The 123,434-nt window shown below is 42.5% G+C and overlaps 2 protein-coding genes across 5 annotated transcripts; one reads left to right on the top strand and one right to left on the bottom strand.

Moving 5' to 3' along the window:
- The first annotated feature begins 30,326 nt into the window (after positions 1–30,326).
- Positions 30,327–62,094, top strand: SDCBP (syndecan binding protein). 2 transcript variants are annotated; one of them, XM_082674632.1, is made up of 9 exons: positions 30,327–30,444; positions 46,711–46,776; positions 51,233–51,311; positions 52,419–52,528; positions 55,442–55,600; positions 57,345–57,520; positions 58,791–58,962; positions 59,712–59,803; positions 61,013–62,094. In XM_082674632.1, exons 2-9 carry the CDS (start codon positions 46,726–46,728, stop codon positions 61,065–61,067), a joined length of 894 nt encoding a protein of 297 aa, XP_082530758.1. In that variant the 5' UTR covers positions 30,327–30,444; positions 46,711–46,725; the 3' UTR covers positions 61,068–62,094. The 2 variants fall into 2 exon arrangements, with proteins under 2 accessions (XP_082530758.1, XP_082530757.1); XM_082674631.1 differs by having other exon boundaries at positions 55,439–55,600.
- A 504-nt stretch (positions 62,095–62,598) lies between these two features.
- On the bottom strand, positions 62,599–123,139 carry NSMAF (neutral sphingomyelinase activation associated factor). 3 transcript variants are annotated; one of them, XM_082674628.1, is made up of 31 exons: positions 123,016–123,139; positions 108,769–108,858; positions 105,617–105,695; positions 105,452–105,519; positions 105,336–105,372; positions 99,226–99,276; positions 96,610–96,681; positions 96,262–96,309; positions 96,105–96,157; positions 86,667–86,796; positions 84,954–85,025; positions 83,140–83,248; positions 80,965–81,141; positions 79,850–79,929; positions 78,871–78,961; positions 78,709–78,772; positions 76,471–76,522; positions 76,252–76,372; positions 75,750–75,881; positions 74,974–75,016; positions 74,500–74,663; positions 72,962–73,070; positions 70,598–70,656; positions 68,388–68,455; positions 67,564–67,631; positions 67,033–67,156; positions 66,019–66,102; positions 64,994–65,144; positions 64,451–64,553; positions 64,206–64,315; positions 62,599–63,277 (listed from the first exon to the last, which is right to left on the bottom strand). In XM_082674628.1, exons 1-31 carry the CDS (start codon positions 123,072–123,074, stop codon positions 63,183–63,185), a joined length of 2,763 nt encoding a protein of 920 aa, XP_082530754.1. In that variant the 5' UTR covers positions 123,075–123,139; the 3' UTR covers positions 62,599–63,182. The 3 variants fall into 3 exon arrangements, with proteins under 3 accessions (XP_082530754.1, XP_082530755.1, XP_082530756.1); XM_082674629.1 differs by having other exon boundaries at positions 72,962–73,061; XM_082674630.1 differs by lacking the exons at positions 80,965–81,141; positions 83,140–83,248; positions 84,954–85,025; ... (8 more) ...; positions 108,769–108,858; positions 123,016–123,139 and having other exon boundaries at positions 79,800–79,926.
- Positions 123,140–123,434: the final 295 nt, after the last annotated feature.

Below are 123,434 nucleotides of genomic sequence, written 5' to 3'. Positions count from 1 at the left end.
TTGATCTTGTTACATTTAAGAAGAAATCAATTTAAATGATTCATGAGAAATACGGCAGTCAAGTTCAAAGGAAAGAGAACTGGGTGAAATGTTTCTGCTGCTTCATGTTTCAGCGCGTTTACAAAATCATAGGTATTTTACTATATATAGTAACATGTTACTTACCTAACATCCTCAAGAAAGTATCCCACGTAAATGCATCTTCCAATTAAACATAGTTTATTTTAAAACATCAAAATTTTATTAACCATTTTATTCTAATTGAAAATATGTTTACTAATTTTTCTAATTGTTAAAGGAATACTACTTCATTTCAAATAATTTAAGACTAACTGAAACCTATCTTGATAGAAAGTCAATTCGTAATTTACCTCCTCAACGACTGCCCACCCAGAGGTAACAACTGTTAACTTTTTGGTATATATCCTTCCAAACTTTATTTCTATACACACTTATATAGTAATTGAGCACCTATTCTGTGCCAAGGACTCTTCAAAGGTATTCTGGCTACAGGTTTTAATGAGATGGACTTATTCCCTGCTCTAATGAAGACACTATTTCAGTAGGTAGACAGATAATAAAATTTAAGACTTATGAATAAAATAAAACAAGGTGTAGAGAGTTACCAGGGAATAAGAGCAACTGCAGGTATGCTGATGTGCTCCTCTGAGATCTGAATGACAAGAGGGGATTGGCCAACTCAAAACCAGAAGGAAGAGAGATTACCAAATGCAAAAGTCCTGAGTTAAGGATGAACTTGTTCTATCTAAGAACCAGAAGGGAGGTAGGATTGGTCAGAGCAGAGTAAATGAGGGGAAACTTGGTTAAGATATAAGACCAGAAGACAGGCAAGAGCTAGGTCATATATAGGGACACCTGACAGTAGGGAGAGAGATTTTGGAGGGCAGCAGGTCAAAACACTATCTTCAGCTGCACAGATTGCTGTGTTGTCAGGTTAACAATTGAACTTGAGCCAGAAGATGGGGAGAAAAGTCAGGGGTGGAAATAGGTGTCCCAAGTCATCAGCATTTGGATTGCATTTAGAGCCCAAAGACCTTATTAGATCACCTAGGGAGAAAATAAAGCCCAAGAAAAGAATAGAATTTAACACCAGACCCCAGAGCAGCCCATTTCTCGAGGTTAGTCAGAGAGCGGCTGAAGAGGAGATGGGTAAGGAAGGATCTGGAAGAAAACCGAGAGAATACAGTGTCGCAGGAAGCAAGAGGAGGAGGTACTTGAAGGAAGATGAGACATTTTCTGCATCACATGCTACTTTGAGGTCAAGGAAGATGGCAAAGAAATGACCTCTGGATTTGACAACATGGAGTTAGTTGGTGAGTCACACATAAACACGTGCAAAGATGGGGTTCTATTAAAGACTTTTTTTATAGCACGAAAAAAATGACTATCATATTGTGGATGTTTCCCATGACAATACATATATATGTATTATATATGTATCTGTATAGATCTCTTCATTTTTTTCTGTGTGTATAATCTTCCATTGACTAAATGTACTATAATTTAGTTAACCGATTCCCTACTGGTGAGCTTTTGGTTTGTTTCTGGTTTTTGGCTACAGAATCCATAGGTTCATTTCATCCTTTTTTGTCTCCTTAAACAGAGACCACAAATATTTTTTCATGGGTGATTTGTAATCATAATTATGAATATCAGTCATTGTGTGTCAGTAGGTAGACTTCTCAATCCATTTAGATTTTTTTAGGGCATTGTATCCACTAAATATACTTAGGCTGATGTGCTGTTTTGAATTACTATGTCTGAGTTCTATATGACTCATTAAAAGCAGAACCTTTAGGTGGCCTGTCACAGCAGGATACCACAGTCAGAGAAAACACCAATCTAAGAGCCAGACAGTTTAACCCTTTGGAGTCATCTCTCAAGCAAACAAATGGAAACAAACAAACAAGTGAAAAAAGGGTACATGGGACCTCTAGGAATTACCTGCAACTTCCCGTGCATCTATAATTTTGTCAAAATTAAAAGATTTTCAAAATGGTAAAGGAGAAGTACATTCACGACTCCAAGAAAATGTCCTTAAGCCTTGTCTTCCCCACCCCCTCTCAGAACACCACAAACACCTTTCGAATATAGCCTGGAATCCCCTTACCCTCATGTATTCTTTCTACTCCTTCCCTCACTATCCCTCTTCCAGACAACAGAAGCCCAGGATGCACACACACCCAGTTTTCTTTAGTTGGATGAGGACAAGCAGAGGCATGAATATTCATATTTTTCTTGTTTACATACGGTTTATGCCTTCCTTCTAGGGATGTCACTTCTCGTTACTGTCCCACGTCCACACATGGCTTCTAGCACACCCCTGACATGCAGCCTCTCATCTGATGAGTGGGGATTCGGATGCTGGTTACAGTTGTCACAACTATTAAAAGCCTGCAAGGAAGTACCTGCAGGGTTTCCTGATGAGTCAAGTGCATCGAGTTTCTCGGTTGGATTCTATGGCATCTCAATGTGTTTAGCACAGTGATTGGTGAAATGTCAGGAAATAAACATGCCAACTGAGTTAGAAAGTCATTTGCTTTTTTATTCTCTGCTATGTTTCAAACTGTGACGTTTTATTACACACACACACGCTGAGCACCTACTACGCGTATCGAGCACTGCGTCAACACTGGGAACACAGTAGGAAACAAGAAAGCTGTGAGCTCTGACCTGTGGGGTTTCTACAGCAGCAGGGGAAAAAGTATGTGCCCTGATACAGAAGGAATATGTTTTAGTTGCCAGAAGGCCTGGCGTGAACCGAGTTTATTTAAACACTCTAATCCCTCCGGAGTCTGTCAATTTCCTCCGTATTTGTAGAGTAGTAAGGGTCCACACCGATGTGCCGAGGAAGAAGTTCTGGGCCTCAGAGAATATAGGGCCCGAGTCCCACTCACCATCCCCATGAACAGATACATACAAAACATGGGAACTCAAACCAGAGGGACAGAAAGTAGAAAGAACTGCTCAAGCTATCTGCTTACGATGGTACACAGGTGGTTTCTATTCAGAAATGCAGTAAACATAGTTTACACATGTGTGATTGCTCTAAACAAAATGAGCTGTGAATATGGTCAAACAATTGAGTCAACCAGTTGTTTTCCTGAATTCACAAGTGAAACCAACTTAACAGTGGAACGTAGATCACCTCAATTAACGCAAAGCTTTGTGCTTTCCAGGAGCATCACGGGGCTCCCGTGGACCAAGGCTCCTCCCATGGACCCCGTGGATCAGGGCAGGTCAGTGGGAGAACAAAGTGGAAAGGGCTGGGGGGGAGGCCTTGTTATGATTAATTTGAAGCTTTAGGAACTGCTGTGTCTATTCACATGTCTTCAACTATTTTTTATGAAAAAACCAGTTTTTTTATGGCATATATAGAATATCTTATTCTCAAATATTGTTTTGAACCTTAAACACATGGTGTCAAGGTTGTAAATGCCTAGTGTATCTACATGTGTCCATTGAACACAGTCTCACGGGGCTAGAGAATAAGAAGGTGTTGATAAGTTGTTTCAGAGAATCATAATTTTTACATTAGTTTTGAGGTTTTCACTTTTTAAAGCTTCTGACGTATTTCCTACTTGGTTAAAATAACCAACTCAGGCAGGGAAGGTATTTTAGCTATTGTAGAGATGAGGAAATAGAGGCATGAAGGTTTAGTGGCTAATGTCACACAGCTTGACATGGTTCAGATGATCAAGGGAGTGGAAGCTGGGATTAAACCGGGTTTGCATCTTGGCCCTGCCACTAAGTATACACCTTAGCACAAGAGGCTGTCCTCCCCAAGTCTTTGCTTTGTTACCTGTAAAATGGGGATGATCACAGTGCCTGACTCATAATGTAGATGTTGAGATGCAATCAGGCCGTGGTGTAAAATGTTTCCCCGAGGGCTGGGCACAATCTACGGTCAAACATGTTCTTTGTCATTCGTAAGTGGCAAATCCAGGACACAACCCCATATCTGAAGCTCAGGGTCCCTCCGTTACAGCTCAGAACCCCACAAGAATTTCGGTGGCGCCAACAGGCACCTGACCACAGATTTAGGAAAGAGTAAGCACACCATCTGTACGTTCAGATATAAAGTTCATCTGTCAAACATGTTCTGAACACCAAGCATGTGAAAGGCGCTGTTGGGGGAGATGGATGGATTATCCAGCAAATATTTCATTCCTTTATTCATTCATTCATTCATGTTAACTTAGCACCCACTTGATGTAAAGCACTTTTTAGGTGCTGGAGATACAGAGGTAGATAAGACAGGCAGACTCAAGGGGACACAGCCAATCAATAGGAGAACAAATCCACTATTTAATTTCTGATAAAGCATCATTTATATTATCAGAAAAGGTCAGGCAATGCATCAGTGTTTGTGCCAAGATCTTCACATGCTTGCTCGTGTAACCCGCATGGTGGTACTAGGAGATGCACACACAGTTGTCTCCACTCACGTGTGGCTTCCTGCTGTGAAGTTCGGGCTCCAAGCCCCTGCCACGCCATACCACAGGGGACTGCCTGTCCCCAAGTTAAAGCAGGCCTGGGGGCTACATTCAAAGGCTAATGGTGGCTTTGCTGTTAAGGCTCACCTTAACCTGAGCCTTCCGGAGCTTATCCAGGAAGCTCAACTGGACAGAGAAAAGATGTGAGGACAGTGGTCCTTGGACCCACTGGGCCCAGCCCAGCTCCCCGGGAGGGTGAGAGACCTCAGGGAGAGAGAGAAAGAATGAAGCAGCCAGTCGGGGGGTTGCTGAGGCTTTTTCCACTTTTTACTGGTTGTAAATAGTGCTGCTACCAACACTCACGCTCGAGTTTTCATGGGCACATACGTTTCACATGTCCTGAGTGTAGAGCTAAGAGTGGGTTTGCTGGGTCATATGGTGACTCTAATGAAAGCAAGGGTAGTCATCAGTGGATCCACTGAACGGTAACTTGCTTAAGAAATAATGAACTGTAACGTGCCTTCCCTGATCAAGCTTGATTTAATTGTCTTCCAAGGGTCACGTAGCCTGAACAAGTTGCTTGCCGGAGTTGTTTTTCAGGAACTTGGACTCAGCTGTGTCCAGTCTGAGCTTGAGCCGGCTAAGACTGGTCAAGACCCCCCGACCCTCCAGCTGCGCGCACTCAAATATCTGATCGGTGCCCTTTTGACCTCAGAGAGCCCAATACTCCACTCCCAGAAGAGGCATCCCATGGAGAAGCACGTAGCTTAGTTGCACCTGCTCAGAACGAGGATTAACGCCCCCTTCCCTTATACCCAATCACGTTGCCCCACGTCTCCACGCTCACGCCCCACGCCTCAGCTCATTCCATAAATAGCCCAAGCGTTGGCGTCTTTGGGGCTGGTGGGGTTGAGGTTTGTCTGCGTGGCTGTCTGGTGAAGAAGCCCTTTCTCTGCGGCAAGCCTCAGCGTCTGGGCGTTTGGCTTGCTGTGCTGTGGGCGAGTGAGCCTGGTTCCGTAACGCTATGTTTTAATTTTTTCGGACAGACTGTTTCCCGAAGTGGCTGCATTGTTTTACGTTCTCACCAGCAAGGTAAGAGGGTTCCAGTTTTTCCATGTCCTTGTCAACAGTTACTTTTGTCTTTGTTTTTAATGACGGCCATCCTATTTGGTGTGAAATAATAACTCATTGTGGGTTTGATTTGCATTTCCCTAATGACCAAAAATGTTACGCATCTTTTTATGGGGTTGTTGGCCCCTTGTAAATCTTTGGAGGATGTGTATCAGATATGATTTTCAAATATTTCCTCCTGTTCTGCGGGTTGTCTTTTTCACTTTCTTGTTCATATCTTTGGACGCACAAAGGTTTTCAATTTTGTTGAAGTCCAATTTACCTGGGTTTTTTTTTTTTTTTTTTTTTTTTTTCGGTACGTGGGCCTCTCACTGTTGTAGCCTCTCCCGTTGCGGAGCACAGGCTCCGGACGCGCAGGCTCAGCGGCCATGGCTCCCGGGCCCAGCCGCTCCGCGGCATGTGGGATCCTGCCGGACTGGGGCACGAACCTACGTCCCCTGCATCGGCAAGCGGACTCTCAACCACTGCGCCACCAAGGAAGCCCCTGTCTTTTTATTGTTTGAGTGTCTAAGGACTACTGCCAAATCCAAGGTCATGAACACATAACATTTATGTTTCCTCCTAAAGAGTTTTATATTTTTAGCGCTTATATTTAGGTAATTTGATCCATTTTGTGTTTAACTTCTGTATATGGTATGAGGTTGGGGGTCCAACTTCACTGTTCTGTACGTGGGTATTCAGTTGTCCAGCACTGTTTGTGGAAATGAATGTTCTGCTGAAATCTCTCGGCACCCTTTTTGAAAAACCAATTGACCATACAGGTAAGGGTTTATTTCTGGCGTCTTTTCTTCCCTTTGATCTTTAGGTCTATCTCTATACCAGCACCCAAGTCTTTTACTGTAGGCTCGTAGTCAGTTTGGAAATCAGGAAATGTGTGTCCTCCCGCTTTCTTTTTTTTTTGCGGTACGTGGGCCTCTCACTATCGCGGCCTCTCTCGTTGCGGAGCACAGGCTCCGGACGCGCAGGCTCAGCGGCCGTGGCTCACGGGCCCAGCCGCTCTACGGCATGTGGGATCCTCCCGGACCGGGGCACAAACCCGCGTCGCCTGCATCAGTAGGCAGACTCTCAACCATTGCGCCACCAGGGAAGCCCCCGCTTTGTTCTTTTTGAAGATTTGGATATTCTGTATCTCTTACATTTGCATATGAATTTTAGAACTAAGTTGTAAATTTCCGCAAAAAAAAAAAAACTGATTTTTTTTTTTTTTTTTTTTTTTTTTTGCGGTACGCGGGCCTCTCACTGTTGTGGCCTCTCCCGTTGTGGAGCACAGGTTCCGGACGCGCAGGCTCAGCGGCCGCGGCTCACGGGCCCAGCCGCTCCGCGGCACGTGGGATCTTCCCAGACCAGGGCACGAACGCGTGTCCCCTGCATCGGCAGGCGGACTCTCAACCACTGCGCCACCAGGAAAGCCCCAAACTGGAATTTTGATAGGGATTGCATTCACTCTGATCAATTTGGAGAGTATTATCATCTTACCAATATTAAGTCTTCTGATCCATTAAAATGGGATGTCTTTCCATTTATTTCGGTCTTCTTTAAATTTCTTTCAGTGATGTTTTGTAGTTTTCAGTTTACAAATCTTCTACTCTTTTTGTTTAATTTATTCCTAAGTTATTTTATTCTTATGCTATTGACAAGGAATTTTTTCTGTTTCATGTACAAATTGTTCATTGTTAGTATATAGAAATAAGCTGATTTGGGGGTGGTTTTTTTGCATTTTCTGAACTGGTTTATTAGCTCTAAGGTTTTTTTGGTGGGTTCTTTAGGCTTTTCTTTTTTTTTTTTTTTGCGGTACGCCGGCCTCTCACTGCTATGGCCTCCCCCGCCGCGGGGCACAGCCTCCGGACGCGCAGGCCCAGCGGCCACGGCTCAGGGCCCAGCCGCTCCGCGGCACGCGGGATCCTCCCAGACCGGGGCACGAACCCGCGTCCCCTGCACCGGCAGGCGGACTCCCAACCACCGCGCCACCAGGGAAGCCCTAGGCTTTTCAATGTACAAGATAATGTTTTCTGAAAATAGTTTTCTTTTCAAATATGTATGTCATTTCTTGCCCTGATGCCCTGGATATAATTTACAGTACAGTGTTGAGTAGAAATGGTAAGAGCGGATGCACTTGTTCTGTTCCTGATCTAAGGGGAGAAACTTTTATTCTTCCACCATTAAGTATGATGTTGGCTGTGGATTTTTCTTAGATACCCTTTATTGTGTTAAGGAAGTGCCCTTCTATTTCTAGCTTTTTTTAGTGTGTTTTTTATCATGAAAGGGTGTTGGTCTTGGGACTCATCCTCTTTTATATGCATACTTTTTCTGCATCTATTGAGATAATCATGGTTTCTGTCCTTATTGTATTAATGTGATGTATGTCATTAATTGATTTTTTGTACGTTGGACCACCTGTGCATTCTAGGGATAAATCCCACTTAGTAATGGTGTATAATGCTTTTCATATGTTGCTATATGCAGTTTGCTAGTAGTTGTTTTGTTTTGTTTTTGCGGTACGCGGGCCTCTCACTGTTGTGGCCTCTCCTGCTGCGGAGCACAGGCTCCGGATGCGCAGGTTCAGCGGCCACGGCTCACGGGCCCAGCCGCTCCGCGGCATGTGGGATCTTCCCGGACCGGGGCACGAACCCGTGTCTCCTGCATCGGCAGGCGGACTCTCAACCACTGTGCCACCAGGGAAGCCCAGTTTGCTAGTATTTTGTTGAGAGTTTTTACATCTCTCTTCATAAGGAATATTGGTCTGTAGTTAATTTTACTTGTAATAACTTTATCTGATTTTGGTATCGGAATGAGAAAGTGATCTCTCCTAATTTGTGAAGAATTGGTGTTATTTCTTATTTAAATGTTTGGTAGAACTCAGCAACGAAGCTGTCTGGTTCTGGGCTTTTCACGAATTTTTTTTAATTTCAACTTCAATATTTTTCTTGTTAAAGTTCTATTCAAATTTGTATTTCTTCCTGCGTCAATTTAGATAGTTCGTGTCTTTCTGCAATGTGTCTGCTTCATTTAGGTTATCTAATTTTCTTGCATACAATTGCTCTTACCATTCCATTTTTTTAAAAATTTCTGTAATGTTGGTAGTAATGTCTCCTATTCTTCACTTTAGTAAATTGAGTCTCCTTTCTCTCTGTCAGTCTAGCTAAAGATTTTTCAGTTTTTTCCTTTTCAAAAGAACCAACTTTTGGTTTTGTTGACTGTCTGTTTTCTATTCTCAATTTCATTTATTTCTGCTCTGATACTTATTTCCTCCTTGCTGCTTGACTTGGGTTTATCTTGCTCTTATTTTTCTAGGTTCTTAAGATGAAAGGTTATTAGTTTGAAATCTTTTTAATATATGCAATTGTAAGTTTCTCTGTAAGCACTGCTTTTGCCAAATTAATTTTGGTATTTTTTATTCATCTCAAAGTACCAATATTTTCTACTTTGTTTTCTTCTTGATCCATTAGTTAAGAGTGTGTTGTTTAACTTGCACATATTTGTGAATTTCCCAAATCTCTTTGTTACTGAATTCTAATTTCATCCCATCATGATTAGAGAACATACTTTGTAGGATTTCAAATCTTTAAATTTATTGAGACTTGTTTTCTCACCTAACATATATCTGTCCCAGAGAATGTTCCACATAGACTTGAGAGGATGTTGTACTCGGCTGTTGTTGTGTGACATGTCCTATATGTTAGACACGTCAAGTCTAGTTCGCTTATACTGTTGTTCAAGTATTCTATCCCTGTTGGCCTCCTATCTAGTTCTGTTATTGAAAGTTAGGCAATTCTACAAAAATAGAGGCTTTAATACCTATTTCTCTCTCCAGTTCCGTCAGTTTTGCTTCATGTATTTTGGGGCTCTGTTGTTAAGTGAATATTAAGTGAATATATACCTATAATTATTTCTTGATTAACCCTTTTATCATCCTAAAATGTCTCTAGCAATAATGTTTATCTTACATGTGCTTGATTTTTCTCCTATTAATGTGTATTTTAGGAAATATTAAACATGTTACAACCATAGCACAAACCAGAAGGTAATATGAAATTAAATTTTTGTTGTATTAGAGTTCATTTATTACTTTTTTTGCTAATGTATATTTGTGCTAGAAATCTGATTCTGCGTCATGTTTTAAAAACTTAATGCTTATATCTCCCTCTAGTGGACAGCCATATACACTGACACTTCCTCTAGTTACAGAAACTAGAAGCAACCCACCCTAACACTTACTGATGGAACCATGAACTAGAATCCTAGAAAGCACTGTATAAACCCAACTCATAGAAACAGAGCCCAGTCTTGCACCCCACACTTTGGAGCCACCAGAACCTAGGCTTGTGGAACCTCCATTCTGTTGTTATAAGCCACGGCACTGGTGTTCTCAAAACAAGGTGGCAAGCCCAGGAAGGTGCAGGACCCTGGAGAAGCTCTGAACCCAGAGACACCAGGACGAGTCCACGTGAGCTTTTCTTTTTTTGTAGCATGCGGACAGAGATGAGAAACCCAGCAGTGGGTCAGGTTGCCAGTCACAGCTGCTGGTTGACTCACGCTGACCACACGGTTGTTTTGCCAGGCGGTGGTGCTGGATCTCTACGTAATGTGCTTCCCCTGTGACTGTCTTCAAGATTTTTCCCTTAACTTTGGTTCTCAGCAGTTTGGCAGTGATGTTTTTAGGGGTTTTTGTCTTTCTTGAATTTGGCTTGTGTTTTCATTGATTTTGGAAAATTCTTGCCTGTTAGATCTTCAAGGATTCTTCTGCCCCTTTCTCTTTTTCTGGGACTCCAATTACATGTATGTTAGTTTGTTATCCCACAGTTACTCCTTACTGTTTTTCTCTTCGTGTTTGTGTGATTCCTACTGACTTATTTTCAAGTTTATTGATTCTTCTGTAGTTTCCAGGCTGCTAGTAAGCTTACTTAAATTCATCTCTGATCCCATGTTTGTTTCTAGCATTTCCACTTGACTGTTTTATGGTTTCCATCTTTCTAATGAAATTCCCCATCTGTTAATGCCTGCTGTCCATTTATTCCACTAGATCTTTTAACATTTTAATCATCGTTATTTTAAATTCCCTGTCAGTTCTAACATCATGGTCATCTCTGAGTCTGGATCTGTTGAATGCTTTATTGCTTGAAGATGGTTTGATTTTTCTTACTTTTTGGAGAATCCATCTATGATGAGATTTAAGTTCATCAATGTTAGGTAGCAGGAAATAAAAACTCACCGTGAGAATCTATACTGGGGACTGTGGTTCAATAGGAAGGCTTGAATGTTTCTGGTCAAGAGCTGACTCTGGTTGAATATATGACTGAGGCAGAAAATGGAAAATCAGAATCGAGAGGGAGAACTGGAATTTCTGATTTGTGCAAGCTAGAGCACGCAACCAAGGCACAGATAGCCAGGAGCCCCGGAAGGCTGCATCCTAAGACAAAGAGTTAACAAGAAAAATATCGCTTAGACACTTAAACAGAAGATTTTTTTTTTGTCTAGTATTTTAGGGGTTTTAGTGGAAAGGAGGAATTCTTCAAGAGGTTAGCAGTGAAGTTGCTCTGATAATTGTTGATGTGCTGTGTGCTCCCCAGATGACGGAAGGATGAGGGGTTTTCTTCCCTCACCTGAAACCAAATCGGGGTTTCAAAGAACTACTCCGGGAGCTTGTCATGTGCCCCTGGCATTTGGACGACACAGCTAATAGACTTGCTGGAGCCACGAGAGTGAGAGGAGAGACACCTTCATAGGAAGTAGCCTCTATGGCCAGAATTGGGCAGAGGGAGTCTCTGGTTTAGTCATCTTGAAAAGGACACACCCAAAAGGATGGTCCGAGGGAGACGGCTCCAGAAGGAAGGGTGTACGTGGGATGAAACTTCAAAAAGCAGGAGCTGAGGGCGGGTTACAAAAAAAGGGCTTGCTGGTAGGAGGTCCCCCAAGGACAGGGGCGCTAAGACTATACCGAGCGGACCATCGGAGAAAGCACCGAAATAGACGTTGGAGACCAGATGACAACCGCTCCAGCTTCTAAGCTCCACCCACAACTCTCCTTTCCTGGAGGGAGGGCGGGGCCAGAGGCTGTACTAAACCTCAGGCCTCCAGTGCAGGGGCTGGTCAGGGAGGAGGCAGAAGACGGTCGAAGCCCCTCCCTTTCTCACTGCAGGTTTCCAAGCTCGAGGCAGACATTACCAGCTGGAGGGGAGAGGCTTAAACTGCACCTAAAGAAATCAAACTTTGAAAATAATCTGCGCGTAAGACGAACTGTGGGATCTGCCCGCAACCCTCGGCTGTTCAGGGGAAAAATGAGCTACTTTAAACTATCATCCCTAATAAACAGCTGCTTCAGTAAGCCAGTTCAGTACATTCTCTGGGTAATCATTTAATCTAAATTTCCAAGTGTGTTAATAGAGATGTACCTAGTGGGCTTTTTAAATACATATAACATTAAAAATCTCGGGCTTCCCTGGTGGCGCAGTGGTTGAGAGTCCGCCTGCCGATGCAGGGGACACGGGTTTGTGCCCCGGTCCGGGAGGATCCCACGTGCCGCGGAGTGGCTGGGCCCGTGAGCCGTGGCCGCTGAGCCTGCGCGTCCGGAGCCTGTGCTCCGCAATGGGAGAGGCCACAACAGTGAGAGGCCCGCGTACTGAAGGAGGAAAGAAAAAAAAAATCTCTATACCTGTACTTAAATCTTTCTTGTTTCTACTGTTGTTTACATGTATCTTTCTTCTTCATCAGATTTATCTATTTTAGTGAGTTTTTCAAATAACAAACTTCTGATATTGGTCAAATCTAGGTTTTTGTTTTCTGTTTCATTTCTGCTTTTATATTGATTCCTTCTGTTTTTTGGGGGGTTATTTGAAATACTTTGCCTGTCTTCCTGAATTATATGCCTAGTTCGTTTTCAATCTTTCTAGTTTTTTAATGTCTGTTTTTAAGGCTATATTTTCATTGAATGCTATTTTAACACTTTTTAAGTTCTTAACCAAAGCTTGCAGAAACACCCTTTTCCTTTTACAGTATTCAAGTAAATTTTTTTTCATAAGGCAGTGAGATTCAGAATGCCAAGAGACAGGCTTCAGATGAAATAGTTTTTCAAGACAGTCCCATTTATTTTTCACTTAAGATCATTAAGAAATTGAATATTCTTTGCTGTGATTTCCCAACCATCTTATTTAGACTTCTCCAACATCGTTTCAGAGTTGTGTACAGTGAAGAAACTCCCCTTTTTATTTCTTATGTCTTGGGAGAGACACAAACAGGAGAGACCTTCACAGACCAACTCTGTGAAAGAGCCTGGTCATTGAATCCAGAAATAATTGGCGGTGATAATGTTTAACTTCATAACTTTTCAGTTTTTCTCGGAGTACCGAAAGACAGATTACTTCAGTTTTCTAAAAGATGTGGGTCCAAATCAGTAAGCAAGGGTGAATTTCCCTGACTTAGAGCAAGCTATAAGGATTCAGCAACACATCTTTTTTTCCTCCTTTTGCTATAATTTATTTAAACTTCCTCTTGAGGGCGTGGCCTCAAATTGTGTGGAACTCTGCTCTCCTAAGTGACAATTTATTTGGTCTACCTTTTTTTCCAAATGAAGGAAGTATTGTGACATGGCAAATTGCCAAGAAACCTTAGCTGGTGAGAGATGATTTCTAAAGATTCCTTAGCCTAGTCTACTTTTCAGCGTTTACTGATTGGAAATTGATGGATGTCTTTAGGGCATAATGAATCCTTGCATTTGGCCATTAGCCAAGACGAAGTGCAAGAAAATAGCTGTTATCTGGTTCAGCTGCAACAGTGAAATAATGACATGCAAAGGCAGGGCTGTCCTGCATGGGTGGCTTCACCCCGCTGCTTAGGGATCACCATCTGTGAGTTCTAAACTGGTTACTAATTAGGCAATGTGTCCACCCTGGTTTTAGGTTTGTTTAGTGAATAACTTTATGGCCTCTCTGTATCGTATTGAGTTTTTATACAGCAGTAGATAACGTTATTTTATTGTGGTTTAAAGTGATAAAGATGATCTAAATTTTAAGCGGGTGAGCCCAGTGATGTTATTTCTGGCTCTAATAGTTTTGATCCAAACATCAAGTTCTCCTTCTGAGGTGTTTGATTTTCCTTCAGCCGATGAGGAGATATTTCCCATAGCCTCTCAGGCTGTGGCCTCAAAGCAATATTGATAATTGATAACGACATTGCTTTCATGAAATCATCGTTCATCATTCTTTGGATCAATGTAAGAACTGCCCGGCATTTTCCCCAGCAGTAGTGGTACCACATGGCCCCCACTGTCCCTGAAGCTTAGAGCAAGGCAGATATTTTTCAGAAGATGTGGTGACAGAAATGCCAGGTTCCCAAACCGAGCCAGGAAAATCTCCTGTAGGATTAGCCATGTAGAAAGGGAAGCCATCAGTCACCAGCATAAGTTAAAAATCGAAGACCTCTGGTTAGAAGAATAGAGAACTGATACTTCTGAGGATGTGGCAACTTCCTGGGCAGGTTTCAGATCTTCACATACCATGGGATTCTGACGTCATACCCTAGAACTGAGTTCATCTCTTATTAACTGTCTGGCTGTTATCAGTTCTGCTTCCTGTGTGACATGTATTTAACATACCGTGACTCATTATGAAACACTACTTTCCAGTTCATCTGAACACGTTTCATCATTCCACAGGTTGTACCTGGTCCACTACAGGTATTGATTGGGCACAGGTGTTACGCTGGAAAACTTAACCCACAAGGATAACTAAATACTGGAAACTCGGACACATCGCACCGTGAGCTGTGCACAGCTGCACCCCTGCCCAGAGATGCCCGCAGTCCCTACCCACCACACCTTTCCTCACCCATACCCCACCCTCCATCCGACCTCAGTCCCAGCCCATCCGTTCCTACAGCCATGTCAGTGTTTATTCCTTTCTATGTATTCTTATTCCGGGTTTGCATCTTTCTCTAGTCCACAGAATTTTTAAGGATTGGCTGCAATGAAACATTTCCACACGGCATCCCTGTTATATACCACAAATACAAAGTTGAAAAAGAATTTCTTTACTTAGCGAATAGTTTGCCTTGCTGGTAGAAATTTATTTATACTCGTTAACGCATATATGTGGAATCTAGAAAAATGGTATAACTGAACTTGTTTGCAGAGCAGAAATGGAGACACAGATGTAGAGAACAAACGTACGGATGCCGAGGGGGAAGAGGGGGTGGGATGGAGTGGGAGATTGGGATTGACATATACACTACTATGTATGAAATGGATGACCGGTGAGAACCTACTGTGTGGCACAGGGAACTCTACTCAGTGCCCTGTGGTGACCTGGATGGGAAGGAGATCCAAGGAAGAGGGGATATATTGTGTACATGTGGCCGATTCACTTTGCTGTACAGCAGAAACTAACCCGACATTGTAAAGGAACTATACTCCAATTTAAAAAAAAGTTCATGCTCAAATATTGTTGGCTATATTGCCACTCGTCCTAGACGTTGCTTTAAAGTTGAATGTGTAGACGTCAATTACCAACATTATTCGTTTCAGCGCATTGATTCCTCTTATCAGTTACTTCAAAGAAAAGTTTGATCACTTCTTTGGAGGTGGGTTTGCTCCCATACAGCTCAGCCTCTTCCCACAGGTACCTCCTAAACATATTACTGGGCATTTTTAATACATAGAGTCCCTGACTGCTTCTGCACATAGAGGCCGCCGAGTAAGGGGAGGCTGGTACACACTCAGTCTTCCCTAAGTATAAGGGTATATCAGATAGTTAAAAGTCATGCCACCTCTCGGAGAGGGAAGAGTCTCTTCTAGATATGATACACGGAAGTCCAGCCTTGAAGAGTAGTTGCTGTTATCAAGAGCAAGAGGATCAGGAAAACATACTGGAAAAGGAAAATAAAGGAGCAACTTAAAAGATTGCCAGAGGGCTTCCCTGGTGGCGCAGTGGTTGGGGGTCCGCCTGCCGATGCAGGGGACACGGGTTCGTGCCCCGGTCCGGGAAGATCCCATATGCCGCGGAGCGGCTGGGGCCGTGAGCCATGGCCGCTGAGCCTGCGCGTCCGGAGCCTGTGCTCCGCAACGGGAGAGGCCACAGCAGTGAGAGGCCCGCGTACCGCAAAAAAAAAAAAAAAAAAGAAAAAAAATGATTGCCAGATCTTAAGTTATATTTACTATATATTCTTTCATCTTGCATGTTTGGTATTACTTGACCATTAATTTTGCACTTTGTGGCTTAGTTCCTAGGTAGTTCATTTGGACAAAGCGAAGTTTCCCTTTTTACCTAAATCTTTTTGGCACATAATAAGTTGTGAATTCTTATTCTGGTTTATTCGGCAGATTCTATCAAATTGTTTCCCTGGTTTATGTAAACAAAAATGTGTAAGACTAAGCAAGTAAAGTTTGATTCTAATCTGAATAATGAATGATAAAAATCAAGTCCATCAACTTTGTTAAAAATGGTTAGTAACTATCAATATTTAGTATGGGTTTTGTTTTTATGTTTAATTGATATAGAAAAATAATACACTAAATTTAAAACCCTTGTTTCTATTTTTCTTTACCCAAGAGTTGAACAACAAGGGTTTGAACCGTGTGGGTTCACCTATACACAGATTCTTTTCAATAAATATACAAAAATATACATGGAAAACAAAGTGTGCAAGACTTGTATTGAAGTGGTTGGCCTGTCCTTACATAGGCATATGGTAAGTGATATTTAATATTTTCTTATTGTTTTATAACTTTGCTTTCAAAGAATTACAGTACAGTATGCCTCTCTGTCATAATTGGAAGAACTGCATGTCAGCCTACCATCACGAGTAAGTGTTCTTTTTTAAAGTGTAACAGTATTTCCAATACTGTATTATGACTATGACTAATTCTGTGTGCCATGAAATTTTTATAAAGATTCATTAGTGTACAGGCTGAGCTACTGTGAAGCAATCGTACTGATTACATGAGGCTACAATAGAGCAGTCATATTGCTGCTGCTTCATTATCAGTGCATGAATCGTTACACTTGTAAATATGAGTATTTTTGTTATAATACAAAACACTGCATGTTATGTATCATCCAAGACTATTAATAGAGGTACTGACAGATGATTCATTTTGTAAACAGTGGACGTAAACTTCATCCATAAATACAGTACAGCACTGTAACTGTGTTTTCTCTTAATGATTTTCTTAACACTTTGTCTCTAGCTTTATTGCAAGAATATATAATACATATAACACACAACATAAGTATTAATCTACTGTTTGTTATCGGTGAGGCTCCTGGTCAATAGGAGGCTATTAGTAGTTAAGTTTTGGGGGTGTCAAAAGTTACACGTAGATTTTTGACTGAGTTGGGGGTCAGCACCACATTGTTCAAGGGTTAACTGTTTAAAAGGATGATTGTAAGTCTTCGAAAGGAAGAGGTGTGTTTTGTTTTGATTTATTATTATTTTGTTGTGAATTTCCACATTTTCTGCATTGTGGTCAGAAAATGTGATCTTTTATGAATTCTGCTTTTAGGGCTCTGTTTAAAATTTTTCAGTGTGGCCTAACATATCATCAGTTTGGTGAGTACTCCATGTGGATTTCACAATAAAGTACTGTATGTTTTTACATGTTAAGAGTAGGTTCTATATCTTTTAATAAGAATTATTAATTATATTAAATTTTTTTATATCCTTTGATATTTTGATTTCTGAGTTATAAACTTTCCTGCTGTGGTTGAGGATTTGTCAATTTCTCCTCATCATTCCGTCGATTTTTGGTCGCTGTATATTTGAAGCTGTATTGATAGGTATATACAACTAGCCCTCAGTATCCATAGGTTTTCCAACTGTGGAATCAACTAGCCTGGATCGAAAATATTTGAAATAAAAATTCCAGAAAGTTCCAAAAGCAAAATTTGAATTTGCACACTGCCGTAGCATTTACATTGTATTTATAACTATTTACATAGCATTTATATTGTATCAGGTATTACAAGTAATCTAGAGATGATTTAAAGTATATGGGAGAATGTATGTAGATTATATGCAAATACTATGCCATTTTATATGAGATTTGAGCATCTGGATTTTGGTACCCATGAGGGGTCCTGGAACCTGTCCCCAGTGGATACCCAGGGACAAATGAATAGGTTCATGATTAAGGAATGACTATTTCATTAATAAAAGCTGTATGCCATATAGTCAAATTAGTTTTATATTTATGTTGTTAGCCTATCTTCTTTATATCAGTATTTGCCTTGAATATCTTTTCCATATTTACAATTAAAAAATTTTTAATGTGTGGTTTTTAAAGACCAAAGAGCTGAAATTTGTTTATCACAGTATGAATGAGAGCTTCTGTCTTTTAACGGAATGAAACTATCCTTTTCATGTTTATTTTAGTTTCTCATATCTGTCCGTTCTACTTTTTATTTGTCCATCCTACTTTTTATTTTCCAGTTATCACTTTCTTATTTCTTATCCCCTTCCTACTTTTATTGGCTTGAGGGTTTTTCCCCTCTATATTTTTCATTCTCTTGTGGTATAGAAGATATGTAGGTATATATGCACATATATGTATTTGAAATTATGTATATTTGAAATAATGTATATATTATTGAAATTATATATAAGGAGAATATATACATAGAAGCAAACCTCCAGGATTATGTTCTAATAGTTCTGTACTCCAATTCTTACACCTAGAAGCAACCTGCTCTTTCAGATGTTCACTTACTTTTAACAGCTAAAATATATATCTGTATATTTATGTATTAGCTATTGGAAATTAATGTTTCAATGTCAGTGGCGCTCTTGCTTCTTGTATTATTTGCGCTTGGAGTTGCTGTGAAATGTGCTTGCCTTCAAATCAGCTGTTCTGCCTATGTTTTGGGCTAACATTTCCTTCAGGCCTTTTTTCTGGTGGGGCAAAAAGCAGCTCGGCACCTGTACAGGTTGCCTAGGTGCTTCTGAGTGTCTCAGAGGGGAGGGGTCTGTTCCACTAGGACCTGCCTCAGTGAATTCCCAGCAGCAGACGGCCTGCCGGTTGAGTCACAGGTGGCCATGGGGAGTGGTGTCCAAGGCAGGAAGCTAAACAATCTCTTTTCACAGAGGCCACATGTGCTAGGGTGGTGTAGTAGCCAGAGCAACGACCTCCCCAAGATGTCCATGTTCCAATGCCCAGAACTTGAGAATGTGCACAGGTGCTGAGCTGCTTTTTGCCCCACCAGAAAAAAGGCCTGAAGGAAGTGTTAGCCCAAAGCATAGGCAGAGCAGCTGATTTGAAGGCAAAGCACGTTTCACAGCAGCTCCAGCCCAAATAAGTAAATACAAGAAGCAAGAGAGCACCACTGACATTGGAAAGGGATTTTGCAGGTGCTGTTAAGTTAATGATCATGAGATGGAGAGACTATTGCATCATCCCTGGGTCCTTATAAGAGGGAGGGGAAAGGTAGGTGTGGTGGCAGAAGCAGAGTTTGGAGGGATGCACTGGAGATGGAGGAAGGACCCCTGAGTCAAGGAATACTGGCATCCTCCCGAAGGGGAAGGAAATGACTTCTCCCCCGGAGCCTCCACAAGGGATACAACTCTGCCAACACCCTGAGTTCAGCCCATAAAACCCATTTCTGACTTCTGACCTCCAGAACAGCAAGATGATAAATCTGTGCTGTTCTAAGTCACTAAGTTTGTCATACGTTGCTACAGCAGCAACAGGAAGCTAAGGCAGGTGGCATCTTTCTCCAGCAGTGTAGTGATCTTTGGGTGCGGGTTACCTATTCTCCATGCCATCTTCAGTGAAAGGTCGTCCCAGCCAAACCGGCCAAAGCTGTTCAGGTAAACCTGCTTTGTCCTTCCCTGCCCCAGACTCAAGAGAACGGACAGGTGCCTGTCACTGCACAGATGGGGCAGCGTGGAGGTTTGCGTGCGCTTCCGTGGAACAGCGCTGTTGCGTCTTACTGGCTGCTGGAAATGCAGAACGGCCCAGGCATGGAACTGGGGCTGGTGAGAGATGAAATATTGTTCAGAAAGGTGGGGGAAATGAAGCAAGCAAAGAAGGGCCCCGTGCCCTGAGGGAACCATGCCTGCAAGCTGGGAGGAAGGCCTGGTCCTCCGGGCTCATTCCTCTGCTCTGGCTGCTCCCCCAGGGACTCTTGGCCGTGGGTCTACAGGGGAAGGAAATTTCCAGGATTATGTCCTTATAGTTCTGCACCCCAGCTCCGCACCCCAGCTCCTACATCTAGAAACAACAGGCTCTTTCAGGTGGGTGGGTGCTTCCCAAGCACAAGGTGCGTTCTGGAGACTGGGCCCATCCCAGGACCCGACCTCACGGGGCCCAGATGCACTATCCGTTCACCACTTCTCTGACTCAGTATCAGAGCTGGTCCCCCATCTAACTTTACAGTAACTCTGTTTGGGGGGCCCTATTTTCTATACCTAGTCCTGAAATTTTATCTAAGTCATCATTTTGATTCTAGAAGACTCCATAACTTCAAATCTTAGAGGATTAGAGTATAGCTTCCTTTCCTCCAAGAAGTCTCTGACTTCTCGAACTGAACTGGAACTGGTTCTTCCTCCTCCTGTGTAAGAAAAATCTGCTTCAAGATGATTTTTCTGCCCCTGGCTGTGACTGGAAATCAAGTGGCAATTTCTCTATATAAAGAGAAAAGTTAAACTACTGCGGTTTTTGGCGGTACACCCATGACTGGGCTTAAATCCTCGTTGTGTGACTTACCGTGAATTTTTATGACTAACTTTGCACATGTTCATTATCTCTACTGACAGAAATCAAGTTTTACTGACCTTTGACAGTTTCTGGCGTATAAAAAATGCTCAATACGCATTAAATATTTTGAAATAATACTGTGACAAAGAATGCCAATTGCCTGTCAAGGTCCATTCTCCCTTCTCCTTTAATGGCAAAACCCCAGGAAATGTGCTTGGCTACGAGACGCTGTTTCTTAGACCCTTCTGCAACTAGATGTGGCCAGTGGGATATAATTTAAGTGGTCTCTGAAGCTTCTCAGAAGGCTTCTGTTGGGTAAGTGTGCCTCACGTGGCATATTGATTAATTTGAATTCAAGTTACTTAGGAAATGGCCAACACGGGAGGAATACTCTGACCCGCCCTTCTGTCTACCCAAAAGCAGGAAATACAGTCTCATGTGAAAGGTGCTCTCCCTGCATATGGAGGTGGAAAGACACCCTTGCCACCAAAGATCTGGATCTCAGGGCCAAGAAGCCTCTGTAAATAAACCTAGTTACTTCTGTAATTGACGACCGCAAAGCCCAAACTGAGTTTACATTCTTCACTAATTGGGCACCCGAATCTAAGCTTATTTGTCCTGTCAATTCCTCACAAATGTATTGTTTATTTGTCTAAAAAGTATAAAAGCTGCCTGCTTTGGCCACTTCTTAGGCCCCATTTCTATGAGGCCTCTGTGTGCAAGATGAAAATTCTTCTTTTTCTCCTGTTAATCTGTCTTGTGCTAGTTTTATTGGGTCCAGCCACAAGAACTTGAGAGGGGCAGAGGGGGAAATTTCCCATTCCCCAACACTTCATAAAAAGGGGGGCTTTTAGGCCCATCTGCTCTTTCTCTTCTTTTTGTCTGGGATGTGGATGTGATGGCTGGAGCACAGCAGGAATTTTGTATTATGAGATGATCTTAGTTCTGAATTTCTTTTATGTGAGGAAAAAGTTAACGTCTGTCTTATTTAAGATTCTTTATTTTAGGTTTCTGTTTACAGCTGAACACAATACTACTAAATCAAGCCTTTTTTCTTTTTTTTTTTTTGGCTTGCAGAGCAAAAAAGAAAAATATGGAGAGAGGATTGAGGAAACAGGATGCAAAAAACAAACCAAAACAGTGTTAAGATTCTAGGGGTGGTGTTTGCCCTGACGTCTTTCAAAGGACAAAACGTATGGTTTGTTCTACTATCACATGTGTTTTGGGAATGGGCATTAGCTCATACACAATTGATAAATGCGGGGTGATATCAGTGTAATGATGCTGATATGGGATTTCTAAGAGGCTGGGAGCAAACTTTCTTCACAATTAAAAAGCAAGCCATAGCAATATGCAAACACCTTAAGAAAGAAATCCTACAGAGGTACCTTCCTTCAGTGAAAGCAAGGGCTGGGTTAGTGGTTTCAGGAACTACTATGCATTTCCCAACGTTAAGCTGTCTGGTAAAGCCATGAAGACAAGGAAGTTGCAAAAGTATTTTCCTTTGTGTTTAAGGAAAAAAAAAGATGAAGGCTCCTAAATCAGATTTCTAATTTTGAGAAATCTGGTCACTTAGAAACAAATGCCCTTATATCTCAAAGAGGAAAATGCAAGCTCCCAAGTTCAAAGGCGGCATAGGGCAGGCTCTAGTGGAGATTGACTGAGCTTTTTTTTTTTTAATAGTTGTTTGTTGTTTTTGTTGGTGCTCCTGTTATAAAGTTGGGTGGTGTGGTCTGCCCCAACCCTGTTTATCCCATATGCCCTGTTACTTTTAGTGTATGCTTTTGGAGAATGCAAAGCTTTAAATGATGCGCGTATGACTTTATGAAGAACTGGCTGTTCAAAGGAAACAGTAAGAATAGCATCGAAGTATAACTAAAAGAAGACTCCTCTTTCACATCTCAACACTAATCCTTCAGTCAAGGTTGGCTTTCCAAACTGCCACTTTCCATGATTTTATTTTCTTTAGTCATCGAGAATAAAATCTTGAAAAATGCAAAGCCTTAAACACTTCACCTTTCACATTCCTTTTCTCAGGAAGCTACTAGAGGATGTAGCTCTTCCAAAGCCAGGAGGGTGTGTGAAGGAAGCGGTGCAGGAGACCCAGGGGTGTAAGGACCAGGGTGACGGTGATGGAGAGTCCTCAGAAAACAGCTCTGAGGCTGACAGAGGAGTAAATTACTCAGATGGGGCTTGGGAAGGGAGGTCCCAGGGGAAATGGACAGGAGGTGCAGATGGAAAAGTAATGCCGTAAGGTCTGTTGCAGCTCGATTGGGGAAACCAGGAAGAGTTACCTGGAAGACCGCTCGGAACCAGGTCTAACTTGATTTAGAAACGAGATAAGACGGTATTTGCGCCTCCCACTGTGTAGAGCAGGTCACACATCCTGCATCGGCTCTTAAGAATGAAAAAAGCCATGTCATCTTGTCACTTTTCAAGAGTTCCAGTAACAACCCTGTTTTTCAAATAGATTTACCTGTACTAGGCATGTGGAATACTTCCTGCTGTTGTGCTGGTGGCCAAGCACAGAGTGCGGCTCCATCTCCCAGTATCCTGGTTGGAGAGCCCCATCTCTGCACCTTCCCATGGGCATAAAATTCTGATCGTTCCTGTTGCTCTTCCTGAGTATCCTTATCCAGACCTTTGGCTTCAGGTAACAACGGTGCACCTCCTTCGCCCAGTTTCCCAAGTCCAGCCTAGATCTGACACCTCAAAGTGTCCCCTGCTCATTTGATCCGCTTCTTTTATAGATGTTAGGTTTACGGTCATATATGCCCCCCTTGCAGAGGGTGGGCCTTCTTAGGGTCAATCTCTGGAGCAGACGCTAATTGGAGGAAACGAGACCCCCTAAAAACTGCCCAGGGTGACGGAAAGGAATTCTGGCCTTTACATTCTTTCTGGCCTTGTTGCCTTTAATTGCACAAGCCATCTGTTTCTTCCCTAGGGGTTTTGCGTTACTTCACTGAGCAATCTTTTTGAAGGCATTTTCAGTGACAAGAATCCAAATTTAAGTTAAAAATGTAACAGTTGGAGTGCTAATAATGTAACTAGGTGACTGTTCACAGGGTTGCCCGTGGAGCTGAAGGGGAACACTGAGCTGGCAAAGAAAACTGTCTCAACTTCTCCCGGCAGCTGAAATATTCCACTGACACCATTACAGAAATCTCAAGTTCTGAGTTGTTCAAAATGTGGAAAACAATGTGGCTCATAGAACCAGGAAAATACGGTGATTCCAGAACTCTAGAAAACTGTTTCTTGGAAATTGTGCCGGGCATCAAAGACCTTTTAAAGCATAGCCCCAGCCCTCAGGAAGTTTCTATAAGATGAAGTAATGATTAATACAGAAGAAACCACAGGGGAGAGAAGCAAAGACCACTGCTGATCACATGTAAAATACGGTAAGGACTATAATAAGAGCTGAAGGACAAGGGTGAGGTCCAAAGGTCAAATTAATACAATTGCCCTATTATCCACACACACGGAACTAAATTAATGAAAGAAACTACTGTAATTTTCCACACGAATAGGGTTCCGAAGTTATGCATTTTCCTGGCTGTGTAAACACAGCTAATATGGTTGATTCTGAACATCTGGAACACTTTTGGCCACGTGTAACTTGGAACAGAACATTTGGCATCCTTTCTAAGGGTGTGTGTATTCACAACTTGGGAAGGAATCTTCAACTAGAATTCCACAGTTAAAAGCAAATAGTTTTTAACATACTGAAAGAGTACTACTATCCTGTGTGGTAGAGAGACACCAGCCAATAAAAGATGGAACCCAGGGCAACACAAATGTCCACGTGGCACATGTCCTGTGGAATGTGGATGTATTCAGAGACTTCAGTGATTTTAAATTCTTAATGGAACCCAGATGCTCTTAAGTATTCCAGATATTATTAAAAATTAAACGGAATAGGAAGTGGCCACAAAATACTGTAGTGTTCCTATAATAATTGTTTTGAACACTGATGTACAAAGAGCTGCCTCCTTTTACCAACATGGCTGTTTCAAACCTACACTAGTAAAATTTTATGTAGTATTGATTACTTTTTTATATTTCCTGTTATAGAAATCCTGTACCAAGGGGGATAAGATATATTTAAATTTCTTTCCTTCTAATTATTATCCATCATGGCCAATGCAAGAAGGTAGAAAATAGAACCTTGAAAATGACCCAAATGACAGTTGAAGCTCCTTGTTTTTAAAGTCACATGTTATTTTACCTTTGCTCTAAAGTTTTTCAGCAGCCCCACAAAATATTTTGTGGTGGAAAGAAATTTCTAAATATCATAAAATTTGTTTTAATTTTTTAAGAAAGCAGAATTCAACATACACCTTTGAAAGGGGAGACAAATGCCGTACGGTAAGTTAATTTAACTTATATTTGCAAGTTACGTTTGAACTTAATGGGATGTCAACCAACCATATTTGTATCAAATGTCAGAGACATGGCTCATGACTGTGATGGAATCTTTAGTACACATGATCACTAGGGGCAAAATAATCTCTGATGAAAGAACTTTACAAATAGCTTTGTAAAAATGGTAAATACATGGGGAAATGGTAATTTAGGATGAGACTATTATCGTTTACAGAGGAATGTTTCTATTATCAAATAACCAGCTACACTCTATCCAAACTTAAAAAGTAGTATTTACTAAGGAATAGTTACTCGCCTTTCACAAATGTCTAGGCTGTACAAAATGATTTGCTTCAATGTTCTTTTTAGACAGTGAGCAGCCCTTGTGCATTTAAAAAGTGATCGAGTTGACAAAGTATCATTTACATTTTTTTTTCAGGAACATATTCCCTCTTAAGTGAGATTCTCTAGAAGGTACATAAACAAATTTGTTCCAGGAAAGTCAGCTGAGGAGTGTTTTGAGTGGCAGTTTCACTTCTGAACAAAGCGTTGTTTATAACCTTGTTGATATAAAACCCTGAGGAGGAAAATGTATTTTGGAACAAAGGCTAACGTCATAAGGAGTTTAGGGCAGTCTGGTTTGTCATGTGGCTGAGATTTTTAAAAGGAAGCGGAAGTTACATAATTCAGTAGATCAAGTGGTCTGCAAGGGTTTGACTATTTTTGGTTCTGATGGTGAAGTTAAATCTTCAGAAATAACACTGCTAATTAAGATAGTGTTCATATTTCAGGAACCTTAAAAAGACAAAATTCTCAGTTCTGAAAATTGAATACAAATGCATGCGCCTCTTTACTCCTTCCCATATGCAACATTATCAACCAGAAAGATATCTAAGAGGCATCCTTTTAAGTAAGAGCGCTGTACTTTAGGTTTCCACTGTACATGGAATATTAAAGAGATTTTAATGTGCAGTAATATCCTTGGGTAGTCATGCCCTACCATGGTAATTGTTAGCGTATATTCATATTTGTGGTCTATTTTTGTATCAGACCACTGAAAGTTCTAAAGAAAGTAACATGTTCTGGAAAATAACTGCATTTCAGCTGTAGCTAATATATTTATGATCACCGTTTGACTCTAAACCGATAATATTTTGATCTTACTATGTCTACATAAATATTCAAAGATGAGTCATGTAGAGTGATTACATTTCTTGGTCAATTTTCCTCACTTTTTTTCACTGCTTTGTACTCTAATTTCTTATCATTAATTCACCTCCCCACTCCCAGAAGCAAGAATCCCTCCCAATGTTCAAATTATTATTCTTTGGGGAATTCAGTGGTTAAGACTCTGCGCTTTCACTGCTGAGGGCCTGGGTTCCACCCCTGGTCAGGGAACTAAAATCCTGCAAGCTGTGTGGCATGGCCCAAAAAAACAAAAACAAGTTATTACTTTTTCTGGAGACATTTCTCCTAGAGCCTTCTATCACCCAGTTTCATGTGGGACTGCATAGCCATCATCCTAGAATCTCCCTTCAACATTGTCCTTTGACTCTCTGGGCCTCTCTCCAGTGCTCTGGGGAACCTTCTCATCCCAGTTTTCCTTTCTTGTAGTGTTCTTACTAAGTGCAGCAAAGTGTACATTTCCTTTGTCGTTTACTTCCTGACAGAGGGAACATGAGAGAGGAGCTTGTCGATTCCTTGGTTGATATCAAAGTGTCTTCATTCCATCAAACTGGAATGACATAGTTTAGCCCAGGATAGACTTCCAGGTTAGACATCACTTTCCCTCATAATTTTGAAGGCATTGCTCCATTGTTTTCTAGCTTCAGGCATTTCTGTTGAGACGTCCAATCTATTCTGATTCTCAGTCATGGGTATATGGCCTGTTTCTTCTACCTGGGAACTTTTAGGATCTTCTCTTTAATGTTTAAAATTTCACATCTTCCAATTTGCCTTCCTTGAACTCTTAGACTAATTTTTGTTCCCTTGTATATTTCCACAGTCCCCTGACCTTTTTTGTTTTTTAATTTACTGAAGTACAGTTGATTTATAATGTTCATTTCTACTGTACAGCAAAGTGATTCAGTTATACATATATCTATTTTTCATATTCATTTCCTTTATCACAGGATATTGAATATAGTTCCCTGTGCTATACAGTAGGACATTGTTTATCCATTCTCTATATGCCCTTGAGCTTTTTCTTAAACACCCATCACAATTCTATTTGTGTAATTATTATATTTTAAATTAATAGACTTTATTTCTTAGAACAGTTTTAGGTTCACAGAAAAATTGAGCAAATAGTACAGAGTTCTCAAGTACTCCCATCTCCCCACAGTTCACCCTTAATCTCTGGTATTAGTGTTGTACATCTGTTACAAATGATGAACCCATATTGATACATTGTTGCACATCAGGGTTCACCCTTGGCATTGTACAGTGTGTTCCATTCCATCAACAATTCTTTGACACCACCTGGGTGTCCTACAATTTCATTCAATCTGGCCCTAGCTACCCAGAGTTATAGTGTCAGATCCTACAGGTTAAGGACAAGGTCTCTAACAAGACTGCACCCATATCACACAGGAGCCACAGATGGCATCCTCATGATGTCAGCACTTCTGTCCAACTTGGTTATAAATCTGGTGATTCCCACAATGCACCTTCAAATTTGGTGCTAAGAGTGACTCACTGGAAGCACTAGACTTTGGATTACGGTTTTATTATAAAGTACACAAATAGCCAGATGAAGAGATACACAGGGCAAGGTCTGGAAGAGTCCCAAGCGCAGAAGCCTCAGTCTCCTGAGTTGGAGGTGCGTCACTCTCCCGGTACCTTGATATGTTCACTATGATCAGGAAGCTCCACCATGCACTGGTGTTCAGACTTTTTATCTGGGGTTTCATGACGTAGGCGTGATTGAGTAAATTACTGGCCCATAGAGGAACGAACTCTTCGGCACCCTCCCCTTCCTGAAGGTTGGGGAGTGGGCCTGAAAGTACCAACCTTGTCATCTTGTGCTTGGTCTTTCTGGTGACCAGCCTCCATCCTGAAGCTTTCTAGGGCCCCTATTCCCCCACCCACATTTCAGCCATGAGCTACCTCCTTAGCATAACAAGGACACGCTGGCACTCATGAAACTCCAAGGGTTTTGGAAAGACTAAGTATATATATATACATATATAATTATACCACGTATTTCCGTAATGTCATGTATCTACCATTCTAGTATCCTACAGAATAGCTTCACCATCCTAAAAAAAAAATCCCGTGCTTCACCTACCTTATCCTTCCCCGTATTTTCCAAACCCCTGGCAACCACTGATCTTTTTTTTACTGCTGCTATCGTTTTGCCTTTTTCCAGAATGTCACATGATTGGAATCATATAAGAGGTAGCCTTTTCAACTGGTTTCTTTCACACACAGTATGCATTTAAGGTTTCTTCATGTCCTCCACGGCTGCAAGTCTTTGAGCAGATATGTATTTTGCGAATATTTTCTCCCAGTTTGTGGCTTGTCTTTTCGTTCTCTAAACAGTGTCTTTCATAAAGAAGAATTTTTAAATTTTAATGAAGTCTAACTTGTCAATTTTTTCTGTCATGGATTGTGCTTTTGATGTTGTATCTAAAAAGTTATCATCAAACCAGAGGTCACCTAGATTTCCTTCTGTGTTACCTTCCAGAAACTTTATTGTTTTGAGTTATAAATTTAGGCCTATGATCTATTTCAAGTTAATTTTTGTGAAAGTGATAAGTTCTGTGTCTAGATTCTTTAAAAAAAATTTTTTTTCTTTTGCATAAGGAGGTCCAGTTGTCCCAGTACCATTTGTTGAAAAGATTACCCTTTGTCTATTGAATAGTTTGCTCCTCTGTCAAAGATCCATTGAATGTATTTGTGAGAGTCTGTTTCTGGGCTCTGTATTCTGTTCCATTGATCGATTTTTCTATTGCTGATACCCCACAGTCTTGATTACTGCAGTCTTTTTTTTTTTTTTTTTTTTTGGCAGGCGGATTCTCATCCACTACGCCTCCAGGGAAGCCCTGCGTTGGGTCTTTGTTACTGTGCGCGGGCTTTCTCTAGTTGTGGTGAGCGAGGGCTACTCTTCGTTGCGGTGCACGGGCTTCTCGTTGCGGTGGCTTCCCTTGTTGCGGGGCACGGGCTTCAGTAGTTGTGGCTTGCAGGCTCTAGAGCTCAGGCTCAGTAGTTGTGGCGCGTGGGCTTAGTTGCTCCGCGGCATGTGGGATCTTCCCGGGCCAGGGCTCGAACCTGTGTCCCCTGCATTGGCAGGTGGATTCTTAACTACTGCCCCGCCAGGGAAGTCCCTACTGCAGCCTTACAGTAAGTTTGGACGTTGGGCACACACAGGCCCGTGACTGTTGTTCTTCTTCCAGTTTGGGTTGGCTCTTCTGGGACTTTTGTCTTTCCATACAAACTTTCGAATCAGTTTGTTCATATCCAAAATATAACTCGCCGGGATTTTGACTGAGATTGTGTCAAATCAGGTTGGGAAAAACTGACATCTTGACAATAACAAGTCTTCCTATTCATGAACGTGGACTGTCCTTGCATTTATTTGTATCTTCTTTGGTTTCTTTCATCAGAATCTTAGTTTTTCTCATATAAATTTTGTACATATTTTGTTAGAGTTTTACCTAAGTATTGTTTCATTGTTTTTGTGCTAATATCAGTGATATTGTGTCCTTAATCTCGAATTCCAGTTGTTTATTGCTGTTATATAGGAAAGTGGTTGGCTTTTATATGTTAACCTTGAATCCTGCAACCTTGCTATAACTGCTTAGTTTTAGGGTTGTTTTTTTTGGGGTCAATTCTTTGGGACTTTCTACATAACCATGTCACCTGTGAACAAAACCAGTTTTGTTCCTTCCCATTGCAATTTTTTTTCCATTGCAATTATTTTAAAATGTCTATCAGACCACAAACTCTCTGAGGGCAAAGTTTTCATCTTATTGTCACTTTTTATGCTCAGGTTTTTATTTTACCATAGATTAAATTATTATGGCACTAAATAATTTAGCTAGAAATAAAATGCTTCTAAGTTAATGCTATTTTGTCAAGTACTCTGTTACTCCATGGTAAGTACAGAAAACTTAGGCAAACTGTGCCTCAGTGTCTTTGCATGTTAAAGAAGATGCTGTATCTGTCTTTGATGTAAGGACCAAATAAGACTGCTATACATCAAGTTCTTCGGACAGTGCTTGGAACGTAGCCCTTAAGAAATAGTTTTTCAGTTTTTGTATTAGGAAAAAGCTATTACTTTTGTGCACTACCACACATAACCTTCAACAACCAGCAAACTTCAGCTCAGACGGACAAAGTAATAAATGCCAAAGAAAAAAGTTGTAACGCAAAGAAGGCAGGAGTCGAGAAGGGTTAGTGGGAGGAACGTTGAGGAGCCCGTGGGTGTGGTGGAAGTTTAGGGCTGGCTGGGAAATGGGCGAACGGTAGGTTCTCGGGCCTCTCGATGTGTCGGAGGTGATGGGGAACTAAGTGACCGTGAGGGCGGATGATCAGCAGTGAGCTGGGGGCCCCCGGCCGTTACGCAGGGAACTGTCTGGAGAGCGGAGCAAGTGGGCGGGAGCGGCGGAGCAGGCGCACGCCTCGCCCCCGCCCCGTTACCATGGGGAGCGGGTCACCTGACTGAGCGCGCGGAGACGGAAGGCGCGGGCGGAAGGCGGGGACGCGCGGCGCGGGCGGTCCTCGGGCGCGCACCGTTCTCCGCTCTCTGGGTCTCGGAAGTCTGAGCCAGTGACCGGCGGCGGCTGCAGTGTGTGCGTCCCTGCGGCCTCGGTGAGCAGCCTTTGGGGGAACGGGGAAGCTCATGGCATCTCGGGCGCGGGGCCCAGGACCGCTGGGCGGAGGGCGTCTCGGCGCCGTCTTCCCCTCTGTGGGCTCCGCTCCGCGCTCTTCCCGGCGCCCGGCCGGGCCCGGGGCGAAAGTTTGCGCGAGCGGCGCTCTCCGAGCGCCCACCACCCTGTGGGTTTCGGGGTTCCGTCTGGGGGTGGAGGGCGAGCCTGGGGCCCGGCCGGGGGCGACGCCCGCCGCCCCCAGTCCCCGTCCGCCTCGACCCTTTTTGTTCGTGTCGGGTGAGCTACCCGGGTCTGGTGAGGGGAGAGTCGCCGGCTGCGGGCTGTCCCGGTGCCGCGTCCCCAGGCTGGGCTGCGTCGCCTTCCTCGGTGGCCGCTTCGGAACGTCGGGACGTGGACGGAGGAAGGAGGTGTCCGTTGCGCGGGCGAAGCCTTGCCTTTCGGGAGGGGGAGGGGGAGAGGTGTTCGCGGGGCGCTGGCTTCTGGAGAAGTTGGAGGAAAGGGAGAAACGCCCCCAGCAGGGTGCGCTCAGCAGGAATCCTCCCTCGAGGGTCGCGATTCTCAGCTTTCGTTTCAGGATTCGCTTGTAATATGGGGCAGGCGGAGGCATGTAGGTGTGGGTAAAGTTTTCCCTTTTTACCAAAAACGGATTCATTTAAGCTGGGAGTCTGTTAAGGTGCTAGTTTTTAACGGGAGATTTCTAGGTTTATCTGGTCTGTGTATATCATCTGTACAGCCGTTCCCGGTTATTTTTAATATTATGTACCTCTCTTAGGAAGTACGTTTGGTTTACGAATCTCACAACATCCGGTTGTTTCAAAGAAGAAACAGTTGATTAAAAAGGAAAGTTACAGGGGAACCCAGCCGCAGCCTGGTTAGCTTTATCGCCAGTATATACAAATGGTGAAATAAAATGTGTCCATTCTTTTAAGTTTTTCTTTTTGAGGTTGAGGGTAAACGGTAAAAATGTGTGCGTTTGTTTTTTGATTTGCTCTGTTACCAACTTCGTTCTACGAACTTCTGTTCTTTGAACGGTGTGTAAACATTATAGATCAGATAGTTTGTGCTGCAGAATAAAAATAAGGATATGGAATGTCTTTTTTTTCTTTTACATCTTTATTGGAGTATAATTGCTTTACAGTGGTGTTGGAATGTCTTTTAATAGGTTCAGGAAAGAGTCATTCTATTATAATTCACATTTAACTTTGGCACCATTAGTTTTTAGTTACGTTTGGGTGTTATAAGAAAGGATATGAAAATCGTGACTAAAAGAGGAAGCGTTTACTAATAGTTGGCGGTTGAGTGTACTATTCAGTAAACAGTTCCTTTAATTGAGCATGACTCAACTCTTTTTTCTTTCCTGTTTTTTTTTTTGTCGGATTTAGGTACTTCTTTAGGTAGTAAATGCCATAAGTTTCTAAAAAGAAAGATTCCCCCCCCCAAAAAAAAACCAACCGTTACATCTAGTCATAGTTATATTCACATTTATTCATTTCTTTCCAAGTGCTGCCAAGATTTTTTGCACGTTTATTTAGTTTTTGAGGAGGTAAGCAGTTACAGGGCTCAGCATTTAAGCAAAAAAGGGTATACAGTGTAAAATTTCCTTCCTTCAAGGTCCTCTAGCCAACCGTATTCTCTTCCTGTGGGAGCCAACTGTTCGGCATTTTTTTAGGTATCGTTCCAGGGATATTTTATACCTGTACAAACCTATAAATATATTTTTCCCCCTTCTGTTGTTTTTCTTTTTTTTTTTATTGTGGTAAAGTACGCGTAAATTTTTACCATCTTAACCATTGTTAAGTGTACAGTTCAGAGATATTAAATACACTGACATTGGTGTGCAGCCATCGTCCATCCCCTTGAGTCTTTTCATCTTAACACTGGAAGTCTCTGCGCATTAAACAGTAACGCCCCATTCTGTCCTCCCCCCAGCCCCTGGCAACCATCGCTGTACTTTGTGTCTTTATGATTTTGATACTGCAAGTACCTCATGTAAGTGGGATCACATATTTGTCTTGCTTGTGTTTGGCTTATTTCGCTTCGCACGATGTCCTCAAGGTTTCATCCATGTTGTATCAATAGTACGTTGCAGAGTTTCCTTCCATTTTTAAGGTAGGATAAAGTTCCGGTGTGTGTGTGTGTGTGTGTGTGTGTGTGCGCGTTTGTGCGTGCATATATATGTGTTGACATTTTGTTCATCCGTTCATCTGTCGATAGACACTTGGGTTGCTTCCACGTTTGAGCTGTTGCGAATAATGCTGCTGTGAATGTAGGTATACAAATACCTCTTCAGATCCAGATTTCGATTCTTTTGGGTGTATACTCAGAAATGGAATTGCTGGATCATACAGCGTTCTATTTTTAATTATGGGGGGAACTGCCATACTGTGTTTTATAGCACCTGTACCATTTTCCATTCCCGCCAACAGTGAATAAGAGTTCTAATTTCTCCACGTCCTCGCCAACACTTGTTTTCTTTTTTTGATAGTTGTTACTCTGGTGGCTGTGAGGTGGTATCTCATAGTTTTGATTTTGTTGTTGTTTTAGGAGTTCTCTAAATATTCTGGATATTAATCCCTTATCAGTTACGATTTGCAAATATTTTCTTGCATTCAGTGGGTTGCCTGTTTACGCTCTTGATAGTGTCCTTTGATGCACAAATTTTTTAAAATTTTCATTAAGTCCAATATGTATTTTTCTTTTGTGACCTGTGCCTTTGGTGTCATATCGAAGAAACCATTGCTAAATCCAATGTCAGGAATGTTTTGTCCTGTGTTTTCTTCTAAGAGTTTTATTGTTTTAGGTCTTACCTTTAGATCCTGGATCCATTTTGAGTTAAGTTTTGTATATATTGTGTTAGGTAAGGGTCCACCTTCATTCTTTTGCATGTGGATATCCAGTTTTCCCAGCGCCATTTGTTGAAAAGACTGTCTTTTCCATTGAATGGTCTTGGCACCCTTGTCAAAAATCATTTGATCATGTATACGAGGGTTTATTTTAGGCTGTCTGTTCTATTCCATTGGTCTATGTTTGTCTTTATGCTAATACTATACCATTTTGATTGGTTTTTTAAAAAATTTTTCAAATTTTTGGCTGTGTTGGGTCTTTGTTGCTGCACGTGGGCTTTCTCTAGCTGCAGCGAGCCGGGGCTACTCTTCATTGCGGTGCGCAGGCTTCTCAGTGCGGTGGCTTCTCGTTGCAGAGCATGGGCTCTAGGCTTGTGGGCTTCAGTAGTTACCATTTTGAATACTCTAGCTTTATAGTAAATTTTGAAATCAGGAAGTGTGAGTTCTCCAGTTTTGTTTCTAAGATTGTTTTCAATTTCTTTCAGCAGTGTTTTGTGGTTTTCATTGTACAAGTTTTTTACCTTCTTGATTAGATTCGTTAAGTAGTTTATTTTTTTTGATGCTATTGTAAATGGATTTGGTTTTGTTTTCCTTTTCAGATTGCTTGTTATTTACGTATAAAAATGCAGCTGATTTTTGTGCATTGACTGTATCCTGTTACATTGCTGAATTTGTTTTTTAGTTTTAATGCTTTTTTGTGGAGTCTTTAAGGTTTTTTAAACCCTAAACATATAAGGTCGTATCTGAAAACAGAGATAATTTTACTTCTTTTCCCGTTTGGATGCCTTTTATTTCTTTTTCTTGCTCTGGCTAGAACTTGCAGCACTGTGTTGAAGAGTAGTGTTGAAAGTGGGCATGCTTGCCTTGTTCCTGACCTTAGTGGAAAAATATTCAGTCTTTCACCATTGAGTATGATGTTTGCTGTGGGTTTTGCATATATGGCTTTTATCATGTGGAAGTTGTTTTCTTCTACTCCTATTCTCTTGTGTGTGTTTATCATAAAGCGGTGTTGAATTTTGTCAAATGCTTTTCCTACATCAATTCAGATGATCTTGTGTTTTTTGCACTTCATTTTGTTGATATGTATTACTTTGAACAATTTTCATATGTTGAACTATCTTCGTATTCCAGAAATAAATCCCATTTGTTAAGAGATGTCTAATCCTTTTAACATGCTGTTGAATTCTGTTTGCTAGTATTTTGTTGAGGATTGCATCAGTGTTCATAAGGGGTGTTGGTCTATAGTTTGCTTTCTTGTGTCTTTATCTGGCTTTGGTATCAGGGTAATGCTGTCCTCATAGAATGAAAGTGTCCCCTTTTCAATTTTTTTGCAAAATTTTGAGAAAGATTGGTATTCTTCAAGTGTTTAGTAGAGTTCACCAATGAAGCTATCAGGTTTAGGGCTTTTCCTTGTTGAGACATTTTTGATTACTGATTCAGTCTCTTTATTAGTTTTGGGTCTATTTAGATTTTCTCTTTCTTTCTGAGTTAGTCTTGATAGGTTTTGTGTTTCTAGGAATGTGTGCATTTCATCTAGTTTATCCAATTTTTTAGTGTACAGTTGTTTATAGTGCTCTCTTGTAGAGAGACTTAATGTTTTATTTCTGTAGAAACTCTGCTAGTATTTCCACTTTCATTTTAACATGTTGAGTTTTCTTTTTATTTCCTAGTCCATTTAGCTAAAGGTTTGTCGATTTTGTTGATCTTTTTAAAGAACTAAATTTAGTTTTCATTGATTTTTTTCTTAATTTTTTTCTTCTCTTTTTTATTTATGTCTGTTACTTCCTTACTTCTGCTAGCTTTGGGTTTAGTTTGTGTTTCCTCTTCTGGTTCCTTAAGTTCCCCCTTCCTTTGAACACAAATTTGAGCATACTTTATATACTGCACTAAATAATGCTTTGTTTTTTCCAGTTAATGTGATAATATTTTCGACCTCGTTTACTATTTTGTGTATCTAGTACTTCCTCCTTTGTTTAAAGAATTTTGCTATTACAGTTGGTGTTTCAGTGAATAAAATGTTACATTTGTTGCTTTTTGTGTGTAGGTATATTTACAGACTAAAACCTGAAGTGGTATTGCTGGGTTGGAGGGTATCTGCATGTACAATTTTCGTAGATGTTGCAAACTTACTCTTTGTGGAAATTATACTACTTTACACTTTTACCAGTAATGTATGAGTGTTTCTCGGAGCCTCATTATCAGAGTGTTGTTCAGCTTTGGATTTTTGCCAGTTCAATAGGTGGGAAATGGAATCTGATGGGTAAAAAGAAGTTGTACTTAGAGTAGACTTCATATGACCATAATTCTCGATTGCTTATCATCATAGTCTCCTGGGATATTTATTAAAAGAATAATTCCTACGTCCTTCCATGAAATCTGTGTCAGCTTGGTAAAGTATTATTAACTAGTGCCCTAATAATTCTGATCTGGTGGTGAGCCAAGTTTGAGAAACACTGCCATGAAGACTGTTTAGGACTTTATCACAGTGTGTTGCTTGACACCATATGTGAATCGTCTGGAATGCTTATGAATCCACAGTGTGCTAGAAAACATGATCATTACTATTTATCATCTGGGTCCAGTGAATATTTTGTATAATTTAGGTCATTTTATGAATAACTTGCAGAAATGAAAATAAAGGCATAGGGAAACACGGTTTTACTAGAAACAGAATTTTAATAACAACTTGAACATAAGAAACCAAAAATTTTGTTCTAAGTTTTCCTGGTTTTGAAGGTATATATAGCTGAAACGGGCAACATCTTTGAGTGCAACTAATTGCTCATCTGCCCAACTGTCCTCCATACAGTTGGGAGATATCCTTTTTATAAATATTGTTCCAGATTTCAGTTACATCTCTAATATATCTTAGCTTATCATTACTTTTAGGTTTTTTTCATGCACTTGGTTGTCAAAACACAATACTGGATTTTAGATTTCATACCCATCTCTCATAGGTTCTAACGTTACTGTTCAGTAATTTTTGTACTTGCGTTGTCAAAATGCAGTATTTTTGCAAACTTTCATGGTTCATGATTTTGCAGGGATGACCATCTAACTTACATTTGCAAAGAATTTTCATTTATACTTTTATAAATACCAATTAGAATAGTCAGTGCAACAGATTTTTTAAAATTTCTCTACATTGCTATTTTCATCTGGTCACCTTTGTTTAACTACCTGCCTTCATTTGGCTACTTACAAACCAAATCCAGTAAGTTTTGCTGTATAGATGTAAAAGAGGAAAGAAGATGGTAAATATCCTTTTAAACAGGATCTAGGGACTTGTTTCAAAATATTGTACGATAAAGTGCTTTCTTCAGAATGACTAACTGAAAAATTGTATTTTTTTAATTAAGTATAGGCATATTGTTTACTCATTGATCTTTAAGTTTGAGGAATTTCAATTAAGATATCTTCATCTGAAAACTCATAGTCTGAGGTTTGCTTTTGATCAATTCCCTCATTATCATAAAAGTCTAGAGTACAGCTATTTGTTTCTTTGTATTCATTTCTGATTTGTCTAATGTCTTCCTCCAGTTTATTCCCTGTGCCATCATGGGTGAAAAATGAAAAATCCCATATTTTCTACTGTGTTCAAAGAATACAGTTTAAAAACAAGGCTACAAAGATGGTGTCTCCAGACTTCATACATTTTTGGAAGAGGATGCAGTACTTTGGGCAACACACACTGAAGGATGACATAATGTATTCCTAGAATGAATAAGAATGATTCTACTTTTTGTTCCTATTGTCATTTTAGTTTTTTCTTTAGCATACTTGGGAATAACGGATGAATAATGATTAAGTAATTCCTAGATACAGTAGCAAAACTGTTTCAAGATATGGGAAAAATAAGTTCACTAAGATTCCATAACGCATCTTAGATTTATAAAGGAGTCCAGTTGAACCCTTGTGATATTTGTAAGGTAGGGTGATTTTACTCTATTTAAAGATTTTTTTTTCCAGTTCATCCCTCCCTCTCTTTCTTTTGTCTAAGAAAGAATAAAAGTCGTGAAATAGAACTTCTGAAAAAAACTCAGAATTTAAAATTGTGTCCATTGGACGCTGATGGTATACAAAGGGTTAAAGGGCAGATTTCTGGACTCTACTCCAGACTTACTCTTTTAGTTTCTGGGGCCAGGACTCAAGAATCTGTGTTATTAACAAGATTTCCAGGTTATCCTTATGGACTTGAAGACACGACGTTTTAGGACCTTAAGAAGGTTTTTACTTTACTACCATATGCAAGTACTTTAGATTACTTCTCTGATAGAGCATTTCAATTGTTTCCTGTGCTGTGAGGTGATAATCTCACTGTGGTTTTGATTTGCATTTCCCTGATGATGTTGCACACCATTGCATGTATCTGTTGACCATCTGTATGTCTTCTTTGGGAAAATGTCTGTTCAGATCCTCTGCCCTTTTTTTAATTGTATTTTTTATTTTATTTTTTTCGTTGTGGAGTTATATGAGTTCCTTTTTTAGCTTGGCTGTTAATCCTAATCAGATGCATGATTTGCAAATATTTTCTACCATTTGGTAGGTTGCCTTTTCAATTTATTGTTTCCTTTGCTGTACAGAACCTTTTTAGTTTGATGTAGTACCACTTGTTTATTTTTCTTCTGTTGCCTTTACTTTTGGTGTTAAATCCAAATAGTCATCACCAAGACTAATGTCAAGTGGCTCATTGCCAATGTTTCCTTCTAGAAATTTTATGGTTTCAGGTCTTATGTTCAAGTTTTAATATATTTGTGTATGGTGTAAGATAGGGGTCAGATTTCATTCTTTTCCATGTGGTTGTCCAGTTTTCCCATTTACTGAAGAGAATGTACTTTTCCCATTGTATATTTTTGACACCTTTCTCACAAATTAATTGACCATACATGGCGTGGGTTTGTTTTGGGGCTCTTTATTCTCTTCTGTTGGTCTATGTGTGTGTTTTTATGCAGTATCATACTGTTTCAGTTACTATAGCTCTGTAATACAGTTCGAAGTGAAAGTGTCATGCTTCTAGCTTTGTTTTTTCCCTCAAGTTTGCTTTGACTATTGGGGTTTTCTATGATTGCATACAAATTTTAGGGTCGTTTATTTTCTTTCTTTTAAAAATGCCATTGGAACTTTGACAGAGATTGCATTAAATCTTTAGATTACTTTGGATAGTATGGACATTTTAACAATATTAATTCCTCCAGCCCAGGAGCATGGAATATCTTTCCATTTATTTGTGTTGTCTTTCATTTCTTTATCAGTGTGCTGTAGTTTCACTGTACAGGTCTTTCACCTCCTTATTTAAATTTATTTCTCTGATGCAGTTGTAAATGCGATTGTTTTCTTAATTTCTGTTTCTGGTAGTTAATTGCTAGTGTATAGAAAGGCAACAGATTTTTGTGTATTGGTTTTGTATCTTCCAGCTTTACTGAATTTATTAGGTCTAACAGTTTTTTGGTGATTCTTTCAGCTTTTCTACGTATTAGTAACATTTCACCTGCAAATACTGACAGTTTTACTTATTCCTTTCCAATTTGGGTGCCTTTTCTTTCTTTCTCTTGCCTAGTTGCTCTGGCTGGGACTTCCAAGAGTATGTTGAATAAAAGTGGCAAGGTGGGCATCCTTGTGACTACATTTTTACATCCCCCACCCCCGTTTATACTTTTGATGTCACAGTTTACATCCGTTTATCTGTGTTTCCCTTAACAAATGGTTGTAGTTAGTTGTGTTTTGTTTTGTCTTTTAACCTTTATTCCAGCTTTGTGATTAATCCACCATGTTTACAGCTTTAGGTTACTCTGAATTTTTTTATATATTTACTTTTACCATTGGGATTGATACTTTGTTTTCCTGTTACTAATTAGCACCTTTTTGTTTCAACTAAAATCCCTATAAAATTTCTTATAAGGCTGGTCTAGCGGTGATGAACTCTGTTAGCTTTTGCTTGTCTGAGAAACTCTTTACCTTGCCTTCAAATCTGAAGGACAACTTTTCTGAGTGGAGTATTTTTTTTTAAAGATTTAATTTATGTTTGGCTGTGTTGGGTCTTCGTTGCGGTGCGTGGGCTTCTCCTTGCGGTGGCTTCTCTTGTTGCGGAGCATGGGCTCTAGGCGCATGGGCTTCAGTAGTTGTGGCACGTGGGCTCAGTGGTTGTGGCTCGCGAGCTCTAGTGCGCAGGCTCGCTAGTTGCGGTGCGTGGGCTTAGTTCCTCCGCGGGATGTGGGACCTTGCCGGACCGGGGCTCGAACCCATGTTCCCTGCATTGGCAGGTGGATTCTTAACCACTGCGCCACCTGAGAAAGCCCCCTGAGTGGAGTGTTCTTGGCGGCAGTTCTTTCTTTCAGCGCTTTGAGTTATATCCTGCCACTTCCTTCTGGCCTGCGGTGTCTGCTGAAAAGTCTGCTCAGAGTCTCTTGGGAGTTCTCTTGTACGTAACAGGTTGTTCTTCTCCTGTCACTTTTTAAGATTCTCTCCTCGTTTTGATATTTTAATTATAATATGTATTGGTGTGGGTATCTTCATCTCTTTTTTGGAACTCCCTGAACTTCCTGGATCTAGATGTCTGTTTCCTTCCCAAAATTAGGGAAATCTTCAGCCATTGTTTCTTCTTTCTTATGTGAAGGAAACTTTCTTCACGTAAGTTTTCTGCCTCTTTCTCTCATTTCCTTCAGAGAACCTTACGATGCAAATGTTGGTTAGCATGTTGTCTCATACCTCTCTTAAGCTATCTTCATTCTTTTTTTGCTGCTCTGATCAGATGAGTTACACTGCCCTGTCTTCTGCTTTGTTTCTTCCTTTCTTCAGATTCATTTCTTCCTTTATTCTGCTCTGTCTAGTCTGCTGTTGAACTCCTCTATTGTGTTTTTTAGTTAAGTTATTGCATTTTTTAGCCTTATGATTTCTACTGGGCGCCTTCTTATATTTTCAGTATCTTCTGAAATACTTTGTTCATCCATCGTTCTTCCGAGCTTGGCGAGCATCTTTATGACGGTAATTTAAACCTCTTTATCAGGTAAATCACTTTCATTAAGGTCTTTTTTACAGAGCTTTTATCTTGGTCTTTCGTTTGGGTCATATCCTTCTGTTTCTTCGTTTTCCTTGACTCTGTTTAGATAAAACAGCCACCTCTCCTAGTCTTAAACGACTGGCCTTATAGATGAGCCTTCTCGTTCGACCCTGCACCAGCTCTTGGTTGTATCTCATAACCATTCAGCTTTCCCAGCAGCCTGCTTTATTGCTTTTGGCTCCCAGTAGCTGAGGGTGTGTCAGGTCTGTCACTGGCCCAACGGGGAGGATTGCGGTCAGCACCTAGATTCAGGCCGTTGGGAAGCCACGCTCTCAGGCAGCAGTTTTAAAAGTGTGCGAATTTACCTGTTTCAGGGGAAGATTGGGAAATAGGCATTTCTGTCTGCTCCCTCTGCACTGAGCCCTGGTAAGACTGCCAGTTGACTGTGGCTTGTTTGCTGCAGGCCTGTTGAACTGGTGGCCGCCAGGGCCAGGGATGTCCCCTGTGGGCGGCAGACGTGTACACTGGCACTAGGTCCTTGCTCAGAGACGCTAGCTGCCTCGGGTGGGACAGAGAGAGGGAGAGTGCAGATGGTACCTGCTGGCCCTCCCAGTTTCTGGAGAGAATTATAGCCCCTGGGTGTGTTTAATTACAAGCCTGCTTGCTCTACAGGCCCCAGCTTTGAAGATAAGGTAATCGACCTCTTTTACAGGGAGTCTGGGGTGCAGTTCAGTCTGCTGTCTTTACACTGTGCCCTGGAGGAGAACCTGTTAAGAACTGTTTTCTCGTAGGCCAGCTGGTGGGGCACCAACTTGTATGGGTTCCGCGGTTAGACCATCACTGGGCCGCACCTTTGGGCTGACAGCCAGATGATGGTGCCGTTGTCCTCTCCACAGATGCAGCGCACTGTTGGCTTGTTGGTGGTGGAGGGGACTCAGGTAGGGTCTTCCTCACACCTGAAGCTGCCTTCGGGGTGAGCCTGTCATACAGGTCCAGCCCCTTCCATGCTGCCGTCAGTAGGAGCGCTGTAGTCCTGGGGGACCTGTGAATGTACGCCCTGCTGGCAGCCGGAGCCAGGCGATCAGGGGTTGACCCCTGGGCGGCGGCTACAAAAACCGGAGCACCAGACGTGTTGCACCGTGTTTTTTTTTAAGATCAGTGGTTCTGCAGTCCTGAATTTTCACCATCCCAAGATTTTTTAAAAACAACTCAGACTAAACAAGCTGACAGACATTGTTTTACCTTGAACGATCACACCATTTGTAAAAGGGGAGGCCAGTTGTAGTGGGTGGTTTGAGGGAAGGAATGAGTCAGTCGCTCAGAAATGATGAGTGCTGCCATTTAGGTGACATTAACGGGACGTCTTCACGAGCATGCTTCCTACTTTGTTGATCAGAGCATTGCTGCTAGAAAGCAAGTTAACTAGGTGTTCCAAAATATCCCATACAGTGTCTGAATTTCGGAGTTCTTTGGTCTGTGCACATATTTAAGGACTGAGGAGGTTACCCTGACATTGCCCTGAGGAGGTAGAGGGTCAGATGGAAAACTTGATACTGAGGCAGAATTAGTCAAATTTTTTGTCTTCAGTTGCTCTGGAAGAACCCTGAAACTGTTCGAAGCACTGCGAAATCTCTTCGTAGTAATTGATTTGGGGGGTTATTTTCTAAAGGCCTGCACCACGGCGTGCAGAGGCGTTCAGTGAGGCGTGAGATGCAAGGAGGTTGCCGGAAGCATAGAGTGGCCCAGGCCTGGGTTTAGGGGTCAGTGAAGAGCACCAGTTCTTCCCAGGAATTAGACCAATGAAACAAAGTTGTTACTTTGTCAGGAATGTTGTGAGCAGACCATTAGAGTACATGGCAAAGGTGTGGTGCCTACTGATCTCGGGAGCAGTGAGAGCTGTAAGCTCTCCCTTCTCACTGATTGCTCCGTCGGCTGAAGAGAAGGCCTGCAAGGAGATTTTGTCTTTAGTTGGTACAGTCACAGTGTTTGATAGAGTTTTAAGTGAGTAAAATGGGAATTCTCACACTGATGTAATGGAATTATTTTCGGAGTTCTCTTAAATCTCATTATTGATCATTCTGAAATTCCAAACATAATTGAAAGGATATCAAGAGTAGCCTTGTGTCTTCAAAAAGGGCTAAGTATTTTTTTTAATATTTATTTATTTATTTGGTTGCACTGGGTCTTAGTTGTGGCAGGCAGGCTCCCCAGTTGCGGCTCATGGGCTCCTTAGCTGTGGCATGCGGTCTTCCCAATTGTGGCATGTGAACTCTTAGTTGTGGCGTGCATGTGGGATCTAGTTCCCCGACCAGGGATTGAACCCGGGCCTCCTGCATAGGGAGCGTGGAGTCTTATCCACTGCGCCACCAGGGAAGTCCCCAGGGCTAAGTATTTTTGACACTTAGCTTTAGGTCAAAGGTTTAAATATACCATACAAGTGAGTTAATGGAGTCCTTCAAGAAAAATAATACAAACATTTATTATTTTCCTGGAACGCTTTTAACAGTGTTGTTCGAAGTAGTAGGTTTGTTGGGAGTTCCCTGGTGGCTTAGTGGTTAGGATCCCAGGCTTTCATGGCCCTGGCCTGGATTTAATCCCTGTTCTGGGAACTGAGACCTCATAAGCTGCTCGATGTGGCAAAAACAAAACAAAGCAAAAAAACCCAAAAAACAAAAAAACCAAACCCAACAAAGTAGTAGACTTGCAAGGTGAGACAATTAGAACTTTCCAGTAAGTTTTAACCATATCTTGTTTACTGTAATTTTGATACTATTGGCTAAAATATTTGATAAACAGTTGTTTCCTGTCAGGATAAGGTATTGTGTTAGATAAATAAAAAATTAAATGTGGGCTTTGATCTCAAGTAGCGGAGTTAAACATAAACCAGCTGTGATGAGAGGCAGAGTGAAACTGCTGAACTGAGAAACAAATGATGTCTGACTGAAGTCATCAAAGGTGACCTCACAGAAGTCACCTTGACTAAGATGTTGATAGAAAAGTCCTGGGAGAATATTCCAGGAAGACGACAAAGCTTTTATAAAGATGTGGAGACACAGAAACACTTGACCTGGGTAGGAAATGGCAAGTCGTTTGTGGCTGGAATGTTGTAATGTTTGGAAAGAAACTGGATGAAATGAGACCAAGAAATGGTTTGAAGTAAAAACACTAAGGAATCCTTTGTGCTTTAGAAGAGTGGTGAGATTTAATTAAGGCCAACATACTTAAAATGAACAAACTAAATTTTTAAAAAAGTGTAAGTTGGGGTGATAATTTGTTTTTAAAAAAATTCTGGAAAGCCCATTTCTTGGCCTGAGTGTGTGGGTATGAGTGACCTCAGAGTTGTTGAGACAACTTCAGTTAATATTAGTTTGAAGAAAAGCTGCTGTGGGGAAGAAAATTGAGAAAACTACTCGGTGAGTTTTGAAATGAGCCACTCGTCCATTTCATTTTTCATGAGGAAAAATGGGATCTTGTAGGTTGACCAGTGGCAGAACCAAACATGGAAATAGCACCTGGATTACTGGTCAACATTAGTTACAGTGAATTTAAAATGATTGTGTTTATGATGTCGATAAAATGGTTGAAAGTTTAAATAAAATGTGTTTAAGGAGAAAGCTTCTAGGGAAGTGATCTTTTGAGACACAAAAGGTACTTCATTTTGTTTCCCCGGATTAACAGAGTTAAGCCATGTTTGATTGTGCTTTCTCAAGAATTTGCATTTTATCCACAAACCTAGGCCCCGTTTTCCTCTTCAAAACTGTATCAGGCTACTGCTATTCAGCATTTTATTGGAGGTTCTACCCCAGGGCAATTAGGCAAGAAAAAGAAAGAACATGGGCAGAGGATTTAAATAGACATTTCTCCAAAGAAGATATAAAATAGCTACTAGGCACATGAAAGATGCTCAACGTTATTAGTCATTAGGGAAATTCAGATCAAAACTACGATGAGATGCTGCTTCACGTGCAGCAGGATTGCTGTAATAAACAGCAGACGATAGCGGGCATGTGCTGTGCCGTCTTACGTAAGGGCCTTGAGCCTTCACAGGCTGTATGTGTGCGGGCGTGGGCAGCGGAGCTCTTAGAACCAGTCCCCGCAGATGCCGAGGGACAACCGCACTGGCCAAGATAGAAACTGGAACCCTCTCGTGCGCCGGTGGGAATGTAAAGTGGTGCAGTCACTTCAGAAACCAGTTCAGTTCCTCAAAAAGTTAGAGGATGCCCATATAACCTGGCAGTTTTACTCTTAGCTGTATACCAAGACAGGTAAGCATTGTGTTTACACACAGATTTGGATATAAATGCTCATTAGCATTATTAGCAGCATCGTTCGTAAGTCAGAAAGTGTAAAGCCACCCAAAATGTCATCGACTGCTACCCAGAAGTGTCATGTCCATACAATGGAATATTGTTCAGCCATTAAAAAGGAGTGAAGTACTTGTACTTGCTACAGCATGAATGGACTTTGGAAGCATTATACTAAGTGAAAGAAACTAGACACAAAAGGCCACATGTCCTGTGATTCCAAGTTAAATGTCCAGAACAGGCAAATCGAGAGGCAGAAAGTAGACTCATACTTGCTGGGAGCTGGAGGGACGGGAGAATGGGTGGGCCTGGGGCTGCTTTCTGGGGTGATGGAAATGTTATATTAGATGATAGGGACGGTTGCACAACTCAGAATGTACTAAAAACTGTCAAATTGTATACTTTAAAAGTGAATTTTGTGGTATGTGAAGTGTATCAATTTGAAAAAGAACTGTCATTTAGTATCCAACTAGGAGACAGAAACCATATAGTAATTTGAACAGTGAAAGTTTAGTGTACAGAATTTTTAACGATACCATGATTGAAGAAACAGGGATTGGCCAGTCAGAAGTAAAGAGAACTTTAAAGAACACAGGAAGAGCACATTTACTAAGTGTCTGCTCACCCCAGGGCTGAGATAGAGTGCCCCAGGATGAGCTGTCCTCTTCCTGTATCGGGATCCAGGCTTTGTTGGAGAGAGTGCAGCCGTCACTCAATGGACGGTGAAGTTGCTGAGATACCAGACTTCCTGGATAAGTCTCCCTTTGGGGTGCTGCACCTTGGAACTTGCTGCAAGCCACAGGAAGGGGGTGCTAGGGAAAGCTACTCATGAGGGATGCCTGGCTGGTGACACCATTGCTGGGAACATGCTTGACAGAGTATTGGGGACGGTTGGCTGCTGTGCACTGCGGGAGCTGGGTGCTTAGGCTGCTCCAAGCTGGCGCCTGGCTGGAGCCATACACTGGAACTTAGAAAGGAAAAAACCTTTTCTCCTGCGGTGTGCCTCCAGCTTCCTCTGCTGACAGAGCTCAGCATCTTGCCACCTGGCAGAAGAGCAGATAATTAGAGGGCCCATCTCCATTTCCACAGAGCAGCCAATTATGGGTGGATTTTGATTGGGAGGTAATAAATTGATATGTCAAACCCTGTACCAATTTAGAATATATTCTGTTTTGTTGGGTTTAAAGGAAGTGTTCATCTCAAAACAGCTAAACAATTTTGGAGTGTATATTCCTGTAATTCTTTTAGAGAATTGTGTTTTAAATTACTACAAAAAGCAATTCATGGTCACTAAAAATCGTTGAACCATATAGGAATGTTTAAAATATAAAAATGTCCCTCTTATCTCAGTCCCTTACCATCTATTTCATTCATTTCTCTTAAAGATAGAACTCTTGATAACAGTTGGTGTATATTGTTTTTTTACATATACATATTTATGTAATATCTGTATATATATATTTTCCTAATAATAGAGGTTTTATACATAGGTAACACGTATGAGCTGTTGTCGATTTTTGTTAGAAGGATGTAATAATACTGGCTCAGTTGCCAAGCCCTTGTGTAAGCTAGATGAGTCACGTAATCGTTCTCTTTGATTTTATTTTTTTTGGGGGGGTGGGTGGTACGCGGGCCTCTCACTGTTGTGGCCTCTCCCGTTGCGGAGCACAGGCTCCGGACGCGCAGGCTCAGCGGCCATGGCTCACGGGCCCAGCCGCTCCGCGGCATGTGGGATCTTCCCGGACCGGGGCACGAACCCGTGTCCCCTGCATCGGCAGGCAGACTCCCAACCACTGCGCCACCAGGGAAGCCCCTCTTTGACTTTCTAAACTTCAGAAATCAAGGGGCTTTTTACTAAGGGACGTTTAAGATCTGTAATGGATGTAGTTTGATCACAGAAGGGAGGGAGAGGTAGTTTGGCAACCATTCATCAGCCAGCAGTTTTTAGTATAGCTGCACGCTCATATTTTCCCATGTGTTTTGCAAATTAAATGTCCCTTGGGTTAAACATTTATACACGTTTATGTGTATGTTGCTGGCTGCATGTACTGTTGAAATTTCAATAAAATCTGAATCTTAGAAATTTTTTCTTTTTTCTTTAGGAAAATCCTGCAAAAATGTCTCTGTACCCATCTCTTGAAGACCTGAAGGTAGACAAGGTGATTCAGGTATGTTTAAGTCCTTTAATTTAAGTACTTTTTTTTCCCATGTACTCTGCCTATATGTTCTGGTTATAGGTGAAGTGAAGTAAGAAACTTAAATAGTAGATGTATTTGTCCGTTTTTACACTTTATAAACTTTTCAATTTTTTCTAAAGTTTTTCTTTAGAAAAAAGAAAAAAGTTAGAAAAAAGTTAGAAAAGCTAGAGATGCTTCTTCATTTCACTGTGGATTAATGGGTACAGGTTATTATTTCTTTGAAACGGGACTTAAACTCTTCAAAGATAGCTTGGTTTTATAAGTAAGGTTTAAATTAAATACATCTTTTTTTTTCTTGTTGCGGTACACGGGCCTCTCACTGTTGCGGCCTCTCCCGTTGCGGAGCGCAGGCCCAGCGGCCATGGCTCACGGGCCCAGCCGCTCCGCGGCATGTGGAATCTTCCCAGACCGGGGCACGAACCCGTGTCCCCTGCATCGGCAGGCGGACTCTCAACCACTGTGCCGCCAGGGAAGCCCTAAATTAAATACATTTTAAGTTGGTAAAATATACTACAACTTCTTAGCTAGTTCATTGTCTTGTTTAAAATTCGTACGTTCTTTTGGGTTTTCAGGTATGACAAGTCTTTAACATAATTGTCTTCTCTGAAGTTAAAAATCATAGAAATAGGGAGGTACATGCTGCTTTAGGAAGAGTAGTAGTGTAAATGCACAATGAAAGTGTAGTGATTTGTTTCTTTTTAAATGTAAGCAGCAGACAGTTTACTTGTTCCTGCTCTAAGTGGCTGTGTTAGTACAGTTTTTCTAATTTCATTAAGTCAGAAATTTTTGTATTCCTTTATGTAAGTATTAGTTTTGAAGGTAGATGCTTCTGCTTAAGAAGAAAGTTTGCGATTGGGATCAATTCTTGCAGTTCTGTAAATTTTTATTTTTCTTTTTAACTAGAGATAATTGTATTTAATGAACCCATCGTGTTTCCAGTTTACTTTCAACTTGTTCTCTCAAAGTCAGAATTTTTTCAGCTGTCATTTGTTCTTCTAATTTGACAAGACAGATTGAGCTCCCTGTTATAATTCTTTATTGCTAAAATCTTTTTGATATGATAAATGTGATGAAATTCTTTCATTTTGAGTTGTTTTAGTACTTCACAGCTTCTTCCCCTAAAGATCATTTTACTTGAGGTCTTGACCTCAGTTTACTCTAAATGAGATTTACTGCTTAACAATTATTTAATGAACAGAAAAACGTTTATTAGAAACTTGTGAGAAGAACACAAGAATACAAGTGTTTTTTAGGCAAATTGTTGGCCCTTTTAGGGTGAAAAAAACCCCAGCAAAAATAGTGACAAATGTGTAGCTGAAATCGTCCGCCGTGTAGCAGTGATTGGATAAAAATGGGGGGGGTCACGACCACTTGCTTTCCGTCATGGCGCCCCTGTGGATGTTGACGGGTGGTTTGTAAAATCTCTGACATCCGTTCAGCTGCAAAGGCTTTGGTGCCGGACCGTTTTAAGTGGACTGTTCGGTCATCTGAAATCTCTCATTTTTTCTTTGGTATTTTGTCATTGTTTTTCTCATGGTTTTTATTTCCACGAAGTTCATCTGAACAGGCACTTTCTTTTTAAAAAGCTTTTATTTGAAATATTTACCCTTCAAGAATAACACTTAGGCCATTAATGTGATATCAGGGCACTAAGTGATAGGATTTGCAGATGGGTCTGAGAAAATGACTCATTTCCTTTTCGTGCTTTTGTTTTTTAGTTTTGATGGAATTGAACTTTAAATTAACCATAGTAGACTTTGAGCAGAGGTTTTTTATTTTGAGAGCAGCGGAAAGAGAAGGAAACGGTTGATACTGGCAAATGTTGGATTGGAGGATAAAGAGGGCTGTAGTCTACGTCAGGCTGACCTCTTGAAGGAGAGGCAAATTATATGGGTATTTCCGTTAGAAGACTTTTTATGTCCTGAGCAGAAAGCTGGCTGCCTGGAGATATAACAGCAAGTAAGGAGGGGGGACAGATGGTTCTTAAATTCTCACTGGATTTTGAAAGATTCCTAACCCAGCCACTGCAGTCTGGGGCTGGTTTTATTTTTTGTCTTCATTTTCTATGGTAGGTGATACTTGGGCTTTTGTTTTTGAGATGCCTCTGTAAAGGTGGTGGTCATTTTCTCCTCTCCTGGCCTTTTATACCACGGCAAAACTAAATTGCAGCATTTTGTAAACTGTCTTACAATCAACGTTAGGCTTGTGGCTTTCAGTATCATACAGTCCCTGAACCTCCCTGTCCCCTGTGAGTCTTTGAGAGGAACCTGTGGTTGCCACACCTGTGCAGAATAAGCTGGTAAGAAACCGTGATTTCGTCAGTTTCCTGTCACAGTGAGCAGAGATTGACACTGGTGGCTCCATGAGCGTGGTGTCTCCACATGCTTTCTGTAATGGCAGAAACAACACGCTCTGGCATAACTGCGCTCCGTGGGACACCCCCTGCCTCCAGACACCATCCCCCTCCCACCCTTTTATTTAAAAAATAGTTTGAGATTTCAAGTATGTGTGAAATGCTGTGCTACATTTAATGGCTTATAGTCCTTAAGCCCTTATTGTACCATCTTTCTTTTGTTTTTACTACAGAATATATAGTAAGTAAATACATAACTTTGCAGAGAGCTTTTTATATATGTTCTTACTTCAGTATTCCTTGGATGAGAACAATAGCAGTGAATGAAAGAACAAAATAATCAGTGTAAAAAAGGATCAACTTTTTAAAATTAGTAAATTCTATTTTTTCAGAGCAGTTTTTAGGTTCACAGCAAAATTAAATGGAAGGTAGTTTCCATGCCAGTGACCCCTTCCATGCACCTCCCCCCGACTCCACCTACACAGTGCATACAGTGCCCGCCTTCCCCACTGCCAGCATCCTCCCCAGCACGGTGTATTTGTTACCGTTGATTAACCTGCCCTGACACAGTACTGCCACCTCAAGTCCAGAGTTACACTTGACGTCCACTCTTGAGGTTGTTCGCTCTGTTGGTTTGGACAGATGTGTGGTGACATATGGCCACTGTTGTAGTGTCGTGTAGAATATTTTCACTGCCCTCACCGTCCTCTGTGCTGTCCATTCCCCCCTCCTTTTCCAGAATGTCCTATAGTTGGAGCCTTTTCTGATTGGTGTCTTTTGCTTAGTGATGTGCATTTAAGATTCCTCCATGTCTTTTCATGGCAAGCTCATTTCTTTTTAGTGCTGAACAGTATTTTTTTTCTTAGAGATTAGCCAAGAAGCAGTCCACTGGCCACTAACTAGCTCCTTTTAGCTGATAGTTGCTGAAAGAATTTTCATAATTCAGCATACTTTGAGTCTGTGGATATGTTTAAAATTATAAAGATTTTCATGCTGCATTTTATTTGTTTAGATTGTGACAGATTATGAAACAGTAAATATTAAAGAATGACCCAATAACAAGCATATCAGAACATTTACAATCCAGAGAGTGAGGTACCTTCAGTGGTTTTGTAGACTTTCCTTATTTAATTAAGCTTCTATCTCTCTAAGCATCTTTGGGACTACTCTTAGTATTAATTTCAGTGCTAGGTTGATATGTAGGTATAAACTTCATTACCTAATCGACATATTTCTGACTAAGTAAAAAATGATATTAGAGATGGATCTTACAACTTACTGCCAACCAGTGACATGTGTCTATTTTAGAAAGTCAGATGTATCTGTAAAGGAAAAAGGAGTTTAAGTGGAATACTTAAAACGACACAAGTTGCAAAGGCAGCCCTGGGAGGAGTTCCTGGCATGCTTGCGCATGAGTCGTACTGATTAAGTGTGTGCGCACTGTCAAAGTTTCTGCAAGCTTGACAGTTATAAGTTACATTACTTTACCGTCATTTTTATGTCAGTGATACAGTATGTGTTTTGCATAGTTTGTATTATTTATGTATTTAGTATAACATAACCCCTTCTCATACTTGCTAAAATGTAGATAGATTATTTCAGTGGGATGTGCTAAAATGGCGAAATAAATATAAGTAACTTAATAAATATTTAAATTTTTAGGTGTTTTTCTGATATATGACGTTTTATATAAATACGGTTAAGCTTTTTTCACATGTAAATAAGATACTTAGACTAATTAGCAAAAGAATAACAAAAACGTAATGTGTGTAACCTTCATTTTATAATGCATTTTGAAAATATTAATTTGCAGTAGCACTGTGAAATATTGATTATATTTAGAATGGTGCTAAGTCACGTTTTATACGATAGTGTTAAATATAACATGAAATACATTTTTGATTTGTGGATTTTCTTTGAAAAATATATTGCTGAAAGTGTTTGGAATTAAAATTTCTTGAATAAAACTAAAGTGTTTTAGTTTCTTTTTGGAATTACTGGATTTAACTTATAAATTATATAACAAGCTTAAGTATAGCATTGGTGTTAGAATTTTCTTCTTTTCTTTTTCAGGCTCAAGCTGCCTTTTCTGCAAACCCTGCCAATCCAGCGATTCTATCTGAAGCGTCTGCTCCCATCTCTCAAGATGGAAGTAGGTTTATACTTCGGGTTCATTCTCCTTGAACACAGATACTTGTTAAGCCTTCTTTTGCTGAAATAGGGAATCCAAGATTCTTTTTTTTAACATATACAGCATGAAATGGTGGTTAAAGCTCTAATAGTAAGAAGAAAAAAAATGTTCATTTCAAAAAATAACCCTTTAATCAAGAAAGTGAACTGTGAATATGAAGGTGTGTTTTATGACTTAATGAAAATTAAGTTAAATGGAACTCGCTGGCTGAACTGTCCTCTCTTTGCAGGGCTTGGGGGTTGGTAGAGTTGAAATTTCCAGCCGCTTCCTTCTGAGGGAACTTCCCAAATCCTGGAGTCTCTCCCCAGGTTTCATATCCTCCTTCCTGGTCCCTTTTCCTTCTAAGTTGATAGGGATTCAGGATGGAACCCTTAAGTAACATGACTTAAGATACAAAAGGAGTGTTAAATGGGTTTTTATGGCCTGTCATCTTAGAACATTGTTTCTTTTAGAAAATTCATTTTAAGTCACAAAGCATGTCAAAAAGAGCTTTTGGAAATAGTACCTGACTTTGCTACTCGGTTAAATACTGTCAGTATTTAAATGTACTGTTTCCAAGATTTCATTGGTATGTGCTTTTAACATTCCTAAAATGATACGACACTAAATAAATTTACAAGCTTTCAGTTTGTTTTTTGTAGTTCAGAAGAATCATTTCATAGCTGTGTTTACTGAATGAATTTAAAAAGTAGCTGACTGGACAGTGTACATTTTGGTCCGTTGTTCTTAAGTGGAGAATCAGTGGTATGTTTACAAAATTCCTAATCAAATAGGTTTAAGAAAAAGGCAGGGCAAGGTAATTTGGAAAAATTATTTCTACTCTTGAGTATTGTGAAATCTGAGGTTTCAGTTCAAATGTCTTATTTTACTTTCATCTTTAACTTTTTCTGTATTTTCCATTTCTACTTGTCATTACAGAGAGAGTGGGATTTTCCAAATTGCTAATTTAAATCCATCTTAGATTTTATAAGTTAAATGTAATTTTTTAACACAAGTAAAAGTCCATAATAACAGTTTTTGAGTATTCTACCAATGTTTTTTCTTTATTCATTTATTCGTTTATATTAGACCTCTATCCTAAACTGTATCCGGAGCTCTCTCAGTACATGGGCCTGAGTTTAAATGAAGAAGAAATGTGTGCAAATATGGCCGTGGTCCCTGGAGCACCAAGTCAGGGGGTATGTATAGTGTGATTTTGAATTATGTGAAATCATACTTTACACGTAGATATAAGCTAACTCGTCTCTGTGGTTAACTCACAAATGTATAACTTTAGCACTGACCTCTTCTCAGGGATTTTAGATTGCCTTCTAGATATCGCTTTTTATGTAGTCTACTTATGTGCTATGGCCGCTTTTCTAATTTATTAGGAGTTAAAGATTCAGATGCCTCTGACTGGTCCATTCTCCTTCATCTTCTGCACTTAGTCAGTTAAAGACCTAGTGATTCTGTTTCTACTGTGTTTCTTCTATTCATGTAATCCATTCCAGTCCTGGTATAACCCTATTCAGGGTTCCTGTACTTGTAACCTAGATTATTATAGTAGTCTCTGACTTTTCCTCTAGTAACTTCTTATATCAAACAGTACTAGGCTGCTGCTGGACTCGTCATTCAGAAATACAGGTCTGTCATACCTTCTTGTTGCTCATAATCTTCTAAGGTTAAGTCTAAAGTTCCTTGTAATTAGACACCAAATTCTCGGCTTAAATATAGTGTATCTCAGTCTTTTGTTAAGATTACTGCGGTAAGACCATAGTACTTCATAGCACTTGTCATAATTATAGGTAAATGCTTAACTTCATGAAGATGGGGTCCATGTCTGTGTTGTTGCCATGACCCCAGTGCTTAACACAGTACCTGGCTTTTATTTATTCACCAAATATTTATTAAAAACTTACATGAGTCAGGACAGTTGGGACAATAGAAACCACACTACATTTTTCAACAGAGATAACTTAAGAAATCACACAGGTTGAAGAATTTAAAAAAGCAAAAGTGGAACACAGATGTAATTGCAGAAGGTAGCTGCTTCTCCTAGGAATGGGGCGCTACACAGGGTGGAGGTTGGAATTATCAGAGCTGACAGGCATGGTGGAAGAGCCCCGTGACCTGGGCCTCAGAGGCGGGGACGCTGGCTGTGGGTACTGGTGCCTCTGAGGGGGGTTGTACCAGGGAGGCTGGTCCTGGGAGTGTCAGTAAAATCTGGAGAATGGAATCAACTGCTGTCGTTAAGGGATAGACTCAGGCAGTGCTGCTAGCAGCAGGGGGCAGGCAGGAGGAACGAGACACTTGCCCTCCTCCGCGTGTGCTGGGTGCTAACCAGAAACCCCCGGTAGAGGAGTGTGTCATTTGCATGGTCAGGCCCCAGCTGCACCAGCTAGGGTGGGTTTGGAGCTGACAGTAGCTTATACCTGGTGCTGCCTGCTCCTCTGACCATTCAGTATATCCACATGCTTCCTTATAGTTTCCCCTTAAAAGATGCAGTGCTTCCTAAGATTGAGGTTCAGCAAATATTTTCTGTTAAGGGAACCATGGTAAGTATTTTAGGCTTTGCTAGCCACATATGTCAGTACAGACAGAGAACTCAAAAGCCTTCAGGCAGACGTGAACTTGGCAGACCTGAGAGACAAGGCCTAGGTGATGGGCAGACAAGGCAGAACATGGTAGCAGATGGCATTGGAGGGGTTGGCATTGGAAGGGTAGTCAGGGCCAGGTGGCCTGCAGCCTCGTAGCGCATGGTAAGGGACTGGGCTCTGAGTTGGGAAGTGACATAATGTGATTTATTTTAAAAAGGTTTCTATGCTTGCTGTGTGGCAAATGAATAGAGGGCAAGATGGAAGCAGGGAGACTATCTGGAAGGTTATTGTAGCTGCCCTGGGCAGGAGGGGGCAGAGGTCACGTGGTGTTGATCATGCGGTCTTCTTAGTAAGAACACTAGGCAAGTGCTTAGCAAAACTTGGTGGGAAGAATGAAGATTTCTTTTCCAAAAGTAAGGCCGCTCCAAAGCTGCTCCTTTTTTGTCCTATATTCCAGCGAAACTAAATAATTCATTTGCTTCTTAAGTTTTTCTTTTTCTATCCTATTACCTAATTTTCCTGTGCTCTTATAGCTATAATCATTGACTTTTTGTAATTCTTCAAAAGTTACATTTTCTGGTATTGTGTTCTAATTTGTAGTATAGCTCTGTGTGTTACTCCGATAGACCATCAACTTTGGAATATGGTATCCTAATTACCTTGGATTCTGAACGAAAAAATTTGCAGTCTGTGGTGTGTGTGTAACTGAGGTTCCTCTTTCCCTATCATTGCTGCTCTGAGCATCACAATTATTAGGTGGATCAGAGCTTTTTATGACAGATTCCAATTAAGAAGCCTTGGTAATAAATAAGCTCTTCCCTCACTGCCTCCGGTAGAGGGTAAAGGGTCCACTTAAAACAATAAACTGATTTTGGTCAAGAAAACTTGAAAAAATGAGGAACTTGAAACAATGGTACCTGACAGAGTCCCTAGTATAGCTATTCTAGGGCTGTTTGGTGTGTCTGTTCAGTTGGTTAATCCATAGATGTTTATCACTGGGGACGAGAAATACCGTTTGACTGTCTTATGTGTGTCAGCACTCGTATAACATGCACTTTTCATCCTCACAGTGGAGCTGTGAGCTAAGAAGTTTTCCCCTTTTATAGAAACTCTGAAAGCGTAAGTAGATTGTTGAAGATTGTTGAAGAAGGCCATATAAAAGAACCCTCTGGAAAATGCTGAGTGAATTTCAAAAGTATGATATGGCCTTTTTAACGTTCAAGGATAATTGGGCTTGAAGACAAGCCAAAGTACACATGGAATAGATGCCAGTGAATTCACGAGGCAGCAGAGAGAGTCTCTTGGAGACATAGATGTGGGAATAAGTTACCTGAAGAATTAGTTTTAAAAAAAAAAGTCATTTTTGCAAAAAGTCAAATTTTATCTGAAGGAAATAATTTTCAGATTATATTTTGGGAAACCACAACTGAATATATTCAAGTAACTTATCATTTTAGAGTTTTTCAGGGAGAATGTTTCTAAATATTGACAGGTTGTGTATGTTTCTGTCAGCAGTTGGTAGCAAGAGCTTCCAGCATGAACTATATGGTGGCTCCTGTAACTGGTAATGATACTGGAATCCGCAGAGCAGAAATTAAGCAAGGGATTCGGGAAGTCATTTTGTGTAAGGATCAAGATGGAAAAATCGGGCTCAGGCTTAAATCCATAGATAATGTGAGTATTTTGTACTGTTTATTTGAATTTGTCTATTATTAAGTGACCAACGTTAGAATGATTTAAAATGTAGGTGCTTTAGTTTTAATGGTGCTCTGTGATCGAGAGTATTTTAAATCCGACCTTCCACTTGGAGACGCCGCCCCGTTCTGAAGAGGCAGAGTTGGGACTTGCAGCATTACCGTGAATGAAATTTTTTTTTCTTTTTTGAGTCCTTTTCTTGGAATAAAGTTGACTAGTCTGCCTGTAAACATAACAGTTTATACAAGTAGAATTCTGGCATTGAAATAGGGCAACACATGAGGAAGTTAAGGGAAGACTGACCAGTGAGAATCAGTGGTCTTATGATGTGTGTTTTTAAACTAAAAGATCATATAACTTGTTGTAATGTGGTCTTACAGGTCTGTTATTTCCATCCTTCAGTTTGGGTTTAATGAGGCATTTTCTAGGCAACAGTGACTTTCAAAAGTACTTTAGAGTTACTTTTGCCTCTCACCTTACCAGACTGAAGAAATTAAACCCGGTTACTCTGAGGAAACGTTCAGGAATGTTGAGGATGTGCTGAGTCTTCACCCCGATTTGTGGGTTTGGGCATTATTTATTGGATTCCTTTTCAGTCTTCTTAGCTCAGTGTGACCACCTTTGCACATAGAAAAGGATGGTGTGGCCCATGGCGGAAGGTGGCTGAGGGCATTGTGTTTGTCTTTGCACACTCGTGGCTTGTGCAAGACACGTGAGCTTGCTGCTCTGGGAAGCTCGGACTTCTCTGCTCTCCCTTCCTGTTCGGTGAATAGAGTACACTGCTGCCCCTTCCTCTGTCCTAAAGAAGGAGACCACACTCTTCACAGCCCGTCCCCCATAGCAGTTATCCTTGCAGTGGGTTTGTCCACTTGACTGAAGCTCATTGGTCCAGCCACTTTGCTGGGTGCCGCCTAGTTTCAGGCCCTGCCCTAAAGTGTAAGACATGTGACATCATGTCTGCCCCAGCTTAAGGCGGGAGAAAGGATCCAGCCTTATAAATGCTTTCGTATTGATGTCTTACCATGCTTCCTTTTCCTTTATGCTACTTATTTATATTGTGCTCAGCATCTGAGATTGAGAGTTTACATAAGTAAAAACATCCCTGTGGGTTTAGTTCTCAGGTACTCGTACTTGAGTTTTCTGTATTTACTTCATAGTAGATTCTTTTAACTGGAATGGTATTGAATGTGCCCACCTTTTTAGGCTGTTAAATCTAATCGTAGTGATTATGCATAATTTAGCAAGTGGGCAAAGGAATTCTTCAGCTCAAAAGGTAGAGTTCTGACCTTAGACTATCATTTTTTAAACTGTAAGAGAAATCACACAACTTCTAACACTTTACTCCCTTTCCCCCTAAATAATGATCAGGTGCTAATACCTGTTTGGTATTTTATCAAACTCATAGAAGCTTACATTTATTACAGTAATCTGACTTTATTTTCCTTAGTCTTTTTATTCCAAGATGGGGGGGGTGATGGAGGTTGGTCGGGTGGGTCATGATTTGAGGTAGAAATTACCACTGAGATCTCACTTTTTTACCTATTTCTTAGGGTACTGCCTTGATAAAATTTTCAGTTTCGTTCTTGGGGATAATGACACATACTTACTCATGTAATTTTTTTATTTTTAAATAGGGTAGATTCCTAACCAGTTGGTTCCTAATTTTCCAGCATTTTTAAACATGTAACAGTGGTAAATGACCGGTGATTTTCCTGTTCTCTAGGGTATATTTGTTCAGCTAGTCCAGGCCAATTCTCCGTCCTCGCTGGTTGGTCTGCGATTCGGGGACCAGGTGCTCCAGATCAACGGGGAGAACTGTGCTGGCTGGAGCTCCGACCGAGCACACAAGGTGCTCAAGCAGGCTTTTGGAGAGAAGATCACTATGACCATTCGTGACAGGTGAGCTGACTAAACAGTCCACGGGGACACTCAAGACTCGTTTTCCTTTTCTTGGGCTTTTAAGATTCTGTGAATGTAATATTTTGTTGCAGAAAATGATCAAGTGTTTCTGATTAGCCTTCTACCCTTGCAGTTGTGCAGTGCAGATTTTTCTTACGTAGTTTGACTTTTTAAAAATAGCATTCTGGTTTAGCATACACTTTATTCCAGAGCTTATAGAAATCGGTCCTCTAAGAAGTCACTTTCCTTTCTTAATCTGTTTCTCTAGAAAATAGAAAAGAAGGATAGAACGGTAACTAAGCAGGCGTCTCAGCCTTGCTTTCCGGTTTCCTGCTCAGGGTAGACACGTGGTGCAGGGCCCCTGCAGAACTCCACGGGGTCTGCAGGTTCAGGAAACCCAATCTGGCCTTTTGGGTGGATGAGGCTCTAGTTGTCAGGTGGGAGGATGGAACGCTTTCTTTAGCTTGTTTATTTATATTGGAAACATTCAGCACACGTACTGCGGGCTTCCTTCCCGGCCACGTGGGCGTTGAGGGTGGACCTGTATCACATTGTTAGCTTTAGGGGTTTTATTCGTCTTAGTTATATCTAAGGAAAACTTCAAAAAGTAACTTGGACTAACACGAAGACATGACTGTTGTGAAGTTTATAACGTGCAGTTCGTATTTTGTCATGAAACCTGTGCAGTCACGTGGCAGCAGAGTTGCAGAGTGGGCAGGTGCAGCTGGCGGGCGGCCGGTGCACGCAAGCACACGGCCGTCTTAACCACCTTTTCTCCTAAGGGGCTGGGGGACTTCCGTCTCGCTGCTTCTGCGGTTCTTCTAAAACAGAGCAAAAATATCTTCTATAAAGTTTTCGAAATCAAGATGTGAGAAATATTTTAAAGGTTCTAAACAAAATAAGTATTTCCTAAGAAGTTAAAAAAGATAAAAATTCATTTTTAAGACTGATTTTTGTTGAAACCTGTCTTCATGTTAAATTACAGCGAGTACTGTAATTTCAAGGGAAGAGCATATTGATAACTGCATGAAGGTTAAGTCTTTGAGGCTTATAAGAAGGAAATCGTAAGGCAGGCAAACCGTAATGGAGAGAATTTCTTAAAAAGTCATCTTTTGCACTAAGATGTACAAAATCCGTGCCAGACATACTAAGTAGCTCTCACTGGAAACAGTGAGTTTATTGTGACAAAGTATCCAGTATGTCAGAATGGAGAGCCATGAAAATGCTTACTTTGGAATTAAAGTTTTAATTGGAGCCATTATGTTTACAGGCCCTTTGAACGGACAATTACCATGCACAAGGACAGTACTGGACATGTTGGCTTTGTCTTTAAAAATGGAAAAATCACATCCATAGTGAAAGATAGTTCTGCAGCTAGAAACGGTCTTCTCACAGAACACAACATCTGTGAGGTCAACGGACAGAACGTCATTGGACTGAAGGTCAGGAGCACAACTTAGGACTCACTCTGCTGCAGTTTGATTTTAGCAAAAGCGTCTTTTTCATTTGTCTATTTCACTGGTGCTGTTATTGACCAACCTGTAGAAATTCAGTGGGGTCCTGGGCTCTCTGGCCGTGCTCTCACGCTGGGGCTACCACCTGGAATTGTGGCTTCTGTAGTGGGGGGCAGGGGCTAGGCTAGATCTCTGAAGTCCCTCGACCCAGAACCGTGGAGACCTGAGCACTGAAGATTTTGAGGACACTCTGGATGGATGGATGATTGCTTTTTTCAATCCAGGAGTTGTAGGAAATGCGCAATAGTTTACGTTCAGATTAGTACTTCATTCTTACGGTTCATTCCCTCCACATATTCCTAATAGAACTATTCTGAGGTCTAAAGGTTTTCATTAAGACCTGCTCGTTTCATTAACCTGGGTTAAGAATACAGTCAGCCGAGGGGCTATGGTAATATTGTATATGGGGACAGTGATTTGATCGTACGTGATGAGAAGAATGATTTGTTGGCTGATATTTTCAACTCGGTTTACTTAGCAGTTACCACTCATGAAATTGTGGTTCTGTTGAATTGAAACTTGGTAAAGAAACTAGAAAAACTATAAATACCAAGGGTCAGGATTTTAGAGACATTAGCAAAACCTCAAAGGACATATATTTTTTTTTACCAACAATAGTTTTATATGTATTTAACAAAGCTTCAGTAGAATTAATTTTCATTGTGTGTTTTCAACAGGACTCTCAAATCGCAGACATACTGTCAACAGCTGGGAATGTAGTTACTATTACAATCATGCCTGCTTTTATATTTGAACATATTATTAAACGGTAAGTAGACAAATTCTTCAACCTGATGCTACGTTCACGTGACCTCATAGAAGCACTGTGCTGCTTGTAATTCTCAAACCTTCGGGTTTTTTTTTTTACCTAAGAGATGACATTGGCATTATCTAGAAATTTGAAGTAAATTATTTAAATCAGAGGAGTTGGTTGGTAAGGATGACCCCTCACAAATTCCCAAGTATGGAATAAAATCCACTTCCTAAATTTTGATGTTTCCTAGTAGAAAAAGGTACACAGCAGGGGTGGGCAGGCTCTTATCGGTTTTCAGTGAAATCGTAGTTGTGGTCTGCCTGCAGCTCCTCCGCTCGGTAGACACCTGCTTGTGGTTCATGAAGAATTCTTGCATGTGGGGTGTTGGAGGAAGTCTTTTTTTTTTTTTTTGGCTGTGTTGGGTCTTCATTGCTGCACGCGGGCTTTCTCTAGTTGCGGCGGCTTCTCGTTGCGGAGCACGGGCTCTAGGCACGCAGGCTTCAGTAGTTGTGGCACACGAGCTTAGTTGCTCGGTGGCATGTGGGATCTTCCCGGACCAGGGCTGAAACCCGTGTCCCTGAACTGGCAGGCGGCTTCTTAAGACTGTTCCCCCAGGGCTTCTCTGGTGGCACAGGGGTTGATTCCCGGGAGTATCTCAGGAGGCAGCAAAGCGCGTGGGGTGTGCTGTCCGTCCTCAGGAATGGGACTGGAAAGCTGAGGAGGGAGAACAGAAAGGGGGCGGCCAGGGCTGTCTGCCCAGCAGCTTCTACACTCTGGCTTGGCTCAGCCAGCGTAGAATTCTTCTTGCAGAATCTACCTTGCATGTGGAAACAGAATTTAAAATATTAAAAACATACCACCTGTAATGGTTTGTTTCAGCATTCTGGGTAGAATGCAGCTAGCCGCTCTTGGGGTCTCGGCGGGGAGAGTTGTCAGGGCTGATCCTGCAAGAGCTCACTTTTTTTAAACCAGTAACAGCTCCCACCCACTTCCTGCCAACAAGTGGCATTGTCATCTTCTGAACTATCCAGCCTTGATATACAAAGAAACAAGGACTTTTCTGTATCTTATCTAACTTTACTAGCCAGGATGCAGATAGCTTTTCACACTGGGTATTTTGCAAACTACTAGATTAAAACCTTCCCCCGCATTCCAACCTGATGCTCACAGCGCTAGTCTGGATTGGAGTTTTCTCGGTATTTAATAGAAGTGGCTCTCTTGTAGGATGGCCCCGAGCATTATGAAAAGCTTGATGGATCACACCATTCCTGAGGTTTAGAAGCCGTGGCGCAGTGGAAACTTCACTCAAGTTCTCCCGTTTACATCTCTGGCAACGTACCTTTCTATTATGCACATGAAGCTTTCTAGGAGCCAGCAGGCGTATTTCCTGTCTTACAGCAGGGCTGGGGATCTTACTGTCTGATCCGGTATCTTGTTCAGACTTCAAAATAGTTGTAGCCTTATCCTGATTTTACAGTTGAAAGACTTACTTTTGTAGACTAGTGTGTCTTTACTGGAGACCGACTGATACAGGCTCAGCTCTGTTGGAACCAGTCACCTTCAGTCCTGGGTATCAGGTAGTGCTGTTCATATCACTTTAGTTCTATGGTATATGTGCATTTTTACTGTTACCCATAGTACATTTAGAATGATTACTTTTTTCTTCCAGTTCTGTTTGTATAAAACACCAATTAAGTAACACTGGTTTCATTCCATGTAAGCATTATTATATAGTGTATGTAGGCTGCAGGAGACTGTATTGACTATCATTACGTTTTAACTACCTTTACTTAAATATGCTTGGACTGTCACCCATAACAACGTTAAGCCTCTAGAATAAAAGCCAAACTCTTGCTGCCTTTCTCAAGCCCCCAATGCAGTTCTCTGTTAAACGGACACTAGCCCAGAGCAGTGTAACGGTACATGCTGAGCACAGCACAGCTGCTTAGCTGCATTTGAGATTTTCTAGTCCTTGTGTAATGGAAACTTTTCCTCTCAGAGTTACTGGTATCACTTTCTGAGAAATGAATCACTATATATGTAATGTAAAAATTCTTGTGCTCTATAGGAGAAACTTTGACTTCTTTTCCATGTGTAGATTAAGTGGGATAAGACCTGGCTTTAGGCACTTACATGTAACCCAGCTGCTCTGGGATGTCTTAGAATGCTATCATTTGTTCCATTTCCTGACCCCTCCCTGCAAACAATGACAGCGACACTTCATCCTGATTTGTTTTTCCTTCTCTTTGGTTTATGACTATTCTATTTTAATTGAAAATGTATAAATAAAGTTAGAGTTTAGTCTGTCTGTTATTGCATCATTGGAAACATTAGGCCTGTGGGAGAGAGTCATCTCCCAGAGCGGCCGCCACCTGGGAGCCTGAGGAAAGCCCCTCTGTACTGAGAGGGCCTGAGTGTTGGGAGAAGGGCCTCCAGGCGGGAAGCTGGACTGCACTGAGCCTATTGCTTCCCTGGGGGTACCCAGGCCGAGTCATAGTTAACATTCATACACCAGGGCTTGTAAACGGTGTAGAAAGATCTTACGTCACATACTTGCTGTGGTTCAGAGGTCGTCAGTGCTACTGCTTCACAGCTTACCTCGTGCGAAATTCAGAAAAGCCAAGCACGGCACGTTTTTCAGTTTGATTCTCTACCTCGTTATCTGGACTTTGGTCTGAAGATAGTTACTGAAGCAGAGGATGATGTTCACGGTACTCAGTATGGTTTTCTGGAAGGATCAGTACTTGAAGTACCCAGTACTTTGTTAATAAATCATTTAAATGAGAATATGAAAACTGCTTTCATTACAGAAAAATATTTTTAATGTCATAGAAAAGATGGGCATTTAATAGCTATAATGAAATAAACCGTTCCCAAGAACTGCTAATCCTTCCCCAGGTTCTTAGAACCTGGGGGCCAGGCGGTTATAGAAAGTAAGCACTCGGTGGAAACACACATCCCAAAACCCAGCGGGCAGCAATTGTGTCGAGTAGGAAGACATAACGGAGTGACTCGGCAGCAGAGAATACTCACATTTTCTTGGAAAGTCCTTAAATTGTTCAGTGCTTTTGGGAAGTTTCCCCAGCTGGTTTAGTATCTCTTAGCTACGCTCTTTGCCACCCAAACTTGTCTTCTGACCATCGTCATCCTGGGCTGACCACCTGCCTTACAAATGTTAATGTTTTTCTCCCCAGTACTGCCACATCTCCATCTGCCTTAGAGCATGACAACTAATGGCTTTCAGTGAAGTCACCATGATTTATAAAGTTTAAAACCACAAATTTCTCATGTGGTAAGACTTCTAACTACTATAATTGCACGTTCACCAGGTCGTTTAAAAGTTTGGTTTAAAAAAGCATTACATAGAGTTCAATAATATTCGAGGAAAAGGCACTTAATACTGCAATTTCCAGAACATAATTTGTCTGTCTTCCCCTCCCGTGATGACACTGCTACACTGGTTGTTCATCCACATACACGTTACGGCACCTGCGAGAAGAGACGTGTGGTTAGGGGGTGAGCTGACCAGGAGGTACCACGTGGTCTTGTCCTATAATACAATCTGCATGAACTCAGAATAACTACTCAGTACAAGGAACTTGGGAGGAATAAGAAACTATTTGAATGTAAAGCTAAAGCAACTGGGAATTGCAGAACAGAATACAAATATTATATACACCTGTGACAAAAGTCAGGCAGCAGATGAGAGAAGTAGGGAATTGGTGTGAGTTTGCTGGTTTACTTCCATTTCTATCAGGAGTCAAAGTGTTATTTAAAGCTTGTGAGCTGGGGAAGAAAGGCATAGACAAGTCACTTCAATGTATAATGTTACGAAGAAATAACCACACACAACAGTGACAGAGGGAAGAGAGTGAAGGTGGGCAGTCAGTAGATACTTATAACCATAGCCATTACACGAATTAACCATAAATCCTCCAAGTGCTGGAGAGGAAGACGTGCAGATGTAAGCAGAGTGAAAACCCAACGGGCAGAACGGTGACGCACACAGCAGCGCATCCTTCACTAATGTGAGACATCTCCAGAAACCCAGCTGCAGAGTCTTCCCAGGATGAGGCCCGGGGGGGGGGGGGGTCTGTGGGAGGAAGACTTCATTTCCACTGTGACTCACTACTTTGGTACCGTTTCCATTACTTTCGTATTGTTTCTTTCTACCGTGTGCATGTATTAAATGCACATACAGCTTTTACTTGGCTTTTAATTCTCCATGTGGAAGTCAAAAACTTCCATTCTGGAGTCGACTGTCTCTGAAACCAAGAGCTGCAGGTGGCCTGGCCAGCCAGGATCTGGAGGGGAACGTCCACGGCACAGAGGACACACGGGGAGTTTTCTGCTTGAGAAGGGCTCGTCTGCTGGTGGGAAAAGCAGGTTTGGTGGAGTCAGGTCAGCGGCAGCTTACCTGTGTGGCCCTGGATTCTCTCCCTGATCTTCCCCCCGAGAAGGTCCCAGACAAGCAGCTCACCGGACTGACTCCCGGATAAAACCGAATTTCCATCCCAGAGAAAGCACCTGCAAGAAGGATTCAGAGATCATCCTTTCATCCTTTCATCGTTGGTCACGAAGGAAGGGCCAAAGCAGGCCCTGCGCCGTGATCGTGAGCCTGTCCATAAATGTCTTCACCACGAGTAACTCGAGAAAGTGCACCTCTGGGGCTCTTCCGAAGTCATAGAAGAGATGAGCATTCCTGTCTGCACATCGACGACGTTTAGACAGCCATCTTCTCCTGCGCTGAGGACGTGGCGACTGTCTGTAACACAAGGCGGAACGTGGATACGGGTTACAGCTTCACAAGTGTGGTTTAGATTAACCTGAGATTTTACTGCTGAATCCAGGGGCCAAATGTTCGCTTGAGCTACAGCTACTCGTTGTATTTAACCAATGATGACTAGCCTCTCCCTGAAACGCTTCTGTTTTTAAGACACTGGGCTGATGGCCCTTTGGTGTGAATTCATTTACACCTTATAAATTAATTTCTCCAGTGAGGTGAGGAATTAAGAACAGTACCTGATACTGCTTTTCTGATACAAATACCACATATACTGTATTTTCCCATGAAGCAGCCTTACCCATAGGCAAAACCTCTTTTTATCAGCAAACAGTGCTTTTCTTTTTATATTCTTATTATATATTTCAAAATAATAATTCCAGTTCCCCTGGTGTTATCTGTATTAAAAAGGCTAACACTACCTGGGCTGAAAGCAGTATCACATACAGTCCCTGAGTGACATGGAATCTGGTGCAATACGGTGGCTGCAGTGAGGTCCCAGATAGTCACTGTGCCTTCTTTGGTGCCTGAAACCAACAGTGTGCTTGCAGCGCTTAAACTGATTGTATCGACCTAGACGAGAAAACAGACGGTACTCCATTGAGAATCATGGTCACTGAGCTGCGTTTCCCCAGCCCATTCCTTCAACACCACCTACTGAATGATAATTCATTTAAAAGTGAAATTCTTCATATGCCAGTGAATACAATGGAGTATTGCTGGGGTAAACGTAACACTTTTCAAAAGAGCCTAAAATTGACAGTCTCAGAATGATAACTCCACGAGCGATAAGTGGTAGCAGGGTGCCGGACTGCCCGAAGCACAGCGGCTCCACGATCACCTGGGGAGGTGGGCATCTCTCGGGGTTATCCTCACACGCCCTTCTTGAACTACACAGTAAATAATATGTCTCAACCCCAGTCAGTCTGCTGACCGTGCAGATTCGACACCAGTTCACCACCTCAGAGGAAAGGCAGTAGTACCGCAGGCCACGGCAGGAGATGCAGCCGTGACCTCATGGAGACAGAGCGGGTGAACAGGACGCGGTGCCAGGCTTGTGCGCCCGCTGCACGCACCATGCAGACAGGTTGGTGTCCTCACCCTAGACAGAGGGCCCCCTTTCCACCCTTGGTGTCAGAAAACACATCTAGTTGCCCCGATAGTGTGAGGATACCCAGGTGTTCAACGTCGTGCTCAGACACTGGTCTTTTGGAAGTCTAGCTGGACGGTAGCTAATTCTCAAAGAAACAGCAAACTGGGGGAAAAGAGACAAAGACGACTTGGAAGCCCAAAGAGCTCCAAGAAACGAGCTTGCCTGTGCTCTCCCCTCCGATGAGCAAAATAATAAGCAAAGCAAAAGATCGTAAACACACAAGTGAAGCCAAGAACCTCCACCACCCCGGACGGGTCAGCTGGGCTCCCATGCAGCTCTGTTGCCGGTACTCACGCTGACATCGTGCTCCAGCTCGGCCAGCAGGTCAAATTGGTGTCTCCTGGAGCCTGGCATCTCTGCAGGAACCCCGGACCACACCTAGGACGGGACCCATTGCAGAAGGTAGTTGCAAACACTATAAAAGCATTTCTAACACGTGCAGGAAAAACTCTCCTGACTGACCAACTCCCCAGCTGCCAACAAAATGAAATGTTGTGAGGCTCGGTCCCTCTGCCACATGCCTGAGCTTTTATTCCCGCCACCACGTGCTTCCCGAGAGTCTGCTGTACCCGTGTCTGCTTCCGTCTCTTGCACTTGCTGCTGTGACTTAAGTATTGTGTGAACTAAAGAAATCAGTGCAGAAGTGTTGTGTCTATTAAGGTTTTGAGAAAACTCAAAAAGGCAAGTCACCAAAAAAATTTACTGAAATCACACGTAGGCAAGAAAACTTACCTACCATAATGTCCCCCTCAGAGGCGGGGGCACAGAAATGATGAAAACGTCTTGAAGAAATTCTAATGGTTTTAGGTTCTTGCTTTCTGTTTATGTAAATGCAAATTGGAAACCAAAGAGGATGAATACTGCTGTGGTTTACGCAATAAAGTTGTGCAGAATTCCAAAGAAAAGGCCAAGTATGGTCCCACGTCAATAATGGTGAAGGGCTGTGTGGTTCTGTGTTCTGACTTTAAATACAATGTCTTGCCTTACAGTGATTCTCCACTTTAACTTGATATTTACTGATCAACTGCTAGTTCCTTAGCTGCGTGAGGTAAGGGGGCTGCTGTATGTTTCCCTCTAAGTCCGCTGTCTAATGAACCACCCAACCCCCAGCGGAACACACAGGACAGACTCAGGAAAACGTCCTCTTATATTAAGATGTGCACACACTAAACACAGGCAATAACCTTCCACATCCTTATACGTCACTCACACTTTGTGAGAGTGTGACAACACGTCAACAGCAGGGAGCTGAATGGCTTATAATATCTGTATTATCCAAACATTTTAACTTAGAAATTGTATATAAACCTTCACAGTAGAGTCCCACGACGCCGAATACAGCCTGTTGTCATGCCAACAGATCTTACTAACAGCATCATCGTGTCCCATTAATGTGTCTTGGCGTCTTCCAAATGCAATGGAATAAAAATAGCTAACATAAAAGATAACGAGAGTTATTAAGACAGCATTCCAGCTTAATGTTAACACTCTTAAATACATCTTCAAGAAACTTTACAGCATTTAATTCTATACTTACTAAGGCCCACTGGAATTACAAACTACTTGTTCTCATGTTATTAAACCAAATACTCAAAATGTGAATTGAAAACTAGAGATTTCCAGGTCTGGCTCATCTGTGTTTTTACCTCAATTTAAAAACTTAGAGGAAAATAGAGTCCGACTGGAGAAATTACTAGATTCAGGTAATCACATCCAAACCCAACTGTCCTCATCTGTTCCCTTTTGAAAACAACGGGAGATCCGCCCTCTCCTGCTTCACGTCCACACAGGGAGCTGCACTGCGTGTGGAATCGTGAAGGGGCCCGCGCAGATACATACACATTGTTATCCCACGAAGAGCTTACGACAGTGGCATCTCCTGGTAAAAGTAAACACGATGATAAAGCCTGAAATACAGATGATCCAACATTAATAATTTACAAAACTTAGTGAATCCTTAATGGGGTAAAGCTATCTTACAGGTTCCCCCCAAAATTCATGCTCAAATTCCGTTCATGTTGGCCTTCCTCATATTCATGAAGTTTCTTTTCATCTGGCTAATTCCAGGTGCCTAGTTTCTTCCCAAATGTAGGAAAGTCAAAAGGGTGTCGAGTGCACGAGGACCTAGCCTGACGGTCCTCACTGCCCTGGGCTGAGGGACCCCTACTCACTTCAGAGTGAGTCGCGAGGGGTGCAGGTGGGGACTGTCCTCAAGAATCCGAACACCGGCTCTGGGTTACAAGACTCAGGTGGGGAAGGAAAGCTTCCAAAGGTCTTTAGGGAATTTCAGAATCTTTCGGATGCTTTACATTAACAATAAAATGTATTTTTTCAGAAGAACTGATTTTCTAGTATTAGGTATCCTATCAACTCAGAAACGCATTAAGTTATGTAAGCAGCACACAGACATTTAGTCTGACAGTTCCAAAAAAGGCAAGATTTACTAAGGAGAATTCTACTTTTTAGGTTACAGATAAAACCACAATAACATGAGAAAGGCAGCCTGAAAAAATTTCTAGTTTAGAAGGAATCTATCTAAGGCATTCTGAACAGAAATAAGCCCGATTGTTTGGGAAGAAACAAACTCATATATGCGTGTATATAAAACAAACTGCTACATGAAATTCCACCGTAACACTGATGTGAAATTAAAATGAACTCACCATATTTGAAAATGATATACTTCTTTGTAGCATCTTGGATTCTTTGGAAAACATCTTCAAGGTGGAATCTAATTTAATAATGACAAAGCAAACATATAAGAAAGATTTCCTGACCCTTACAGGTGACCAGCACACGCAGAGGTAACAGGCGAGGTGACCGAGGGTCATGTCCCCGATGAGGACGCTATGGTCTGTGGAATTCTATGATCTGCGGCTCCACAACTAGGAGGTCAACTTAAAGCCATGACCGAAGGCAGATTTAAGCCTAATTACTGACAGAAGCTAAAGAGGAAGAAAAGAGCAATTTTAATATTAAAGAAAACAAAAAGATTTGGGCAATGTTTTTCTTTTTCACATAGCCCAATTATGGTGTGATATCCTTGTAGCGTATGACCATTCATGGAGGAGAAGCACTAACTTTCTAAATAATAATAAACTAGAGATTACAATGTCCAAGCTCTTAATTTCCTTGCCGAACAGAAGCTTTTAGAAGTGCATCAAGGTAAACCTCTTAAGCGACAAGACTGCAAATTACAATGTGCTCCAAACATCCCATATTTGCAATATGTAACATTACGGTTCCTAATTTGAAAACATACAGCATGATAAATAAAAGGTCAGATGAGCTTCAAATAATGTCTTCTGTATAGTAAAATCTAATATTTCCACCTAATTTTTGCCAACACCAACACGCAGACGTGCACTGGGGCGTCCTACAGAAAACAGTCAGCCAGCCTGGTGTGTAAAGCTGCTTTTCTCAAAATCAGAGGTTCCCTCTCGTACTAGAGGTAATCACATCAGAGGCTGCTGAGAGCTGGTCCCCCAGGTGATGGGGTCACCCGGGGGGTCACCCATAAGCCTGGACACACACCACCTCTGAGGAAGAACCGTAACTCTGGGGTGGTCGTCAGGGTATACATGAGTCAGTAATGCAGGTGTAAACAAAAATGCGTATAGGTCAGCAACATGAGTTATTAACGCTGAAGAAACAAACAAAAACCAAAAGCTTCTGACTGAAAAGAACCCCCCACGCCCCCTTATTCGGCAAGTTCACAAAGAAGTGCTAGGCTTACTAAGCCTCAGAGGGTTAAACCCTGATGCTCGTAAAACTCACGGTTTACAAGGTCAGACCAGTACAGGGAACGGGGGGATTTAACAACCATGACAGACAAATCCAGCCAAGAATGCCGGCTTTGCTAACAGGTCAGGGTCTCGTCTCGGGGGGTAGCGCCGGCAGGAACCCTGGCAAAGCGCCACTGCTCACTCGTGCCACCGCGTCTTCGTCTCGGTGACCCTGGAGTGGCCCCGTGTGTACGCCGCACGTGAACCCACTTTGGTCCACAGCGGGATCATTTTCTGTGCTTTGTGGAAAACTCTGTTTTACGCAATCTGAGATCATAGTTGAAAGCGAAAGGAAGGACGCTACGGATGTGAAGCCACGATCCCAGAATCTGAGAGCAGTAACTCTGATTTGCCCGGAGGTGTGCAGCTGGACAGCACCTTTCCTTAACTTAATGGATGAAAAGCAGAATTTCCTACAATGACGACCAAAGCGCCAGTAGCCAGCCACTCACAGCCAGGTACGAACTCTGTCCACCAGGCAGCTAAGCGACTCGCTTCTCATCTCCGCTGCCCCCCGCGCGCCTGTCAGCACGCTTCAAACGGGACGGGGACCAGATAAACAATGACTAATGGTGTAGACGGCCAGGAAGGCTTGACGCTTAGCCCTTTCGTAGGATCAAAACAGTGAAGTTCCAGTGTGTCATCAAGCTAGTTACAAGTCCCATCAAACAGCCACTGCAGGGCTTCTGCGTGACTTTGGTAACGTGTAAGACATTAACAATGTGTGAATTAGATTTCGAGCTAAATCCTCCAGTCAACACCCAGAAGCACACACCCAGTGACGAACGTGAAAAGCTGACAGCACGTGTGCCCTGTGCTGGCGACGCCCCGTGTGCGGCTCGGCCCTCAGGGCGGGAAAGGTCCCAGCACACCCCCCAAATCCTGGGAAACCTTATCAGCAACAGGGAGGCATTTTTCATTACTGTTTTTGGCTAATCACAGTGGAATGTTACGCAATACACAACAAACCAACTGCTCAAAATTTATTTTACGTAGAGGCAGCACATGAAGGTACAGTCCTGGACCGAGTCAGGAAACTTGGACATTTGTGATTCCAGGTAACCCCCCTTTCAGGTAGGAAAACCTACCTTGTGAGGTTGTAAAGACAGACGACCCACTGCGAGAGACTGCTATTCCAGTGACTGCCCTGTTGGAAAACAAGGTTTCATAAATTACCATCAACCACGTGCTAGGACACCGGTCTCCTTCAAGGCCTTGATTTAATTCAGCCCAAGTGTCTGTCATCGTTTTCGTCACAGCTCGTTCTGTGGGACCTGTCCCACCTTCCACCAGGCGTTAGCAAGTCATGGCTTGGCAACTTCTAATTCTGTCCTGACAACGCCTGCGGCTGGAAAACACCCCGACCCTTAGCTCCCGGGCCGCCCTGCACGAAGGCTGCCTGCCCACGTCTGCCCCCTAGATAACCAGTAATGCTAGGTGACCGCCACCCAAACCACTGACGCCCCCCGAGCAGTCACTGCACTCGCTTCATCACTTAGCATGTGGCCAATGACAATGTCACCGTCTGGTCCTGAGGCAGGCTGGGACGGGGACCCTTGGCCACAGTGCCTGCACCCGGATGAACGTCTCCTCCGGCAACAGATACACAAAGAAACTGTGAAACTATAAGGAACTGAAAATAACTGCGTGCGTGCGCAGCTGGGGCAAATTATGGGCAGCAATTATGGGCAATACAAAAAGACCAAAAAACCCAACTGCCACTTCTAAAGAGCTGGGAGCAAAAGCAGGGCACTGCCCGAGCCCCCTGCACACAGCACCACCCAAGGGGTGGGCACGCCACCTAAGCCCCGCTCCCGCCGACCCCTGGACACACCCCTGCCCTCACCCCAAAGAGGAGACCAGCTCGCCACTGCCTCGTGGGCCCAGCAAGGGCACCTGCTGTTTGTTCTCACTCCCCTCCCCCCGCGGCAGCAGGAGCCCCAATAAAGCCTTGCCTGAATCTCCTGTCTGGCCTCTTATCAGTTTCTATTGATTAAGGAGGCCAAGGACCCTGACTGGTATCAGTCCCGGCACGTCCTCTTAAAGGTTCACTCATGTCTTCACTGCCTCGGGTGACAAGGCCCCTTTCTACGTGCCGTTTAGAGAAGGTGACAAAGGAAAGCCGTGTTATAACGAGTAAGGTGGGACTCTGGGTTGCTTTGCAGGAGGCTGTGCTCTGATTTGGAGCCACCGATCGGACGGGGACCGGCCCGTTCCGTTCCACCCATGACCAAGTGTACGTGATATCAAACGTCAGACAGGACGTCGGTGGCCCTGGAGCAGAACAATGGGCCTCGTCCCTGGCCCTGAGTTTTCTTTTCTGGAACAGGATGGGTCAGCAAGGTCAGTGCTTCCCCAGCCTTCCCACCAAAGTCCATCACTAGCCCTGCAGACAGGGGACCAGGGACACTCATGACCCCTCTAGGGCCAACAGCAAGCCTGATTTTGGGGAAGAAAAGGTTTGTTAATTTTTTTAATAGATCTTTATTAGAGTATAATTGCTTCACAATACTGTGTTAGTTTCTGTTGTACAGCAAAGTGAATCAGCCATATGCACACACATGACCCCGTATCCCCTCCCTCTCGAGCCTCCCTCCCACCCTCCCTACCCCACCCCTCTAGGTCATCGCAAAGCACTGAGCTGATCTCCCTGTGCTGTGCTGCTGCTTCCCACCAGCCAACTATTTTACATTCCGTAGTGTATATACATTGATGTTACTCTCACTTCACCCCAGCTTCGCCCTCCCACCCCATGTCCTCAAGTCCATTTTCTACGTCTGAGTCTTTATTCCTGCCCTGCAACTAGGTTCGTCGGAACTTTTTTTTTTTTAGATTCCATATATATGTGTTAGCATACAGTATTTGTTTTTCTCTTTCTGACTTACTTCACTCTGTATGACAGACTCTAGGTCCATCCACCTCACTACAAATAACTCAATTTCATTTCTTTTTATGGCTGAGTAATATTCCATCGTATATATGTGCCACATCTTCTTTATCCATTCATCTGTCGATGGACACTTAGGTTGCTTCCATGTCCCAGCTACTGTAAAGAGTGCTGCAATGAACTTTGCAATGTTCCCTGTGTGTATAACACACACATCTGTTACCATGTTTTAAAAAAGATACATTTTCCCTGACAATATCAGTAAATGCAACACGTGGGTAAGACATATCCTGTTCCTCCCCGAAGGTTCCCACCATCAAGGACTGGAGGTGCCGTGTACTTCTCTGAGAGGCACACGGCTGCCTGCTGTCTGCAGACCCCATCCCGTGCTCTAGAATGACCGACAGCAGAAATGACACACACCCATTTTGTGCCAAGCTTTCCCATGCCACACTGACCCCTGGTGGCTGTTCACTGCTATGGACAGTTTAGGGGGATTAAAACCAATCAAGACCCCCAGGCCAAGACCCCGGCATGTGCGAAGCCGCGGCCGAGACGTTCTTACTCTTTGTGGATTTTGTGCTGCTCGTGGAGCTGCAGTCGCGTGATGTTACTCCAGGCCAGCGTTCTGCTTTCTTCGGTCAGGTCTTCAAAAGACTCTTCACCTGGAGAGACTACGTTAAATTGCAGCTCAGTCAGTCAGCTAAATTTCTGACCAGTGTCGGAGACGACAAGCGTCAGAGGCACAAGATTTTCTATTAAAATCAAATAACCAAGAAAGCAAAACGCCCACCGAAACAGAACTGCTTCAAAAGGTCCATGTTAGTCAAGGGAGAAGAATGAGGTGCATCATCGAAATAAAACAGCAATCATTTGGAGAAAGATTAAAAAGTATCTTTGAACACTGCAGGTCTTTGTATACTTCTATCAGTGTTTGCAGAGTTTTCACTCCGCCCCTAAACTGGGAACTTCAGGAACCATGACACTGAGTAACCATTTCCTTGTCAGCAATCTTTGTAAAAACCTGACAGTTCCCTAAGAACACTGCCGTTTGCTTTTGGCTTCCAGACACAGGAAGAAGAGATGAAACCAATTACTACCACGCTCCTGGACAGGACTAGCTAAGCAGTCCCTTCACTTCTGTTTTAAGAAAGGCTGGAACAATTTCCCTTTTAAGATAATCCTCGTGGATGGGCCTGGTGACTAAGCAGAGCACGGGTTTAAGGGCATCACAAGATAATCTCCAGTCTTCATGACTTAACCCCAGAGACGCGCTGCCGGCCAGCCCTGGGTCACGTGACCGCGAGAGGCCCAGCTGTGTGGCCCGAGAAGCCTGGACACTCCTGGGACGGAGCGCAGAGCGGGAGAAAACGAGAAATCCAGCGACTTTGCTCCCGAGGTTCCATACAGTGTCAGACTCCTGGGGGTCTGAGGCTGTCTTATGTGAAATGTAAAACGTGGAAAACTGGATGAAGGGGAGCACCTTCTCCTCCCTTTCCAAATACCAGATGTGACACAGTCAAGTTCATTTCAGCATCTGGCATAGACACTCTGTAAATGTCTGTCAAATGACTGAATAAGGAAACAGAATCAAATGAAGAAAACAGAGCACCCCGCATTCAAGATCTGTGTGTCGGGGTAGAAGAGGAGAGTCAGGACGCTGGAAGTCGTTCCTGGGAAAGAGCAGGAACGAGCAGGGCGACGGGGACTGCTACAGCAGTCACGGCCAGGGCGGATCAACAAGAACACAAGAATGGCTAAGAATCAAACACCAGCTGGGCAAACCTCAGAAAAGAAAGAACATAACAGCAACAATGAAAACTACTGCCAAGTCTCATTAAATTACCAGAAAGTGAAAGTGATTTGATTTCCTTTAAGGTCAAAAGTTAAAACAAAACAACAGCACAACAACAAAGCAACAACTAAAAAAACAGAAAAGATCTGTTTGTTTGCAGGAGAAATGCAGTGAGACAGTAAGACAGAATCATCTCTAAGCTGCCCAGGGTTCATGACTGGTCTTCTCTCCAGAATCCTCAGAAACGTCTTAATCAGAAAAGAGAAACAGAAGGTGCTCACATTGTTTATTCTCTTTTCAAAATTTACCTGGAGTATCTGCCGTGGAAGCATTGTAACTGGAGGGCTGGGCCAAGCTTTTAAACTTTGGGGTGATCCTTCGAGGATGCGGTGTCACAAAGAGCTGCTTTGGTGTCTGCCCGAACTCCAAGATCTGGGTGAGCATGGCTACCTTCTCATCAGGGTCCTCAATGCTTTAGGACAGAACACAAACCATGTGGTGACCTCTAGGTGCAAGCTCCTTGATCTGTATCACTTGAAATTTGTGCATTCAACAGGAGAGAGATTAACCCTCAAACAGTAATAGACGCTACATGCCGGGACTGTCTAGACCGTATCACACATCTTTAATTTCTGAAGCTCGGTAATTTCCACAGCGGTGAAAGCAAGCCGTAATTCACTGTAACACTTCCATACCTTAATATCGTCAAATAACTGCACTAATCATGTAGACAAAGAGGTCATTTGTACTCATGTAGAAACTCCTTACTGACACATAAATACCTGTTCAAGTCGACACCTCCTTCGTAGGTCAGGGGATGAAACACTGAAAAAAAGAGACGTAAAACACTATTGAAAGATGTACTATATTTTGTTACAATATACACTCTGTTTATTTTAAAAACTCAACAACTTTAAACTTTTATTCAAAGAAACTGATTTTCACTTTGCGCAACAGCCTGATAATATCCAGCTTGGGTAAGTATCAAGCTGAACTGTTATCTTTTCTGAGCAGCGATCCAACTGGCCGTGGGACGGTGGGCTACCTCAGGGTGCTCCTCGGTCAGCAGGCCTCTCCCCAGGAGAGCGCAAAGCACCCTGTGCGGCACGTGAGGGGTCAGGTCCACACCCATCCCCGTCGCCAACGCTGAGAAGCCGGCGGAGGAAGAACCGGCCCCGAACAGGAGAGGGCGACCGCGGGCTTCCCTCCGCTCAGTCACAAAGACACTCTGGGGCCTTCGTGGGAACCAAGGCCACCGTTCCATCCTGCTCTGACTGAGCTTTAGTAAAAGTGATGGAACGGGATGGAGAGTACATGCTAAAATTAGAAGACTCTAGCAAAAGACCTCTTGGGACCATGGCGAAGCGGGTATTTTTAGACAAAAGCACTTTCTCTCCCGCCTTTCATTCAGTTATCTAGTCTGGGGTCGCTGAGCCAGGAGGCACCGTCCGCTGAGACAAGATGCTTCTGCTAAGGAAATAAGCTGCTCTGAGCTCAGTTTGGGGGTTGCTTTTGTTTCCATCGAATGCTAAACGGAGTTTCAGTGACTGTTACACACCATTGTGGGCTCCAACAGCATCCCTTCCCTTCTGCTTGTAGCCAAACACGAGATCGATCCACTCGTGAAGGTGCTCTGACACGTAATCGCTTTCCAGCGCGTCTCTGCTCTTCTGGAGAAAGTCCTCGGGACCTAGTAGGTTAGACTCGATCAAAACACCCCATTCCTTTCATCTATCCATATGCAGACAGAGCTTCTGGGACAGGCACGAGGGACGTATTTCTTAATGAGTCTCCCCCCAATCATATAAAATATAAATTCTGGGGGTTGGGCGGAGAGGCAAAAACCATTTTCACAACACTTAGCTCTCTCGTATGCATAATAATGGTTTTACATCACAGACTCATGGAATACTTACAATTTGGAATAAGACGTTACCATCTCATTTAGGTAGAGGATTATACTGTCATTTTGAAAAATCTAAGCCACTAAATAGTAACACTGAAATTGCACGACTAAGTAGAGAATTTCTATAATTCAGTACTTCCAAGGTGGTACTCACTCCGTGCCCAAGGGGGGAGTTCTACGTCATCAACCATCTGCCCTCCTTGTCTCTTTCCCAAATCCAGCTTCAGGCTATTGACTAAAAAGCTGACATCATCACCATAGAATTCCGGAATCAGCTGAAAGTTTCAGGGGAAGAAAAAGAACAGTAACAAACATTTTTTAAAGCAGTCACAAACCACAAGCCCAGTGAGTCATTGGCTTGGTAACTGCTTACCTCTTTAAAATCAGTCGCACCGTCCAAACAGTTTTTCCAAGTTTCTGCAATACTAAATATGAAAACAAAATTCAACTGATTTTAAATCTAGGGAATGGAAACAGCAACAGCAGCACTTTCTAGGCCCCTGGGTGCTATTCTACACTTTACCTAAACTACATCATCTCGCTCATTAATCCACAATCCCCAGTATTCACATGAGCCATGAGCCACCCCATCGGAGGAGCTCACGTGGATACTGGGGATTCACAGAAAACTCCGGGCCCACGTAGGGAGTGAGCAAGGAGTCGGGATAGGGACCTGGGGGGGTGTCCCCAAGCCCAGGCCAGGGACCTCCCCCATACATGGCCTCATCGAAGGGCCACTCGGGGCAGGTGCTTAAACATGAAACATCAGCAGTTATTTTAAGGGCTCATTTCGAAAAGGGATTATAAACAGCCATGTGCAGAGCTTAGAGAAAGACTGTAAAGACACAGACCAGGGCTTCCCTGGTGGCGCAGTGGTTGAGAGTCCGCCTGCCGATGCAGGGGACACGGGTTCGTGCCCCGGTCCGGGAAGATCCCACATGCCGCGGAGCAACTAGGCCCGTGAACCATGGCCACTGAGCCTGCGCGGTCCAGAGCCTGTGCTCCGCAACGGGAGAGGCCACAACAGTGAGAGGCCCGCGTACCGCAAAAAAAAAAAAAAAAAAAAAAAAAAAGACACAGACCAAAAGATGAACAATGAGTGTTATCTCAGTGTGGTCAGGTGCCACATGAAATTTATTTTCTTCTTCATATTCTGATTTTGGGGGGTAAGAAAAGATTACCTTTATAATAAAAAAAATTATTTAAACACTCACAGAGATTGTATTCAATTCATAGCAAGATTATTTAGAATAATGAAATGTTGGAAACAGCCTAGGTGTCCAACCATAGAGAAATAGTTAAAATAGTTAAATTATGGCATATGTTAGGATGTGATACATTAATTTAAAAAAAAATCACCGTTTTGAAGAACATCCAATAATACAGGGAAAACTTCAAGATCTAACAAAAGGCTATAAAATACAAAAGGCAGAACAACAATACTGTATTTAAAATATGTTCTCCATCACTAATCATTAGAGAAATGCAAATCAAAACTACAAAGAGGTATCACCTCACACCAGTCAGAATGGCCATCATCAAAAAATCTAGAAACAATAAATGCTGGAGAGGGTGTGGAGAAAAGGGAACCCTCTTGCACTGTTGGTGGGAATGTAAATTGATACAGCCACTGTGGAGAGCAGTATGGAGGTTCCTTAAAAAACTAAAAATCGAACTAGCATGCGACCCAGCAATCCCACTACTGGGCATATACCCTGAGAAAACCATAATTCAAAAAGAGTCATGTACCAAAATGTTCATTGCAGCTCTATTTACAATAGGCAGGACATGGAAGCAACCTAAGTGTCCATCAACAGATGAATGGATAAAGAAGATGTGGCACATATATACAATGGAATATTACTCAGCCATAAAAAGGAACAAAATTGAGTTATTTGTAGTGAGGTAGATGGACCTAGAGTCTGTCATACAGAGTGAAGTAAGTCAGAAAGAGAAAAACAAATACCGTATGCTAACACATATATATGGAATCTAAAAAAAAAAGAAATGGTTAGGAAGAACCTAGGAGCAGGACAGGAATAAAGATGCAGATGTAGAGAACGGACTTGAGGACATGGGGAGGGAGAAGGGTAAGCTGGGACGAAGTGAGAGAGTGGCATGGACATATATACACTACCAAATGTAAAATAGATAGCTAGTGGGAAGCAGCCGCATAGCACGGGGAGATCAGCTCGGTGCTGTGTGACCACCTAAAGGGGTGGGATAGGGAGGGTGGGAAGGAGATGCAAGAGGGAGAGGATATGGGGATATATGTATACGTATAGCTGATACACTTTGTTATACAGCAGGAACTAACACACCATTGTAAAGCAATTATACTCCAATAAAGATGTTAAAAATATATATATAATACTTACACAATTGAACAAATATCAAAAAGAAAAAAAAGATGTTAAAAAATAAAATATGTTCTCACATTTACACACACACACGACTACACAAAGCCTGAGAGGAATAGATACAACAATTACTGTAGTGGTGTTTTTCATTTCCTTCCATTTTTGTTTAAATCTGGTTTTTTGAACAGAACGTATTGCATATGCATAATGAGAAAGTTTAAAAAGTGCTAAGTGAGGCATTTATGCCGAACCTGTTGAACATTCTGTCTGCGTTGTCGAATCTTCCGTTCTGCAGACACAGCATATACTCTGGTGCTAGAGGGGAAAAAAGTCAGAGTTAAGCAAGATCACAAAACCACTGAAGAGTCCACGTGAAATAACATGTCCCTGGGAGAGACGGCGAGGAGTCTTACCAATCCTGACCAGATAAAACAGAACGTAGCCCGGGGAGGAGTAGTGGCTGCCGTACATGAACTTGGGCTCCGGCATCTCCTGGTAGCGTGTCTACAACACAGAGAGAAAAAGTCTTGCTGAGCGCTGGCTGTGAAGACAATAACCGACTCCAGTAGTAAAAGCCTAAGGAAATCGTGGCCTGGACACATTCTAGCCCCTAATTTCTCTCCTAAAGAGGAAAAGGAGAAAATAAAAAAAGGGGGGGGCTTCCCTGGTGGCGCAGTGGTTGAGAGTCCCCCTGCCGATGCAGGGGACACGGGTTCATGCCCCGGTCCAGGAAGATCCCACATGCCGCGGAGCGGCTGGGCCCATGAGCCATGGCCGCTGAGCCTGCGCATCCGGATCCTGTGCTCCACAATGGGAGAGGCCACAATGGTGAGAGGCCCGCGTACCGCAAATAAATAAATAAAAACTTTAAAAAAAAGAGGGGTGAAAATCTGAGTAAACACAGCATTCTTGCAACAAGTATCTTGGTGTTCTTGGCCTCATGGTAACAATGTCTGCCGGGGCAGGACTGAAAAGAAGACATTTTATGCATCTCTTGTACAGTTCACCAGAGAGCACCTTCGTGAAAATAAATGGGTAAACCTGTGATCGGCTCAGCTTCCTACCTCCTGAATTGTAAGCAGAAATGCAGATGGTGAGCCGCTAAGTTCACAGGGGAAGGAAGGCAGCGGGCAGAGGGCAGAGGGAGAGAGAGTACGCTCAGAAACTTCGGTCTCTCCAGACATACTTCCCCTAAGTCTTGAAGAAACGAGTTTCAGGTACTATAAAAACACAGGGGAAGGGGGTTCAATCCCTGGTCAGGGAACTAAGATCCCACGTGCTGTGTGGTGTGGCCACAGAGTAAATTTAAAAAAACCGACAAAAACAATCAAACAAAACATACGCCAAGGCTCCCGGGTTGCTTAGACACCAGGAATCTCTGAGTCCACGTACCAGCAGCCTCTCCAGACGTTCCTTGTTGAGGGCCCCTACTGGCTTACTGAGATCCCGGAAGGTTCCTGGATTTGACAGATCTATAAAGGAAATAAATTTTTAAAAATTACTTACAATAAATAAAGCAAACAAGCTTACCCTTAATAACATTATCTCCCTGAATGAATTCACATGCACACATTTATTTCCAAATAATAAATAGCTTTTTAAAAATTGAGACAGATCCATTAGAATTAATATTTCTGATGATTATTAATATAGCTGTAAAGGTTAGAATCTGAAGACCTACTGACCAAAAAAACTATATTCCAAGTAAAACAACAATGAAAAATAAACAAATTTCAAAAGCCATTATTCTATCAAAATTTACTTTTTAAGTTTGAATTATAGTGAATAGTATTATTCTGTGATAACAGCATAATTTGAGAACTGGGGACCTGAATATTATCAGATAAATAAATTATATTGCTAGAAAATCTGTTACCTCTTTCAACTACAAGGGTGCAATCAGTGTCAAAAGTGATTCAGTGTTCACAATATCTAATTTTAAGATATTACAAAATAAAATTACAGTACAATCACATTTTTCGTAAAATAATTTGAGAGAGAGAAAGAAGTATATATACCACAAAGTTAAAATGGTTCTCTCTCGGTAATGTAATTACTGATGAGCCTTATTTCCTTCTTTGAGTGTTTCAGTACTTTCTAAGTGTTCTTTAATGAACAGCTATTATGTTTGGTAATCACATGTTTTCATGTGAATTGAAAAATAATACGGTAACCTGAGGCGCAATTTTCAAAGTGAAAATTAAGTATTTGAAAACACAGTACTTATTGGTAGCAGTGGTAACACTGGCTGAAGATCCCATGCATGTCTTCTGGGTGTGGCTTTCAAGAAGTATGTGAGTACTTTTAGAATTAAAAAAAATTCAGAGACAGTAGAGAAAACATACGGAACACACGTAATTCCCATGACACCCATCCAGTATCGTGGCATGGAGACGGGCCATCGTCAGTAATAAAATCAAACGGGTTCTGCTCTGTCCACGAATCACAACGTGGCTCTAAGAGGGAAGGTGTTCTTCGCTCTAAAAGCCTGGCTCTGTGGCACGCACCCAGCTCGGAGCTGCTGTAGTCGCCGACGACCCAGGGGAACACGGGGTACTGGGAGAGGTCGTTGCAGCTGCGGTCGGCCAGCGTGTTGAGGTGCAGCAGGTACTGGTAGTTGGACAGAAGCCCGCGCTGCCACTGCAGCGTGTAGCCCTCGGCCGTGCGCTCCGCCACGTGGTGCTCTGGGGGGACAGGTGAGGGCAGGCCCGGGTCACACTGAGCTCCGCGTGTGTGGGCAGCGGTCACTCAGCATGTGAAGGCGCTAGAGGCTTTCAGTGTAGACCCTTCAACCCATTTTTGAAAAGTACATTTTAAAACAAGAAAAGTAGGCTACAGTTTGCTTTTACCGAAGAGTTGTTCTGTCAGGTATGAACGAGCATCTCCAAGATCCAGGAGGGAAATTATTAAATGTATGATATAAAACATATCTACTAAATATATGATATAAAACATATCACATCTATGAAATATATGATATAAAACAAATATGAAAGTATGGAGCAAATACATAAACATGACATGGTAATATATGTAACATTTGCAATATTTATATATAGTCTACAACAATATGTACTAACAAAGAATCCTTCCAAACGTGCTTGAGTTTTAATGCCTTTAAGAAGCCATGACCATCTGTAAAACTCATTTCCTCCATTTCTTATGAAAGTAAAACGAAACAATCTTTTAGTTTTCTTTCAGATTTGGAAGCGGGGTACACTACGGCTAATTTGTCACTGACTACGTATTATTTATGCAAGTGAGGAATCAGGAAAAGAATAGAAACTGCTGAAGGAGAAAACAAGTATCTGTCAGAATTCTCAAAGCAGAAGGACCAGAAAGAGCCCCCAGAAAGAACCTCAGGAAAGACGGAACCACAGATGGTGTGGCACCAGTGATAACTGTCCTGTAAAATGAGTCAACTGTTCTATTTTGTTTAGAAAATTCTGCTTTCAGCTTTGTATTGGCTGCATCAAACTTATCTAACTCATTTGCTGATTCAATATTTATTCTTATATACTTTGCCAAGTTTCTTCTCTAATCAGCTACCAGGAAAGGGCTTAAAAACTCAAAACACTTATCCTCTGACTTTCTGCTCTCAGAACGTCTCAGAGAAAGTCTGAACAATCTCAGGAATGAACTCAGAGAGAACAGACGCTTCACAGAAGCAGACCTTTTAGGCCGTGGCAAGTTTTTTGACTTGAGATTTTAGGACTCACCATGAAAGTTGAGTTTTTTGTTGTCATCTTGTTATAGTTAGAAAAATTAAATCAGGAGGCAGGAGATAACAGTAAACTTATACCAAAGCTATACTTAAGTCCTAAGTTAAACTGAACAGCTTAGTGTGAGAAGAAAAAAAAAATGAACTCAAACCTACTGTAAAATATGTTCTTTATTGAAAATAAACTATTCCTCCTTGAGAGAAAACTTCTAAGGGAGTAAGTCACTACACATCTCATAAATGATTTCACTGCACACGAGAACAGCAAACTAAGATGGTATTAATAAAATCCCAACATTGATTTTTTAAAATTCCATTCTAGTCATCTGGCAATTTTGAAAACAAGAATAATTTAATTCAACCATACAACTTAATATGTTTATGCTTGAAAAGAAAAATACAGGTGTTCTCTCTGATAAAAGTGGGAAAATTCACATTTCCCATGGAAGATTGAGGAAATATTAGTTGTAAGCAAACTGAGTCCCACGGTTCCATACCGAGCATAGAAGGTTCCTGTGTTCCTTTTGTACCGTTTTCCGGCTTTGAGATTAAGACCACAATTAATGATCACAGACACATGACTGGGTAACTGTCTCACATGAAGAAACTGAGTCCTGGTTTTCATAAACGAACATAAGACAGGACTGGACATAAAAATAATTAGGTGGATTCTTATAAAATCCATTCAACTTGGGGGTTGTTAAGATACAAAAAAACATTTAAATATATTTATCAAAAGTTTGTAAAACACAGGATTGAACTATTACCAAATTTCATTTATATTTCCCTTAATTTTCAGTATGCCATTCTGCTAACTATAGTTACTGATGAGAAGAAGTAAGCAGAACCACAGAGAGGTGATTCCAGATACAGAATTGCTCTCCTCTCACTTCCCATCCCAGTTACTCGGGAGTTGAACCACCTTCACATGAACAGATACAATGAAGAGTGAGCACCAAACCTAGGTATGTAGCAATGTAAAAATAGAGGTCATCTCGGTCTTGACGTTCATAGAACTTCAGGTAGACGTCGGAACACAGATCGTCTTCTGTGCAAAACACTTCCAAGCCCTACAAGTCCAGAAAGAGAAGAATAAAACAAACGGCATCTCAATGTGAGTGACGCAAGTACAAAAGCCTTTCAACTAAACACTTGCATTTTTTTTTTATTTTTTTTTTTTGCGGTACGCGGGCCTCTCACTGCTGCGGCCCCTCCCGTTGCGGAGCACAGGCTCCGGACGCGCAGGCTCAGCGGCCATGGCTCACGGGCCCAGCCGCTCCGCGGCATGTGGGATCTTCCCGGACCAAGGCACGAACCCGCGTCCCCTGCATCAGCAGGCGGACTCTCAACCACTGCGCCACCAGGGAAGCCCCTGCATTCTTTATTTGTAGGTCTTGTATGCATATTCCCCAGCAATAAATTTGATTTATAAGGACAAGACGTGTCTCAGCTAAACTTTACAAAATCCCTTTGACCTTGAGGATCTTTATGATGACAGCATCTGTGAGTTTATTATGCTGAAATTCAAAACTGGCTAATCCAATGTCTTCACCTATCTTCTTCAGAGACAAAGGCTTAGCTTTCTTTTACAAATTAAGTCGTAATTATGTCAACTTAAACTGATAATCGAATAACTCATTTAATTAGTAGGATGCAATTATTTTAAGAAAACTATGAGCTGCGTGAATGTTGTGAGGGTGAAGCCGAGACGGGACAGGAATAGACAGAGAAAGGATGAAGGCGCAGCGCTGTCCTAGGTTCAGATACAGGCTTCCAGCGCTACTAGTGAGGGAACCGAGGGAGTGAACTCCTGGAGTCTCGATTCCTTTGTAAAGTAGGGTATCATCTACCTCACAGGGATGGCGCTGATAAACGAATATTGTACACAGATTGCCCAGTAGGCAGAAGGTACTTAATCAATGCCAATTTCTTCTTTTTCTGACTGCATCTCTATACCCAAAGGAGGAGGAGATTTTTCATAGAATCTGTTTCCCTAATCCTCTGTTGGCACTGGAAATGGAGAATTGCCTTTTAAGTAAAATAGGCAGGAAAACAGTTAAATTTCATAAATACAAAACACCAAGATGAGATGCTTAAATATCCACAATGCTCTTGTAATGCCACCAACTTACTGGTTAATCTCTGAAGGAGAACAAATAGATTTATATCGATGTCAAGCTAAAACCCCTTGGAGTCACACCTTCCGTGGCGACTGGTTTCTACAATAAGCGTGTGAGCCTCACAGAAGTGCGGACACGGGCTTATTCAGGAGAATGGCGGGGAGGGACGCCTAGGTGACTGAAATGGTTATTTTATCCATTTCTCCCTCTCACCAAGCCTGAAGGCTGAATTCATACAAGTTAACCATGAGGATACTACAGTTCCACTGAGAGCTGCCGTCGCAGCTTCCAAACTTTGCTTGGAGACCTCGCTGCTGTAACTGGACCGGTTCTGCGTCCATTATCCCCACATCCCCACACAAGCCTGGGAGGACCCTGAGAACTAGGCAGGGAGAAACTCAAGGGCACTTGAGCCCCCCTGCTCTTGGAGCCAAAGCCTTTTTCCCAACAGCCCTCCCCCCACAGAAAGAGTGGCTCCTTGATAAACTTCCAGCGCAGCCAAAAGAAGGGGCGGCGGGCCTCACGGCCCCTCTGCTCGCAACACAAACACCCGCGCCTTTCAGACGAGCCCGAGGTGGGTGCAGGCCAGTAAACCACTGGCCAAACTGAAGATTAGACAGTCATCCTCTAGAGGGGATGTTCCCCTCGAACTCACCAGAGGCATGAGGCCATGTCTCCTCTTGTAAATGCGGCGGACGTCGTGGAGTGTTATCTGGACCATGGGTTTCTTCAAAAGTAGAAAGACAATCTCAAATGTCAAGATTCTGACACAACTAGAAGCTGCCCTTCAGCTGTCCCACCCTAACTTCCTGACGGGTCACACCTGAACACCTGGAAAGTGAGCTCTGAGAACAGGGCGTGCCTCACTTTACACGCCTGTCTGCCTTTTTCACTAGCTTTGTGACCGTGGACCAGCCCCCCTACCCACCCCACCCCCGCTGGTACCCCCCAGGATGATATGCAGGCGTCTAGCTTTCAGGTTTCTGCAGGGTTGCTGAGGGGTAAGAAATATTAAAGGACTGGTGTAGACCTCCTCTCAGGAATTCTCCTATTTTTATAGACCTACGGTTTGCTCAGAACTGACATACAGCTTTTTTTTTAGGATCCTGTCTTGTAGCTCCTTAAACTACAGTGTAATAAGGCTCATAAACAGATACAGTATAAAGCAGGGCCTCTAAACTTTACAAGGAGGAAAACTGTCTCGCTTCTCTGGAGCCTTAAAATGCTAGCGAGAGAGCAACAAGGTCGCAAAAGGTACTGAGATCGGCTAAAAGGCGACAGGTCCACCCTCCTCCCTCCAAGTAAGAGGGAGGGAGAGCCTGCAGACGCAGGGTGTGTAGCCGTGGAAGCTGCCTGCAGACTGGCCACGGCCCCCAGCCCAGACCTGGGACCCTGAAGCTGTGGCTTATACTCAGATATTGTTGCTCAAGTATTGACCGAGGCCACAGCAACAGCGCTGGTCCAGCCAATCGATGATGCCACAAAGAATGCCGTCAGCAACGTGTACTGTGTCCACTGGAGGGCCCGGAGAGTGTGCCCTACCACCTGGTGGACAGAACTGTTATAGCATCACCTTTCACTTAGGAAAGTGTTCACATTTCAGTGACGTGTAATGACTGACCAGCCTGGAGAATTTCTTCCATGGCAGAAAACACTGCTATTCTTGAAGCTACCTGCTAAACGGTCCAACTGCACTCGCAGAGTATTAGGGTTTCTGTTCTTTCAATAAACCACTCTGAAAAGGGTCCGTATCTAGATAAAGCCGCCAATCTTTACAAGTTTTAGTGCAGAAATCTGAATTCATCTTTACTGTGTGGCCTCGTGAGCCTGAAGTCATCGTGCAAGAGAAGATGTTTCCAGCATCACAGCAGCAGAACTGCAGCTGCCCAGTGACAGCAGTGCCACACGCAGCTCTGCACTGGCTGGAGAGGCGACAGATGCAGATCTACCGATTTGGTTTGTAATTAAGGGAGAACGAGAAATACAACTTAGGTGACATATCAGCAAACACACAGAAAGCATCCATCTCTTCTTAACCTTAGTATATTTCATTGCTCTCTTGCAGAAGTGCTTCCGAGTAGAAAGGTATAAACCTCTAATGACCCTTTACTAAAATCAGAAGGGGCAGGGTTTCTTTTCCCCCAAAGTAACAGAAAGTCAGTCACAAGAGCTGAAACACGGGTGAGGGTGCATCAGGATTCCACGGGGAGCCGTTAAATACCAGATGCTGGATGGGGACGGGGGTAACTCTGACCCTCCCCAAAATGTGAGAACACTCTAACTGTCAAGTCAAGTTCACAGGAAAGAGAGCTTGAAGACGCAAACGGGAACACCAGAGGAGCCCTCCGCTGGCCTACAGACTACTTACCGGGTACCCATTGAGAGGCTGGAAATACAGGTTGGTGTCAGTGATGCACACGTGGCCAGGATTCGTCACCAGAGGTGTCACCATTTCTGCTTTGCATTCCATGTGCAGCTTTTCAGAAACACTTTGGAATCTGAGAATATGTTTTTTCCAGCAAAAGCAAGAAAAATCAGAAATCGATCTACTTTCTAGATTTAACTTTATCTGAGGGAGCTACAAAGTGACTCTGCAGAACAGGTGTCTAAACACCGCATTTGATACAAGAAAACTGGTGATATAAATCAGTCGCCTAAATAAAACTGACTTTCTTTTCAATGGTATAATGAATACTTGATTTTTTTAAAAGCAGATGAGGTTACATAGCAAAGAAGAGAAGACAGACAAGTAAAAAATACCAAATAACCCTGTTACTGGTACTCTTCACTCCTCCCCAAATAAGTCGGCCTTGAAACTGTTCTTACATTAACATAATTTTCTATTTTTGTGTCATTAAGACCTATTTTATTGTCATAGAAATTGTTTTGGCATGGGTAGCACTTACTGCACACCACGTTCTATAAGGCTATGAGTTTACTTGCACGTCAGTTCCAACGGATAGCCTTTTGTGGACCTACTGCAGTAAAACCAGTCAAAGGTGATCACCACTCCCTCCTAAATTATGTTAACTCATCAAAATGTCCATTTTCGTTCTGCTTTACTAATTTAAAAAGAAACAGAAGGGAAACAACCAAATCATCAAGAGTTTAGGCAATTACTTAGTTAAATAACTGAGCTAAAAATAAGTCTCCTCTGGGACTTCCCTGGTGGTGCAGTGGTTGGGAAACCACCTGCCAATGCAGGGAACACAGGTTCGATCCCTGGTCCAGGAAGATCCCATATGCCGCGGAGCAACTAAGCCCATGCGCCACAGCTACTGAGCCTGCGCTCTAGAGCCCACAAGCCACAACTACTGAAGCCCACGTGCCTAGAGCTTATGCTCCACAACAAGAGAAGCCACCACAATGAGAAGCCCATGCACCACAACAAAGAGTAGCCCCCACTTGCCGCAACTAGAGAAAGCCCGCGTGCAGCAGTGAAGACCCAACGCAGTCAAAAAAAAAAAAAAAAAAAAAAAGGTCTCCTCTGTAAGTAGTAGAACAAAAGCAGGGCTTCCCTAGTGGCGCAGTGGTTAAGAATCCGCCTGCCAATGCAGGGGACACGGGTTCGAGCCCTGGTCCGGGAAGACCCCACATGCCATGGAGCAACTAAGCCCATGCATCACAACTACTGAGCCTGCGCCCTACAGCCCACGAGCCACAACTACTGAGCCCACGAGCCACAACTACTGAAGCCCACGCGCCTAGAGCCATGCTCCGCAACAGGAGAAGCCACTGCAGTGAGAAGCCCACCACCAAAACGAAGAGTAGCCCCCACTTGCCGCAACTAGAGAAAGCCCGCATGCAGCAGCGAAGACCCAACGCAGCCAAAAATAAATAAAATAAATAAATGTATTAAAAAAAACAAACACAAAATCACACAGGAGCAGGCTTCCTCTTCCAGTGTGGACGTGAAGGAGACCTCACAGCTCTCATCCCAACCACAAAACCTGCCAGATGAGCTACACAATCCTTGCTATGTTTAGAAACCCATCAGAAAGCTCAGGTGCAGAGAAACCTAAATGAAGGGATCAGCAGTTGAGTGGCAGGAGGAGGGGCAATCTTCCACAGGGGGAGAGGGCTGCAGGATGAGGGAGACGCCAGACAGCAGGAGTCGGGCCTGGAGGGCACAGATGCTCCGTGGGCGGAGAGCTGGAGGCTCAGCTGGGAAGCACAAGGATGTCTGCAAATCCTTCAAGGGCCGACCCCAAGTCCCGCTGAGGACAGCTCTGCGCACTCCCGCCGTGGAACTGGGCATGGGGACCTGGATTTAACCCAGCTCCACTCATTACACTGACGGAGCCCCCAGGGCAAGCAGCGGGCAGGATGAGGGTGGGCACGACCGCCTCCGGAGGCAAATACTCCTCAGGTCAGTCTCTACAGTTCCTTTAAAACAAACTTCCCAGCACACAAAAAATTACAAGAAACACAAAGAAGTGAGTAAATATGGCCCGCACTCATGAGAGAAGATTCCACGGAAGAGGACCCAGACGTCGGATCCATCAGAGGGAGACGTTAAGGTAACTGTAGTAAATCTGCTAAAAGATCCAGAAGAAAAGATGGAAAACACACGTGAAGGGAGGAAAACTTCGTCCGAGAAGTAGAAACTACGAAAAAGAACTGAAAGGAGATGCTAGAAATGAAAATCTGGGCGAGAGGAAATGAAGAATGACTTCAACAAGCCCAACAGACTGGCGCGGCAGAGGCAGAGCCCAGTGTGGCTGAGAACAAGGCCAATGAAAAGCCCTAACTGAGACAGGACAGAAGGAGAATAATAATGATTTAAAAACACACAGGGCAGAGTGTCTGAGGTCTAAGCCAAACTATAAAACATACTAACACGAGTGTAACTCAAGTCACAGGAGAAGAGACAGGAGACGGGGCAGAAGAAACACTGAGTGGAGAGTGGTGAAAACTGTCTAATGTAAGACACCAGCTCACAGGCTCCGTTACCCAGAAACCCCCAGCAGGACAGGCGCAGAGAGACTACACCTTAATTCACAGTAACAACAGGACAAATGATGTGACTTTTCACAGGAAACAATGGACAGCAACATACAACGGAATGAAAACCCTTCAAGTAGTGAAAGAAAACCCTGTGAACCTAGTATTTTACGTCCAACAAAAACACCCTTCAAAAATGAGAGTAAGATAGAGGTATTTTCAGACAAAGCTGGGAGAATCATCCTGACCAGATATGCACCGTAAGAAATGCTATAGGAAGTTCTTTGGGCTTAAGAGAAATGACACCAGATGCAACACCGGTTCTGCAGGAAGGAAAGACAAGCATCAGGAAACATAAGTATTCAAATCTCCAAGTAAACAGAAAAGAATTCTCAGTATTTTAATTTATGTACCTATAAATGCATGTATCTCAATTCTTGGGATTGGGAGTTTGGGATTGACGTGTACACACTGCTATATTTAAAACAGATAACCAACAAGAACCTACTGTAAAAAAAAAAAAAAAAAGTAAAAAAAAATTCTTTAAAAACCTAAAAGGGGGCTTCCCTGGTGGCGCAGTGGTTGAGAGTCCACCTGCCGATGCAGGGGACACGGGTTTGTGCCCCTGTCCAGGAGGATCCCACATGCCACGGAGCGGCTGGGCCCGTGAGCCATGGCCGCTGAGCCTGCGCGTCCGGAGCCTGTGCTCCGCAACGGGAGAGGCCACAACGGTGAGAGGCCCGCGTACCGCAAGAAAAAGAAAAAAAAAAACCTAAAATAAGAACACCATATCATGGGTTTTATAGAAATTTAATATAAAACCACAGATCACAAAGGGCAGGAGGGGTTATGTGGAAACACACTGCTGTAAGGCTCTTGAACTACTGTAAAGGAGTGTAATATACTCTTACCTGAAGGTACGCTATGTACAAGGTGCATATTGTGAGCTCCAGAGTGACCACTAAGAATGACACCAAGCACTACAGCTAAAAAGTAGAATACTTAAAAATACCAGATTTACCCAAAAGGCGGCAAGAAAGGAGGATCAGACAAACAAAGAACAAATGAAATGCTAGGAAACAAATACTAAGATAGTGGGTTTAAAAACCAACTATATCCATAATTACATAATTATAAATGAATTAAACAATCCAATTAACAAGCAGAGACTTTCGGACTGTATAAAAAGACTCAACTATATAAAGTGTTTTTTAGAAACGGAATAAGACACAGACAAGTTAAAATTAAAAAGGAGAGAAAAAGATACAGCATGCAATCACAACATGTAAGAAAACTGGTGTCTTATAAATGTATGTAAACCTAATAACAGAGCCTGCCAGTACACGAGGCATAAGATAACAGAAATACAGGGGAAAATAAACAATTCCACAATCATTACTGGTAATTTTAACACCCTCCTCTCAGTAAGTGACAGAGCAAGTCAACAAAAAGTCAGTCCAGTATAGATGATCCGAACAACCATCAGCCAACTGGCCCTAAATGACGGGTACAGAGCACCATACTCCACAACTTCAGAGCACTCGTTCCTTTCACGGGCCTGGGAAACCTGTGTCAGGACAGACTACGCAGAGCCATACAACCCATCTCAACAAACATCAAAAGACTGAACCAGGGCTTCCCTGGTGGCGCAGTGGTTAAGAATCCGCCTGCCAATGCAGGGGACATGGGTTCGAGCCCTGGTCCGGGAGGATCCCACATGCCACGGAGCAACTCAGCCCGTGCGTCACAACTACTGAGCCTGCGCTCTAGAGCCCATGAGCCACAACTACTGAAGCCCGTGTGCCTAGAGCCTGGGCTCCGCAACAAGAGAAGCCACCGCAATGAGAAGCCCGCGTGCCACAACGAAGAGTAGTCCCCGCTCGCTGCAACTAGAGAAAGCCCGCGCGCAGCAACGAGGACCCAACACAGCCAAAAATAAATAAATAAAATAAATAAATTTATTAAAAAAAAAAAGACTGACCCATATACTCTCTGAACCAAGAGAGTATTAGATTAGAAATCAATAACAATACAACAGTAACGAGATCCCCAAATACAGAGAAGATAAACAACATACTTCCAAATAACCCAAAGAAAAAACCCAATGGGTCAAAGAAGAAATGACAAAGGAAATTATGAAATATTTCATATGAATGATAATAAAAACATATTAAAATCTGAGGGATGCAGCTGAGCAGTGCTTAGAGGTAAATTTATGTTCTAGTCCTACTTATAAAAGAAGGTCTAAAATCAGTGATCTAAACTTTGTAGGAAGCTGGAAAGAGAACAAGTTAAACCCAAAGTAAGCTGAAGGAAGGAAATCAATTTTATATAAAATGATTTTTATATAAAAATAGAGAAAAATCAATAAAGTCAAAAGTTGGATCTTTAAAAAGGTTAATAAAATTGGCAAACCTCTGGCAATACTGATAAAGAAAAAACATAAAGCATCAACGTAAGGAATGAAAGAGGGACCATAACTGCAGATCCTACTGACGTTCAGAGGACATTAACAACTTGATGCCCGCATCTGACAACTTGGATGAACTAGACAAAGGTTTTGAAAAATGCAGCTCGACAAAATAGACACAAGAAGAAACAGACAACCTAACTATGTGTCAAGCAAATAGACTAAGTAAGAACACTTCAGGCCTACATGGCTTCACCAGTAAATGTGGTTAAAAATTTAAGCAAGAAATACAATCCTACACAAACGCTTTTGGGAAACAGAAGATAAAGGGAGATTTCTAACCTCATGTTATGTGGCTAGCATAACCCTGACGGCAAAACCTCACAAATACACTAGGATTTACAGAGCAACATCCCTAACCAGAGATGCAAAGATCCTTTACAAAATAGTAGCAAAGCAAATCCAGCAATACGTAAAAAGAACAACATATCGTAAGCAAGTTGGATTCATCCCATGAATACAAGGTTGTTTTAACACTGAAAAAACAATATAATTCACATTAACAGAATTAAAGAAAAAAAGATCATTTCAATAAATGAACAAAAAGTACTTAACAAAATTCTAAACTTATTTTTGAAAATACTCTCAGCAAACCAGGAATAAAAAGAAACTTCGTCACTCTGATAAAGGGCATCCATGAAAAACCTACAGCTGGAATCATTCTTTTTTGTGTGTTTTGGTGGGTTTTTTTGTGGTACGCGGGCCTCTCACTGTTGTGGCCTCTCCCATTGTGGAGCACAGGCTCCGGACGCGCAGGCTCAGCGGCCATGGCTCACGGGCCCAGCCGCTCCGCGGCATGTGGGATCTTCCCGGACCGGGGCACGAACCCGTGTCCCCTGCATCGGCAGGCGGACTCCCAACCACTGCGCCACCAGGGAAGCCCTGGCGTCATTCTTTAATGGTGAAACATTAAACCCTTTTCCTGTAAGATCAGGAACAAGGCAAGAATATGTCTGCTCCCACTGCGTCTATTAATCAAACTGTGCAATGAGGCAAGAAGTAGAAATAAAAGCCACAAGTATTTCTGTGAAACTGTCATTATTCACAGGTTAAATAATTATGGATATAGAAAACTCTATGGAATCTACAAAAAAAACCTGCTAGGACTAATGAGTAAATTCTGAATTTGGAAAAGTCACAGGATACAAGGTCACTTTCTAAAAAACAAAAAACCAAAAAACAACAACAAAAAACTACTTCTATATACCAGTAACAAATAATTGGAAAATAAAATTTCAATAGCATCAAAAAAAGTCTAGGATTACAGCCAACAAATCTACGATTACAGCATCCACACCCACTAAACATATAATAATGGGGGAACTGGATGAGGGGAAAAGAACTCTTTGCACTCACTGTCTTTACATCTTTTCTTTAAATCTAAAATTAGTCCAAAGTATTTTAAAGAGGACATTTTGGGGTATAAATGGGGAAACCTCAATATGGAGCTATAAGTTACCCGGCATATAGAATATTGCTGCTTGAGTGTTATAACAGTATGGAGGAATGTCACAGAACTTTCTTGTGAGAGATACATGTTGAAGTAGTTATGGGTGAAGTGTCAGGAAGTCTTGCAGTGTCATTTCAAATGGTTCAGGGAAAAGTTGTATGCATATATTTTATATGTATCACACAAACATACATACATATGCACATCAGCTATACATGTATACATACATACAACATATATACAGACATATATGCATTATTTATACATGTATGCGCACACACACACACACACACACACAGAGCAAGCAAGAGCATGAGCCTGAGCATGTAAGAACCAAAGCAAATTCAGCAAAATGTTGACAAATTAACGCTTGGTGACCCATAGGGTATCTGTGTTCACTATATTATCTTTCAACTTGTGAGGACTTGAACTTTTTTTAGAATGAATAGGGAAAAATAAATATAGTTTCAACAGAAAAGCATTTCCTTGCAAGTATGATGAAAATTTATCTCAGCAAAAATTTACCTTCTTTCTTTTGGAGGAAGTATACAATCCTGAAATATCTCACTTCACGCTGCAAAAAAAGTCTTCCCCAAATTCTTCAGCCTAACACTTTGGAGACTGGATAAATCAAAAGTTTCACAGTGAACCATTTTAAACATTAATGTCATGCTGAAGCCCAGGATTAAAGTCTAAACTGCTACTTAGAAAAATTACGCATTCTAAGTAGGTCAAAAGAGACTAATTCTTATTACTCCTTTTCCTTCCTAAAATGGAAGCTATTCTTTCCTCCCAACAATCCACTTAACTAATATATCCTACAAGTACAAAAATGAAAAGAAAATTAATGCTATACAGGTGAAACAGAAAAAGAAGTAAACAAACAGAAACACAGAAAACACGTTAATGGCCAGATGGCTTTTCTGGCAAATTCTTTAACATTTGAAAATGTAGTGTAAGGGTCACAAAGGTAGCAATAAAACAGAATATGACAAACGAATCTCATTTATACACATAAGCTTCTAGCAAAAGCCTAGCACATAATAATCCATAAATGAATCTATTCAACCAATACTTTCTACTCTGTCCTAGGCCTGAGGATTCCAAATACAAAAATCTAAAAATAAATATCTAAAATAAAAATGATATCTAGCGACTAGAGACTGAAACAATCGCTACGTAAGATTTTGTACATATTAGAGAACCTATATATAAAGTTAATGGAATGGATCACAATGTTTAGCAGGGTTGCTGAAAACAAAACGAATACACAAAAATCTACTACATTCTAAGTATCAACAATAAAATGAAATATTTTAGGATATCATTTACAACACCATCAAAAACACGAAGTACCTGGAATAAATCTAGCACAAGAGAAGAAAGAACTTTATAAAGAAAAATCATAAAGAAGACTTAAATAAATGGAAAGTTTCACTGCAATCACAGTCAAAATCCCAGCAGGCTTTTCCTTTATGAAACTTGACAAGCAGAGTCTAAATTTACACAGAAGTGTGTAAGACCAAGAACAGTGAAGACGTAAGTTAAGAAGGGAAATAGGGTGCAGGACCCTGCACTGCCTGATATTAAGAGTTGTCCTAATAAAGACACAGACCTACTAGAGAATGGACTTGAGGATATGGGGAGGGGGAAGGGTAAGCTGTGACAAAGCGAGAGAGAGGCATGGACATATATACACTACCAAACGTAAGGTAGATAGCTAGTGGGAAGCAGCCGCATAGCACAGGGAGATCAGCTCGGTGCTTTGTGACCGCCTGGAGGGGTGGGACAGGGAGGGTGGGAGGGAGGGAGACGCAAGAGGGAGGGGACATGGGAACATATGTATATATATAACTGATTCACCTTGTTATAAAGCAGAAACTAACACACCATTGTAAAGCAATTATACTCCAATAAAGATGTAAAAAAAAAAAAGAGTTGTCCTAAAGCTACAGTAATTCATACAGTGACACCGCAGATGGAGAGAGAGACAAATGGCCCAGATCTACTTAACAGGAGGAAATCTACTTAAAATAAGGCAAGAAACAAATACGAGAACAGGTTAGTATAAAAGTATACTTACTTGCAGAAAATATATTGGATACTTAGAAAAGCCAAAAAAACCCCAAAACAAACAGAAAACCCAACACACCCCAAAACCAAAAACCGAAACAAAACTCCATTAGATCAGTAAGAATGTGGTCTCTAGGTCCCTGCAGGACACCTCAGGAAGGTACCTAACAGCCTGACGGGACAGGAAAGACTTTCCAATACAACGCCAGCTCAGCTGAAATGAGAAGAGTAAGGAAGAGTTGGGCGGGTGCAGAAGAGGCAGGAGGCCATAAGGCACCTCGGGAATCGCACAGAACGCAGAGATCCAGAGCAGAGCATGCAAGAGGCACCGGCGGCCGCAACAGTGACAAAGGCTACACCAGCGCCCCGCGTGCAGGTGAGGTTAAGGCTCTACCCTGAAGGCGATGGAAGTCTGGAAGAGTTTCAAACAGAAAAGTGATATAAAGAAATAAGTTCCTTAGAAAGAATGTATTTTAAAAGTACATTCAACACAGTGAGGGAAACGGGATTGGAGCAGGGAAGGCTGGAGCTGGGGACAAGCTAAATGCTGTCACTGTGATCTTAGTGGCAGGGGCTGGTGGCCTGAACGGAGGCGCTAACCTGTGAAAAGACAGGAGCTCGTAGACTGGGAAGATCGTGGAGAGCACCTGGCAGCAGGCCTTTCTGATGGACAGATGTCAGCTGGGAGAAGTGGCAAGGAGGCCCCAGACCTTGCTCTGGCACTGACGCCAGGGCCACTCCCCCAGACGAGCAGGTTTGGGGTGAGGCAGGTGGTAACACCCACTATCGGTTCTGGACACACTGAATGAGGCACCAGGTGACGATGCCACTGCTTTCGTAATCAGGAAACAAAATCATTGAAAACTTACCTGTTTTTGTCAAATGACGTCCTAGCCAAACGGGACTGCAAAATGGCTGTTATCTTTAAAACAGAATCATTTAAAAAGTATGGATATAAGGATTTATAAGTGACATATCAATACACGTTCATTCACAATAAAGATACAGATCTTTAGAAACTCTTACCATAGCAGTTTGGTCCCCAAGTTTGTCCAGACAGGATGCTCTGTGAAGCTACAATTATATAAATACACAAGAATTTATTTTTTCTCTCAGATGCTTTGAAGATATTTCCTTAGAAACAATGAAACACAACCACCATTCTGTTACTTAGTAACAGGTAAGAATGACTCTGATATATCTATGGCTTCTGCCTAATGTATAGTTTTCAAGTTCAACATATTCAAGTAAATCTGTTTCAGATTTATAAAAAAGGTTATGGTTTTGGTAAGACATATGAGTATGAAATTCTTTAAAAAAAAAAAGTTTATGCCTCAGTTTGCCAGTGAATGTCTGAGAAAAGTCCTGGCTTACCTGAAGCAATGTCTCCACGACACCTTCCACCTTCCCTGAAACATCCAACTCGAAGACATATTCCATTGTGCCCTAAAAAAGAGGGAGACCAAGCACGTCAGGCCCCATCACTTTAAGACATTTGCAGCCCCCTGCTGGCCTGTGCAGGGACCTGCCTGGCGCGCCCTCCCTCCGCCCACACGGAATGAGCACCCCGGGGGAGGAGTCTGTTGGATTTACAGCTGTATTTACTATCTCCTTCCTTCTGCTAATTTTGGGCTTAGTTTGCTCTTCTTTTTCTGGTTCCTTGAGATGTACAGTTAGGTTTTTTAATTTGAGATCTTCAAGGTAAGCGTTTAACACTAAACTCCCCTCTTAGGACTGCTTTTGCGGCATCTTTACAGTTTGGGTATATGTTCTGTTTTCGTTTTGATCATCTTGAGGTTTTCTGGTTTAGGTTCTTTTACTTCTTTATTGGAGTATAATTGCTTTACGATGTTGTGTTAGTTTCTACTGTACAGCGAAGTGAATCAGCTGTATGTACACCTATATCCCCTCCCTCGAGTCTAATTTCTCTTTATTATTTTTTGACCCATTGGTTGTTCGAGAGTGTTGTTTAATTTCCACATACGTGTGAATTTTCCCGCTGCTATGGATTTCTGCCTTCACTCCATGGTGGTTGTAATCTTCTTAGATTTGTTGACTTGTTTTGTGACCTGACACGCAACCTGTCCTGGAGAATGTCCCGTGTGCACGTGAGAAGAGCGTGTGTCCTGCTACCGTTGGGCAGGACATTGTGTGTCTGTGAGGTCCATCTGGTCAGAGTGCTGGTCGAGTCCTCCGTTTCCTGAGTGACCTTCTGTCTGGATGATCTACCCATGACTGAAGGTGGGGCACGGACGGAAGTCTCCTCTGTCCTGTGCTGCTGTCAGCCTCTCCTTTCAGTCCTGTCAGTGCTGGCTCCATACACTCAGGTGCTCTGAGACTGGGTGTGCAAGTGTTGTGGCGGTTAATTTTATGTGTCACAAGCTGCACTCTTCTCTTTCCCCTGAGGGTGAGTCTGCTGGGCTGTATCTGCCTGTGTCTCTGGTGCAGGGTCCCCTGGAGCAGCTGCACAATGCCCAGCTCTTTCCTGTTTTCAGGGGTCCCCAGGCATCTAGAGCATTATGGGTCCTGTCAGAGGTCCAGGACAGGTGAGACAGAAGCCAGTCCCTCAGGCAGCTGCCCCCAAAAGCCAGAACATTGGACCTACGGTCCTGTCTTGACTTTCCCTCCCCAGGGAGAAGATGGGAGCTGGGAGTTCCCTCCAATCACGTGGCACAGTGCCAGGGGAGGGACTACGGGGAAAGGATGCTACAATGTTCCCACAGCTTCAGGGTGGCTCATTTCATGCTCACCTGGGGCGCAGGGCACTCTTAACTGGTTTCTGGATTTCTCACAAAGGGAACTGAGTCAGTCTCTCCATAAGAGGAACAAGGGTCTGGGCTTCCTAGTCTATCAAGTCTCATCACCAAGGTCAAAGTCACAACCCCGCCCCTTTAAACCTGAGAATCCTTTGGTGTCCTAATTCACAAGAGCTTCTCTTTGCTTCAGAAAACCTTACTCATTTCCTTTTATGTAACTTTTCAGCAGCTTTGCACTTCCAGTGGGTGACAGGAGAGCCTCTGCAGGGAGAGTACACCAGGCAGGTTCTCAACTTGGGGGGCAGGGGGGCGTTCCGCCACCCTTGCAGGGCACTTGTCAATGTGCGGTACCACACAACAAAGGGGGACAGTGCAGAGGGGGCACCCGTGGGTGGGAACAGCCTGTAATGTAAGCGACAGCCCCTCACAATGAACCGTCCTTCCCAAAGTGCCAATAGCACCACGTGTGAGTGACGAGGTCGCAGTATTCACCGTTTCTGAGTGACTGGCGCATGCAGATGTTTCTTGTACATGAAACTCAGAGGGGGCTGCACGTGGCTGGTGCGCCCCCCGCCCAAGCTGCTGCTGAGGACCCGCAGGCTGGCCTGTGACCGGAACTGCCATCCCGCCTGTCGGACGTCTGCTCGGAGAGGGTGGCTTTTCCTAATTCAGAGGTGTCGCGTACAGGAGCAGCAGCAGACCATCTCTAGGTCTCGTAAAAACTCTTCTGCTACGAGTTATCCCTTTACTGCGTACTAAGCTGCAGCGTAAAGCATTAATTAAAGCACAGAAGGGTTGGATGTAACGTCTAGTTCCAAGTCTTGTGTTCACGGCCCCTCAGGGCTTCTACCCAATCAGCAGCATTTATAAACTATTACTGAGCTCTTAAATAAGGGTATTTTATAGCCTATAAGTATTTCTCAAACATTTAAAAGAAGTTCTCATTGATATTCAGTAAATAATCTTTCAAATGATGCATATTCTGATTTCAACTTTTAACCTAATAATTTAAGCTTTTTTTCCCCCTAATAGACACACCTATTTTGAAGTTAAAAAGTTAATTGAAATCTTTTGGACTAAAGTCTGTCATTCCCTTGGTATTTTGTTATAACTGCTAGGGAACAAGCTTTTAAATACCCATTACATTGCATTAAAGAAGTTAACAGAGACACAGAATCTTACTGCTCAAAATCACTACGTAAATTGCGGGGGATAAATGAAAAGCTTTACTTACCCTTTCTATTTTATATGGTGCAACAATGTTGTGTTCTTTAATGAAATATACCTGAGAAAGACAAATCAATACTTGTAAAATATTAAACATTATCACAGTAATGAGTTACTGTTAATTAGGATGTTATGAATCGAATTTAAATCATTGTTACATAATCTGTTTCCAAAAGCACTTGTATTAATATCAGTATGGCTTTCAAGTTCTGATGTTAAAATAACAAACATTAAATTAAAAAAAGATTCATCAAGGCAACAAGGTAGCAACCACTGCTGGATAAATACAACGTCTAAGATGTTTTATGAATGTCATCACTTGTACCCAGTAACCAGACAAGTGAAGGAAGCTAATCTAAGGCTGATTTTCTAAGAAATGAGTAAAACAAAGTCACTGTGGTATGAAATCCATTCATCAACATAAAGAAAACTCTCTTCTCTAGACAGACACACACGTGCACATACACGTGCGCACACGCACACACACACACTCCTCTTTATTCTATCAGCAAAAGAATATTTGGAAGCAAAACTCTAAAAGCCTAAAGAACCATAACATATTTCTGAAACACTGTGACCTGGTAAGTAATCAAAAAACACAAAAGTTGTGTTCATTTGGTTGTGTGCTTAACCCAGGAAGCTTAATACTTGAAAGAGTAGCTTATACCTAGTCACACCTTGATGTAAAGCTGATTTTGAGTTTATTTGACATGAGACCTCTTATACAAACTACTGAAAGGAGGTGGGAGGATTTGGGGGCTTTACTCTTAAGTTTATTAAAATTATACTAAAATATGTGTGTGTGTGTGTGTGTATATATATATATATATATACACTTTTTTTTTTTTTTTTTTTGCGGTACGCGGGCCTCTTACTGTTGCGGCCTCTCCCGTTGCGCAGCACAGGCTCCGGATGCGCAGGCTCAGCGGCCACGGCTCAGGGGCCCAGCCGCTCCGCGGCATGTGGGATCTTTCCGGACCGGGGCACGAACCCGTGTCCCCTGCAACGGCAGGCGGATTCTCAACCACTGCGCCACCAGGGAAGTCCATAAAATGTATATTTTTATAATGGAAACCATACTTTCAACTGAAAAAGTACCTACTCCTTTCAAGATAAGGACTTTCTAGAATAAAGCGACAGTGTAGAATGATACTCTAGACATAATGAGAATACAGGTGTGGACGAGAATCATCAGTCGTGGTGCTCCTTCCCCAAACAGATGTGGCCATAACTGCTCTCATATCCGCCAGTCAAAGCAGCATGAAGTCAAAGAGAGCCTCTGAAATGCTTTCTTCCCTAAAATGATTAGAATCGTGGAAGGCAGACTTAGAAAATCACCTAATCTGATATCTCCCAGGCTTCATAAAATAATTTTCAATATGCATTAAAAAGAGGCACGAACAAGAGGGCTAAGTGATCCAAAAACCACCGGAGGCTCTCTGCCCCCGACCATTCACCCCTTGAGAATCTCAACGCTTCGCGCCCAGTCCTATAGCGTAAAGAAAGCTCTGCATCTTTGTTTCCCACAGCTCTTCCCACGCTTGCTCGATCACAGAACGATACTTTTCTTTGAACACTTCAAGAAGCTGGAGATCCGCAGAGACTGGAGCCAATGCTGACCTCTACCCTTTCATTTTCAAGGTGAAGAAGGTGAGGTTCACAGCAAAAAGGCAGTGGTAATGAGCTCTACTCCTCTCTCATCTATAATTTTTTAAAGATCTCCAGATGAATTGAGCACAGCTAACCCTTGAACAACATGGGTTTGACCTGCATGGGTCCACTTACATGTGGATTGTTTTCAGTAAATATACTGGAAAAGGATGTGGAGATTTGGGACAATTTGAAAGAAGATGAACTGTGTAGCCTAGAAATATCAGAAAAATTAAGAAACTGTTATGTCATGAGCGCATAAAATATATGTAGATACTAGTCTATCATATCATTTACAACCATAAAACATACACAAATCTATTACAAAAAGTTAAAACTTATCAAAACTTACGCACACGCTAACAGACCGTACATGGGTGGCACCAATCTTAGTCGAGAGAAATGTAAAATAACGATAAAGATGCAGTATGAAATCACAGCTGCATACGTTCGCCGTAGTTCACACTGTACCACGGTCATAACTTCATAGCCGCCTCCTGTGATACTGCGCTGAGGTCGAGTGCTGAGAGTAACCTCAGAAGGCCGCGGGACGCTATTCATCTTTGCGTGAGCAGCAGGGAATCGGGCATCACAGTAAAAAGTGGTCCCTCCTGGTTCTTGTGCATTTTTCGTCGTGTTTAGTCTAAGATCACAAACCTGGAATAACACCACGGGACCCACACGAAGTGCCACTAGTGATGCTGGCCGTGCTCCCGAGAAGCAAAGTCACGACGTTACGAGAGAAAGTTGAACTACTTGATACATGTGCCATTGATTGAGGTGAGGCCAGCCGCTGCGGTTGCCACCATTTCAAGATAAATGAATCCAATGTAAACACCATTGTAAAAAGGAAAAGGAAGTTCATGAAGCCATCTGGCAGCTACCCAGCAGGCGGGAGAACCTGGCACTTTTTGTGAACTACCTTTTTATCACGTACTGAAAATGCAGCTTTTATGTGGGTGCAGGGTTGCTGCGTGATGACTAACATGGAGTCATCATATGACAACTTAAAGCAAAAGGAAGGTGAAGGATCTAAAGCTGGAAAAGTTAATGTCAGCAAAGGATGGTTTGATAATTTTGGAAAGAGATTTCGCTGTGAAAATGTCAAGATAACAGGAGAAGCAGCTTCTGCCAACCAGGAGGCAGCAGACGAGATCCCAGACACCATTAAGAAAATCACTGAGGAGAAAGGATATCTGCCTGATCAGGTCTGAATGCAGATGGAAGTGCCCTCTTCTGAGAGAAAAAAAAAAATCCACAAAGGACATTCATTAATAAGAGACACGAGGACCTGGATTTAAGGGCAGGAAGGGATAGGCTAATTCTGCTGTTTTGTGCAAATGCAATGGGGTCGATGACCAGGACTGCCCTGATCTATAAAGCTGCTGACCCCAGCGTTGAAGGGAAGAGGGAACCCCAGCTGCCAGTCTTTTGGTTGGACAACAAGAACCCTTTTTCTGGATTGGTTCCATCGATGCTTTGTCCCGATACAGGAAGTATTCTGCCAGTACGGGACTGCCCTTTAATGTTCTTTTAATTGGACAATACCCCTGGCCACCTAGAACCCCATGAGCTCAACACCAAAGGTGTCAAAGTGGTCTACCTGCCCCCAAACCCAGCATCTCTAATTCAGCCTCTAGATCAGGGGTCGTAAGAACCTTTAAGGCTTATTACATATGGTACCCTGTGCAAAGGACTGTCAATGCTGTGGAAGAGAAATCATGAGAGTCTGGAAGGATTACACCATTGAAGATGCCATGGTTGTTATAGAAAAAGCCATGAAAGCCATCAAGCCAAAAACAGTACATTCCTGCTGGAGAAAACTGTGTCCAGACGCTGTGCATGACTTTACAGGATTTACGACAGAGCCTATCAAGGAAATCATGAATCAGATTACGGATATGGCAAAAAGAGAGAGGCGGTTGAAACGTTTCAAGATACGGATCTTGGAGAAATTCAAGAACTAATGGACACCACATCCGAGGAATTAACAGAAGACAACCAGAGGGAGATGAGAGCTCCCAAACCAGCGCCAGATGATGAGGAAGAAGATGTAGAAGCAGCAGTGCCAGGAAACAAAGTGACATGAGACCACCTAGCAGCAGGCTGATTTCTGAGACTGCTTTTTCACTTCTTTTATGACGTGGACCCTTCTATGACACAGGCACTGGAACTAAAGCAAACGGCGGAAGGAGGATTGGTACCGTATAGCAACATTTTTAGAGAAATAAAAAAGCAGAAAAGTCAGCCAGAAATCATGATGTATTTCCGTAAAGTTAAACTGAATGTGTCTGCCTCTCCTGCCCGCCCCGTCCCCCCCCATCTCTGCCACCTGCGACAGCAAGACAAACCCCCCCCCCGCCCCCCGCCCAATGTGAAGACAGACGACAGGAATGAAGACCTCTGGGACGCTCCACTTCTACCTAATGACTAGTGAACAATCATCCTGCCGTGCAGTTAATAAACTCACCTGTTGTGTTTGTGTGTGTCTTCATGTGAACATCTAATAAGCACGTGGAGGAAGCGTATGATACGTTTCTGTGTTCATCACTGTCATCACCTAAGCATTCATAGTGTAGAACATCGTGTGCGAGACTTGTACTGAAGTGGACAGCCTACCCTTGCATAGGCATAAGGGGAGTGATTTTAATATAAGATTAATCATGTGTTAGTTTTCTGGTTTCGTAACTTTGCTTTCAAAGAATTACATTACTGTTCAGATGTCTTTCTCTATCACCACGGGTTTAAAAAAAAATGTAATCATGTTTGGGGCTTCCCTGGTGGCGCAGTGGTTAAGAATCCGCCTGCCAAGGCAGGGGACGCAGGTTCGAGCCCTGGTCTGGGAAGAGCCCACATGCCGCGGAGCAACTAAGCCCGTGCACCACAGCTACTGAGCCTGCGCTCTAGACCCCATGAGCCTCAACTACTGAAGCCCACGCGCCTAGAGCCCGTGCTCTGCAACAAGAGAAGCCACCGCAATGAGAAGCTCGTGCACCGCAACGAAGAGCAGCCCCCACTCGCCGCAACGAAGACCCAACACAGCCAAAAATAAATTTTTTTTTAATTTTGAAAATTAAAATGTAACCACGTCTCCATACTGAATTATGAATCTGATACGACACTGTGTGCCGTAACACTTTTGTAACGATTCACTCAACAGTGTACAGGCTGGGCTACTGGGAAGCAATCGTATTGATGACACAGGCTACGATAAAGCAGTCATCCTGCTGCTTCTTCATTATCAGTGCATGAATCATACTTGTGAATAACACGTTCCTTTTCCACATTATCCTTTTTTTTTTTTTTTTTTTTTTTTTTTTGCAGTACGCGGGCCTCTCACTGCTGTGGCCTCTCCCATTGTGGAGCACAGGCTCCGGATGCGCAGGCTCAGCGGCCACGGCTCACGGGCCCAGCCGCTCCGCGGCATGTGGGATCTTCCCGGACCAGGGCACAAACCTGTGTCCCCTGCATCGGCAGGCAGACTCTCAACCACTGCGCCACCAGGGAAGCCCCTATCTTTTCATTTTTGATGTCTAATGTTAGTAACACATCTAACATCTACAGTGTTTTGTGTCACATTAAGACAATATTGATGTCGGTCCTGTCATCTTATAAACAGATGACGTGAACTTACAGTATGGATAAGTACAGTACAAACTGCAAATGCATCTTCTCTTATGATTTTCTTAATAACATTTTCTTTTCTCTAACTTATTGTAAGAATACAGTACACAATACATATAACATACAAAATACATGTTATCAACTGTCTATGTCATCGGTGAGGCAACAGTAGGCTATTCGTAGTTAAGTCTGGGGGGAGTCAAAAGTTATACGTAAATTTTCACCTGTTTGTGTGTGTGGGCGTGGGGGTCAGTGCCCCAAACTCCCACTTTGTTCAAGGGTCAGTTGTGTATGACAGGAGAAAAAACATGTCATTTATCTCCGTATTGCCAGTGTTCACACAGTACCGGATGCACAAATCTATATTGAGCAAATGTGAAATGAAGAAAAGGTCGTGACCCCAAGCATTATACTATAATTAGACAAGGCTACACATCCTGAGCCGTGGCCTCGGTTGTCACCATGAGTCCCTCCGAGCTCACTGAAGCGGGAGGCGCTGGCCTCCCACCCTCCAACTGCAGTCCTTCATCTCAACCCTCACGCACTGTCAGGACTCCTCAGGACGGACCCACACAGCCTGCAGGTACCACACGCTTAATGAACGTTAAGGAACGCATCAGGCATCACAGCTTCTGAGACATATAGTTCTCAATGACTAACTTTAAAAGAATTTCAACATCATTCCCTGTGGCCTTCATTTGAGGTTTCTACAAATAATTTCATTGTGCTTAAAAAAAAATGTGTATATATATGTATGTGTATATATATACACACACACATATGTATTTATTCATTTAAATGTGCGTTCAGGTTAGAAAAAAATGTTTACTAGGTGCTTCTTACCTGACTGAAAATGAGTGAGATCCCCCCGGATACCGCCCTAAAATGCAGATAGAAGTTATTAGATATATGTAATTTTCTGGTAGAAGTAAAATTACACAGTTAAGACAATGACGTACTTTGCAAAGTGTCTATTGGCTCCATTTTCGCCATGTTTTCCTATTTTTATACAATCTCTCAAAGGAATCTGGAAAAAATTGAGAGAGAAATATTATAAAAATAAGCCAAGGTAAAATATATACAAAAAATAGAACCGTTTCTGTTCACACTTAAAATGCATTTACCTTAATGATGGGCTGGGATGTTGCATCCGGTTCAAAAATAACTGATTTTGAACATATTTTTAAGGAGCCTCTGATTTTCCTAGAGATGAAAGTACAAAAGGTTATTATTAATGAACGTAACAAAAGTCACAAAAGAATCATAATACATTTAACTAGAATGTAGATGACTAAAGTATAAAAGTATAAACTAATAAAAGCTCAACAAAGAGAAGGGTATGAAAGGTTGGAAAATATAGCAAAAATATTTTCCTCATCTCCCCCTCCCTAGAGGTTAAAGAATCTGCATGTGTTGTAATACGGTCTCACTGGTTGAGCACCGTCGCATGTATTTTATTCGCATTACCTCATCTGGTCCTCACAACTACTGTGAAAGGGAAACAGTTTTCTGATCCTTAAGAAACGCTGATTCCATCCTGTCTGTGGTAAATTCTTTTGACTTTTAATTTCCTATATCTTAAAGAACGATTCAGAAAGCAATACTAAGCATCTAACGTTGATTAGGTAGGAGATTTTTTGTGTTCTTATTTATAATCATGCAAGAATAACAAGAGTTTGAATTTAGAACCCAGAACGCTTTTACCGGTGATTCTGGGGTACATAGGAATTCTGGGAAAAACTGGTTCTATGATGATAAGCAATTGTAAAGACCATCTGCCTGCTACTATAATAGCAAATAAATCAGTCATCGGCTTCACCATTCTCCTCCTTTCTTGGGACATTTATACGGCTCCAATGAGTTTTGGAAAAAGCCCGCCTGAGCATGTTAGAGGCCCATGTGCCTCACTTGCCTGAAGCCAATAAAAATCTACACACTTGATTGTCTTTTTATTGACTAGATGACTTTTATCAATTGGTCAAACCAAGGCAATAACTTATTATGTAATCAAAACACAGGTTAAGAAATGCTGGAACATCGTCTTATAAAAAAATCACCTTAAGATTAGTTTCCAAGAGTACTACAAGTATCTACAAGTGAAGCTCTAAGGATCTTACGTTTTTTAAAATCACTTGTATGACATCTGGACTTTTTCTCCAGTCATTCCTCAGTGTCCTAGTAAACGCTTCTTTTTTTTTTTTTTTTTTTTTGTGGTATGCGGGCCTCTCCCCTTGTAGAGCACAGGCTCCGGACGCGCAGGCTCAGTGGCCATGGCTCACGGGCCCAGCCGCTCCGCGGCATGTGGGATCTTCCCGGACCGGGGCACGAACCCGCGTCCCCTGCATCGGCAGGCGGGCTCCCAACCACTGCGCCACCAGGGAAGCACGTGAACGCTTCTTGCTCTGGCCGTTCCAGGGTCTCTTAACTGAAGCAATTATGTTACTTATACTCTAGAAAGACCGACCTGCTCTTCCTGCTTCTGTACCCCACCCCCACCCCCCAGGCCGAGTCAGTTCTTCTATCAAAGAAATCTCACATTCTTCCTGGCTTACAAATATGCCAATGGTGTTCTAACCCACAGGATAAAGTCCCATCACAATCTGAGGAAGGCCTACCTCTGTGTACGTAGATAATATGTACCCAGTGCACAAGAAGGCTGGTCATGCTGAAGGTCATGATTTAGCCTGCAATTCTTCTTCCTCAAAAGCTCTTTTAAATTTTGATTTTACATCATTTCTTTCCATGCTGTTATCTGCATTTACTTTCCTAACACCCTAAATCACCTAATAATAACTTAAGTACTTCTATGGCAATTGCTAAACAAATACAAATAGAATAGAAAATTCCCAAGTATCAATCACCTAGTTTCTGCAGTTGTTAACATGCAGTCATTCTTGTTTTGTGTAGAACACCTCAGAACCCTGCTGGATTTTAGATAAATTCCCAGACATCCTATACTTCATTTATATATACTTTAACATGAATCTCTGAAGATAAACTATTTCAATAAATGACCTATCACTGTCACACCTAAAAAAATGAATAATTCCTTAATGTCATCAAGGATACAGCCAGGATTCAAACTTTTCTCTTTCATAAGTGTGTTCTTATAGTTGGTTTGTTCAAGTTGGAACACAAAGTCCATATTACATTTAGTTGACAGGTCTCTCAATATCTCTTAATCTAAGGCAACTTTCATTTTCCCGCATTATGAACTTTGCTAAACACATCTCTGTGGTTTTCCTCTATCCCATTTCCTTTATATAATTGGTAAGATTAAAAGACTTGACCAGCTGGGGTTTGATTTTCTGGTAAGGGTTCGTCAGAGGCAGTGCACATGTACTTCCCTCGTATCAAGAGGCCACAGTGGGTTCAGGTAATGCCTATCTTGATACGTGCATTAAAAAATTTCTCAGCAGCTTTTCATCTGCTGGTTTAGCAGCCACTGAAGATTCTGTCTACAGCAGAGGTTGGCAAACTTCTTCTATAAAGAGCCAGATAGTAAATATTTTCGACTTTGCAGGCCATTTGGTCTCTGTCACTATTCAGTTCTACTTCCGTGTTGCAGGAAAGCAACCACACACAATATGTAAACAGGTGGGTGTTCCAATAAAACTTTATTTACAAAAACAAGTAGCAGGCCAGATCTGACCATAGTTTGTCGACCCCTGATATAGATCCATTATTCACTAGGGGTTGAAATTTTTAACATTCCCTCTGTGTTTATTATCTAGAATTCATCAACAAAGAGCAGCTTTAATTATCTGTGATTTGGTTACCCTAAAGTACAATTTGTACAAGGAAGGCAGGGAAAATGCTCGATTCTTTACGTTTATCAAGTTTTAGAAAAATGAGTTGGTGTCCTAGTACCTTCAAAGGTAACTGATATACATATGTATATACACACACACACGAGAAATAATATATTTATATTACATATATGTCATTATGAACTCATGGATTCGAGCCCTTCTGATACATTTCAATCCACTACCCTCATTATTCTTTTTTGGTGTTCAATCTGTCCCATTTTTTGCCCAGCTCTTCAGGGTGGCCTTGTGCCCTTTTAATTCACATGCAGTCATTTCTGATACCTTCCTTTCTTGCCAGTCTGACAAGATGGTCCAGGCTCACCTCCCACATTTCCTCCCCTGACGTAGACTCAGACAAGTCTCCGAAGAGCCCTCGTTCCTTTCAGTGGAGAGTAGCATTCAGAGTAGCTCACTCCTACTGAGCTCTCACTAGGCCTTTTCAGAGATCTGAAAACCTTCCTTACCTTTCATTCTGACTGCCCTTGTGCTGAATATGATTAGCTGTATGCTGTTCAAAGTAGTACTCCTCCAAGTTAAGCAGCAGCAAGGAAAATCTAAATTTGGGGAAAAAACAAAACCGCATGTTTATTTTTTTTAAGTATAAGAAAGCAGAATATTTCAAGCATGTGTTCCCAAAGTGTTTTTCCATCCACTACATCAACAAACGCTTACTAAGTGTATATTATATGCCAGGCACTCTTCTCTATCAAGACAGACCTGCCCAGCTATGCCAAAAATAAAATAAATTGTTTACCAGGTGGATTTATTATTCCTTTACAGAAACTCCAAATTTCATGAAATAAAACCATGTATAAAACAGATAGCTGGTGGGCACCTCCTCTGTGATGACCTAGATGGGTGGGATGGGGGTGGGTGGGAGGGAGGTCTAAGAGGGAGGGGCTGTATGTATACATACAGCTAATTCACTTCACTGTACAGCAGAAACTAACACACCATTGTAAAGCAATTATACTCCAATAAAACAACAACAACACTTACTGTTGCCTGAACAGAGCTCGGAGCTTTCCCACCTACAGAGTGTTCATCCTTTGTTCCCCACCCCCTCTTCCCCACCACAAACCATTCTCCACTGTCATGGCTCGTGGGTGGGTGAGTTTCTCTTGCTACTTCCACAAGACCAGTGCCTCTGAGAAGCAGATCTTTAGATATTCCTGTTATAACCAATCTAAGGCTTTGTACGCAACAGCTATTTAATAGATAAAACGAGTAAGCTGAACCCAATGGGAATCAGTTCTTTTTAAAGCTTTAAGTGCTTTAAACTTTTAAAAACAAAATAAAGTAACAGAAAAAGTATTAATTTAGTTGCATGGCCACAGAAACAAACATATGGCGAAGAACTGAAAACAACTGTTTTGTTTGTTTTGTGGTAAGGACCAGGAAACATCAACGGCACCCAGAGTCACGGGGAGACGTTTTCACGAAAAGCGTGGTACTTGAGATGCGTCTTGAAGTTCCGGTGTATTACAGGAAGACATCTAGATTAAATACGGCAGAATAAACGTACCTGTTTATTTCTGCTCCCTCTGGAAAAACACTACAATGTGAACAAAAATATTTTTTAAATAGTAACCCCCCACACAAAAACTAGTAAAACCCACAGACTAATGGAAATCGGAGAGACATAAAAGCAGATGAGAGATACCTATAAATTTGTGAGACGTGGAAAGCAGAGGGGAGGAATGAGCAGTGATCAGAAGCTGGAAGAGCAGATGCCTCCAGAAAAGGTACCAACCAGGAGGAAACCACAAGTTCCACAACTGCAGGTATCAGGTACCAAGAAGGCAGGGATGGAGCCTGGGGGGATGCTTGAAAGTCCAAACGAGGCCAGCAGCCGCGATTCCTCCCCGATGGTTCTCCCTACACATGGTTTTTCAGCACCAAAATTAAACAAGAGACTCCAAACTAGGCACCAAGCACAGTGCAGAGCAGCACCACTGCATGAAAAGACAGTGATTACACAGAAAGCAGGAGGGTTAGTTCTGGAAAAAACTAAATAGCCCTGGAGAAAAGACCTATGGATACTAACATTTCAAAGAACCGTCTACAACATCATCCCACAGTGAGGCCCAACAGAAAAGGCCTGCCCACAGTGACACAGAATTACGTGCTTCACCCTTAAATATGAACGCACACCCCAAGATCACCTGCCTCTAACGTGAAAGAACTAGACCAAACAAGCGGAAGAACACAGCGTGAAGGACTAGAGACAATGAACAGAAGGTCAAAAGACTCTAATTAAGATCCTCACAAAGAAGAAATTATATCCATGAAACGAGATACTGCTTGCTTGAAAACAAACTGAACCAACAGAAAAATAACTCATAAATTAAAAATGATGACAGCGGGAACTAGCTTTACCATCAAAACAGGCAATTTTTATTGGCCTGTTGTACATTGCAAAATCCATGAACAAGAATTCATCACAGGCTAAACTGCCAGAGGTCAGTGTAAAATGCTCACTGTTAACACTTACTCTGAATTTCGGAGCAACCACAAAAGTTCAGATTGGTAGGAGCGTCCTCTGATGCCCAAGATAATTTCCAAGAAGGTATAAATCAGAGAGATACTAAGTACCTTGGCCCTTACTTTTAGCTGGTATTAATAAGTTGAAACCTTTTGCTTGGGCTGGAGCTATGCAACCGTCTCTCCTTCTTCCTCTCCCCACTCCTCCTCTTAGAGAGAGGATAAAATAAGACAATGGCATAAAATAAGACAATGGCATAATTTTGTTGCTATAAAAATAGCCTTCATATGGGCTTCCCTGGTGGCACAGTGGTTGAGAGTCCGCCTGCTGATGCAGGGGACACAGGTTCATGCCCCAGTCTGGGAAGATCCCACATGCCGCAGAGCGGCTGGGCCCGGGAGCCATGGCCACTGAGCCTGCGCGTCCGGAGCCTGTGCTCCGCAACGGGAGAGGCCACAACAGTGAGAGGCCCGCGTACCACAAAAAAAAAAAAAAAAAAAAAAAAAAAAAAAAGGCTAAAATAGTAAATCTTAGGTGTGTGTTTTTTTAAGTTTTCTGGATTTTTAAAAATTTTATTTAAGTATGTGTTTTTTATGCCAATAAAAATATAATCACATCAGCTATTGTATGACTAAAGTCATTATTTTGGTAAATGAATTATATCCTCCTTAATTTACTAATATGCCTATTTTGTAAGTAATGTAAAACACATGATAAAGGGATATAACCACATCATTATTCAAAGGATTAAGAAACTTTTCTGAGTTTATTTTTTTCTTTTTACTGAAGTATTCAGTTATACCTGCTTGAAAATTTTTATATGTAAAAAGTATTACTGTAAAGTTTCATGGTGTTCTGAACAATGATTTTCAAAGTGCATTCCATGGAGTAAAACGTTCCAAGTTTTAAAAAAAAGTAAAAATAAAAACACTTTTATAATTTTATGATCTCCCTCATTAGGGGTGTATCAGACTGTAAATTATCTCTTTAGGAGACTCGGGGCCCTGCTCCTGGGTATTCCTTAGTTTACTCCATCTTTACAGAGGTGTAGTGACATTTTCTTTAGATAAACTGACTCATTCCGCAATTTAACTTTCCTGAAAAAGATGCTGTCCCATCCTCGTGTCACCTAAATTGCAAAGCATACTGTTCAACACTTAACCAACAACGTAAGACAAGTCACCCCAGGCCAGCCCTCAGAGTTAACCCTGCCTTCACGGCTACCCAACAATTATTCAGCACTCTGTTGATAAACAGTATTTATAATGGAGCCAGAAGATTTTGCTAGTCAATCATTTCTCTAGTTGGAGATGTAAAACTAGCTTCACTGTGAAGAGGATTGTGAGACCGCAGGAAGGGCCAGGACACCTTAGTGACATGTGCACGGCGGCAGAAAGGGTCCGAGTGGCCTGTATTTGCATCTCTCCTCTGAACACCCCACTATCCTTGGATTAAGCTAGACTATAGGGCCCCCACTACCTAGAGAGCTGGTTGAACTGAACTGGGCATTTTTGGTAAGCTTCTTAAAGCTTGAAGCTTAAAGCTTGGCCTCTGAAACAAGGAATGAATTAAGAAGATGTTTAAGAGACAAGAACACTGTCCAGTGACCCACTGTTAGAAATGTGCCCCCAAGAATACATCTGACAGCAACCTCTGAATAGGCAAACGAATCTTACCTAACTATACGAACATCCATTTCTCCTTTCTCAATTCTGCTATTAAGACATCACAAAACCAAACCTTATTCTCTGCGAGCGTTCAGCTGAACTAAATCGACTGCATTTTCCTGACCTACCAGTCAGAACTCTGTCAAAAAAGATCAGATTAGCATGAAATGAATTCATGCTGGAGACGGATGACAACTTCCTCTCCTAGCCGGTTTATAAAAATCTGTCTGATCTAGAATTAGCGCTCAACCTACTTATGCACATATGCTCTTTCTGCACCTTTCCAAGTTCCTAGATCATGGAAACATGCCGTGGTTCCAAACTCAAACTCTCCCAGGAGTTTACACCAGGAGACCCAGGCACATGGGTGTCCTCTGCATCTTAACCCATCTTCTGAAAGTCTAGCCTGCCACTTTCAGTCTGATGGTATCATTAATAGAATACAAAATAAGAGCCACTTCCTCTGTCATGAGTAATATTTTACACTGCTGGGCTGGGCCGGGACCTAGGCAAGAGCCTAGTTTTACACACAACTTCAGGAGACTTAAATATATATATATATATATATATATATATATTTTTTTTTTTTTTTTTTTTTTTTTAACCTGTAGCATCGTTTAAAGCAAGCACTCCTCTGGGGCTTTAACTTTCTTGATACTAACTTACAGGACTGTGATATCCTCTTAATCTGTCCTTGGTTGTTGCCCTTCTTGCTTTATATATATATTTTTTAAATTATAAGCTCGGAGGAATACTACGTGTACCACCATTCTCTGTTTATTTGCTTGTCTGATTTTTTTTGTAACTCTTCACCAAAGACCATTTGGATTGGACATTCTGAATTCTATTTCTGAGAGTTTGACAAACTTCCTAGGTCAATATCCTTTTCAGAACTGTCCAGTAATGATCCTGTTTTATTCCCCTTCCTGGAAACTTACAATATCTGCCTTCTGAAAAATTTAGTTTCTATGCATGTCAGAATCCTTCTTAATCCCCCTGGGCTTCAACAATAAATAACTTGATACCATTGCCTTTTCTGATGGTTTCTGTCATTGCTACTTGCTTAATGACTCTTTAATACTCAGAATTTTGAAAAGTTCTCAAGCTCTCGGCCTTAAAATAATTTAAAATTTCAACAAGGGAAGGCAAGGAACGGGAATTAGATCTCATCAAGCTTCGGCTGGGTGAGGTCTCTCATTTTCTGTGTTGCCACTTCCTGTTTTCAATCTCCCTCAGGTACACATCCACCATTTTTTTCCACCCACTTGGGTGGCCTGTAACCAATGAACACAATTACGTTATCTCTGTTCCTCTTTCCCATAAGTCCTCCGGGTCTTTCCACGTGGTTCACGGACTCCCCTGCAGATGCAGATCTTCAGAGCCCACTGCCTCACCTCCTAATGGGTCTCCCCTTTTTGAATAGGTCTACAGCTTTTTAGCACTAGATTCTGATCTTGAGTCCCATCCCATCAAGCTTCAGTGACACCTAAACACATATTAATCCCCTTTTGTAATAAAACTTGACTCATTTTATTATCCATGTTCTATGCATTTTTGCATAGAGACATCTGAGTGATGAAATATTATTTCTAGTCCCTGAACCAGTTGTTTTCTCATGTAAATTATTGGCCCTTCCCCCCTGGAGCAGCATTTCATGCCTGCTGTCCCCCAGGGTAACCGATTTCACTATTTCATCTGGCCCTCTGACCCCTTCCCTTGGGAGTAAGTTTAAAACTCTATCAGACCCTCGGAAATTACGTTCTCCTTTGACTATCTGAGACGCAGTTACTTCCTGGCCAAGATGGCTCAGATGCCGAAATGCCTTTCACTGACACCATCCATAAGCCAGTTTCTATTTTCACGTCTCAACAACCTGTGAGAACAAATGGCCACAGTATCACCTAAGCTCTCAAAGTCTTTCAATTTCTTCACCAGGGGTCACAGCCCCAGGGAGGATACTTCCATGAGCCTTCTCTACACTATCAAGAAGATAAAAGCTGGAAGATAAGTTTGAAGGAACAGACGACAAGGAACCTAGATGAATGCTTAATTACTGTAATCTACAACAGTGCTTCCCGAACTTCAAGCATCTGGGGATCTTGTTAACATGCAGATTCTGGGGGACTTCCCTGGTGGTCCAGTGGTTAAGACTCTGTGCTCCCAATGCAGGGGGTCTGGGTTCGATCTCTGGCCAGGGAACTAAGATCCCACGTGCTGTGTGGTGCAGTCAAAATAAAAAAATCGAATTAAAAAAAAAGAATAAAAGCAGATTCTGATGTGGAAGATCTGAGTGGAGGCTGAAATTCTGTATTTTCTAACAAGTTCCCAGGCAGAGCTGAGGGGATGGCCCATGGACCACCCGTAGTAACAGGGTACTAATGTCGCCATAAACCAGGCGTGGAGCGTTCCTGAATCATAGTAAGTTTCAGAGATACCATAAAACAAGCACTGGCCTAGGATTTAAAACAGAAGCAGCACGCTGTGGTAGAAAAGCGGCTGGACTGGCTCGGAGGACATCTGCTCTAGGCTCAGTGCAGCCACGGCTTGGCTTTGGACTTTTAGCCAAACACTTTGCTTACCCAGGCCTCCAGCTACCAAGTGAGGGGAGGGAGCTATAGATTAGATTACCTCAAGAGTCCTTCCTTAACCAGTGGGTTTACAGATTAAATAAACCTGGGCCTAAAGAAATCAGCAGGAATTCCATTTCAGGCATCAGGGCAGATGAGATGTCCAAAGAAACAGTCTCGATACAGATCCTCTAAAACTGCTGGATAAATTGCTAAAAATTTCAAATGCTCGGCTGAGGTGATAGAAAAGTAAGGGAAAGTCTTAGAAGAGAGAAACAAGTCAGCAGGCACTGGAGCGGTCTCTTCCCAACTCTGAGTAACAGAGCCTGAATTCAGGAGGGGACAGTCATGGGGGGAGGGGGAGGGAGTAGAAAAAGCTAGGATCCCTCAAGTAACACCCTTTGAGGGTGGAAATAAAAAACCACCCACCCTACTTTCCCCAGAGGGATATGGTAGGACCTTGGCTCTGGGCTGGGGACAAAATAAGTTTCCTTTAGAGCCTGAAACCACAAGCCTGCCTTGACACACTTTTGGGGTTAGAATTCACACTACCTTTTTAGCCGAATAAAACTCAAAACAAACCACTGTGGTCTCTCCCCCAACCCCAGGCAGATATACATGCAAACACTTTCTGGGAAAATACACTTTAAATCCAGATCTCCAAGAATTCCCGAAAATAACTCAAGGAACAAAAGGCCACAATCCAAAATCATGAATCAAGTGAGGAAGTAAGATTACTGAATGGAGGTCAGTACAAGAAGCAAACGACTCAATGAAACCTGTAAAGGCTACAGATAATTATTTTCTGTATCTGATCATTACAAGGATAAGTTTAAAGAAATAGAAGGACATCAAAAGTACAAGAAAGGAACACACTTTCATCAAAAATGATCAGGCAATTGTAAGCAACCCAAACAAAACTAGAAAATTTAAAATATAATAAGTGAAATTAAAACTTTAGAGGGATAGACAGCAAATTAGGCAACTAGAAGAAAAAAAGTAGTAAACTGTAAGATGGATGTAAATAAGCCACAATGCAGCACAGAAAAAAGATACGTATTAAACAGTCATTTTGAGATATTAAAAGAATGGGGAGAAGCAATATTCCAAGAGCTAAAGGCTTGGCTACAAATTTTCCAAAACTACTCCAGCTTTAGGAACCCCATCCAGGAGAGATGAATAGAAGGAAATGTCTGTATAGACAAACAGCAAAACACTGCAAAGAAGAGAACTTAAAAGCAGCCAGAGAAAAGGCAGATTCCTTACAAATAGCAGTGAGACGAATGACAGGCGTCTGTTGCAGGCTGGTCTCCCAGAATGGAAGCTGGCCACCCACAAAGCTCCAGAGACCTGCCCTGACCTGTGTTAAAGGCAACAGTCTGGGTCAACAAGACTGAACCCCTGGGACTTCCCGGGTGGCACAGTGGATAAGACTCCGTGCTCCCAAGGCAGGGGGCCCAGGTTCGATCCTTGGTCAGGGAACTAGATCCCACATGCGTGCTGCAACTAAGGAGCCCGCCTGCCGCAGCTAAGACCCAGCACAACCAAATAAATAAATAAACGCATAAATATTAAAAAACAAAACAAGGTTGGACCCCAGTACCTTAATCATGCCAGAGGAAGCGTTGGCAGCTCCCTAACCATGAACACAGACACGTGAACCTACCCGACCATATTATGCAGACCCAAGTGCAATACTTAGACAGCCCCCAGTCAAGCCAGGGAAGGGACCAGGCCAACCCACAGCCACAAATGTCGCACTGGGCCTGGCGAGCAAGGTTCCATCACAGCGTAACTCCGCTGTGTCCCAGCCCTGGGTCACCCCATGGGGTCCAGGCTTCTGCTGGAGTCTGCAGCCTGACCCTGCCAGGGAGCTAAGAGCCACACCAGGAGGGCACGGCGCATCTGTCACTGACCTCCCTCTCCTGTGCTGAGTCTCCCCCACCAGTGCTGCCCCAGCAAAAGCCTGATGCATATTCCTGGCCATTTGCCTTCCTTTGCAGAATCTTCAAAAGGCTGAGAGAAGTATACATCCAGCAAAACCGATTTTCAAAACAAGGGCAATATAGGGACATGTTCAGACAGACAAAAACAAACATAGTTTACTATCATCAGACCCTCATCAGGGGAACTTCTAAAGGACATTCTTCAGGAAAGAGAAAATTCTGTAGGGAAGATATTATATGCAAGAAGGAATGCCAAGACAATGGTAAATATGCATGTAAACTATACAAGCATTAACTAAATAATTATAATGTCTAATTTGTAGGCTTAAAATATATTGAAAATACTGGACAATGACAGACTATAATTTTTTTTTTTTTTTTTTCGGTACGCAGGCCTCTCACTGTTGTGGCCTCTCCCGTTGCGGAGCACAGGCTCCGGACGCGCAGACTCAGCGGCCATGGCTCACGGGCCCAGCCGCTCCGCGGCATGTGGGATCTTCCCGGACCGGGGCACGAACCCGCGTCCCCTGCATTGGCAGGCAGACTCTCAACCACTGCGCCACCAGGGAAGCCCCAGACTATAATTTAAGATGGGCCAACAGGAATTAAGTGTTCCAAGGTCCCAATATTGTTAGGAAGGAGGGTAAAGAGAACGATTAGCCTCAGACCTTAAGTTAAATATAAATGTTAAAATTTCGAGGGTTAGCACTAGAGAAACAGAAACAATATGTAACTCCCACACTCTTCAGGACAAATGAAAGGGAACAAGGGGATCTTAGTTAATCCAAACCAAGGAAAAATAAGAAAAAATTAAAGAACAAAATAAAAAAGTAAAAATGATTCCAAATAAATTGGTAATATTAACAAATGTAAATGGACTAATCTGTCAAGACAAGAAGTATCAGAACAAATTAATAAAAAGTTCAACTACAAACTATTTATAAGAAATAAGCCTAAAATCTAAGGACAAGAAAAGTTGGAAGTAAAAGAATGAAAACTTATATATAATGCAAATAACCAAAAGAAAACTAATATAGTTATATTAATATCAGACAAAATAGAAAAAGAATCATTACTAGGAATAAGGAGGTCATTATCCATTGATGAAAGATTCAATCTGCTAAGAAGACATCAATTCTAAGTTTAAATAGACTTAATAACATACCCTGAAAATAGTTATAGCAGAAATTGATAGAAATACAAGGTGAAGTTAGCATCATGAACCCTCTCTCAATCAGAAAAAATTCATTCAAGATCTAAATAACTAACAAGCTTAACGTAATAGATATATATACAGAATCCTGTACCAATATTAATATACATCTATTTTCCACCTCACATCAAACATTTGTGAAGATTGACTACATACTAAGTCATAATACAAAACTTCAAAGTATTAGTATTATACAGACCCCATTCACTGAACACACGTTAAAAAATTAAAAAAACAAAAAGATAACTTGCAAAATCCATGAGTTGGAAATGTTAAATATCTGATGAGAAAAAGACGAAATCACAGTGGCATTTAGGAAAAAACCCAGCGATGAATTCCTTAAATGCCCATTTTATATCACATTTGAAAAACCATACAGCCAACACACTCAGAATCCATTTATGGGAGATTCTGGTGTCTTCTTAAATGGTAGCCATTTTGGAAGATGCTAATTTGAGACAGTAATAAGGGAATAAGATGATAGGCTAGTAACGCATTTTGGGTAAAGCCAGTATAAATTCTAAGTTAATCAAAAAATTAGCAACACTTATTTCCACTTTCACTGTTTTTTTGTTATGTAAGAAAAGTAACTATGATGTAAAGAAATAGGATTTATGTCGATTTCTCTCAGCCCATCAGCAGTCCTGACTAACTGAGCGCTGATTCTGCAGTTTACCTCCATTTTCGACACCTGGCAAATCCCAGAGAGGTATTCAAGGAATAGGATGACCAGTCTTAAAAACGAAAGATTAAACCAGAGTCTAGCAAATCACTTTGCCACCTCAGCAAGTATTTTCAGTGTAACAAACACAGAATCAATTGACAAAATAAACCTATTAAGTAAAGGACATTTAATATCAGCCAAGAAATTTAATATCAGCATAAGCAAGAGAATTATCCACACATGGCATGTCTGAAGCAAAGAGGAAGTCTAAGGAATGCCTGTAGAACGATTAATGCAATATGTGAGCCCAATACAGAACTCATAATCATCACGTTTTATCCTGGAATGACAACTTACAAGCCACAGCTAAGCAATTTGTTCTGTGACACTTAGAGAGAAAACGGACTCTCTTCCAGTGGGGACATGCCTCAACTATCTCAATTTCTATATCATCCAAAACGAAAACAGCTGTGGTTCCCCCACACCACTCCTAGATGTGAACGTAACAATATACAATTAGCTTACTCCTAAATCTTGAAATAGAAATATCTTAAGCAGCAGCTGTTTGTAGAATACCCTCGTATGCTAGCCCACTGTACACATCTGCCTTTCCCGACAATTCCAAGGGAAGCGATGTGAATTGTCTTTTTAGATTTGTTTGCATTTATCTTAACACCTGCAATGGACATTTTAGAACACCAGTAAGATCAACATGGCTCCTTCCCACTAAGTCTTAAGCGGGATAACACCGTACTTAATCTGAATAGCCGGTACCTCTTGTTTTCTAATACTGAAAACTACCCAGAGCATTTCTTTACAGCATCACCAATAAATGATACCACTGTATAGTCGTTTAAATCAGAAACCTGAGAGTAGGACTGCTAGGTTTAGCAAGTAAAAATACAGGACACCTAGTTAAATTTGAATTTCAGATAAATTACAAACATTTTTTAGTATAAGTATGTACCAAATATCACATGGGACATACTTATATAAAAGGTTACTCACTGTTCATCTGAAATTCAAGTTTAACTGGGCATCCTGTATTTTATCTGAGAACTCTAAGCTGGTATTCTTCCTCTATTACCTTCTACATGCAGTCCACTCCGCCAAGACCTATCAGTGCTACTTCCTAAAAACATCTAAAATCCATCCACATGGGCTTCCCTGGTGGCGCAGTGGTTAAGAATCCGCCTGCCGATGCAGGGGACACGGTTCGAGCCCCGGTCCAGGAAGATCCCACATGCCGCGGAGCAACTAAGCCCGTGCGCCACAACTACGGAGCCTGCGCTCTAGAGCCCACGTGCCACAACTACTGAGCCCATGTGCTACACCTACTGAAGCCCGCGCGCCTGGAGCCCGTGCTCTGCAACGAGAAGCCACCGCAATGAGAAGCCCGCACACCGCAACAAAGAGTAGCCCCCGCTCGCCACAACTAGAGAAAGCCCGTGTGCAGCAACGAAGACCCAACACAGCCATAAATAAATAAATAAATAAATAAAAAATAAAAATCCATCCATTTTTCTCCATTTCTTCTGCCACCACCTTGGTCTAAGCCACCAATCTAAGAATCTCCCAACAGCCTCTCTGCTTCTACTTTTGTAGAAATATCACTTATTCTAAATATATCAGCATTTATTTCTCTTAGTGTGAAGCTGATGCTAACTTCAAGCTTCTCCTTTCTGGATCATTATTGGGTAGCAGTAGAAATCTCAAATCACTAAAGCAGCGTGACAGGGACCAATGAAACTGCAACTCTGAAGAGGTGAGGCTTTCATGGTGACCTCTGAAACAGTTCCAAGGAAAGTAACAGTTCTCTTGGGTATGCCGGAGTCAATGACCTGTCAATCATTTTGCTAAATGGTGTTTATTGCCACAAAGAGATAAGCTAGGGGAAAAAACCTGTGCAGCCAAGGTAAATTTGGGGCTCAATAAAGTTGGTTTAAAATACTCATCTTGGGACTTCCCTGGTGGTCCAGTGGTTAAGAATCCATCTTGCAATGCAGGGTACGTGGGTTCGATCCTTGGCCAGAGAACTAAGATCCCACATGCCACAGCACTACTGAGGCCTTGTACTACAACAAGAGAGCCCATGCGCCTTAACTACAGAGCTCATGCGCTCCGGAGCCCACACGCCACAACTAGAGAGAAGCCCGCGCGCGCTGCAACAAAGAACCCACTGCAACGAAAGATCCCATGTGTTGCAACTAAGACCCAATGCAGCAAAAAAAAAAAAAAAAAACCCACCAAATAAATATTTTAAAATAAAATAAAATACTCTTGTCTTTCAGAGAGAATTCTAAGATTTAGAAAGAGACTGCTTGATTGTGAGACATATTCCTGTCATTTAAACTGCTATTCTAGGGACACCATCCTGGTTAGTGTACCCATCAACCCAAGGTTGCAAAGCCACGGGGCAGGGCATTAGAGAATTTGGGCAGTCAGGAAGTAGGATTCAAATAAAAATATGTAGCACTGACTTTTTCCAATTACCGATGCTTAAGAACAGTTGCTGCCTCCTGACTGATGAATAATTATTTTGTTGTGAGAGCTACAGTCATCCCTGAGGGCTGCTAGCCTGTCACGCTGCCCGATCAATGGATACCAACAAAGCAGCTTATACACAGAAATGCCAGGGCGGACTTTAAGATTGGTGTGACGCTGCAGAGCTGCACAAGCTAACCCAATTAAACACAAATTACTGTCGTAGAAATAACTGGCAGGTCTAAAGAAAGCAGGATTCCCTGTATACCAAAGAAGCCACAGAATTGTTACAAATGACTCCTAAATCATAGAACATGATGGCAACTCAAGTGTTTCAAAGTTCTTACAATGTAAATGTGAACATTCATCTATTTAATACAGAATACCAAGTCTTAATGTTGTTGGTACTGAACAAAGAAACTATTCACGCTCTCTCCACATGAAACAAGCATTACAGACGAAGTCCCAAAAGCCTCTTACAAGAGTGAGTTACTTCATTCAGGATCCAGTTATCACTACTCAATAAACAAGCCTGTCTGTGGATAAAGCCTAATCACGCTACCAAAATCGTTCTTGGAAGCCCTATCCAAGATAAGTTTTTTTGGTATATCTTCTTCTCTACAGTGGAAAATGAAATTCCAGGCTATGGATATCCTGGCAGAGGCCAACATTAGAGATGAGAAAAGGGTATGAATGTTTGCACCGGGGTCCAGTCAATCCCCATACAAAGAAGTGTGGGCGCTGCAAGATCGCACAAGCCTTAAAGTCTGTACTTGTTATCTCATGTACAATCTGCTTCGTTGGTCCCCACTGATCACACAACACCAGGGCAGGCTAGCAGCACTCCAAGATAACTGGCTCCCACATCCAAAACACTCTGTGTAAAATGACTCATTCCCAGCTCCTTTTGGCACTTGGGACCACAGACCCAAGGACCAGCAAGCTGTCTCACTAGAAATGCACTGGAAGTCTACTTAGAAGAAGTGAGCTTTCTCATAAGGGACTTCTTCCCTTGGAGGCTGAGGATCAGAAACTCTTGAACCATAACTGCTTCGAGGCCATTTCAGCCTTTACTCGTGGGACCCCAAATCCTCACCGGGATGCCGGTGATCCTGACTGTCGTGCCTCAGCGCTCAGGAGTTCAGAGCCTTCACATGCACTTACAATAAGGTCCACTGCTCGGCAGACAACGTCTGGCGGGCTGGACCCGGGCTTTTCTCAGAATCAGGCCTCCCTCAGAGGCTGTCTCCCAGCCCAGGAGGGCAGGGATCTGCCCAGGCATTTGCTTGAGGGCTCAAGTCCGCGGTAACAAGGCGCGGTGATGGGGGGCACCTGCGCCTACCCCGCAGGCGGGGGGTCCCCGAGCCGCGCGGTGCCGCCCGAGAGTACAAGCCGGCGACAGGGGGCCGAGCGCTGGGACCCGACGCCTGGGGCCTGGGGGGTGGGCGTCGGGGGTCCGCCGAGCCCACTTACACCCCACGCCCCCACCCACCCCCGCGCGGCCCCTTCCGGGTGAGCCGCGCCGCGGCGGCAGGCCCCGCGTGGCCGGCCGGGCTCCGCCTGCGCTCGGCTCCGCCGCGGGATGGGCCCCGGTCCGGCTCCCGCTGCTGCCCCCGCGGCCTCGGGCCCCCAGCGGGCCCGGCCTCCGCCCGCGGCTCGGCTCTTCCCCGGGGCCGGGCGCTCACCTCTCCTTGGAGTAGAGCTGCAGCTGCTGCTCGCGCCGCTTCTTCCGGATAAACGCCATGGAGGGAGGGAGGAAGGGCGGCGCGGGCGGGCGGGGCGCGCGCGGCTCCGGCTCGGACTCCTCCGCCGCTCCGCTGCGCCGCCGGCCGAGGAGGTCGGGGAGCCGCGGAGGCGGGCCCGGCAGCCGGCCTGCGAGGCCCGGCCGGGAGAGCACGCCTGCGGCCTGGCGTCCCGAGCGGCGGCGCTGGCGTCCCGGAGCCCACGCTGCGCCCGGCGTCCGGCAGCGCTCACCGCCGCATCCTCTCGGCGTGGGGACTCGGGGCGCCGTGACTCAGGCCGGAGGAGGGGCGCGCAGCCACCCGAGGCGCCCCGAGCTCAGCCGCCGGGTGCCCGGGACACAGAGGCCGGCCTAGGGTCTCTC

The sequence above is a fragment of the Grampus griseus genome, assembly GCF_964374135.1.
Source record: "Grampus griseus genome assembly, chromosome: 17".
NCBI classification, from domain to species: Eukaryota; Metazoa; Chordata; class Mammalia; order Artiodactyla; family Delphinidae; genus Grampus; species Grampus griseus.
Note: the sequence above shows the minus strand (reverse complement) of the source record. Positions and strands in the feature narration are given on the sequence as shown.

What these genes read in the sequence shown, in the direction of transcription:
- SDCBP (XM_082674631.1), top strand. Translation starts at nt 46,726, where the DNA reads ATGTCTCTGTACCCATCTCTTGAAGACCTGAAGGTAGACAAGGTGATT. An exon ending in TCCCATCTCTCAAGATGGAA is followed by an intron (nt 51,312 to 52,418) that starts GTAGGTTTATAC and finishes CGTTTATATTAG; the next exon opens with ACCTCTATCCTAAACTGTAT. An exon ending in ACTATGACCATTCGTGACAG is followed by an intron (nt 57,521 to 58,790) that starts GTGAGCTGACTA and finishes TTATGTTTACAG; the next exon opens with GCCCTTTGAACGGACAATTA.
- NSMAF (XM_082674628.1), bottom strand. Translation starts at nt 123,074, where the DNA reads ATGGCGTTTATCCGGAAGAAGCGGCGCGAGCAGCAGCTGCAGCTCTAC. An exon ending in TCTCACTCATTTTCAGTCAG is followed by an intron (nt 99,277 to 105,335) that starts GTAAGAAGCACC and finishes TGTCTTTCTCAG; the next exon opens with GTATATTTCATTAAAGAACA. An exon ending in CGTGGGACTCTACTGTGAAG is followed by an intron (nt 66,103 to 67,032) that starts GTTTATATACAA and finishes GTCCCGTCCTAG; the next exon opens with GTGTGGTCCGGGGTTCCTGC.